Genomic DNA, 144,179 nt, shown 5'->3' on the forward strand with positions numbered 1-144,179 from the left:
AGCCCCCGCATCTAAGACATTAACCAATTTTCCAGTAATTCCTTTAAAAAACCTCTTGGGTTCCTCTTCTTATCCCAGTTACAACCCTATTTCTTTCATGCTTCCAGACCCAAGCAGCCTACCGCTAGTTGGGCTAACTCCAGCTCGACCATTCCTCCTCCCTGGGTTATCTTTCACACAGCTATCAAAATGTTACTCTACTCAAACAGTAGAGCAGTGCCCTTAACTACACTCACTATATACCACACCAACCTGATTGTACTGATTTTCAGTATTGAAAGATACTCATGGCCCTGGCCGGTTGGCTCAGTGGTAGAGCGTCGGCCTAGCGTGCGGAGGACCCGGGTTTGATTCTGGCCAGGGCACACAGGAGAAGCGCCCATTTGCTTCTCCACTCCTCCGCTGAGCTTTCCTCTCTGTCTCTCTCTTCCCCTCCCGCAGCCAAGGCTCCATTGGAACAAAGATGGCCCGGGCCCTGGGGATGGCTCTGTGGCCTCTGCCTCAGGCACTAGAGTGGCTCTGGTCGCAACATGGCGACGCCCAGGATGGGCAGAGCGTCGCCCCATGGTGGGCGTGCCGGGTGGATCCCAGTTGGGCGCATGCGGGAGTCTGACTGTCTCTCCCTGTTTCCAGCTTCAGAAAAATGAAAAAAAAAAAAAAAAAGAAAAAGAAACTCATTTTTTTCCGTTCTCCAGCACTAGAAAACTTATATAGCAGTATTTTGATTTGCTCAGAAAATTGAACATTGGCCTGAATAAAATAGTTAGAAATATGTCAAATCATCCATTTAAAAAAAATTTTAATTTTTTGTATTTTTCTGAAGTGAGAAGTGGGAGACAGAGACAGACTCCTGCATGCACCCGACCTGGGCCCAACCGGCATGGGCATGCCCACTAGGGGGAGTCATCCTCAGCACCCGGGCCAAATTTGCTAAAATGGAGGCTTGGCTGCAGCAGGGGAAGAGAGAGATAAAGGAGAGGAGGAAGGGTGGAGAAGCAGATGGGCGCTTCTCCTGAGTGCCCTGGAGGGGAATCAAACCCGGGATTTTCACACGCTGGGCTGATGCTCTACCGCTAAGCCAAATGGCCAGGGCAATTGTCCATTCATTTTAAAGCAAAATACAATTTTTACTGTCATTTGTTTAGTATAGATAAGATAGTATGAAGCTATTAGATACATTATTAGATTTTTGCTTACTTGATACTGTGACTTGTCTTCCCCATCATTGATGCATTAAAGCGCCTTGCCAGCAAGCACTGGGTTTCATTTACTCTTTTGTACTTTCCTCTGCCCCAAACACAGCACGTTGCACATTCAAAATTTTGACAATAAAGCCATGAGCAGCTTAATAGGGATACATTCTGAGAAATTTGTAGTAGGGTGATTTGTTGTATGAACATCACAGATTGCACTTGCCTGACCTTGATGGCATAGCCTACTACTACACACCTAGGCTGTGAGGTATATCACCGTATATGGGGTCTATCTACTGTTGGTGGAAACGTGCAGCAACCGATGTAAACATTTCCTGTTCTGAACTCGATGCTCACAAGAGACATTAACTACCACACTATAAGTAGAAATTTGAATAGGTAATAATGGCAGATGATAAAAACATTCAAGGCTTTTATCTCTCTGCCTGTTTACAAATTGCTGTAAACCTTTTGACTTGATTATTGACATTAAAATACTGTGAGGTCACCAGTTTGAAGCCCTGGGCTTGCCTGGTCAAGGCACATATGGGAGTTGATGCTTCCAGCTCCTCCCCACCTTCTCTGTCTCTCCTCTCTTTCTCCCTCTCTGTCTCTCTCTCCTCTCTAAAACTAAAAAACAAAACAAAACTGTAAGATCTGTGTTTTCAGAAAACAAACCAACCCATATTTAGACTCAAATGCTGAACCTGAGTAATTACTGTATTTCACTTATGTCACGCTGAGGTCAGCAGTTCAAAGCCCCAGGCTTGCCCTGCTTCCCACTTCTCCCCTGCCTTTCTCTCTCTCCTTCCTCTCTAAAATAAAAAATAAAATTAAAAAAAAAGTCTCCACACCCTTCCCAACAAATCAGAAGAGAAATTATTGATTGCCTATGAATGATAAAGCAAGGTAAACATGCAATATTGAATATGTTGATTCTTAGGTACAAAAATCAGGTAGCTCTCTAATTTTGGACAAAAGTCTTTAATTCTTAATTAGCAATCTTTAGGCCACTAACAAAGATGTTTTAGGGGAGTAAGTTCAAAGTACATACAACCTGTGGAATATATTTTTTAAATCTGAAAACAAAAACAAAAAACTGTAGCATTTAGAAAACTTATTTAGTAATATTTTATTTCTATCTTTCAGTGATAGACTAGCACCAAACCTACAAACTTTAGGTGTTCCATTAACAGGTTTAGTAGCCAATTCTGACAAGTACCAGTCTCCCAACAAAGACTCATGCATATTTCCCTCAGTAGTCAGTTAAGGGAATGTAAGTTTAGTTTTACTCTCAATCTATTACACTTCTTTCATGCATTCATAAAATACCAGCGGCATCGATACACTGCAACAAACTGCAAAACAATTAAAAAAAATGAGCCCTATAAATCACAATTTGTTAATGCCGATAGGTTAAGAGAGATAAGCCTGCAAAACACTCAGATTTCTAAGATAAAGCCATAGGAATATTAATAATAAAACAGCTCCTTTCTACATTTCCAAGATTTAACAGAAGGGGATTAAATGCAATGAAGACACAGACTGAGGTAAACTAAAAGCAGGTTGCAGTGATGAGTTTGACTCCAAGTTTGCTGCCCACATCTAAAGTCAAGATGATTTAAAAAGCAAACTTTCATAAATGGAAGTTTAAAATTTTTCTGCTCTAAATATCCATGTGTTAAAGATTATATATTTATGAAAAAAGTTGAGTCAACATGAAAGTCAAAATAGGGTTCTTACACTTCTCAGACAAATTAAGCGAAATGTTCTTCTGGTTTTCTCCTGAAATTCAAGTTTCTTCAAGTATCCTTGGGGACATGAAAAGGAACTCATGAGTTTTCTGAGTCAATTACTTTAGCATTTTTTCCATTTAAGCATGTTAGTCTATGTATGATTTACATTCCTAAGGTGCAGTTACTATTTTGTGTGGGAGACAGTGGTGCTTTCTGTGTAACCAGAGCCTGATTTGTGTGTGTGTGACAGAGACAGAGAGGGGGCCAGATAGGAAAAGAGAGAGATGAGAAGCACCAATTCTTTGTTGCAGCACACCTTAGTTTCTCATTGATTGCTTTCTCATATGTGTTTTGATGGGGAGAAGGCACAGCGACCCAAATGACCCCTTGCTCAAGCCAGCACCTTGGGCTCAAGCTGGTGACCATGGGGTTTTGAACCTGGGTCCTCTGCGTCCCAGTCTGATGCTCTATCCACTGGGCCACCGCCTGGTCAGGCCACAGCCTGATTTCTATCAGCAAAATACAAAACTAAAAACAAAAATATAGTGACCTTGAGGATTTTACTTTATTCTTTTTAACTCTTATGAAGTAGGTGCTGCTATCATTCCCATTTTATAGATAAGGAGATTGAGGCATCTAATCAGGGGCACATGTTAGGAAGTGGCAGAACTGGGATTAGAAACCCTAGAGATCTGGTTTCAGAGCCTCCATTCCTATTTACTATGCTAAACTGTCCACTTTGTACCTCTAACACTCACCTGTCATTAAAATGTATTTGCACCAGGAAAGTGGTTCTCAACCAGGTGACTTTGCCCTTTAATACTTGCTTCCTTCCCCTTTACCTCCCAAATCTAACTGGAGGACCACTTGGCAATGTCTGGAGATAATTTTAGTTGTCTCAATTTGAGGCTGGGGGTGGAATTATCTAGTGGGTGGAGACCAGGGATGCCACAAAAACCCTATAATGCACAGGGCAGCCTCTTACAACTCCCTCTCCAGCACCAAACATCCATAAAGCTGAGGCTGAGCAGCCCTACAATAGAGTATATATTCTAGGAGGGTGGGGTCCTAAGTTGATCTCAGTTGCTGCTTTACTCTCAGACCTAGAACAATGCTTGACATGAAGTGCTTAAATTTTATCTGTTGAACATTTACATTTTTAAGAGCCTAGAACTCAACCTGATATGTATTTGGTAGGCAACATGCACTTGAATTGATGAAGGTGCCCTCAAAGAAGGTTGAATAGATGCAACAGGACATAGTAAATTGAAGCTCCACCATTCCACATCTTTTGGGTTTAACTTCCTCCCAATGACTATAAATAAGTCTCTTAGTTAGTGGGGCTACTATGAGAACATTTCTTTTTTTACAGATACTTGGATCCCTTAAATACACTGAGTTAAATGTAAGGAATAAGACCCTTTTTCTTTTTTAAATGAAAGCTTTTAAATATCCCACACAAATAGCATGTATTTAAGGGATTAGCAGACACTCCTAAATTCAATTGATATCACTAATTGATAATATGCTCCAGTGGGTGACAAAAAATACTGAGTTAAGATTTGTTTACAAGTGTCAAAACTTCCCCAAAACTGAATTATAGCACACATAAAACAAAGACAGATCCGTTATCTAAAAAGAAAGTAGTACCTGAGTCCACTTCATTAAAAAATTTTTATAACCATAGTAGTCTAAGTATATCTTCATCCAATATTTAAAAAATATCCATAGGCATAACATCTGTCAAAGGATTTTCAATTCTTCCTCCTACACCTCAAAGAGCTATTGAACATTATGCAGAAAGCATATGTTCATAAGTAATATTGCTTGATTTACAAAATTCTTTCCCAAGGAAAAATCCAAAAGATGGATAAATGGATAATCAAAGAAAACTAGGAAAAAATCTGACATCTTTCACTCATCATTTCTATACTTAATGAATGAGGTTGGCTTGCCCAAATGTTAAATTATGAAACCGTACTATGTAAAATGCACCCATTACATTTAAAAAGAAGTCAAATCTATATTTATTTACTAGCACTGTTAAACATTACACAAAACACATTCAAGTGGCAAGTAATTATAATGCAAGCCCTTGCATGGCAACCCAAATTTATTGAACTACTGATGCTAAGTTATACAAAATTGCACCACTTTAATTAAGGCTTTTAGTTTACATTTGGCCACCTCTAAGTAGTTGTAACATTAGGTTGGTCAATTTAAATACTGTAGCTCCCTGTTGGATAGACACACAATCTTTACACCCAAACATTAATGCATACAAAGCAACAAGGCATTGTTAAATAAAACAGCAAGTTACTGCAACTTAGGCCTTGTGACCAATTACACATGATTAAAATTACTTCCCACATTCACATCCACAGTACTCGTCCACCATTTAACATCTCAACCAAAACGTTACACATGTGAAACAATCACTAACAGGCAAAAATACTAAACCTGTATATTTGGTATTGCAAATACACTTATGCATGAACAAGCAAGGGATTCACAGTGAGAATCTACAGCTGCAGAAGCCTGAAAATGATTTACAAAAATTGTTAAATCATTAAAAAATTGTTTGAAAATATACACTTCTTGTTGTAGACCCCCACTGTACACACAACTATAAACATTGTTCCCTATGTAAACAAAAAAGGAAACAGTAAGAGATTTGAAAAATCTGGACATTTCCTTCCCAACAGATATTAAAGGCAATGTCTTTAATCTAAGACATTATACTGAAAGGACTACTGTATTTTAAAGACAAGATCACTGTCTCCACAGGTTTTTTTAAAATTTAAAAAAAACTATATAGCTGTGTTAATCAAAGCGCTTATTTATACAATACAATGATAATGACCTTGATTTTCTTAAAAAAAAATTACAATAAGCTACAAGTATCAAAGAAGCGAAGTTATCTGGAGTAGTCTATATAGGAGCTCTTTGGACTTTCTTTTATTATGCTAAAATAGTGGTGCTTTTAGGATTTACATTATTGTACTCTCCAATACAAAGTATAGGGCGTGTTAAAGTATACAGTACACCATTTTCATACATGTACAACATTGGGGGATGAAAATGTCTCTTAGCAGTAATACTGGATTGTAGCCTCTGGTTTTACCAGCTGCATACTCTAGGACTATTATATAAGTAAAAATCTCTCTTGCGATACTGAAAAGTGATTAGAATGTGCAAACTGATGTAGTAGCTTTCATCCGCCTCTTAACAGGGTACCACCACAGAAAGTCCATTTAAGATGTTGGTAGGTTTAACAAAGTTGGAATGCTGGCACTGTTGAATTGGGCAACAGTTCTTCAGACCTGTTAAAAAGAAAAACATGGGTTGAAAATAGCACCCAAAAAAGCCAAAGGATTAAGATAACAGTGTTAAAGTGTTACAAATGAATAGAATGCAGGCTCTTGTCCTTATCATAACATTAATGACATTGTACCACAACCCATAGCAAAGCAAACAAGGGTAGATATTTTCATCTTTTTAGAATGACTTCATTTATTCTGCTTCTTGTAAGTCAGTAAAATGAAAGTTTTAGATAAAAAATAGAGTATTCCATAGTGTAAATTTCTTTGTATTACCTTCCAGAGATTAAAAGTGGGGTAGGGCGGTAGAGCGTCGGCCTAGCGTGCGGAGGACCCGGGTTCGATTCCCGGCCAGGGCACACAGGAGAAGCGCCCATTTGCTTCTCCACCCCTCCGCCGCGCTTTCCTCTCTGTCTCTCTCTTCCCCTCCCGCAGCCAAGGCTCCATTGGAGCAAAGATGGCCCGGGCGCTGGGGATGGCTCTGTGGCCTCTGCCTCAGGCGCTAGAGTGGCTCTGGTCGCCAACATGGCGACGCCCCGGAGGGGCAGAGCATCACCCCCTGGTGGGCAGAGCATCGCCCCATGGTGGGCGTGCCGGGTGGATCCCGGTCGGGCGCATGCGGGAGTCTGTCTGACTGTCTCTCCCTGTTTCCAGCTTCAGAAAAATGAAAAGAAAAAAAAAAAAAAAAAAAGTGGGGTAGGGGAGACCACATTAAAATTTGAGGTCAGGTTAACTTTATTAGCATTAAAAGACAGCAATATTAACAAAATGGGTGCTCCTATAAAAGTGTTTACAATCCTAGAATTACATCATAAATATAGAATGCACATCTCACTAGGGTCTCTAGTATCAGAAAATCAAGACCTTTTTTCCTCACTCTTCCAGTAAGAGCGGCTAAAAAGCAGGTTCAGAGAAGTACACAAAACAGAATTTATTTCACAATAGCTCTTTTACAGTTGACAATTAGTTATATATATACTTTCTAATTTCATATTTAAACAAATTCCATCAACTTTTAGATGAATGTCAGAAAAGGGCAATATTACACTAAAATCATGCAATTAAACTTAAAAAATTGTTAGTGATATAAATAAAAGTAAAATCAAAACCCATTGTCTGCCAAGTATTTATTTACTTTAGATGATTTTCTGCATACATGCCTGAGCTAAAAAACGTTTCCTTTTTTACTGTTTTTGTTTGGATCAAACTTACTGCAAGCTCCAGAAATGCTGTTAATATGTATCTAGTTGCTAATTTTACAAATACTTTAAACCCCATTTAGAGTCTGAGTTTGCTAAGTTTTGCTAGCAGATTGAATGAAGTATAGCAAACTGGAAGAGGCAGATGGGAATGTGTGAGCTCAGGCACATATGTGCTAAGAACGGGCATGTATGTGGTCAGGAATGAGAGGATATCTCTCTGAACAGAAGCCTTAAACAGAGAATAGAGTAAAAAATCCCCCAAAGATACAGAATCAGAGTGCTATAGTTGTCCAGGACCATTAACACAAGGAAGAAGCAGAACCACAAACATTGAAAGTTCCCGTGATATATAAAAGTACAGTATAATATGATTTAATGAACACTGAGCAGGAAACCATTATTCTTGACAAACAGCAGTAGTTAATGGTTGAGGATTTAGCATGTGTTAGGCACTAATCTAACTTCTTTAGAAGTATTAACTCATTTAATATGATTATTTTCAAAAACGATATAAAAATATTCTATGTTCAGTTTTCCTTCGCTGTCTCATCTATGGGTTGTATTTGTGTCTATCATGGTCTGGTTCATCCCCTAAACAACTTCTACTCAACCTTTGTAAGTCAGCTTAAATGTCTTATTTTCCCTGAATCCACAGTTATGTGACATACTGGGTTTGGTGCCCTAGTCACATGCTCCTATAGTTCTCATAATAAGCAAGCATGAATTTAGGAGCCATTCCATGGCTCAGATTATGAGCCATGTACTCAAAATAACTGAATTCAAATTCTGGCTCTGTATAAACTAACTGCACAGGGCTTGAACAAGTAATAATCTTTCTCTGTCTCAGTTCATTTATTTGTAATATGGGAATAATAGTAGTTACTGCCTCATAAGATTGTTGTGAGGATGCAATTAATAAATAGTACTTAAGAGTGCCTGGCACAGAATAAATATGCCAGGGGTTCTTATTATCGGTACTATGCTGGATTATTTCTATAACAGCATTTATCATATTTGAAATTGTTCATCTAACTCTTTCACTAGACCTTAAATATCTTATTAAGGCAATAAAGAGGCAAAGAGAAAGTTTTGCTCTGTACTGTCAGCACAAACCAGTGTCCAATTGGGCATTTATATATGAAATGAACTAGAATATGAACCTATGTGGAATACTTTACTTCTGATGATGATATGCAAATGACAGCACTAGGAAATTATACTAACCCATGGAGATCTTAAAAAGGAAATCATCACTTTTTTTTAGAACAATAAAAAATTCAATACTTGCTTTCCTAACAAGAATACCCTAAATTAAATTGAGATTAAAAGTTAGAAGAAAATAAATTAACATACCTGGCTCAGAGCTACAATGCATTTAGTATATTAAAGCAGCTGACATGATGACTTTTTGCGGGCCTTCCCAGGGACTGGAGTTTTTCTGTTAATTTGCCGCACTAGGTCATAAAAAATCTGTAAATGTATTATTATTATTTTAATTTACAGGAGACAAAAAACCTCAAATAAACAAAACAAAACTTTCTGTGGATGTAAATGCACTCAGAAAGCAAATTTCTTTTCAGTCAAGAAATGAGAGTAAAACCGGATATTTTTATAACTGCCAAGTTCTATTCTGTTTATTTTTTGGGAGGGCTAAAATTGTTCTTAAAATAAGTATTGAGTTGAAGGAACTGCAGAGACCTTAATTTTAGTTCAGTTAGAACATTTACCATCATACAAAGAAAACAATCCTTATTCTTCTTCAAATCTTTTTTATGTATCTTTACAAGACGACTTTAAGCCCCTTCAAGGCAAGAAGCATGCAAGCCTTTTTGAATTTGCTCTTTTACATAACACCCTTCATATACCTGAAGACTTATCTGTCTTCCCCATGGGTAGTATTTTCTGTCCAGCATTCCTTCTTTTCATGGTAAATTCCACTTTAATACAGAGGCTAAAATAACACTGTTGCTTATTAATACGTATATATTTAACATAAGATTTCCGCTGACAAGGATCAACAAAGCATCCCTGAGCAAACATTAACTTGGGTTTGTTAATACACATACATTATTTTCCATTAATTCTGAATGTTGAATTCCAACCAGTTTTTAAAGTATATTTCACCATACCTCATTAACATTTATTTTTGATTTTGCAGAGGATTCTAAGAATGCACAGTTGTTCCATTGTCTTGCTAGATTTTGACCTTGTTCCTTTCCTACAACTCTTTCATCTTCCAAGTCACACTTATTACCAACCAGAATCATTGGGACCTAAAAATATATTTGGAAAGGTAAAACCAAATAAGTAAATAAATTTATAATATAAATTAAAACTGATATAAAATTGATACAATGTAAAAATACCTTTTATATTATGCCATAATGTGTAATAAAATTTATAATTAAATATGAAAGCCTTAATGTTAATTTAGGAAACTTTCACACAAAATTTTTAGAAAACAAGTTATGACCTGTTTATAAAAAAGGGGAAATAATCCTTAACATTATATCATAATGAATTTATAACTGATTATAGTAAGGAAAATACAAAACTTTTTCCAAAAGTACAAGAGGGTGTTGTTGTAAAAACCCAGTATCTAAAAATTTTAAAATGTTTCTCTTAGAGATGTGAATCAACTTCAAGTTTTCTGGTTTCCTGACATGCATTTATCAAATGCATGTATACTTGTTCTCAATTTCACAATTCAGAAAGAAATCTGGAAAGTCCCTAAAGTAGAATTTTTAGTCTTTTGTATAGTTTATCAAAAATCTAGACCACATTAATCATGTATTTGGATACACGTAATGTTTGTGATTTTAAAAGAACACTATAAAGCCCTGGCCGGTTGGCTCAGTGGTAGAGCGTCGGCCCAGCGTGTGTAAGTCCAGGGTTCGAGTCCCCACCATGACACACAGGAGAAGTGCCCATCTGCATCTCCACTCCTACCCCTTTCCTTTCTCTCTGTCTCTCTCTTCCCCTCCCGTAGCCATGGCTCCATTGGAGCAAAGTTGGCCCAGGTGCTGAGGATGGCTCCATGGCCTCCCCTCAAGTGCTAGAATGGCTCCAGTTGCAACTGAGCATCAGCCAAGATGGGCACAGAATCGCCTCCTGGTGGGCATGCTGGCTGGATCCCCTGGTGGGCGCATGCAGGAATCTGCCTACCTGCCTCGCTGCTTCTCACTTCAGGAAAAAAAAAAAGAAAAAGAAAAAAGAGAGAACACTATGGAAAAATAGTACTTATTCTGCAAAACTCACATTAATCATTTATAGATTGACTTTCTAAAGAATTTCTGAAAAAAATCCAAACTAGAAAATCAAGAATTTTGGCTTTTTTAGGAACAAATATTGAGTATTATATTAATAAATACTTGTTTAATGCAACTGATAGAAAGTATAAAACAGATTTACTAATTAAAAAGTGGTCACTGGGGGCCCTGGCTAGGTGGCTCAGTGTTGACCCAGCGCACAGAAGTTGCGAGTTCAATTCCTGCTTAGAGCACATACAAGAAGCAATCAACAAGTTGATACTTTTTTCTCTTTCTCAAATCAACGGGGGAAAATGTACTAAAAAAAAAAAAAAAAAAAGATGTGCTCATCTGGGAGAATGGGGAGGGAGTGCTCACTGACCCTGGCCAGGTCGCTCAGTTAGTTAGACTAGAGCACTGTCCCTTGTGTGTTTGATGCCCAGTTAGGCCACATACAAGAATTAACAAATGAATGCTTAAAAAATTGGAACTTATGTATTCTTTCTCTCTCCCTTATTTCTCTAAATTCAATTTTTTAAAGAAAAAGTGCTACTGAGGTTGCTGTAAATATGTAGGGTGTCTCAAAGTTCTTGTTTCAAAAGTCCAAAATAAAAGCCTTCCCAGAAGTCTCACAATATTTGCTATAATAAAACTATAGATATTACAGTGGTTCTTAAAAGTGTGAGGCCAGATCAACAGCATCAATACCATCTGGAAACCTGTTAGAAATACAAATTCTTAAGCTCAATACCAGACCTACAGAATCAGAAACTCTGGGAGTGGGGCCTGGCAATCTGTTTCAACTAGTTTTAAATAGTAATTCTGATGCAAGATCAATTTTGAGAACCATGCTATATAAAGTATGATGAGGAATGAAATGAATCATTTTGAAGTTTCCTACAGGGATTAAACGCCATTATGATGCTCTCTGAAGGGGCATATAAATTAACATTAATCTAATGTTTCTTGATTTCCTTTAAAAATTATTTTTATATGCTCCTTTTCTGTCATAGCTGCTTCAGATGCATTCATATGTAATACTGATTTTTTTTTTTTTGAGAGAGAGGAACAGAGAGAAAGAAAGGGAGAGAGATGAGAAGCATCAACTTGTAGTTGCATCACTTTAGTTGTTCATTGATTGCTTTCACATACATGCTTTGACCAGGAGGCTCCAGTTGACCCAGTGACTCCCTTGCTCAAGCCAGCAAGATCTGGGCTCAAGCCAGCGACCACGAGGTCATGTTGATGGTCCCATGCTCAAGTGGCAACCTCGGGGTTCCATACCTGGGAACTCAAGAGTCCCAGGCTGACGCTCTATCCATTGAGCCATCACCGATCAGGCAATACTGATTCTTGTTAAAAAGGCTCTTAAAATTTACCAGTAATGTGGTCAAAACATCATTTGTTTTACTAGCAACATTTGTCACCCACATCTCCCCTTCCTTCCCACCAAATGCGTGATTTAAAAATGGGAAGGGTATAAATTTTATTTTACATAGGTTAAGGGGAGAGAAGAGAGTTTCTTACTTTCCACATTTTATATATATATATATATATATATATATATATATATATATATATATATATATATATATTTATTTATTTATTTTTTAGTAAGTATGAGGGTCAAAGATATATTTTGGAATCACAAGAAAAAAGTTTTTGAAAAATAAACAACCCCCCAAGATAAATCAACTTTAAATTGCGTTTAAATTCTAACTTCTAAACTGGATATCACTACAAGAAGGGTTTAAAATAAAATACATTTATTAGGATGTCAGCTTACATCATCAGTGTCTTTAACTCGAAGAATCTGTTCTCTCAAATCCTGTAAATCATTAAATGTGGACTGTGCTGTGATGGAGTAAACTAATGCAAAGCCTTGTCCATTTTTCATGTACAAATCCCTCATTGCTGTGAATTGTTCCTACAATAGAAAGAATCATTAAAGAACAATAATATTGTGAGTTAATCTGACAATTTCCAAAGTCTGTAATTAGAACTCAAAGAATAATATTGTGATATTATGTAACATAGCTTAAAATTATAGTTTTTGGCAAGGAGTTATTTGAAAATTTAGTATTTAAAAAAAAGTTTTAATTTGAAAATGATACACCAAAACAGATTTATGTGCAATAAATATCCTCAAGTGGAACAGAAATACTCTGTCTCTAAAAGTGACTTAAAGGCAGCTTTTAAATATTTCATAATGTGTAGGGCACCTAATTTGAATACCCAAGTTATTCACAGCCAGCTCATAATGCTTTAGTTTTGTGGTGTCTACCAGCATGGTCTATATCTTGTCATTTTCCCATATTTTTTTTTATTCTTCATTAGGCTGTGAGCCTTTGAGGGTAAGAACACAGTCCATGGCACATATCCGGTACTCAAACATTACCCATATATCCAGTATAAAACTTCCTATCACATCAAATATCAACATATCCAGTAGATTCATTAAATGCTTTTAAGGAGGAAAGGTATTATTCAAAATACTTCACACAGCCACTGAGGAATAAATATGTATTTTGTAAATAAGTATACCCAAGTATTTTCCACATTATTTAAAATATGGTAATAAATTAACTTGTTTTAAAAGACTGGTGAGACTTGAAAATTTTCATCCAATTTTCTGCTTATTTTTAAATAACTGACACCTGTAATTACAAAGAACACACAAAAATGTAGAATTCAAGAATTTAAAAAAGCTTTAAGATTTAATGCAAGTAGTCCTTTTAAATAAGCTTTACCAATATTTATCTATTGAGCACTAGCATTTACAAGTTCAACATTGCACAAGTTGTACATATACTTTAGTACTTTGTTTTACATACCGTTCCTGCAGTATCCAAGATTTCAAGCATACACTGTTGTGCATCTACTTCAACTTGCTGGGGGAAAAATAAAATACACCTTCAATTTTATGTAAACAACATTATCTTAATAGCACACAAAAGCTAATTAATATATTTAAAACAGCGACACAGATTATAGTAACTCTAATCTCAAGCAATACTTTAACAGGAGAAAAGATTGCTAGATAATCAAAGTCCATCAACTCCAAATTGTATTAGGTACAAAAACCATGCATTCTGATTCAAAACATGGATACCTACAAGATCCAAGCTCAATATGAATCAGTCAGCACTTAATTCTGGAAAGGAAATGATCTCAAAATAGCTCAAAAACTTAAAACCAGTAACAATTCCAATAGTATCAATCTGCCATACTTGAGAAAGATCTTCATTTCTCTAGATAACCATATCCCCTTCACTCTATTGGAAACATAATTTCTGGTAGCATGGAAGCAGAGAACAGGTATAAAACAAACTGTTTATCTGTTACCCCTTTTCAGCTAATGTTTTCTGGGAAAAGAAGTTATTTAAAATGATATGTGGAAAAAAAGAGTTATACTGCCTTACAGCTGGGGTACAAAAAGGGGTTCGCATTTTTTTTTGGTAGACTGGATAGAGGGAGGAAACACAATGTATACACAGCAGGAGGGGCCATACTGGCTATTACATATGTGGGAGATAACTTTCTCCCACACTTAAAAAATGTCTGTACATTAAGTTTTGTCATATGTTATACTAGCAAAACATCAAAGTAAACCTTTTATTGTGAGCAACTCAAGGAGTTATTAGCAGGAAGGTTAAGGAGACTTCTCCCCTTATATCTTTAGTTAAAAAGAAGGGAGCCTGAAAGTATTATTTTAGTCTTTAGGGTATAGGCGGGATGAAACATGGAGATCCTACTTTAAATGGATGGCCTAACTCTTAAGTCTGTTTGCCAAATTATAATGTTGGGACCAGGATAAATTTAGAATCGTCAGAGAGAGAAAGAGAAAGAGAGGAACAGCAAGAGAAAGTATTTAAGATTCTCATAACCTGGTAAACATGCAATGCCAAGAAAACCAAGTGTGAACTTTCCCCACTATTTTATAAATTAACTGCTTATTTATCCCACTTTTATAAACAACATTCAATAATTGTAAAGCTAAAAACAATAATTTATATTTATAATAAAATCAAAAAGCCTTTTAAAGTAACATATACCTTTCTATAAGAATCTTCTATCGTAGGATCATATTTTTCAACAAAAATTCCTTGAACAAACTGTACAGTCTGAAAAAAATTAACATATCATTATACTTCTAAAGAACAAATCCATGTCTGTAACATTTTAAATTATTGATTTCACACAGGAATTTATGCCATTGATAAAAAACACAACCACTACTACATTTGAATGTACGCAGTTGGTGAGATTACTTTAGAAAACTTAAAAAAAATTTTTGTATTTTTAAAGTAATCACTGTGCTCTTTGTTAGAAGAGATTATACAGAGTGGGGCAAAAGTAGGTTTACAGTTGTTCCTATGGGATATACTATAATAAATAATAATATAAGAATTAATTGTTTTGTGTGCTCACAACTATAAACCTACTTTTGCCCCAACCTGTATATTTAATAAAATTTAAATGGTTCCAGTTTTAGTCTTAAGGGCTTAAATTTTGAATTAATTAGGAAGTGGCTAATTTTTTGTGTGTACACACATATGCGCATACTTGACACACCTCCCCATAACGCTGGATATAATTACAAATGAAAAAGCAGCTCATGCTCTGTTGTACACACTTCTCAGTTTGATCTCAGCATATCAAGTTCTGTGCTAGGTGGCCACTAAGTGACCAAAGGAAATCATTGATCTACCTTATTATGGAGCTTTGCTAAACTCTCTCTTTTTTTTTTTTTGCTAAACTCTTAACCATGATTTTCCTTAAGATTCTTCCCTTTCCTAATCACCAAGCGGTGCTTTTTCTTGCTATAATTCATGGATATGAAAACATGGCTGCCAAAATAATGTAAAAACTGCAGAGAGTCAAGGGTATTATTTGAAACAGGTTATTAAAATAAGTTTTATTTAATATTTTCTAACATAAAAATATATATGTTAACTCAATGAGAGAGCAAAATTAATTCTTATCTCACTCTGAAATGCAGACAGACACACATTTTTACATGCTCTTACTCTACGCTTAGCTCATATTGTATTTTGGCATATCTCAAGGTGGTCTGGAACCAATGTTCCAAACAATATGATTTATCCAGATACAACGAAAGGTTGACTAAAATTATAAAAAATATTATATTGCTTCTAAAATTACTGAAATTTCACCTTAACAAATAAATGAAAACAAATAATCAAAACCTAAAACTCAATAAAAGAAAGTATCTTGGAGTGAATAGCTTAGATATAATGAGAATGACTTACCAGAGCAGATTTTCCAACGCCTCCTGAGCCAAGAACAACTAGCTTATACTCACGCATGGTGCAAGCTTGTCAAAAGCTAGTACCTATTAAAGAAAAAGAAATTCTTAAGTAATATCTTTGTATTCACGTGTTTCTTATAGAAATAAAATAATCAAGCAAGTAGATTTATTTAAAAATGAGTATTATAGCATATTAATATAGAACATTCCATAAATAGAACTTATAAAGAATGTTACTGGTAGGATTCTTTATAACACATCACATGGGAACAAAAAAACTGCAGAATTACAGACATGACTTTCAGTGCTATCCTAAATTCAATTAGAATAAAATATTTACTCTATTAAAGAAAAAAAAGGGAGGGGGAAGCTAAGGTAAAGCATGAAGGGGTATTTTAATAATTACAAGATAGCAGCAACATATATGCTCAGTACCCTTACTGAACGTATCTTGAACGTACCCTTACCCATCCGTAATACTGAGTCACAAGTAGTTGAATCCCCACTAAATACAGGAATATACCCAATGCAGAAAAAAGAATCCTGCCTCCATCTAGTAGATCAGCAGTTCTCAACCTGTGGGTCGCGACCCTGGTGGGGGTCGAATGACCAAAACACAGGGGTCGCCTAAAGCCATCAGAAAATACATATTTATTATTTCTGTAGTAGATAAACAGGATAGGGCAGGAGTCTGTAAACAAATCCAGCCATGCCCATGCATTTCTGCATTGTCTATCGTTGCTTTCTTGCTATGATGGCAGAGTTAAGAAGTATAGCAGAGACAATCGAATCTGCAAAGCTTAGAACATTTACTATGGCATTTATAGAGAAAAAAAAGCTGATTCCTAAGAGAGATGAATGGTAAATGAGTTAGCTGAGAAAGCAGACCAAATAAATACTCATTACTGAGAGGTACAAAGAGTCTGAAAATGGTCAGGGATCAGTGGCAGAACTGAAGAATATGAACGCCCAGACTCAAAAAGTCTGAGCGCTCAATATTAAATACTGGAGTTCAGTAACAGTAAAATAAAAAAAGAAGCAAACCATATCAATCAAGGATTATCATTCTAAGATTTCACTATACTAAGGATAAAGAAAGAAGATCCTAAAAATTTTCAGAATGGGGGACAAGAGAATACAAAGCCCCCACATTCCTAGAAAAAAATAATTGGTCAGTGGCCATGGTACTAAATCTTCTTAATCAAGAAATGGCAGTTCTTTAGTCACAGTAACAAGTAACTACCAGAACTGGTTTAAACACATGTAATCGACTAATAAGCATTTGCTTCAATGAGCATGCTTCTGCAGCCTGACCAGGCAGTGGCGCAGTGGATAGAGGAGTGTCAGACTGTGATGCAGAGGACCCAGGTTCGAAACCCTGAGGTTGCCGGCCTGAGCGTGGGATCATAGACTGGCTTGAACCCAAAGTCACTGACTTGAGCAGGGGGTCACTCGTTTTGCTGTATCCCCCGCCCCCCCCCCCCCCCGCAAGGCACATATGAGAAAGCAATCAATGAACAACTAAGGAGCTGCATCAAAGAACTGAAGCTTTTCATCTATCTCCCTTCCTCTCTGTCTGTCCCTATCTGTCCCTCTCTCCATCTCAAAAAAAAAAAAAAAAAATGCTTCTGTAAACTAAACTAGTAAATTATCAACAGCCCTTTACTTCCAAGTCAATCACAAATGGAATCACTTTGGTATATTTGTGTTAAATCTCTTTAAATATTGTATGTTCTTTCCTTCCAGCCCATACTCTTAGAAAAAAGATATCCTATCTCTCTCTATAACATTCCTTTATTTCTCTTTAGGATGCTAGGTCTATTGCTATGTGCTTCCTTCCCAAACTTTCTCTTTCACTTCTGCCTTTAATTACATGGACTATCTACTATAATCAAAATATATATTTCTGTTTCTGAATAGGAACTCCCCCCCCAAAAAACCCATAGCTACTAACTCTCCACTTACTAGTTCCTCTATTTTATTTCTAAACTTGAACCTATCATTCCTATACACTTTTTTTTCCTAGTTCTTGAACACAGCTTCCTTTATTTTGTGAGCTGCAATGGTTCCTACCAGATCATAATTTTAGGAAAGAGGAACCTAAATGCAATAAAAGTTGAACCAAATTTCAGCTTTAAGAATATTCCACACTATAGCATGCATATCATTTTGGGACAAATAAATTACTCTGTAAAAACTTAAAACCACAGTCAGGTTTATTTCTTTTAATTTAAAACATCATTTAAAAATAGATTTTTTTAGGTAAAATTTCTATTATCAGTGCCATGCAGACATTATCCAACCACACAGCTCTACAATGATCCAGCTGAGAAATATTTTTGAAAAAACTTAGGGTTCTAATGAAAGATACCTCCAAGTTTGTGTTTCTGAACCCAACCAGAGGGAATGTGGTAACTTTAGGAACAAGAATTTCCTAAACATTCCAAAGAGCAAACCAACCACTTTAATACAAATAGACTCATCTCTAGCGTTCTTTTATCCATTATGTAGCTGGGATGTCACTTTTTAATGACTTCTTTGCCATTTTCACCTACAACTTAAAAAACAACAACACTCCAATGAACACACATCACAATGCCATCGAATCAAGAAATGTCTCACTTGAATGAAGAAGTGCCTCTAGAGTTGATACTAATTTGCTTCTGCCTTTGAAAGTCTGTCGATCTTTGAACTCTAATTCCCTAAAACCATGTAAGACCAGCAGTCTGCTCTGCTCAGGAGAGGCAGTGTCTGACTAGGATAACTGTTCCTTAAGTAATCAATAACTTCAGCTTTGTTTTTTGTTTCAGATATGAATGGTCTTATTCTTTGACAGCTGACCTAAGTCCTAATTTGGCATCATTCCACATGACAAGTATACTGAATGGGCTGCTTATGACCTACTTCTGTTTGTTCTTTGAACTTGCTATCAGATGAGTCAGTATCAACAATGATCAGGGAGCTCCAATTGGTTCCTTGAGCTTACACTGCAAATTTTTTTGTTATCCTAGGCCTTGTACCAAATAGATCTTTGTATAGGCAATTAGGCCTTTTGGTTTTGGCCTGGAGGGGCATTGTTCGGTAAATATATTTGCCATTAGTTATTCTTCAGATATTTGTTTTGCTTTGGTTCATCTATTTGTGAGAAGTTTTGTCTTATTCTTTTTTTTTTTTTGTCTGAGACTGCCAAGTTTCATTCATTGAACAGAATGCTCTATTTGGAATGGATGGAGGCATAGGCCCCATAAACCTCCAATCCAATTCAAACTAGCCCCAAGTACTAAAAGGTTGAAAATGAGTAAAACCAGTGACCAAAGGTGAATGCCTGGTCAAACTTCACCTTGGGTCACTTAGAAAACCTTCATGAAGGCATATTGTAAGGTCCATAACTGGGATTAATAGGTAGCTACTTCCTAACCTCTAGTTGGTTAGGGAACCTGAAAATCTGCTTGTAAGAACACATTTATTTAAAAAATGTTTGCTTTGGCCGAACAGCTCAGGTGGTTAGAGTGTTGTCCCAACAAGACAAGGTCAAGGGTTTGATTCCTGATCAGGACACATACAAGAGTCAACCAATGAATGCATAAACAAGTGAAACAACAAATCAATGTTTCTCTCTCTCAAATCAATAAACAAATTAAAAACATTTAAAAATGTTTAAAGCATTCTTAAATCATTTTTATTAAGGAATAATTTATATCCAGTAAAACAAGCAGATCTTGGGCATTACAGTTAGTTTTGACATATCCTAGTAACTTTGGCAACCACAAACATAGCCCTCATTAGATTTAAAATACATCTATTATCCAGAAAGTTCCCAATGTGCCTCTTCCTAGGTAATTACCACAACACCATTTTTCTTGACTCAAGTGATCTCTTTCTTACTGTCAAAGCCAAAGTCTTCGCTAGGAAGAATGTGTCTTTTACAAGCTTCCAATATAATATTGTCTCTTACACTTAAATTGATAAATTATAAAAATTGTGACTGACAATTGAGACTTAACAACTGGATTTAATGTCAACTTTTTTTTGTATTTTTCTGAAGTGAGAAGCGGGAGGCAGCGAGACAGACTCCTGCATGCGCCCAACCGGGATCCACCTGGCCAACCCCACTAGGAGGCAATGCTCTGCCCATCTGGGGCATTGCTCCATTGCAACCAGAGCCATTCTAGCACCTGAGAGGAGACCATGGAGCCATCCTCAGTGCCCGGGCCAATTTTGCTCCAATGGAGCCTTGGCTGCAGGAGGAAATGAGACAAGAGAGAAAGAAAAGGGGTAGGAGTGGAGATGCAGATGGGTGCTTCTCCAGTGTGCCTTGGCAGGGAATTGAACCCAGGACTTCCACATGCTAGACTGACACTCTACCACTGAACCAACTGGCCAGGGCCATGGTTACCTTTTAAAATATCAAAATTAATACCCTACGAGGAACTATAATTATAGAAGAATTATGAAACAAAATAACATTCAATAATTGACTTCTTTAATTGGTACTATGGGGCTTCAAAATAATGACTAAAATAGCCTCTCTTCTTCTTCCCTGCTCAAACCTTTGGAAACTTACCCTCCTTGAATCATTCTATCTATTTATACTACCCACAAACCCTTCTATTTCTTCTGCTCCTTTCCCTTAACCTGTGAAATGAACTAACTTTCTGGAGGATTTCTCAGCAAAGGAACAATTATACAAAACAATATATGGCCCCTTTAATTGCTAAATTAAGAAGGCAAAGCTATAAAAATTGTATTTAAACACTGGCCTAGAATTTAGTTGAAGTTATGTTTTAAGGATTTTCCTAAACCTCAAAAGGACTGACGAATTTGTCGCAGAATTCTAATTGAATTACCAATTACTTAATTTCTCCACAAAGAAAAAAGGTTAAAAACAGCAAGATAAGAAACAACAGACTCAAATAGCTTTAAAAAGTTAACCTTTGGCCTGCCAGTTGGCTCAGTGGCAGAGCCTTGGCCTGGTGTGTGGATTTCCTAAATTTGATCCCTGTTCTGGGCACACAGGAGAAGCAACCATCTGCTTTTCTAACCCACCCTCTCTTCTCCGCCGGCAGCCATGGTTCTATTAGTTCAAGTGCATCGGCCCCAGGAACTGAGGATGGCTCCATGGAGCCTCCGCCTCAAGCGCTAAAAATAGCTTGGTTTCAAGCATGCCCCACATGGGCAGAGCATCAGCCCCAGACAGGGACAGAGGGGAGTCCCTGCTAGTGGTGCATGTGGGAGTCTACCTCCTCATCTCACTTGGAAAAGAAAAAAAAAATTAACCTTTAGAGAAAAGGAAACCATTTAGATTCTATTTTAGAAGTCTTTTTTAGGGGTGAGTTGATCAAGACTTAAAAGTTGTAAACAAAAATGACTTGATAGGGAAAAAAATAAAGATGAATTCAGGAAACAATATAGCTGAGGTAAAGGGAACATATCTTTTCTTTATGACTAGATTAGAAAACTTAAAATGGAAAATTGGTAATTTAGAAAATATACAATGGCTGAGCATTTTCAGAGACCCTCACAAAGTAAACAAGCTGGAAAGGAAAACTGAATCAAAAGGTGTTCGTTCTAAGAAATGGGAGCCTTTCACCTGACCTGTGGTGGCGCAGTGGATAGAGTCAACCTGGAGCCTGATCAGGCAGTGGCATAGCGGACAGAGCAACGAACTGGGACACGTAGGACCTAGGTTCGAAGCCCCAAGGTTGCCAGCTTGAACACGAAATCGGTGGCTTGAGCATGGGATCATAGATATGACCCCATGGCTGCTGGCTTGAGCAAGGGGTCACTCGCTCTGCTGTAGACCCTTACCCCCAAGTCAAAGCACTTATGAGAAAGCAATCAATGAACAACTAAGGAGCTGCAATAAAGAACTGATGCTTCTCATCTCTCTCTTCCTGTCTATCTGACCCTCTCTCTGTCATAAAATAAAATAAAATAAAATAAAGACATTAATCTGGAATGCTGAGGTCACAAGTTCAAAACTCCAGGCTTGCCCGGTCAAGGACCAGATGAGAAGCAACTATGAGTTGATGCCTCCCACTCTTTTTATCCCCCTCTCCACTTTCTTTCTCTCTCCTCTATTGAAAATCAATAAATATAATCTTAAAAAAAAAGGAAAGAAAGAAAAGAAATGGGAGTCTATGGAGTAGAATACCTGTATATAGTACAAGTAGAGCCATAGGAAGAATCCATGTTCTATGCTCACTAAGAAAAGGAGGTAGAAAAAGGTCCATTATGCTACTCCAAGGGACATATGAACACACAATAATTTCTTGACCTTTCTTCATTGGGGGAGTATACTGACTACATAGTCACAAGGAAATATTCTGGGGTGATGGAAGTGTTCTAAAACTGGTTGTAGTGATGATAGCACTAAAAAACCCTCAAAACTAAAAACTAAAACCCAAAAACAAAAACACTGATACAACTGACTAAATCAACATAAAAATAACCATTTAAAAATATTGACTGTAGCCTTGGCCAGGTAGCTCAGTTGGTTAGAGTATTGTTCCAATGCAACAGGGTTGTGGGTTCAATCTCTGGTCAGGGCACATACAGGAGTAAACTAATAAATGCATGAGTAAGTGGAACAATAAATCAAGGTTTCTCTCTCCCCAAAGTCAATAAATAAAATTTTATAAAATATTGACTATAAGAATCAAACAGCCCTGGTCGGTTGGCTCAGTGGTAGAGCGTTGGCCCGGCATGTGGATGTCCTGAGTTCAATTCCTAGTCAGGACACATGGGAGAAGTGCTCATCTTCTTTACCACCCCCCATTCTTTCTCTTTTCCCCTCCCATAGCCGTGGCTTGATTGGTTGGAGCACATTGCCTGGGTGCTGAGGATGGCTCCTTGGAGCCTCCATCTCAGGTGCTAAATTATAGCTTGATTGAGAGCATGGCCCCGATGGGCAGAGCATTGGCCCCAGACTGGGGTTGCTGGGAGGATCCTGGTTGGAGGTGCATGCAGGAATCTATCTCCCCTCCTCTCACTTGGGGGGGGGGGAATTAAATATTTATGAGATTCTTCTTCCACCCATAAATATTACATATGGACCCAGCAACCACAATATTTTAAGCCCTGATAAATATCAACACTATAAGTATTTTTTTCCTTAAAAAAATCTAATAGGACAGCCCAATATAAACTAATATTTATTTTTCAAATTTGTGCTTTTACTACCCCATATTTGAAAAATTGTTTACATATTCTAAAATTGGGATAACAAATCGATTTCACTGTGAATACCAACTCTAGCAATGACCATTAGTTGTTTTTAGGAGGACTATGTGGTTGCATCTAGTTTTAGCAGAAAAGATGACATAAATCAGTAAGTATGTAATGTCCATCATTGGTTTGCTGGGGAAAGTGGTGGCATCTGTGTATTTGCGAGCCATGGGCAGGCCCTTACTATACAAGTGTCCTTAACTTTAAGGCCACGAATGAGCTCTTGGCAATCTGTGAACTCCTAAAATTCCATGTACAACTTCAAGATGGGAACAGTTTTATCAGAATTTCAAGATCTGTGATAACTACTGTTTGAAACACAGATTTATTGTTCTCTTTCACAGATCTCCAAGGAGTGACAATTCAGACAATTCATAGTAGTTCACAATACTGAAGTTTCAAATCTTGGTTTTGTATAACCTCTGGCAAGTCATGAAAACTCTCAGAGCTTCACTTTCATTATAGGGAAAATGGAGACAGTAATACCTACATATGTGATAAGGTTGTAAGGCAAATATGGAACAATGTAAATGTCACAAAAACCGGGATTTTGTCTGTTTACTCATTGCCATATAGTCAAAATTTGAAACAGTGCCTAGTATTTAGAATGTGGTCAATAAATTATGGAATAATATGTAGAAATTTTTCTTAAGAGTCCTGGTACCTTGCACATACACTAAAAGATAGAAATACTAAGAATGGCAATGGTCTTAGTGCTACTGATCAATACAGTGCAGCAGAACTGTTTTTACCTCAGTTGATACTTACTGCTACATACTCTTTTATCTAGTAGTTCAATAAAACATCCGTCACTCAGTATAACCAGTCTGGAATGCTGAAATCAATTGAACTACATTATAAATCTTTAGTTACAGATTCTAAGGTTTACTATTACTGTATTCCACTAAATACATTTGAACGTCTCTGAAATTGGAATGTGTCTTACAGCAACCTCCAATGTAAATACAAAAAGCAAAAAGCTAAGTAATATTAGTAACATATTTTGAATCATTTAAAAATGTAGTTCAGGCAGAAAGACTAGGAAAGAAACCCTTTGTCTTTAAAAAAAAGATTACACAAAAATCTTACACTATTGGTGTTTTCTCTGACCCTTAATATTAATTAAATTACACAAGTCAACAAGTTTTACTGTACAGTGGTACCTTGACACACAAGTATTTTAATCACAAGCAAATTGAGAGACGACCAGTTACTCGCGGGATTTTTTGCTTTAAGTCACAAGTGGATATTTGAATCATGAGTTTCCGCCACCCTCCACTAGATAGAACGGTAAGAAATGGAGGAATAAACAAACTTCCATGGAAAGGTTTTTGTTGACACGGCCTCTAAGTGAAAGCGAGGAAAGTGTGACAAAAAAGCCAAAGGTCAGTAAAGAAAATAATGATTAAGCAAAAAAAAAAAAAAAAAAAAAAAAAAAAAAAAAAAAAAAAAAAAAGCAATTAAGGTTAGCAATAAAGTTATATATCATATCATTCGTAGTGTGTAAGTTAATTTAAATCTTGCAATTAAGTGTAGCATTAAGTGTGTAGAGAGTAAGTTATGTTGAGCAATAGCACACGAAATGAAAACCTCCTCTACCAGTCTCCTCCCCCTCTGCCAGCATCTTCGCCTGACCTTGAAGGTAAAAACACTTCATAAACCAGTTTATTTCTTTACATTATTATGTATATATATATATATATATGTGTGTGTGTATTTGTTAATTATAAAGTACATTCTCTTATTTAAAAGCATATAAAACCAAAAATTTGTGTGGTTTTTGGGGGCCGGAATGAATTAAAAGCATCTCATTAATTTAAATAGGGAAATTCAATTTGACACACAAGCAAATTGGCCATGAAATGAATTAAACTTGTGTGACAAGGTACCACTGTACTGTTTCAAGTTATGCAGACTGTAATTCTGACAGTCTAGGGAAAATTTCAGTGTTACTGGGAATAGTGACAAAATATTGAGATTGTAATGTAAAAATAATTTTAATTTTTTTGAACTTAAAAAGTATATGATAAGGTGGTGGGATTGTTTTTTATTCTATTACTTGTTTTTCCTGACAGTTTTGTAACGAATAAATAGTTAATTTATAAAATAACCAAATAAAAATTAAAAACTGAAGGTTAAAATAAAGTTGTGGAGTTGTCTTGTAATTACTCCATGTTATTTTCATTTAAAAATATTGATAATTATTGGCATCTTAAAAAAATGATTATTAGAAACTAAAAATACCAAATTTAGCCAGTCACTCTCAACTCAATAAAATATTAATACTGACCAAAGTATTTTTAAGATAAATAATATAGCACTAATAGCACATTATTAAAGAAAACAGACAAGCCTGACCAGGCAGTAGTGCAGTGGATAGAGTGTTGGACTGGGATGTGGAGGACCCAGGTCAAGACCTCGAGGTCGCCAGCTTGAGCGCGGGCTCATCTGGTTTGAGCAAAAAGCTCACCAGCTTGGACCCAAGGTCTCTGGTTTGAGCAAGGGGTTAATTGGTCCGCTGAAGGCCCGCGGTCAAGGCACATATGAGAAAGCAATCAATGAACAACTAAGGTGTTGCAATGCACAACGAAAAACTAATAATTGATGCTTCTCATTTTTCTCTGTTCCTGTCTGTCTGTCCCTATCTATCCCTCTCTCTGACTCTATCTCTGTCTCTGTAAAAAAAAACAAGAAAAAAAAACCAAACAAGTTTTAAAAAACTAAGTCTATTTTAACACTATTTTTAAACCTTAATAACCAGTATGCTTTTTCTCAAAAAGGGGTAAGAGATATTTAACTGTTGAAAATTACAATTAAACATTAAGTGCTTTATGTAAAAAACTCTAAACAATGTAAACATTGATGTTTTAAATATTTTCCTCTCATGTCAAATATCTGTTTTTATATTAACCTAGAAACAAAAGATAAGTAGGCTGGCACAGGATTTAAGTCATAAGCACTTTATCTGGCATGCCACAAGTAAACTTATTCTGAGGAGTGTGGTGTACTGTATCTTCTTGTACATCAATAGAAAAAATAGATTAAGACAAAAGAAAAAAAAAAGACACAAAGTAAAACTAGGATACCTGATGGTATTAGAAATTATTAAAGGAGTTCTGACTATTAGATATTATTGCCATGAACTGCCATTATTAAAGAGATGGGAAGAACAATTAAAACTATTTTATAATCAACTAAATTGACAGTCAAAAAGATTTTAACAATCTTCAAGAAGTTAAAGGCAACAGAATCAGAAAATGTTGAATAAAAATATGTCAGGCTATATGGTTAAACATTTTGCCACAAACTTATCATACCTGGTAAACTGTAAAACCTTTAAGTTTGAATTCCAGTACAGGTGATGAGATTTTGTTGGTTTACACATTCATTTGTAAAAACTGGATGCAGGCCCTGGCAGGTTGGCTCAGCGGTGAAGTGTCGGCCTGGCGTGCAGGAGTCCCAGGTTTGATTCCCGGCCAGGGCACACAGGAAAAGCGCCCATCTGCTTCTCCACCCCTCCCCCTCTCCTTCCTCTCTGTCTTTCTCTTCCCCTCCCGCAGCCAAAGCTCCATTGGAGCAAAGTTGACCAAAGCTCCATTGGAGCAAAGTTGACCTGGGCGCTGAGGATGGCTCCATGGCCTCTGCCTCAGGCGCTAGAATGGCCCTTTACAACAGAGCAACGCCCCAGATGGGCAGAGCATTACCCCCTGATGGGCAGAGCATCACCCCCTGGTGGGCATGCCACCTCAGTGTCTGCCTCCCCATTTCCAACTTCAGAAGAACAAAAACAAAAAAAAACTGGATGCAGTTTGAAAGTTAAAACTGCTAATTAACAATAATGTATCTATGTTAACCTACAAATACAGCATTACTTGAACCAAGCTTTAATCTAAGCATTTACCAATTATATTAACTTATTATTATTATATTTTATTCTAGAGAGAGAGGGAAACACTAGTTTGTTGTTCTACTTATTTATGCATTTATTAGTTGATTCTTGTATGTGCCCTGACTAGGGATCAAACCTGCAACCTTGGTGTATCAAACAATGCTCTAACCAACTGAACTAAAAGGGTAGGGTCTATTAACTCATTATTAAATGAGGGATTCAGAGATCCCCATTTTCTTTGGGTGGTTAAATAGGCAAGAACAAAGCATATATTTAAAATGATTAGGAGCATTATCAAAAGTGCCATTTCTCACATATATTGTATTTCATCAGCAAGAAAGTATAACTTCTACAACAAGCAGGCATTTACCGTTATAAATATAAAGCATAACTCCCATTGCTTTTCCAACAATCTAAGATTACAGATGAAGAAAACCAATTAAATTTGTAAAGAACTATCATGACACTGAAAATTCCACTACTACTAAAACCAGAAGCATTTTTGACACTAATTTTTCAAATATTTCTGCTACTTCAAATAAAAAAAAATTGGGGGGGGGAGGTAATTTTAGGTATTAAAAGTTATTTACATTTAAAGATTCCTAATTTTAGTTATTTATTTAGATCCTCTAGAGTTTGTGTGATACAACCAACTCCTGATCAATAAAGCAACTGATAGTTCTTACAGTTTACTGTATTTCATGCAAAATTCTTAGGTACCCTATTCACTAATTTAAAAGGTTGTTTATTACCTTTTACAACTGTCTCTATTTACTTTGCAGATTTAGCTTTGCTTGCATTGGTTCATTTTATCAATTTAAGAAGTTGCTTAGTTCCAGTCTCAGGAAATCATAGCAAAGACATAAAAAAAACAAGAAAACAAAACCACCTAAGGCTTCAGATTCTAGTAAGCACTTCATAATTGCTTGAAAGTTGAGAAAAGCAGACAAAATCATGATTCTCTGTTAAGTTCAGTAAACATATAAGATAGTATTTCATCAGTCAGAAATTATTAATTGGCATTTTCACACACACAAATAAACAAAACAATAATTCTGAGCAGAAAATTCTGGAGACTTATGAGTGAAAAAAAATAAAAATTTAATAAAGTTTTAGTTTAAAAGCATTCACTATATTAAAGTACATATCAAAAAGCAAATAACTGATTTAATTATCCACCATTCTGAATTACATATATTTTTCATTAATAAGACATAAGACAACCTCAACTTCAGATACTACTGTTCTAATTATAACTACAAGAAATTACTGGAGAAATGAAAAAGTATAACAAAATGATAAAATAATGTATTTTTAAAAACCCTGACATTGACATTTACTGAGGACCTACTCTGATCTTAGAACTGTGATAGAATCTGAGAATTAAAAATATAAATTCTAAGAAATAATAACTTCTTGAAATTGTAATATAGCATTTAGTACTCAACATCAAGATATGAATGCCTACTACATGTTAGACACTGTTCCACGCAATGGGAATAGCACAGTGAACAAAAGACTCTGTCCTAAAACTTTACAATTCAGAGTGGTCTGAGTGGGTGAAACAAATAAAATCAATATAACATGTTAGATGTAATAAGCACTACCGAGAAAAAAATAAAAGTAAGGAAGACAGTGTGGGAATGCAGGGATTGTTTCATACAAGGTGGTTATAAAGGACTTCTGTTAAAATGAAACTAATATATATAGTTTAGTGCCAAAGAGTCCTTTCAATGTATTTTTTTTTTAAATTTTTGTTTATTGATTTTAGAGAGGAAGGTGGGGAGAGAGAAGGGAGGAAGGGGAGGAGAGAAAGAGAGACAGAGAGAGAGATATAAAGGGGAGGAGTGGGAAGCATCAACTTGTAGCAGTTCCTTCCCATATGTGCCTTGACCAGGCAAGCCTAGGTATTTTGAAATGCCGATCGCAGCATTTCAAGTGGATGCTTTATTCACTATGCTACCATGGGTCAGGCCTCAATGCACTGATATTAAGTCCTGTTTTCAACAAAAGGCTCTATCATTAGGCTTTGTTCTGTTGAGTATTTTAAAGATTTTATTCATTTATCTTAGAGATGAGAGAGAGAAAAAGGAGGCGTGGGAAGCACCAACTTGTTCCTTCTCATATGTGCCAGGGCTTCGAACCGAGGGCCTCAACATTCCAGGTTGATGCTTTATCCACTATGCAACCACAGGCCAGGCTGTTTATTTTTAAATCAACATTTTTGGTGGGGTAACATGCCAACTAATTTGAGGGTGATACTAAATTTGGATTGGGAGAGTCATAGCAATTGTGTAAGACCCAATGGAGAGCTCATGGCTTCAATGTCCCTTCTTCCTCTACTAATAGGGGCATAAATGAGACTTCTGATTTCTGGAGGAATCTAAATGTAGAGGATCTTATTACAGACTACTGCTCAGTACAAAATACTACTCAGTGATTTCCTTTGCACGCTCTGTGAAGGAGGTTATTCATACTCCCCTCTCCCCGATACTGTGTAGCAAGAATAATACATAAATCAGGGTAGAATTTCCCTGACTAGCAAATAGTCAGGATGCAGTCCTTAGGAGAATAGTGTGAAGTAAATATGTCTGAAGTATTTTCACACAATCTCAGCCCAGGAATAACTCTCCTTTCTGACAGGCTGCAAATACTTAAGGACTCGATAAATATGATAATATACTATAATAACTTGTATTGTTTTCTATGAGACAAACAAGCTGTAGAAAGCAACATTATCTTGGATTTTAAGAAAGCAGTATTTCTTGGTTCTACTTAAAAAGTTATATAATTTGATACAAATCACTTTATTCTCAATTTCCAGGATTACTGTCTTTAAAATGAGGAAATAGGGGGAAGAGGAGAGTACTAAACAGAGAGAAACCTTACTTCATCCAGGTAGGCATATAAATGTCTGAAACAGTAAGGTGGTTAATATTAAGGAATGATGTGGACTATGGCCAAATAAGGTAAATGCTTATACCACTAAAGTCATTCGAGTCTAAATTTTTTGAATGTTGAGAAAATCAAGAAAATCTAGTTGAGGTGTGGAGATTTGGAATCTGAAAAAGCAGTTTTTAACTTCTGGATTACATGAACTCTAAGGTCCTTTCACTTCCAAAATGTATTGTTATATATTCAGGGTTTTGAAGAATTGTATGTGGACATACCTTTAAAAGTATTTTTTTTTTTAATTAAGTGAGAGGAGGAGATAGAGAAACAGACTCCTGCATGCACCCCGACCGGAATCTACCCGGCAACTCCGTCTAGAGCAGGGGTCTCAAACTCGGGCCGCATGCGGCCCACCGAACAATTTTGTGCGGCCCGCAGACTAATCCACGAAGTTCAAAATATTTTGGATAAAATTAAGTAAGCCTAGGGGCCTATTTGTATTTTTCATTTCTCTAGGATCCTAGTTAGATATTAGCTTAGTTAACAGCAGTTGTGATGCGAACTACAGTTTCTGGTCGTTTTGTGACACTGAGTAAACTGCATGTACGATTGTGCTTGTTGTACTGACTTTTTTTTGTTTTCAACTGCAGTGAGAAAAGTGTTGCCTAACAGTTGCCTTTTGTAGACCTAGTGCGGCCCGCCTAACGGCTGTGATCTTGCTCTGCGGCCCACATGCTGAATTGAGTTTGAGACCCCTGGTCTAGAGGCAATGCTTGGACCAAGTCACTGGCTGTGGGGGGAGGAGGGGAGAGGGAGAGAAGTGAAGCAGGTAGTTACTTCCTATGTGTGCTCTAACTGGGGTTTGAACCTGGGACATCCACATGCTGGGCCAATGCTTTACCCACTAGACAACTGGCCAGAGCTAAAAGTATCTTAATATTATTTTTGTACTTAATTAATATAACAAAAAGATATAAAATTCTGATAATAAAATTCAGTAGTAAAGTATTTTTTCCCTAACTTCAGAATGGTAGTTTGATATTATAGACATTTATAGAATTATCTTTCAACGATATTACAGATAACTCTAAAATAAAGAGCTGAAAACAATACATGACAATCCTCCATTCATAGGCTGCTCATCATCTGCGAAAATCCATTAACACCACTGCAAACGCAACCAAGGCAAGATGCAAAGGCCAACCTGGCTGGTGGCCACGCAGTGGGTAGAGAGCAGACCCAGACCACCAAGGTTGCCGGCTTGATTCCAGGATCTCAGGTTTGAACCCTGGTCAAGGCATACATGGATCAATGAGTTGATGCTTCTATCTCTCCCTTCTTTTTTTTTTTTTTCAGAGACAGAAAGAAAGTCAGAGAGAGAGAGAGAGAGAGAGAGAGAGAGAGAGAGGCAGGAACAGACAGGAACGGAGAGATGAGAAGCATCAATCATTAGTTTTTTGTTGTGCATTTCAACACCTTAGTTGTTCATTGATTGCTTTCTCATATGTGCCTTGACTGCGGGCCTTCAGCGGACCAATTAACCCCTTGCTCAAGCCAGAGACCTTTGGTCCAAGCTGGTGAGCTTTTGCTCAAACCAGATGAGCCCGCACTCAAGCTGGCAACCTCGAGGTCTCAAACCTGGGTCGTCCACATCCCAGTCCGACGCTCTATCCACTGCGCCACAGCCTGGTCAGGCATCTCCCTTCTTCTCTTAAAGAAAAAAAAAGGGGGGGGGGTGATGCAAAGATCTTGGGATATTTTTCTTTCTCTAGCATGCAAGTCCAAGATGCTCTGTTTATAGTTAAGGCCTTCTTTCAAACTCATTTAAGATTAGGGCACAAAATGGTCTTCTTCAGGTAATATGCTTCTCTTCAATTATCACTCCAAATTAAGTGATTGGTTGTGTAGGGGATTATACATATTGGTGACTGCGAATAAAATATCAAGAGTAAAAAGTGGCTGCAAGGAATTACCTATATACCTAATATGCAAAAATGTGGACTAGGAAACGAAGTATCACCAGGCTGACCTATGAAACAATAATGTAAACAACAGTTTATCTTTAAAGACTGCTTTAATTCTACCCAGGATAAAATATAACACACCACCAAATCAAAGAAGTAGGGAAATCTTTGTTTACATTAATCCAGTATAGTAACAACATTTGTATCTAAGTTTACTTTGAAAGTGACTGAATCAGATTATTTTGAACAGTATATAAACTGATTCATTTTTTTGAAACAATAAATCCATGTTGTTATTTTTCTTTCAATTTATTTTGTAGTGGTTTCAGACATAGGACTTAGTGGTTATTGACAGTCTTCCCCTTGACAGAATCTGTTTAAATGACATAAAAGCAATCCTCTATTTTAAGATGAAACCAAATAACACTCATCTTTAGAGACTTTTCTTAACAAAGTGCAGTCAATTCATTATCAGTAAAGAAATCTGGCTAAGTTGGAGGACCTGATTTTTCCTAATACACATAAAAGTAAATATACTATAGCAGGCTTCCCCAAACTACAGCCCACAGCCACATGTGGCCCCCTGAGGCCATTTATCTGGCCAAGGCCGCACTTCCGGAAGGGGCACCTCTTTCATTGGTGGTCAGTGAGAAGAGCACTGTATGTGGTGGCCCTCCAACGGTCTGAGGGACAGTGAACTGGCCCCCTGTGTAAAAAGTTTGGGGACTCCTGGTACGGTATCTGCAGTCCAGGTTGTAAAACATGAAATAGGGAAGTGAGACCTAGAACTGGATACCTATGAAATTTACTAAGATGGATGTCATTTATTTCTAGATTTGTGTCTTAATCAGTAAAATATGAATAATGACAATACCCATTTCATACAGTTGAGGGACAGATTTAAGTGTTAGTCATTATCATCACCAAATAACTACATGCAGAGAGGCACTTAGTTATTTGGCATCCCTTACTTAGTCTGGAAATTTTTGTTGACTAAACGAATGACTAAAGACTAATAATTCATTTTCAGCAAAGGAAAGATTTAGATTTTAAAAAGACCACTAATAAGTTACCTTTCATAGGCAAATTGCCATTTAAAGTTCACATCAATTATTGAAAGATGTCACAAATCCTACCTGAAAAAAAACTACACAAATCCTGGAATTAAAAAGTTCTCATACTTGCCCCGTAGGAACTGTAATTCCAGGAGAAAAGAAAATGTTCTACAGTAGAAATAGTGTTAAAATCAATAACTTTTGGGTTCCAGAGACACTTGCTTTCAACCTCATAATCTGATTTTTAGATTATCTCATTAATAAATGTAAAAAGTAAATTATGATAAGAATCAAGTCCTTGAAAGGTGATGTGGGCCAAATAAGTTTGTAAAATTTGTGTTATTTGAGTTTGCTCCCTTTTATTGTTAAAAATGGCACTGGGCAACCACATGTGCTTGCCCTCAGAGCAGAGCAGTTGATTGCGAATTACCTTCCTGTTTGGGAAGGGCCATTGTTATGCTAATGTATGCTGGAGGAGGGGTTTTGTGCCAAAAAAACTTATGGAGAACAAAGGAGGAGGAGGAAGAAGGAAGCCAACATGGCAGGGTGCTGAAGGAGAAGCCAGTTTATGCAGAGAATGAAGAAGGTGTGCAGGTGGGGAACCAGAGGTGACCGAGACTGGTGGGGGCCTTTAATTCTAGGAAAACCCGGGTGTGTCAGTGGCTTTGTGAGCTCTGAGTGAAAGGAAAGTGTTTTCCCTCTGTGTGTGTTTTACTCACCTGCGGAAGCAAGGCTAGAATAAAGGAATGGCACACCAATTTTTGGCTCCACTCTTTCTTTACCTTCTGCCCAAATCTAATGGGAACCTGTATCTGCATGGCCACGACAGCGAGGACCCTGGCTGAACGGTGATAAGCAACATTTAAAACGTACAATTCCTTCCCTGACCAGATGGCTCGGTTGGTTAAGAGCATTGTTCTGATATGCAAAGGTTTTAGGTTCGATTCCCAGTCAGGGCACATGCAGAAACAGACAGAAGTTCCTGCCTCTGTCTCTCTCTTTCTCCCCACCCTTCCTCTCTCTACAATCAATAAAATAAATTAAAAAACACATAAAAAGTACAATTCCTTTCGAATGAAATATTATGTCAAAGAGTCTCCAAAGAGCTACAAATTAAAACTATCATAAAACACTAGTACCTCAAGCAATTTTCCCATTCTCATGTTGTTTAATTACAACATCCACCCCCAACCAACCAGTTTGAAATGCTTTGATCGGGCTAAGTAAAAACATTTTAATTACTGATTCTCAAAATCAAGTGACATTATTTCTCTCACTAACACTTTCTGGAAGAGATGATACCTGATTTCTCCCTTCAGGCAAGTATTTTAGTAACAATTGAGAATTACTGTGTTCTCTTCTCACTGCCAAATAAAATAAACTAATCCAAATGTCAGAAGAACCAAGTAGTATGTCAGACACAATGACAGAATGCAAAATTTCTGGGCAGATTTAAAAATTAGTTTTGAAGGACGAAATAATAGGCCTAAGCACTACCTTCCATAGCCTCTTTTAAAAACAGAGTAGTTAAAATGAGCATTACTTACCATATTTACTCTCACAATGAGTACAAACGGGAATAGTTTCCTATCTTACAGTCTGCTGAGTAAGGTCTTCTCTGTGAACTAAATTTTAAAATCTAGTCAAATGTAGAATTTGTAGATTATAAAACTATTATAGCATTTTTGCTATTTTGCTCATATTTATACCTCAAGTAGGAAAAACTCTTGGTTTACCCATTCCAGGGATTAATATTGCCAGTAAATAAAGACTATGTCAACATGCACCAGGACATGCAACTAAAAGTTGTGTTTTCTATTTTTATCACTGGAGTTCAACTAATTACATTTCCATTCAGTGCTTGATCACATCTCTGAGACAATATATTAACTACAGTATAACAATTTATCAGTAATATGACAAATGCAGAAGACCCAGTTTCTTAATAGATTTCTCGGCCAATTCAATACATTAGAGCAGTGGTTCTCAAAGTGTGTGCCAGGACGCACTGGTGTGCCTTAGAAGATTTCCAAGTGTGCCCTATGGTATTCCAGAGAAATATGTGCCTATTGGGGACCAAAAAACCAACAGGGTTTTTGGAGTTTAGGTTTTTGGGGGACAGAGGTGTGGGGAATTGGCTGTAAGCTGACAGTCTGCCCAACCCCCCACCTCACTTGCCTGATTAGGTTGCAAAAGGCTGTTACCTGTAGTGCTGGATTGTTTACACTACCCCCCATGTTCCCCAGAAAGACTGGAGGCAAGTTTCTTTTATCCTTTGTTTGGTGTAAAGTTAAGATGATATGTATGGTGGGGGTTTTGGATTGATGATTAAACATAAAGAATTGTCTCACCTGACCAGGCGGTGGCGCAGTGGATAGAGCGTCAGACTGGGATGCGGACGACCCAGGTTTGAGACCTCAAGGTTGCCAGCTTGAACGTGGGCTCATCTGGTTTGAGCAAAAGCTCACTAACTTGGACCCACGGTTGCTGGCTCGAGCAAGGGGTTACTCGCTCTGCTGAAGGCCCACGGTCAAGGCACATATGAGAAAGCAATCAATGAACAATTAAGGTGTCGCAATGCGCAACGAAAAACTAATGATTGATGCTTCTCATCTCTCCATTCCTGTCTTGTCTGTCCCTCTCTCTGACTCTCTATCTCTGTTAAAAATAAATAAATAATTAAAAAAAAGAATTGTCTCTTGAAGCCTTTTGGATTTCTATAAAAGAAGAATATGTGGCAATAGCTAAAAAAGCTTTGAACATTTTACTGCAATTTTTAACATCCTATTTACGTGAGTTAGGATTTTCTACCCTCAACACAATTAAAGAGTAAAAAGAGAGGAATTCTTCAGTGTATTGACGAGGAAATGAGAGTTTGCCTTTCAAATACAGGCCCAAACATTGAAGAAATCGCTAGGACACATCAGGCTCATGTTTCTCATAAACACAAGAATGAGAAAACTTAACACATTTGTGCCAGGACCTGCCGAATTGACTAAATCTTACTAAGAATGTATCTATATATATAAAAAGATAACTTTTTTTTAACCCCTTTTTTTTACTAATTCTAAAAAGCGTAACTCAAAAAATGTAACATAAAAATGTTTTTAAATGTCAGAAATTTAATTTTGTCATATTTATTTTGTTTAGTTACCATAAAAGCATGCTTGGACTTTATATATATATTTTTCTTTAATATTTGACTTAAATATTATAACATTTCTGAGAAATTTGTATATAGTGCACCTACAATTATTTGTAGGATTTTAATTGTGCCTGACCTCAAAAAGTTTGAGAACCATGCATTAGAGCAAGGTAGTTAAGTGACAAGAAAATAAAGATACCAACATTTCAAAAGCAGGCAAGAAAAAATAAAGTGAGCTTAAGATCATCTCCTTCGTTTCTAGCAGATCCCTTCAAACAGGTTGAATTTGTGTAGAACACTCCCCTGCTCCCAAGACTTCTTTGAACATGACATGACCTAAACATTAACCTGCCATATTTTCTTCCTCTTGTCAGATCTAGCTGTAAATTCTACAGGCATACAACATAGTGAGAATTAAAGAACTGCTGGGTCTTCCAAACATAATTTAGATAACCCTAGTATGGACGTTAACTTCATTAAAATTTGATACACACATACACACCTTAGTTAACTATATTTTAAATTAAATATCTATATCTACATAGATATAGGTATATATAACAACAGTTATGAGCACAAGCTTTAGATCTGAGATCTGATCTCCTGGGTTACAATGCCAGTTCTAGCAGATTAGCTAAGTGACCTTGGCCATGTTATTTAACCTCTCTGTGCTTCATTTCCTCATCAGAAAATGGCAATAACAATATCTACTGCTTAGTTTTAAAGATTCAAATGAAATAACTTATCCTATGTAAAAATGTTTAACACCAATGAGTAACATATAAGCAATCTAACTTAAAATTGATTTTTAAAGGACCACTAACAAGTTACCTTTTCATAGGTAAACTGCCATTCAAGTTCCCGCCAATTACTGACAGATGTCATAAATCCCAACTGAAAACAAAATACCATACATCAATTTTGGCATTAAAAAAAAAGGTTCTTATACTTGCCCTGTAGGACCTGTAATTCCACTAGAATTGGTATTTTAAAAAATATCACCTATCTAGCTATTTAACAGTGCTTAAAATATGAAGCACTCAAAGGACTTCAAAAGCATATTAGGCCCTGGCCAGTTGGCTCAGCAGTAGAGCGTCCGCATGTAGAAGTCCCAGGTTCGATTTTTGGCCAGGGCACACAGGAGAAGTGCCCATCTTCTTCTCCACCCTTCCCCCTTTCCTTCCTCTCAATCTCTCTATTCCCCTCGCATAGCCAAGGCTCCATTGGAGCAAAGTTGGCCCGGGTGCCAAGGATGTCTCCATGGCCTCCGTCTCAGGCACCAGAATGGCTCCAGCAGCAACGGAAAAACACTCTAGATGGGCAGGGCATCGCCCCCTGGTGGGCATGCCGGGTGGATCCCGGTTGGGCACATGCGGGGAGCCTGTCTGCCTCCCTGCTTCTAACTTTGGGGTTGGGGGGAGCATACTATACGACACTATATTATAATGTACTATATGAACACTGGGGGAGCTGTCATTGATTTGTCTCTCTTCACTCCATTACCAAGTCTGATTCATTCTACCTTGTGTGTGTCTCTGGAATCAATTTCATGTTCTCCATTGCATTACCTTATAAGAGACCTCATTATTTCTCACATGGGAAAACAGGGATACAGAAGGCAAGTATAAAAACACTAATTTATTATACACTTGAATTTCAATGTCTAGATTAGACGTTAGTTTTAATGACAACTATATTTCAGGGACCTTTACACCCCCGTGATGCTTTGTTAGTTTAAAACATTAACATGTTTATAGTGTTTGCACTATGTTAGTTCACCATCAAGCAGGGTCTACAGAAAAAAGTGCTGTGGGTGCAGAGCAGTGAGTTACCTGTCTGTAAAGATATGCCAGGGATGACCTCTTGCGTAAGTGGATATTTAAACCAGACCAGTGGATATTTTAAGGGAACAGAGACATTTCACTGGAAGATAAGGATTTTCTGGGTGAAAGCATTAGCATAAGAGAATTCACATCACGAGTACATGGGGCAGGGATAGGTGGAAGAGGAAGGAGAGAACTTCTTTGCTTAAGAGTGACCTGTATTCTGTAAGAAACTGAAAGATAGAGTTTGCAAGTTGGGAAATGATATAAGCATACCTGTTTTAGAAGGATCACAGAAACCAAATATTCGGTTTCTGAATTTTGGAAATTTAGTAAAAGGTTACCACAGGTAGAGATGATTTTAGTCAGGGCAATGATAGAAGGAATTAAGAGAAGATATAGCTGAGGAACGTGTAAGTCATAATAAAGAGAACGCGGTGACTGACTAGATGAGTGTGAACAGAACAGGATGATGCACCATAATTAAACAGGTGGGCTATGAGGTCATTAAACCAGATAGGGTACCTCAGAGAAACAGATTTGGCTTAGTAGAAATCTTTTACCTTTTGGAGTAAGACTGAAAAACAGTGGAGTAAAAACTGACTATGGTACATGGACAAGGCAGTAGCATCTCTTATTTCTAAAGACATTTAAAGGAAGATGCATACTGCCTTTGTTCAAAAGGTTTCATGCATAGAACAGAGCATTGATTTTTTTTAGTGAGATTATAAATGTACTAGGTGTAATTTGTTTCACTCAGTAATATTTCTGGCTTATTTGAAATATATAATTTATTTAGATGATTACAAATCCCAATTCTAAAGTTTCATAGTTCTAGTTGTAAGGCTTCATTCAAATGAACTTTGATGGACTCTTGCGAATCTGAGAAATAAAAACATGAACAGAAATAATATTGTACAAAACCAAAAACTTTTCTAGGCTTAGTGAGTTTCTCAGTGTGTAACACTCAATGACTAGTTTGTACTGTACAATAAATCATAACATATAAAAATCATTTGCCCACTTGCTCCTTTCCTTTTTTGAAGCCTTTTGTAAACAGGGGAGTAGCATCTTACATCCTATTTTTTATTTCTCTAGAAATAAACAGATACTACCGGTATGGTGATACTACTGCCAATGTTTACTTCACAGTCTTTTAAGGTCTAATCCTTAAAAAAAAAAAAAATCTACTAAACATCAACCAAAACTATAAAGCAAAGTACAGATTTCCTCCTTCTCTTATGAAAAGGATACTATTCTTTTCAACTTCAAATTTTCCCTTTTTCTTGTCTTCTCAAGTCTTTTCATCATCCAAATATTATTTCCACTTTTCTATAGAGGAATATAATGTTGGATACATTTACTTTAAGGGCAAAAGTAATTGTTCTACAACAACATGGTCCAGGAAATAAACTAGCAAGTCTGACAAGCTGGCAAAAAGAACGATAACAATCTAAAATACCATCAAAAGATCTCTATTCACATTCTTAGAACAAAAAAAATTAAAAAAAAAAAAAAGACTAACAAACCACCCAGCAGAGTCTATATTAGCCAACAGATTTATCAAATTAAGGACACTTATTATTCCACATAGCCCCATGAGATATGGTGAAACTTAATCATTACAAACTGGGAGGAATATAAAAAAGGGGGGGCAGGTCTTTAATGTCCTTTGTGGTATGAAGTATTGATATTTTAATGGTTCTTTTCCAACAATACCATCAGGCACAGTGCATGTCCCAGAATAGTTTATGTCTCACTATGGCTTAACTCCTGATAAATTTGCAAGGATATTTTTAGTAGCTATTTTAAGTTATATACCTGCTATTACAGAGATCTCAGCCATGGCGTTAGCAGATTTATAGAACATGAACACATACAAATGCTAATTCCAATAAAAGAAATGATAAGGCACACACTATCTGTCCTAGACATTTCTTTAGAAACAATCGCTGCAAATCTATGACTAAAGCATAAACCACTTTAAAGGGAACTAAGAAAAATTTCAGGCTACCTCAGACGTTGCTATAGCTAATAAAGTACATTTAAATGAAGTATTATCATCTGACAGATTATGAAACTTTGCATTAAAAATTTGAGTGGTATCCCCCTTTTTTTATTTTATTTTATTTATTCATTTTAGAGAGGAGAGAGAGAGAGAGAGACAGGGGGGAGGAGCTGGAGGCATCAACTCCCATATGTGCCTTGACCAGGCAAGCCCAGGGTTTCGAACCGGCGACCTCAGCATTTCCAGGTCGACGCCTTAATCCACTGCGCCACCACAGGTCAGGCGGTATCCCCTTTTGATAAGAACAGTACACTATATCATATACAAATATATCCTTAAAGGGATGAATTAAACCAATACTTTTGTATTTTCATTTGAACATTAAAGACTTCGTCCAAAGTATTCAGAAACTTAATAAAAGCCCAGTGTCCCCCAATAATTCTCCTATACCAAATCAGTAACTTAGTTACCAGGCATTTACTACTCTTCCTTGCAACTGTGATAGTACAATGATAGCAAAGGAGATGGCTATATTATTAAGTGGAATCAGGGTGACCAACAGTCCTCGTTTTAGTACTGAAAAGTCTCGTGTCCCAGGAAATCCTCAGTCCTGAGCAAACTAACATGGTTGGTCATCTTGGGTGAACACATCTTGATAGAAATTTGCTTTCTCTCATGTTTCACAATCTTAAAAGATGTGGAATTGTGAAGGCTTAAATATATCTTGCAGACTTTTTGGGTACTACACAATTTATCTTTTTTTCACAACAGAATCATATTATTTTCTGAAATAAAACAAACCAAACTGTGTGCAGCACTTAGGATTAATAGCCAAGTTTGAGGCCCCAGCTGGTTGCCTCAGTGGTAAACGTCAATCTGGCGTGTGGAAGTGTCAGGTTAAATTTCCAGTCAGGGTACATAGGAGAAGCGCCCATCTGCTTCTCCACCCCATCCGTTTATCTCTCTCTTCAACTCCCACAGCCATGGCTCAAATGGTTCGAGCAAGTTGGCCCCCAGGCACTGAGGATGGCTCCATGGCCTCGCTTCATGTGCTGAAATGCTCAGTTGCCGAGCAACAAAGCAGCAGCCTCAGATGGGCAGAGCACCCCCCAAGTAGGTGACTTGCTGGTTGGGATCCTAGTCAGGGTGCATGCAGAGTCTGTCTCTCCATATCTTAAAAAAAAAAAAAGAAAAGAAAAAGCTAAGTTTGAATGTTTATGGTAACAGACAATATTTGTATAGCCCTTACAATGTAGCATGTATTTTGACATACATTTTCTCATTTGGATAAAAGTGCAAGGATATTTACCAAGAAATACTTGCTTGATTAGAAAAGTGTACTTTTCATCTATTTAGTATTTGAACATGCATTAAATGAAGTAATCATGAAAATTACAAAAATAAAACATATTTGCTCTCGAGGGATTAGAGTTTTGCAGGAAAGATGAGACATAAAAATATAAAAAATATCATGAGAAACAAAAATATGGAAATTCAGAAGAGAGGTCAGAAACAGATTTATGAAGAAGGTGGTAATGAATAAAGTTATAGCCTTTGAATAGGAAAGAACATACCAGGAAAAAGAAAAGTGAAAGTAAAGGCACAGAAGGCAGCAAAATATAAGAATGTGATTAGATTACAGCCTGACCAGGTGGTGGTGCAGTAGGTAGAGCATAGGATTGGGACACAGAGGATCCAGGTTTGAAACACCGAGGTCACAGCTGGAGCAAGGGATCACTCGCTCTGCTGTAGCCCCTCAGTCAAGGTACATAAAAGAAAGCAATCAATGACCAACTAAGGAGCTGCAATGAAGAATTGATGCTTCTCATCTCTCTCCCCTCTCCCTTCCTGTCTTGTCTGTCCCTATCTGTTCCACTCTCCATCACAAAAAAAAAAAAAAGAGAGTGAAAAAAAAAGATTAGATTACAATAGAAAGCAGAGTGTGACTGCATCTCAGTTAAAGGAACCACAAAGACTGGTCCACCTGAATGCTTAAAGACTGTCTACCAAAAATAATGATTTTTGGTTCCAGAATACTTGATGTTGCCCGTTTTTACAACATTCATTAAACATGCACCTTATTCACTAGTCAACAGATTTAGTTTTCATGGCCATTCGTGAAGGTAAAGTACTGTTATCAGGGGAATACATGGCAAGAAGGTAAGCCCCCAACATATTCAAAAACTCCAGCCAAGTTTTATAAATTAAAAAAAAAGGATATCTTGGGCAAAGTATATTTTTGCATATGAAACTAAATCTGATCTATTAAATATGCTCACTTTGAATCTGAAAATAGTTAATATAATAAACACTCAACATTTAAAGAATTCATGCCACTGGGGCTCTGCAAAATTTCCCTTCTGATTATTTTAGAAAAACCCTGTTTGCCAGACCTACATCGAGTACTTATACCCAAGCTACAATACATGGAAGACTTAGAGAGCTAGCCTTACTTTTCATTTTTATAAAGCAAGGTTGACCAACAAGACTCATTTAAGTCTGTCTTTTAAGATACTGTGCGTCTCCAAAGATAAATGTGAACACTATATAATGAAACATTTTTAGCCAGATGTTATGTTTCTGGTAGATATAGTCTGGCTGGGAAGGGTCACACCCCACATGACAGGAAGGAATCATGCATGCGGTACCTAAAGAAGTGGCAAAACAAAGTCACTGCTCGGAATGGTGGCAGGGGATGTCTCAAGGTCAGATCTAGTTTAAATCTGAAGACTCAGAAGCCTAGTCAAATGATAAATTATGAAAGCAGTGGTCATTAGTAACACTTATTACAACAGGCAGTGTGTGCACGTTTTTAAAAGCACATCTAGAGACTCTGGTAACACCTTCCTCTCTCCTAAAGACCTTGAGACCTGTATCTCTAGCAAAAGATCAGGTTCCATCAGAGACCATATTATTCATCTTTTTGTTTCCAAATACGTGTCCCCCAATTTGGTAAGAAAAGGAAGGTCTCTGTTGTTCTTCAAGCCTCCAGAAATCAGGTTCTTAAGTAATTTAAATATCTTGCTTTTAATGTGTGTTAGCGTTTATAATCACAAAGGGGGTGGGGTGGGAGGGAGATCCCACCACTCCAAAGGGATAACCATTACTGAGTATAAAAGGCTTCTTTTTCTGTGTTCCTAGCTAAAGCCACATTTTTTCCCAAGTCTCCTGAATTTGATTCCAGAATTTAACACTAACACCAAAGGTGCTCAATGTTTGCTGGACAGGTTGCAGAATAAGATAAGTACATCAACCACAGAGGTATCTCCATTAGTTAAGGGAAATACTGGTTTTCCTGTTATTTCAAACAAATATTATACTAAACTATACTAAGTATAGTTTGTCAGCTCTTGGGGGTAGATGTATTAAAAATTAGAGGTTAAGCACTTAGTACTAGCAGATTAACTAGAATTCAGGTTAAGGCCAAGGATCCCAGAACAAACCACATCAGTTTTCATAAATGGAAGAATGCCATAAATATTTCTTTTAAATATAAAATTTGAGATTTTACAATATAGCCCACTCCACACAAGAATAGGAGATTTTTAAAACATAATTTTACAGTCTGTTTCAACGAAAGGCTGACTTCAGAAATAAATGGAATTAGTCTCTTCCATGAGAGAAGGGAACAAATGACTACAAAAAATATTTCCTTTTATTGTTAAACTAACCAGGATTAAATGACAAAGCTTAACATGATTGCCCCAAATGCATTTGAAACCACAATAAAAATGCCATGATTTTATTTTGTGGGTTCATCATTTGCACAACTATATTACATTCCAAATAAAATGTCAAGACCAGGACATTCATAATGGAAAATTCCCTAGCAAACCTGCCAAAAGTTCACAGGAGAAAAATTAACCAACCAACTAATAACAACAAGAAAACAATGGAAACCCAGGTACTTCCCATAATTTTTTTTGGAATAATTTTACTAATTCAATCTAAGCAGTAATTTATGGTGGATGCTTATTGCCCACACTGACTTGTGTAGCTAATTGTTTTATGAAGTTGTTTAAACTGGTTTAACAGTTCTTCCTTATATTCTACCCTCTTTAGTTTATTCAAAGATGTGCGTAGGCCCTGGCCGGTTGGCACAGTGGATAGATTGTCAGCCTAGCATGCAAACGTCCTGTGTTTGATCTTTAGTCAGGGCATACATGAGAAGAGGCCATCTGCGTCTCTCTCCCTCCCTCCCCTCCCCTCTCTCTCCTCCTCTCACAGCCAGTGGTTCCACTTGTTTGAGGGTCGGCCCTGGGTACTGAGGATACCTCAGTTGGTCAGAGCATCAGCCTCAGGAGCTAAAAAATGCTTGGCTGATTTGAGCATCCATGGGCAGGGGTTGCCGGGTGGATCCCGATGAGGGCGCAGGTAGGAGTCTATCTTCCCTACTCTCACTTAACGATGAAAAAAAAATGTGCTTAGTATCCAGTAAAGACCACGTAGAAAAATAAAAAACATGCCACTTTAGAAGTCATAAATAATACTTACATTTGGCTTTCTCATACATTATTCCCCTTACTTGATAATTGTTAGGTCACTAAGCACTTTTAAAAAAATTAGCTTTGAAACATGCATGTCCTTGCAATTTAATGAGATATCCAAAAAAAGCACCCCCTCACACACACAAAAAAACAGCAATTTTTTTCTTGGACATTAGTATATACCATGAATGGAAAAAGAGAACTTAAGTTTGGGTGTTTATTAGGCTGCTAGAATAAGCAGAGCATATGGGGAAAACACAAAAAGTGAATAGGCACTTCATGTAATTAATTCTGCTCCAGAGCAGCATCTTCAGTTATTTCTTTCCTGTCAATATCAAGTAATTCCATCATGGATTTTTCAAGAGATTATGTTCATCTTATAACATTCCTATTCTAATCTTCTTACTTCACAATTAAATGTATTATATAATTCTTAGAAACTATATCAACTGGGAGGAAAAACTAGGATGGTATCTCATAAGGTTATAAAAAAAATCTATCAAGAAGAAATTGTGACTAACATATAAGCTCTCAATCATTGAACCTTTTTTAAAAAAATACTTTCTATTTTCCAAGCATCAATACATACAGATAAATCTTCACTACTTCCAAACCTTTAACTGGGCTACACCAGTGGTCCCCAACCTTTTTTGGGCCACGGACTGGTTTAATGTCAGAAAATATTTTCACGGACCGGCCTTTAGGGTGGGGCGGATAAATGTATCAGGTGGCCAAGAAAAGTGTCAAGAGTGAGTCTTAGATGGATGTAACAGAGGGAATCTGGTCATTTTTTAAAAATAAAACATCGTTCAGACTTAAATATAAATAAAACGGAGATAATGTAAGTTATTTATTCTTTCTCTGCAGACTGGTACCAAATAGCCCACGGACCAGTGCCGGTCCACGGCCCGGGGTTTGGGGGCCACAGGGCTACATCTAAGGAATAAGGTGGTACTGTACTCCCAAAGCCTTTAACACTCATCACCCCGGAAGTACATTCCACCCAGAGTCAGGGTCAAAAAGAATTCCTTGGTAAAGACTGTTACTAAGATAAAAATAATGCTGCTTTAAAGTAACATCTTTCAGGCCCTGATGTCCCTCCCAAAGACACAAAGTAATGATTTTGAACCTCATAGAAATTCTGAAATCCTAAAATCTTTGAAACCTGAAAGTTTATCCACTAATTGGTGGCATAACCTGATCTGATATAAATTTTTTACACAGCAAAACTTCACCCAAGTACCGATAGGAGGCTGTTTACAGATTTTATTTATCCTACTATTTAGTGTGACTATTCGTGTAACTCTCCAAAAATTCCAATACCTGGTACCAAGGGTTATAAGAGATTGTAGGCCTATAAATCCATTTCAGACATCTACTACAGAAAAAACATTCCCTTGAAAATAGTTGGTACTTCCTAATTTCTGTATTGCTGCCTTCTCTGAGATTCACTGTTAGCCTAAAACTTATATTACTCCTTTAATATCATGCAAGATCCCACCTCACTTTTTTTTTCTTCTTCTTTTCCAAATGAGAGGAAAGAAGATAGACTCCAGCATGCGCCCTCACCACACTAGGATCCACCCAGAGACCCCCATCTGGGGCCATGCTGGAAGTTGAGCTAGTTTTAGCTCCTGAGGCTCCAGGGAGAGACATCCTCAGCTCCAGGGCTGATGCACTTGAACCAATCAAGCCATAGCAGCAGGAGAATAGGAGAGAAAAGTAGGAAGAGAGAGTAAGGTAGGAGGGAGGGAGGGAAGAAGGGAGGGGGAGGGAGGGAGAGAGAGAGAGAGGGAGAGAGAGAGAGAGGGAGGGAGGGGGAGAGGGAGAGGGAGGAAAGAAGAGAGAAAAGGGAGGGGGAGCAAAGGGGTGGAGAAGCAGATGGGCACTTTTCCTGTGTGCCCTGACTGGGAATCAAACCTGGGACTTCTACATGCTGGGCAATGCTCTACCACTGAGCCAACTGGCAAGGGCCCCACCTCACTCTTAATGTCTTCTTAGACTACTAGAGCCTAAGTCAGTGGTTCTCAAATTTTTTGAAGTCAGGGCGCATTTAAAATCCTAGAAATAATTGTAGACACACTCTATACAAATTTCTCAGAAATGTTATAATATATAAAGTCCAAGCATGCTTTTATGGTAATTATATGACAAAATTAAATTTATTCTGACATTTAAAAACATTTTTGTTACATTTTTTGTTATGCTTTTTAGAATTCATAAAAAAAAAAAGGGATTAAAAAAAAACAACAACAAAGTTATCTTTTTATATATATATAGATACATTCTTAGTAAGATTTAGTCAATTCGGCAGGTCCTGGCACAAATGTGTTAAGTTTTTTCATTCTTGTGTTTATGAGAAACATGAGCCTGATGTGTCCTAGCGATTTCTTCAATGTTTGGGCATATATTTGAAAGGCAAACTCTCACTTCATTGTCAATACACTGAAGAATTCCTTTCTTTTTACTCTTAATTGTGTTGAGGGTAGAAAATCCTAATTCACATAAATAGGATGTTGAAAATTGTAGTAAAATGTTAAAAGCTTTTTTAGCTATTGCCACATATTCTTCTTTTATAGAAATCTAAAAGGCTTCCAGAGACAATTCTTTTTGTTTAATCATCAATCTACAGTCAATGGATATAGCTGCCAGTTCTTCTTCTGTTAATGTTAAACCAAAATTAGTTGAAGCTTCCATGAGTGAATTTCTAATCCAATTGTATTGCTCAGTGTTAAGTGATAGAAAATGCTATATATTAAATTCTGCCCGTCAGCCTTCAAGTCCTAGTTTATTTACACTTAACTTTTGCTTACTTCCAGAATCGGATTCTTCAATATCATGCTTCTTTTTGAGAAATCTATCCATTTTATTTGGGGGTACTTATCTAAAAATAATATAATGATGTGTTAACAAAAAGAGCGGTATTTCCGTAATGAAATGGTATAATAGAGTAACTATATTTATTTTTTATTTGGGTACATGCTGTGAACCAGCGCTGCTAGTAATTCTAGGTCCTAAGTGGGAATGGTGCGGAATTAAGAAAATATGTGGAGTTAAGAACATATGGGGTCGGGAGGGCCCTGTAATTGCTGCTGGCAAGAACAAAGCGTGCCTAAAAACCACATCTTGCTTTTTTTTTATAGGGCAAAGTGGGCAAATCAATGAGATCTTTGATCATGTTTCCAAGGCAACTCAAGAATTTTACCAAGTGCAGCCTGACCAGGCGGCGGCGCAGTGGATAGAGCATCAGACTGAGATACGGAGAACCCAGGTTCGAGACCCTGAGGTTGCCAGCTTGAACGTGGGCTCATCTGGTTTGAGCAAAAGCTCACCAGCTTGGACCCAAGGTCGCTGGCTCGAGCAAGGGGTTACTTGATTTGCTGTGTGGCCCCATGGTCAAGGCACATATGAGAAAGCAATCAATGAACAACTAAGGTGTCGCAATGAAAAACTGAAGATTGATGTTTCTCATCTCTCCTGTTCCTGTCTGCCTGTCCCTATCTATCCCTCTCTCTGACTCTGTCTCTGTTTAAAAAAAAAAAAAAAAAAGAATTTTATCAAGTGCAGAAAACCCCCACCATACATATCATCTTAACTTTACACCGAAGGATAGAAGAAACTTGCCTCCAGTCTTTCTGGGGAACATGGGGGTAGTGTAAACAATCCAGCACCATAGCTTAACAGCCTTTTGCAACCTAATCAGGCAAGTGAGGTGTGGTTTGGGCAGACTGTCAGCTTACAGCCAATTCCCCACACCTCTGTCCCCCCAAAATCTAAACTCCAACAGGCACATATTTCTCTGGAATACCAGAGGGTGCACCTGGAAATCTTCTAGGGCACAGGCTTTGAGAACCACTGGCCTAAGTTTTTATGTCTTTCTCCGGTTCCAATAAGAATTAATCAATATTACTAATTTGAGTATAATTATTTTGAACTACTATTTACATTTCACATTGATTAACTTTTCATGTCCTTGCTAAGAACATTTTGTGTATAATTATTCAATTCAATCCTACAACAGTAGCTGAGAACAGTTAGCTCTCAATAACATGTTATCAGGTGAATGAGTCCTCAAGAGACAGATGCCCTTAGTGAGGAATTAGAGTTGGAAATAGGAATAGCACTTTAAAATTATGTAAAGGTAGCCAATGATGAGAACTGGTAAACACAAATCATTGAACAATTACCTTCTGAGGTGAAATGCAATGTAACAAGACTGAGGCAGAACTGAAAACAGCTGAGGAAAGATCATGCTGGACAGAAAGTAGTTGTAAGTACCAAAACTCAAAAGTGACATAGGACTTGTTGGGTCACGATCCGAAAAAAGGCCAGTACTGTACATCCACTATATTTAATTTAAAAATACAAAAAAGTCCAGTATGGCTAGAGCTTAGTGGAAGGACGTAAACTTGTGAAGTAATAAGCAAGAATTGAATCTGGTTTTTATTTTAAGTCTCTGGGGGGTAAATTGGGACTGTAGGATATCACATGATCTGATTTACATTTTTAAAAGATGACTTTGTCTTCTGGGTGGAGACTGAGGTAAAAGAAGGACAAAAATGGAAACAAGTTAGGAAGCTCCTGTAGGAATCCAGACAACAACAGCTGATTGTAGCTTCAAAAAGGACCCTATCACAGAAACACAGAATTTTAGAACTCAAAAGACCTTGCAAGTCATTCAATCAAACTTTTTCTATATAGAGAAGTTAACTTGTTCAAGGTTTCCTGGCCAGAGCCAGCGAGACAACTGAAACTTAGGACACCCAGGTCAAAGTTATCACCACTATGTGTAGAATCAAAGGTTTAACAACCAACCAAAATTAGCATATCATTTTTCAGATTTATCCCTCATGCTCAAAGTAATCAGCTATAACTTATGAGTAAAATGAAATGTGTTCTATTTGAGCACAGAAAAGTGTGTAACAGGACTTGTTGGGGAGTAAAATGTGCAAGTACTCTCAACTCACAGTGCTTTGTGATGAAACTTTTAATACCATAATCTGTTAGACAGTATCAACTTATCTTCACACAGGACCTTCTGGTGGACAGGATCTATCATGAGAGCATCACAAGTGCTTTTAAAAGAGAAGTTTGTCGCCTGACCAGGCAGTGGCGCAGTGGATAGAGCGTCGGACTGGGATGCGGAAGACCCAGGTTCGAGACCCCGAGGTCACCAGCTTGAGCGCGGGCTCATCTGGTTTGAGCAAAAGCTCACCAGCTTGAAACCAAGGTCGCTGGCTCCAGCAAGGGGTTACTTGGTCTGCTGAAGGCCCGCGGTCAAGGCACATATGAGAAAGCAATCAATGAACAACTAAGGTGTTGCAACGCACAATGAAAAACTAATGATTGATGCTTCTCATCTCTCTCCATTCCTGCCTGTCCCTGTCTATCCCTCTCTCTGACTCACTCTCTGTCTCTGTAAAAAAAAAAAAAAAAAAAAAAAAGAGAAGTTTGTCATTCCTGTTCAAACCAGAACTCTAAATTAAAGAGTGGTAACAGTAGCCCAGCTCATTGGAACAAGACCCTCTTATCATCCTTACTCTTTCCTGCCGTCTCACCTCTACATTGTTTATCATCACCACCATCACTTTCATGTAAACAATACAAAAATGTTATTAATGTTCTGTTGTTAAAAGCTTGCAAATTCGTCTTCTCTTTGTTAAAAGATGAAGTAAGGTGACTGGACTCTTGGAAGACAAAAACAAGCTTAAATATAAAAATCCTGAAATAGACAAAATTTCAAACAACTTTTTTTTTAAACTAGCTGCTAAAACTGCGTAAGCAATAGCCAGGGGTAACCATGTGACTAATTTGGATGTTCTGGACATAACATATGATCTCAGTTATGTTCCCCAGTTCAGAACAGACAGAGAAGCCTACCAGTTAATTATTTAATATAGGGAGAACCAGAGCTGCTTATTAAATTCCCTTCCTTACTGTGGGATTAAGCACCACCAGGCTTGTTGTTCTATGTTTAATCTCTGAAGAGACCCTGAAATTAGCAGTTTTACACTGACTCCTCCTTATACCACACTCCACACCCCTTTCTCTTCCTCCAAAGTCAATTCTGTTCTTTCAAGTAGTGATGCGCAGACTCAATACCCTCTCTTTCCTCCCAGAGAACACATCAATTATATCCCTAGGGAAATAAATGGCACTAAATTTGTAAGAAATTGAGTACAGTATAAACTATAATTTACCTTCTTCCATAATCTTAAATTTATTACCTGAACCAAATGCACATTAGCCTAAAAATCCTTTAAAATTGGAAGCTGTCCTATGACAAGAGGTTTATAAAGTTGTTTAACAAAAATTGCTACAACTGTTCTTAAACATGATAAAACTACTATCCAAGTGATCCATTATCACTTATTTTATTAAACTAGAATTGGAAAAAGTCCATAGCTTCATGATAAAAAAGCTACCACGTATCTTAAAATTGTGAAAGTCAACTATTATCTTAAAAATCTGCTCCCTTGAGGTTAGGCCAAAACTTAGACACACATGCAATTTACCTATGAGTAATTAGGTATACAAAACAAGAATTAAAACAAACAAACAAAGGATTAAAAGAAAAACAATTACCTAATCCATCACTGTGATTAAAAGTTGAATAGACTATTCAAAAGACTGCAAACTGAGGCCCTGGCTGGTTGGCTCAGTGGCAGAGTGTTGGCCTGGCGTGCAGGAGTCCTGGGTTCGATTCCCGGCCAGGGCACACAGGAGAAGCGCCCATCTGCTTCTCCACTCCTCCCCCTCTCTTTCCTCTCTTTCTCTTCCCCTCCTGCAGCCAAGGCTCCACTGGAGCAAAGTTGGCCCGGGCACTGGGGATGGCTCCATGGCCTCTGCCTCAGGCACTAGAGTGGCTCTGGTCGCAACAGAGCGATGCCCCAGATGGGCAGAGCATCGCCCCCTGGTGGGGATGCCGGGTGGATCCTGGTCGGGTGCATGTGGGAGTCTATCTGACTGCCTCCCCGTTTCCAACTTTGGGGGGAAAAAAAAAAAAAAGCCTGCAAACTGAATGACAGTAAATACATTTATTTGCAATAAAACTAAAAGTGTTGCTTATTTAGCTGTTTAATAAATCAGTCACCTAAAATTTAAAAACCATGTATAAAAAGACTACACAGAAATTAAACCTAAAATGTTTCTATATTAAGAGATTTCAAGATAAAGCACAGGAAAACACTGCCTCACATTTATCTAGTTCTTATACTTCTCTTTCCCTCCAAAAACAAACAAACAAAATAAATCAAAAGTGATGTTAAACACTCAGAGCACAGCATGGAAAAATAAGCAATACCAAAAGAAAAAAGTGAATAACCAGACAGACAGTGGGACTATCTTATTAATAGCCTTTTCAGGTAAATGTGGATATTTTCCCTTTATATTACAACAAGAGCTGACAATTGGTTGCAACATATGGGAATAAGAAACGATATCAATAAACTTTATGTTCTCTTTAACATTAAAATCCACTAGTCCAACTAAAACTTCGGAAGACTTTCTGGCCCTGACCGCTAACTCAAGTTGATTAGAGCATTGTCCTCATATGCCAAGGTTGTAGGTTCCATTCCTGGTCAGAGAACATACAAGAATCAACCAATGAATGCATAAATAGTGGAACAACACTATTTTGTGGAACAACAAATTGATGTCTCTCTCAAATCAATAAATAAAAAATATTAAAAATTTCTTACACATGTGTAGTTTTGTGATGCATTAGTCACTTGGAAAATATTGGTTCAAAGTTATCCAGATCTTCAAATACTGACATATTTCATTACATATTATTTTTTTTTAAATTTCCATGTTCATGATTATTACCAATATCATCAGGAAAAATCTTTGAAACATTGATAAGTTGTCAAGAGCACAGAGTGACTGGTACAAGTTTTCCAAAACTCTAATTTTTCACTTGAAAACTAGACCTTTGTCACTGACCATAAATATTGTCAATCTTTACCTTAAAGGCTCACTTTACTTTTGAGAAAAACATCAGCCTTATATCCAAATCCAAACAACCAGTTTGTCAGGCATTCTTTCAAGTAAAAATAGTGGTCATGAAATAGCGGCCACTGCAACTTGCAATTCAAATAACCATACAAATCCTTTTCCTAGAGACAACCATGGCAGCAAGAAGTTTTAAGTGTACTTTTCATTTTGTTACAGTACATTAAAACGATGTGTACCAGAATTGAGATTTGATTTAAAAAGGTTTACTTCTTCAAGTGCATTTAGGTGACGGTTTTAAGGTTCATTTATTTATTTATTTATTTTTAATTGTGAGTGCACGGCAGTGAGGAATATAATGATTACTGATACAGTGTGATGCTCTGACCTGATTCATTCTAAGGTGCCAGAAGTTTTACCTACCATTATTTTGTATCACTGGTACAAATTTAACACAGGGAAAAGGCAAATATATCTCAGTATTACTGTAAAAATGGTTTTGTACTTGAAGACTCCCTGAAAATGTCTAGGCAATCTCCAGAATTCCCTGGACCATACTTTGAAAATCACTGAGCTAGACAATTTATTTGTTAAACTGTTCACAATCACAATTATTTTTTCATTCATACCTTAATGGGAATCTTAAATAATCAAATCAACTTCAACTGGGAGTGGCAATGCTACAGAGGAACAAAAGCTTTATAATAAACAAGAACTAACAGCATATTAGTATATTCTTTTATAAGCATTTATGAATAATACTCCATTTAATCCTCAACAACTCAAAGTATATTATGTCATCTTTCCCACTGAGGAAGCAAGGCAGTAGGAAAGATTCCGAAAGGGAAGTACAAATTGTGCCTAAAAATTCTAGTAGGATTACAAGTGACACTAACTTTCTTCTTTATATTTTTTCATATTCTAAATACTTTAACAAAAAAATTAGAAAGACATACATATTTGAAAACTCAACCAGTCTTACCAATACAAATTCAGTATACTATCCCAGTTTAACAATTTTAAGAGTAGAAAATACACATTTATATACTTCATCCCTAACCTTATTATCTATACAGTACAGAATTCAAGATATCCTGACGGATTCCTGAGTTTTGCTATTGTCACCAGAGAGCTTAATAATAAGAATCTTAGAAGCAGCAGCTATATCTGCTTCTTTATGTTATATTAGCAATAGTAATAGTCACACTGCAACCTTAAAACACACACTAACAGTTGGAGGTAATTTGCGTATCATTTTGACTTCTAAAAACTATTAATTAAGTAAAAAGAAGTTATAGTAATAGTCTTTATTAATACTTAGTTTCATTAACTAAAAACTTTTTACAAAGTCATCCAACTTTATTTTTTAGAATAAAGTGACTTCAAAAATGATTTTAATGAGGACAGATTTTAGAAGATACAGATAATTAATTTTTATTTTATGTAACATTTTCCATTTCCTCTTCAGGAGCTTTTGCCAAAAACTGCTATTAAATGGACAAAACAGATTTTCTTCCATCTTTTTTTCCTTCCTACAAGATGAAAGCAACCGATAGAGGTAGCCCACCAACAGTTTCCAATGGGGCAATCATTCAGTTTACTACATATTTTCAAAATAAGATTACTTAACAAAATGCTAAGTTTTAAACATAGGAACAATTTTATTAAAATAATATATTAAAAAAAAACATATTTACTGAAATTTTCAAACCAACTACTAAGAAAATCAGCAACAGCTCTGTGATGTAGTAAAAGTGATGATTTTAAGTCAATGATTTAAAGTAATCAAAATTATTTATAACTTTCAACAGATGCTCTCATCCTTTAAAAAAACATTTAGTCCCCCACCACTGGAAAAAATTACCTACAACTTATTTCATGAGATCAGAATCCAGTTTATATTTAAAAAGTCTCACTGAATAAGTAAATCAGAAAAAACCAGGAACTGCATTACTCCATACGTAGGTGGGACATAAAAACGAGTATAAGAGACATTGATAAGAGTGCGGTGGTTGGGGGGGGGGGGAGGCAGAGGGAAAGGGGGAGGGGCACAAAGAAAACTAGATAGAAGGTGACAGAGGACAATCTGACTTTGGGTGTTGGGTATGCAACATAATTGAATGACAAGATAACCTGGACATGTTTTCTTTGAATATATGTACCCTGATTTATTGATGTCACCCCATTAAAAAAATAAAATTAAAAAATAAATAAAAAGTCTCACTGATAAAGCCTGTATATAGTAACATTAACTACAAAATATAAAACAACATAATTACAAGAGAAACCTCAAGGAACCATTCAATGTAAAACTCAAAAGCAGAACATTAGATAATTACTCTCTATGATCAGAGAGACTAAGATTCTTAATTTAAAAGTGAATATATTTCTAGTACTCAAGTACCTCATATGCAATCAAATGATTTTAAGCATAGTAAGACTCTAGAATATTTTTCTTTAGAATAGAAACCAGATGAAAATTCTGCAATTTTTGTGGCATATATTTTTCTTTTGATAAGTAATTTAAAAATTATTTAAAAACCTGGTCCATTCTTTCTTCTCAATTTTCACTTCTTTTATAAGTTTTAAGCCTCCTTGGAAACATGAGTTTAAAAATTTTTGATCCTCTAGTAATGCAAAGCAAAGACTCTTTCTAAATTGCTACTGAAATAATCAGTTGCTATGTACCCTTAATTTGACTAATATGAGTAATAAACACACCACTGTTAGGCTGTAATCTTTAAGTTAGTGGTACATTTTAATAATTGATTTCAATTTTTAAAAGGCAGCAAAGAAGTTCCCCATAACCTTTCTTCTTTAAAATAGAAATCTAGGACTTAAAAGGATTGCTTTTATAATCAGTACTCTACTAGGTTCAATGAGACTAACAGATTACAGGGTGGGGCAAAAGTAGGTTTACAGTCATTTGTATGGAAAAATACTATAATTAATAAATACAATAAGCTGTTTTGCATACAACTGCAAACCTATTTTTGCCTCACCCTGTATATATTTCAAGCTAGTTTTTACTGCAAATGTATAAATTCATTCTATGTAGATACTGCTTACACTGCATTCAACAGATTTCCAAAGAACTAATAAATGAAGACTTAAGTCCTCAAAAGGTAATTAGTACCTTTCAAAACTATTGTAAAATATCAAAGATGGTGAAAAATACTAGGCTTTCAGCACAAGGATAGGGCATGGTAGTACTCCTGTTTACTGGAAAACCTGTCCTATGTTACAATGAATCATTATCATCAGCCAAAATGTTTCTCAATTAAAAAAAAAAAATCTAAAAAGGTAAACTTCAGGCTCTGCTCAGCGGTTAAGCCTGGGCCCCACATGCCTGGGCCCAACATGTGGAAGTCCCTGGTTTGATTCCCTGTGAGGGCACACAGAAGAAGCGACCACCTGCTTCTCCACCCTCCCCCTTCTCTCTCTTTCCTCCTCTCTGGCAGCCATGCCTCATTGGAGCAAGTTGGCCCTGGGTGCTGAAGATGGCACTATGGCCTCCCCTCAGATGCTAAGATAGCTCAGTTGCCAAGCAATGGAGCAACAGCCCCAGACAGGCAGAGCACTGACCCCTAGTGGGCCTGCCATATGGATCGGGGTGGTGCACATGCAGGAGTCCACGTCTCAGCCTCCCGGCCCCTCACTTAATAATAAAAGGAAATAAGTAAAAAAAAAAGAAAGAAAGAAAAAAGATAAACTTTAGCCTATCTCTAAGACCATACATAGAGTCCTCAAAAAATGATAGTGGGGGGAAAAACAAAAATCAGGGTACTGGTATGTTTTTAGTCAGAACCTTATACAGTCTCAAAAAGTTTAAGAAAGAACAATCTTTATTAAGTTTTTCCAGACCGAACATGTGACACCATTGTCATAATGGAAAAAACAGCTTTTTAGTTCATAAATACTAAACTATTCCCAGTACCAGTTAAACCTAGACAGTACAGATCAATACTCACCCTCTTATCAATACACACACAGGGAAACATTATTTTAAGTCTTTAGGAAAATTATGCATGCATATCAGTAAGATCCTGATATTCAATAATAAAACTGCCTATACTTTTTTAGGGGGGAAAGAAATGACACCTTTGTAAAATCAGCCAAATTCTCTTTGTGTCAGATCCAATTCCACTAATTTTACTCCCTTTACAGATATTTATCAAGTACTTACAACTAAAAAGAAAACTGAACATGAGCAGTTTCTCATCCATATCTTAAAACTTTATATTTAAAACATGTCTCATTAGTTATCATGTTATCCATCTCACAGACCTACCAAGCTTGAATTATATTTGAAGATATACTTGATAAGATCCCTATGTACATGGATCAAGGTTTTCTTTTTATAATCAATTCTTTAGTAGGCCCTCCTCACAAGGTAGCTTCTTGCCATAGGGGCTCACCTCCCCTACATATAACTAAGAGAAAATATTGAAATTCTATATAGTAAAAGAATTGTTTTGAAGATACAATGGAAATCAAGTTGTAATGTTAAAGATTCCAAAGTCATGTGGAAATGTTTCTTTTTGAAGGAATACAAGGTCCTCTTCCAAATATCCTCTTTAAATGTTCATTACAATTAATTCCTAAATCTAAATGCTAAACACTTACTATGTGCACAGGCAAGGTTCTAGGAAAGAAGAATACAGTGGAGAATGAAAGGAATCAAGTCCCTACCCTCACGGTGCTTACACTTAAAGAACTGGTATTGTCTATGTGCAAGGTTCCACGACAGTGCTTTGGGGCATACAAAGAACACATCCTGTCCCTGGAGTTTACAATTTAGTGTAATACATAACAAAAATACATACAAAGATATCAGAAGATAGGAAGTGATAATGTGTCATAGACAGGAAAAGAGATGACTTTCAAAGGCGGGGGTGGGGAGGCAAAAGACAAGAGCATTCCCTTTCATACCCCATTTTAAAATCAAGCCAATTTATTATTGGGCTCTTCAGTTGTATCCTGACACCTGACACATTAAAACCAAACTGGCTACATGTATTTCAAAGATTTATTTTGGGGAATCCTCAAATAAGGCAGCCTCACAATTTACTGTGAATGCCAAACAAGAAAATGCAGGTGAAAACACTGTGTAGTGCAGGGAAGCATGAATGGATTTAAATAAAACCATCCTCAGGGCTGTGTCCTTAAAGTTACTTAAGCTCCTGGGTAGCAATGTCCTCTTAAACGTGAAATGAAACTACCCAAGTGGTTCTTCCACAATATTTGACTAAGGTACCCCCTTTTCTTGGGTATGATGAGAATACCAGCCTCTGTAAATGTATGAAAATGCTGTATTTCTTCCTCTAGATTCCCTATTATGGATAGACTACTCTCCCAAAAATAAGGACCACTAACTACATAGTTTTACCTTATCTTTCCTAGGCCTCAGTTTCCTCCTCCATAAAATGAGAGGGTGGGACTGAATGATTTCAATGGTTCTTTCCGGGCCTTAAAAAGTCCCATGACTCCATTATGACTCAAATACTATACAAGAGTCAGCTTTTGGGAGTGAAATGAACTTGACGTTAAATAATCGGCTTCCCTTTTTATAAGTTACTTCTTACTAAGATAAAGTTCTGTTGAGCAAGTCGAAACAGCATTTTAATTACAAAAAAAGAGGGGGGTGAAAAATAAATTTTCAAGAAGCTTTAAGTTGTAACACTCGGTATCTATTACAGGCTACTAGTAAAACAAAAATTCAAGTACCGAACTAATTTTAAAATATTAAAATTAACCTTCATTTAGTGTCAACTTTCTACCCCGTTAAAATTGTTTTCCGGTTACTGTAAAACAGAGTTGCTTCTGTTCCTAAGTAACAGGAGTTAGCAGGGCAAAAATGTTTTTGCAAACTAATAATTTTCCCAAACTAATAAAGAGAGGCTGGGAGTGGAGCAGGCGAAGGGAAAGCAGTATCATCTGCTTAAACTAGCAAGGCTTCCGAAAGCCATCAGTTTTTTCAGAAGAAGAATCCGGATGGCCCGGTTCACTGGGGGCAGCTTTTAACTAAAATTCAAGGCGCTGACAGCCAGTTTTAGGATTAGACACATCGAGATGGCGAAAAAGAGGACAAACTTCCTGGATTTTCTCTCTTACTGTAAGAGAAAGAGATTTCCTCTGCTGACGGAGGGAAAGGCCCCTTTAACAGTTTTTCTCTACGCGGTGGTGGCTGCCAGACTAGGTGGGGCTCCCTCCGCTGCCGTACTCCTGCCACTTCCCGCAACAAATGGAGCAAACCGGCCCCGTTTCAGGCAAACTTTTTCCCTGTCGGGCTCGAGCCTGCAGGGCGCCGGGGAGTGGTTTCCCCCGAACGCTCCTCGCCCTGGCTCGAGGCTGGGGGAAGCTGGGTCTTCGCAAAAGACAACTTTCTGGTTTCCATCCTAACTTCCACCCATACCCGGGAGGGAACCGAGGCGGCCAGCGAGGGGGTTCCGGGACGGGGACGAGTCCTCCGGGGAGCCGCGCAGACGACAGGCAAGGGGAGAGGCTGCAGCCGCGGGCGGGCTGGAGGGAGCGGGCGCGGGGGGTGGGGGGGTCCTCGGGCTCTCACTTCCTCCGCCATATTTCAGACATTTGACCCCTTCCGCAAAGCGCGCTGTTCCCCCGCGGCGGCGGCAGCGGCTCGCCCCCGCCGGCCCGAGAGGCAGCGCGCCGGCCGGCCGGGCGCCAGGCCTTCGCACCACCTGCCGCGCTCCCGGAGACTGCCGTCTACGCCGCCGGGGCCCCTGACCGCCGCGCGCGCCCCGCCCGGCCCGCGCCGCACCCCACCCGCGCCCCTCAGCCGGCGCTGGGCCCCCGCCCCGTACGGCTGCCGCCGCCACCGCTCCTTTCAGCAGCCACGCACGCACTCTGCGAACCTCTCACGCTGTCACCGGGTCCCCGTAGGCAGCGTTGTCCCGCGCCTCGCGCTCCCTCTGGGTCGCTGCTCCCGGCGCCACGGCTGTCCTGCACTATCGTCGCTCCGGCTGGTTTACACGCCTGACTCTGGGCGAGGTTTGGCGGTGTCGCCTTGACGTCAGGCGTTCAGCCTCGCTCTCGCTTCCGTCCGCGGGCGGGGCGCGGCCCGGGAAGGGGCGGGGCCGAGGGGTGGGGCGAAGGGAGCCGAGGGGCGGAGCACTCCGTGCCGTCGCTGCGCCGGCCGGACACGCGCGGCGCCCTCGCGGCTTCTCCTCGGTGATGTTGCTCTCCGCCCCACCGCCCCTTCAGCCTTTCCTCAGCCTGCTTGCTCGCGGAGCTTTCACGTATCGGCTTGCCGGACGCTGAGGTTTACAGTAGCGCGAAGGACTTAGAAGCCCTCCAAAATTCAAAAGGTGTCTTTAAGGCAAACTGTAGATCAGTCACCAACGCTACCAATCAGCTGGTGCTTGCAGATTCTTTTGTGTTGGGAAAAGTGGATGGAGAAGTAACTGAGAACGCGCAGTTTCCACACCCAGAGCTCCGTGAAGGAGCTTAGGCCAGGGCATAGTCTTTTTTATTCTTTAAATGGTTTTTCTATTGAATTGACAAGTATTTCATCCACTGGTATCATAACCTGTGTGAACTCTTTACAAATTACTTTGCGAAACTCAGTTAACAAATCGATGATCCCAAACTTTGTACTCTGTGCCTAAATCACTTTATATGCGTGAAATAAATTGCATATTTAAATGTACTACTCGGGCACTTTAAAAGATTATCCATAGGTAAGTTTATGACGTGACTACTTGGTAACGGCACTTTCTGTTCCAAAAATGCCTTATTCCAGAAAGGGCGGGAACTTAAGGGAATTGTAGCTTCATTAGAGAAAAGCCTGAAATGCAACTATTGTTAGTACAAGACCAAGCCTTTTTTATGAAACGGGGTTTTGATGGGCGAAAAGATGCAAAGAGAGCAAGGTGCAGGGTAAAGTACGGGTTGGGGTGTCACTGAAAACAAACTTTTGCTTAATTCATAATTTAAGTGTATTCTTGAAATAATTATATGAACTTTAACAAATAGGAAGATTAATGAAAAATATGATTAATTTTACTTTTAAGAATACTAGTAATTAAAAACTACCTAAATTAAAGGGATAAGATTGAATGATAATTATCCTAAGTTTTCTGTATGTAAGTGCTTTCTAGGTATTTTACAATTTAAATTAATTGAATATGTTACATATTTCAATAATGGCTGTTTCCTTAAGAAACATTTTTAATGGCTATTTCAGAGGCAAATTTCAGAGCAATCTGTAGGAATTATTAGAAATTCTGAATGAATGAATTTCAAATAAATTTGACCTTATTGACTTTTCAATTATTGCATGAAATTTTGAGAAGTCTGAAAGCCTGAAACTCAGTTCATGGAAGCAGATGTTACCTGGGTATACTGTTTTTTCTTTTTTCTTTCTTTTCTTTTTGAACTCTTTTTATCCTTGGGCAATAGTTTTTTGTGTTTTTTTTTTCTTTCAGACAGAGTCAATTTTAAAAGATTGGAGCTAGGATTATTTAGAATTTGAGAGAATGTGTTAAATAGCTTATTTTAATTTGAAATACAGTCGTTTCCCTCTTTTATACTGGAAATCATTACACTTGAATTAAACTATTATCTCTGTGTAGAGAATGCCAGAATCTGCATCTTTTAGCATTAAATCACTTTTGGGTTTGAGCCCTTGTTCCTATCACCTTGAAATCTTCACCAGAGCCTGACCAGTGGTGGCGCAGTGGATAAAGTGTCAACCTGGAAACACGAGGTTGCCGGTTCAAAACCCTGGGCTTGCCTGGTCAAGGCACATATGGGAATTGATACTTCTGGCTTCTCCCTCCTTCTCTCTCTCTCTCTCTCTCTCTCTCTCTCTCTCCCCCCTCTCTCTCTAAAATGAATAAATAAATAAATAAATAAACTCTTAAAAAAATTAAGAAAAAAAAAATCTTCACCAGAATATTCCATTGGCAACTTGAACTGGTCATGTGTACAAACTTAACTCATCATCTCTGTCACCAAACCAGTTTCCTCTCCTTTCTTTTGTTAATTGTATTACTATTTTTGAAATTACCTGGTTTTCAAGCTCGACCCTGTTCTCTGCCTTTTCTCAAAGCACCAGTCACTTGGCCCATCTGTTAGATAGTAATTTCATGTCTACTAAGACTATGCTTGTTTAGATTGGCACCACCTCTCAACTCCTAGACTTAAGCCACACCTTCCTACCTTGCCTTGCCAGTCTCTGGTCTGGTCTATGGTCCTGGGATCCATTCTATACACTGTTGCCAGATGAATTATCTTAAAGCTTACTGAGCAAGTTAAGCTTCTCCTCAAAGAGCCTTCAGTTTCTTCCGACCCTACCAAAATAAAGTTAAAATTCTTGTCTTACTTTTCCTTTTCACTTAAAACTGTCTTACAGTTGGAGCAGACTCTTTATCCTGCCCATATATAGTGCTTTCCCACTTCTCTGGTGTCCAGGGGTGATTTTCTCTGCCTGGAATGCCTCTTCCCACCCCTGCCCATTATTCAAAGTCACTTTACTTTCTCCAAGAAAGCATTTTTTCTCTGATATTTCCAATCTAATGTGGTTTCTTCTCTTTTGAATCCTCATTTAACATTCTAGTGCTCTTTTCTTTTGTTACTTGTTTTCTACCTTCCCTCTAGAACAGGGGCTTTCAAACTTTTTCTATAAAGAGCCAGATAGTAAATATTTAAGGCTCTGTGGGCCAGCCAGATGGTCTTTACTGTAAATACTCAACTCTACTGTTCTTGTGCAAAAACAGCCATAGGACACATAGAGAGTGTAGCTGTATTCTAATAAAACTTTGTTTATGGACACTAAAATTTGAATTTTATATAATTTTCACATCACAAATACTCTTTTTAAGAATTTAAAAATGTGGTAACTATTCTTAGCTCATGGCCAAACAAAAATAGGCAGTGCTCTTCTGTACTCAGGGCTAGCTAGCTTCACGGGCATGTGACAGGGCTCTGTGCTTAGAAAGGCCACATGATCAGTTTAATGCTCTGATGTCGCCATCATGAAATTTTTAATGATTTTTGAACAAGAAGCCTGCTTTTTCATTTTGCAGTTGGTCCCTCAAGTTATATAGCTGGTCCTGCCTGACTAGAACATAAAATCCATATGATCAAGATATATATTTCTCATGTTTGGCAGGGTACTTTCACATAATAGGCATCCAAAATATATTTGTCAGATTTTCTATTCCCAAGGTACTGTGAAATAGTGGAGAATACTAGAGTCGATGTTCAGCTCCACTACTTATTAGCTGTGTGCTCTTGGGCAAATTCCTTGACCATGTTAAGACTTGGTTTTCTCATCTAGAATATGGGTTTAATAACCCCTGCCTTACAGAACTGTTTTAAGATAAAATATAGAAAATAGCGATGTCTTAGCCCTGAAGACTAGAAGAAGCTCAACATTAGTTTCTCCCCTTTTAGAGGAAATGAATTAATAGTATGTTCACCCATAACTCTTGATGTATTTAACCTGATAATTTCTGATTTTTCATGTTATTTGCCTCCTTAACAGTTTTACTTCAAATAACATCTATACCACATTAGTTTCATTTCAAAAGTCCATGTAAATAAAGGTCTTATTGCAGATTGAAAGTTAGATGAAAAAAACACTCCAAATTTATAATTTTCCTAATTAACAGTTAATAAGCATTAAAAGGAGTCCTGCTTTTAGCTTCTAATTAAGCATGGTTATCAGTAGCATTGATAGTCATTACCCTTAAATATTATATTATTCCATTTACAAAATAATATTGAAAATTGAGCCTTTCAGGGCACTTTTTTACAGATTTTTCCCTTTGTTTTATGTGTGTGCATATTTGTATATGCATGTATGAATACATTATCTATATAAATATTATATTTACATGTATATGTATGTATATATGTTTATATAGTATATAAATATAATTATATTCCTTTGCAGCACCCTGCATAGCTGGAATTGGAGGTTGAGAAGGATAAGAAGGCTGCTTTTTGATGCGAAAAAAAAGAAAAACCATGACTTAAATCTCTAGTTAGATTTATTCTGTTCTCTTGGTCAAAGACTATGCTCAAAGTCTATTCAGTTACTTTATAAATTCTAGCACTTAATCATTCGAGAGACCAGGTGAGAACATAATAGACTGTTACTATTATAGGAAAACAACTCAAAACTCATACTCTCCTAGGGTAGTTTGTGTTCCTTAAGATTTCTGTCTTGGGGAAACCAAGTACTTATATATAAGAAAAATGAGGCAATGTGGTATATTTTCTACTCTGTGTAATAACTGCTTACTTGTCTCAAGATATATTTCAAATTTGGTCTCTACTCTATTTCAGCAGTTGTAGGTTTGGCCACTAAACCTGCCTTCACCGTGTTAAATAAACCTAACAGTTCTATAATTTTGTCACTGTTAATGTCTGTGCTGTAAGGAAGATTATACATACTTAACACTTCCCCCTATCTTACACTGTAGCTGAGGAAAACTATGCAGATGAAAGTCCCATTCTCAGAGCCATCATATAAATGAATGTTAAAGCAGAAAACCACTGAAAGAACCAACTTAACAAAAATATTCCATGTCATGAAATTTTCAAAAGAAATTTAAATAAAGAAAATCTTCAAAAACGACATAAAAGTACTCTCAGAATCTGGCCCGTCCCTAAATCCAACAACCAATGTAACTCTGCCAAAGATGCTCCAGGCTTGGCATCCCACAGACTTCGTCATGATAGTATTTAGCTTCTAGTCCCAGTTACCCATACCAAGTCCTGAGTGTGAATCATATACCTCAGTAGTAATTATCAAATTTCAAGATGAAAGTTAATGAGAATGCTAAAACTTAGAAAGGCTAAGTGACCAAGGCCATATATAAATATGTGGGCAGGGTTGAAATTTGTATCTTAATCTGTCTGCCTTCTTTTGGTACCGTGTTGCCCTATTATTCCTTTATAAATGCTCTCTGGAAGACAGACAAATCAGTATTTTCTGTATTTACTTAAATTTTAGAAATTGTTCAAGACCCAGTGGCTTCTTCTCAAAATTCCTCTAACAATAACTGTTTGTACCACTCATTTGGTACTTATCAGATTTGTCTTAAACTGCTTTGTCTTGCATCGAGCCTGAAATCCTGTTGAGAACAAAAGCCATATCTTACATTTCTTTGTAGCTATCATACTTTCTGTCATATTAGAAATAAAATGTAGTTTGGAGGTTCTTGCTAATCTTGGTTAGAATGTTCAAGCTGATTATAGTGGATTTGTGACCTCTGGCAGTTTTTTAGCCTTTCCAAGTTTATTTTTAGGAATTTAAAAAGTAAACACACATAAAAAATTTATAGTGTAGGGCTTTAAATTTTTTTTTTTAAAGAAAATAAGAGACCAGATACAGGGGGTCCTCAGGTACAACAGTTCCATTCCTACGACAGTGACGTAACCCGAATTTTGGTGTGAGTTGAAACACACCCTAGCCTAAGTCACTTACTTACCTATCCTAACATAGTTGTAAAATCAGTCTAGAACATAAAAACACAACTAAGCTACAGAAAAAGAATACAGTGTATTCTTCTGCCACATGCAACCAAACTAGTTTGTCCACATAGTCTGTAAGTACGATGCTTACAGTGTAAGCTGAAACACATCTCAATTTTTTAAAGTTTCGTAAACTCGAAACATCTTATGTTGAGACTGTCGTAACCCGAGGACCCTCTGTATAAAAATGGAAGTAACCAGGGTAGCTATTAAGTAGACTGGCTCTGAAATCAGATTGCAGGTGTTCAAACACAGGTTCCATTCATCTTAGGGAATTTACTTCTATCCCCTCTGTTTCCTCATTTGTAAAATGAGTACAGTAATAGAACCCACATTATGGGATTATTGAGGAATTAAAAGAGTTAACAATGCAAATAGAACAGTGCCCACCACAAAGTAAACGCTCTATAAATCTTAACTATCATCATCTAAAAGGTTCTCAGTGAATGCTGGTGTCTATTATATTCTCTGGCTCAATAAAAGTTTGTGCAAATATAGTAAGCATTCAGCAAATGTTTGTTAAACTTTTCTTTTGCTTTGCTAATGACAGTTCGCAAAGTTTGGTTGTATTCTAATGTAGCTTGTAACTTGGAAATATTAATGCAATGGAAACAATGCTATAAAGTTTATAGTAAGGGTAGCTTAAAACATGACTTGATTATTAAGGAAGCTAAAAAAAAGCCTATTTTAATGTATTGGTACTAAAAAGTATTATTTCAACTATTACTAATCAGCATTTATAACACTGTCCCCTCAGATTTCACAGGACTTGATTCTTGTGATTTTTCTTTTGTTCTCTCTGGCTGTTTTTCTACTGTCTTTTGCTGTTTCTCCTTTCTCTTGACTCTTAAGGGCTGGGGTCCCTCAGAGCTCGATCCTGGGCCCTTTCCTTGTTGTATACTTTCTTATGGGCAACTCTAGTTTTTCCCATGGCTTTATGTGCCATCAAAATGCCAGCGGCTCACAGATCTCTATTTGCCATTTAGACTTCTCTGCTGAGCTCCAGCTGCTGAGGGCCAGTTTCCTCCTGAAAAGCTTTTCTTAATTGATCTCCCCCAAACTGGCTCTTCCTCCAGGAATTCTCATCTAATAAATGGTACCAGTCTATTAAAATAGAAGTCTAACACTTCTCTCTACCTTATTCTATGTCAAATTCTTTACCAAACTCTATTATTGATTCTACTTCCAAGATCACTAAAATATGACCACTTCTTTATTTCCACTGTCTGGTTGGTTTATATACTTTTACTTTGGTCCTTCCTCCCAGCCACTCTCTAAATACTGGGCCTTAATTTTTTTTTTTCCTGAAGCTGGAAACAGGGAGGCAGTCAGACACACTCCCGCATGCGCCTGACCGGGATCCATCCGGCACGCCCACCAGGGGGCGATGCTCTGCCCATCCAGGGCGTCGCTCTGTCGCGACCAGAGCCACTCTAGCGCCTGGGGCAGAGGCCAAGGAGCCATCCCCAGCACCCCGGCCATCTTTGCTCCAATGGAGCCTCCACTGCGGGAGGGGAAGAGAGAGACAGAGAGGAAGGAGAGGGGGAGGGGTGGAGAAGCAGATGGGTGCTTCTCCTGTGTGCCCTGGCCAGGAATCGAACCCTGGACTTCCGCACGCCAGGCCGACACTCTACCACTGAGCCAACTAGCCAGGGCCAGTGGGCCTTAATTTTTAAAAGAACTTTTTTATAGTGGAAAATTTCAAATGGACATAGAAAAATGAAACGAGGCTCCGTGTACACATCACTCAGTTTCAACGTGTCTCTTAACTTTTGCTACTATTGTTGTAGCTGTCTTGCCCCTATCCCCAACTCTGGTTGGAGTACCTTAAGGAAAATCCTATAAATATTTCAGTGTACATCTTCCACAGATAAGAACATTTAAAAAATATAACCACAATGCTATGATCATATCTAATAAAATTTTAAAAGATTACTTAACAAAATATAATACCCAGTCCATATTTAAAATATCTGTAGCAAAGATGGCTTTTTACTGTTGGTTTGTTCAGTTTATCATTCAAACAAGTTTAAACATTAAATGTAACTACTATGTCTCTTAAATCTCTTTTAACTTCTAATAGTCCCTTCTGTTGACTGATTATTTATATATTTTCTTTTGCAATATACCTTTCTTTATCTTTCAGCTTCTGTATAAATAACATCACTTTTGGTCAATACTTTCATAACATTCTGTAGCAAAAAGCTTATAGAATTTACATTCGATGTCTGTATAAATACAAGGCTGAGAAAGTAAGGACTTCTTTTTCAGATATTTTTATATTATGTAAAGAAAATATGGAAGATGGATTGAAAACTATTAAATAACCCCAAAATATAGATAAGAAATGCAGTTATTAAGCATATACTATGTATTAGAAACTTATTTTGTATGATTCTTTAAAAAATTATTTGAGTTGGGTGTTTTTATTCTAATTTTCAGGTTAAGAAACAGATTAAGGGAATTTAAGGAAAAAATATGAGGCTATAATGTCAGTCTGGCGCAAGGGCAGGACTGCAGCCCAGGGCGCTCTTTCCCGAGGCCTCATGGTCTCTCTACCCCACCATGCTGCTGTAGCAATAAAGTGATGATATAATGAAGGATGGTTTAAATAGGGGGGAAATTACCAAAGGACAATACTGGTAGATCTTTGATCCAGATAAAAAAAAGAAAAGATTCCTATCCAGGCGAATGTCAGGGGAAGGAGGTTATTTTGGCTTATGGTGACTATATTTGACAAAACAATTAGTCGGTGTGTGATTCTGATAAGAATTAGTAAAAGTGCTCTGGCCAGCTTGCTCAGTGGATAGAGCATCAGCCCCACATGCAGATGTCCCAGGTTCGATCCCTGGTGAGGGCACATCTGAGAAGCAACCATCTGCTTCTCTTCCCTTCTCTCTTCTCTTCTCTCTTCCCCTTTCGCAGTCAGTGGCTAGGTTGTCCAACTGTTGGCTTTTGGTGCTGAGGTTAGCTCAGTTGACTTGAGCATTGGTCCCAGATGCGAGTTGCCAGGTGGATCCTGATCAGAGTGCATGTGGGAGTCTGTATATCTCCCCTTCTCTCACTTAAGAAAAAAAAGAAAAAAAATATTGGTAAAAGTTTGATAAAAGTTTAACAGTGGCAGAAGCAGCCTTCTAAGGGCATTTATCTCTCAGTGCTCTGCTCTAGCTGATTCTGTTCATTTTTTTTTCTTTTTAAATTACATCCTTTTGCCTTTTTAAAAATGCCTTTAACATCAATAATGTGCTTATACATTTCCGTACTGCTTTTTAGAAGACCTCAGAACCACAACTTTTTTTTTCTAGGATTCCCTTCCCCTTTTAACTGTCTCTATCTAAATTCTTCAGTGGCTTGTCATGTTCTTAATGCCTAAAAAAGCATGTCAAAATGCCATGTTAGCCAAGGGAGAGAAATTATATTTAAAACATATTTGGCCTGAAAAATTCTGTCTGCTTCAACAGTCAGCCTGCATGTGCCTACATTTATTCAAGCTGTGAGCCAGCCCAGGCTCTTCCTGCTGTTCTTCATGCTACATACTAGTTTAAGAGGACACAAAAATCTCCCTAGATATTACATATTTGTAACTGATTCATAAATGGAGATATTTACAAAATGCAAACAAAGTGCAAAGAATAATTGATCAATTGCAAAGAGAAGAAAAGTGTTTAAAATGTCTTGGTTAATGGGTATATTTCCAAAAGAATTGAAAGCAGGGATTAGAACAGATATTTGTTACAGTTATGCTCATAGCAGCATATTCATGAGAGCCAAAAGGTGGTAGCAACCCAAATCTCCATCGATAAATAAATGGGTAAACAAAATGTGGTTTGTTTACTCGGAATGTTACTCAACCTTACAAAGGAAGGAGATTCTGATACATGAATAAAACCTGAAGTAGTTGTACTAAGTGAAAGAAGACAGTCACAAAAGAAAACATATTGTATTATTTCACTTATATGAGGTACTTAGAGTAGTCAAAGTCAGAGACAGAAAACAGAATGGCGGTTGTGAGAGACTGGAGGGGGCAATAGAGAATTAGTGTTTAATGGGGACAGTTTCAGTTTGGAAAGATGAGAATGTTCTGGTGATGGTTGCAGAACAATATTGATGTACATTGTACTCAATGCCACAAAACTGTACACTTAAATTGGTAAGTTTTAGATTATGGGAATTTTACAATTAAAAAATTTCTTGGTTAAGGACTTGGGTTCTGGGTCAGAAAGCCCAAGTTTAAATTCTGACTCCATAAATTATTAGCCATGAGAACCCATGCTGGTTCCACATGATGAATTTGAGTTTCTTCACCTAAAAAAACTGGGATAACAATAGTATGTACCTTATAGACTGGTGATGATTACATTTACAAATCCATTTAAAATCCTTTGTACATTGCCTTGTACATTGTTAGCACTCAAATGTTAGCCACTATGATTTTATTCTCGTTTCCTTATATCTGGACTCACTTTTAAAGGTTAGGTTGGTGGATTTTTCTATGGGTTTTTAATAATTCACTCCAGCAGGCTCATCCATCTTGAGCGTAGGCTCACCAGCTAGAGCGAGGGGTTGCTGGCTTGAGCGTGGGCTCATAGACATGACCTCATGGTCACTGGCTTGAGCCCAAGGTCGCTGGCTTGAATCCCAAGATCGCTGGCTTGAGCCCAAGGTTGTTGACTTGAGCAAGGGGTCGCTGGCTCGGATGAAGCCCCCAACTCCGAGTCAAGGCACATATGGGAAAGCAATCAATGAATAACTAAGGAGCCGCAATGAAGAATTGATGCTTCTCGTCTTTCTCCCTTCCTGTCTATCTCTATCTGTAGAGACACTGTCTTTCTCTGTTACAAAAAAAAATGTGTTCCAGATTTAGATATCTTTATTATATAGTTTCAGGTGGGCTATTTCAATATCCACATCAGCTACAAAGGTGGCTGATCTAGAGATACTGATGAATGGCATGAAGTTCTGATGAGTTTGTGAAGTTTGGTGGAATAAACAGTTAATGAAAAAAATTAGAAAAGTATCCCTTTCTGTTTGGAAAATGGAAATTTTCAGCCACTTTCTTGCAACTGTTGGAAAATAAGTAGCAAGGAAAATAACACTGATTTTTTAAAAATATTCTGATACTTCAGATAGCTTTTCAATTGTTTGGTAATGTTTGCTGCATAATCCAAGAGATACTCACCAAGCTGCAAGTGCAAGAAAATTTTCCTGTAGCCTAGATCATGGTTTTGTTAGGAAGCTGGCACTGAATATGTATCAGGTGACTTGAATAATTACACAAACCTTATTGTGAAATGTCTCAATCTTACACTCAAAATTATGATTCTTTTGTGAATTATTTTGTGTTTGTGTGTGTGAGAGAAACAATAGCAAGGAGCTATGGAATTGCCACTTTTTGAAAAGGGGAAACCTGAATAATATATGGGAAACAGTGTGCCAAGCTTTTTATAATTGACTCCTCTCTAATATGTCGCTACTATCATCAACTGTAATGTAAAGATAAGAACATAGACCCAGAAGCAAGCTGGAATTTAAGAGTAGGTTGATTTGGCTCCAATGCACATTCTCCTCTCAAACCACACGCTCCAACAGAACTTGCCACTTGTTACTGTCACTGGAGCTAGTGTCATTTTGGAGCTGCTGTAGGTTCCAAAGTCACTCTCTGGAACTATAGCTGTCATTGGTGGAGTTTAGTGATGGTTCTTCTCACCAACTCGCCCTCTGTCAAGAGGAAAGAAACTGTTGCTCAGAGGAAAGAAATGGAGGGGCACAATAAAGGCTCTAGTGCCCAGAAATACTACTCTCTTTTCTAAGCTAAAATAGCCCAAATAGCCACTATTAAAGCCACTAGGTTTGGAAAACAATAGTGCCATTGTCTTCAGAAATCCCCTGTTACAGTGTACTCATGCTACCTGGGAGTTCAGCTCTCTGTCATTAGCACCATTTAGTTTATCAGATAAACTAGTTGTCTCCCAGAAGACCTAGAAAGACTTTCTCCTCTAATACACAGTTGACAAGCAAGTGTCACCAGTGCTCAGTGAGTGGCTCAGTGAGGCCTGCAGGTCTAGAGAAGCGTCCTGAAACTCAAGTTTTAATGGGGCAGCCTCTTTAAGTGGGCAGACAGAGTAAGCCTCAGCCATGGCTGCCTGCAGTAGTGATGGTTTGTTGGTTGCATGTATGAGATGACAACCTGAGCACATATTAGAAAACACAGATAAATCTCAGGGAACCATGGAGTTACAGATGAGCCAGGCCTCAGGAAGGGAGAATCCAAGGAAAGTCCTGGGACTGCAGTGGTAGTTGGTAGAGTCCCAGCCTCTAGCAATTCAGTCACTTGACTTGGCTCCCAATTCCAGTATTTCTTAAGCCTCAAGCGAGAGTGACAATATAATATGTTCAGCTTAGTTATTGTTCACAGTTGGCTTAATCAGCAATGGCTGGGTGTGGGGAGGGGAGGGAATGGGTGCAGTGGGAAGTTCACACACAGAAAGAGGAACCCTCTTTGTGGACAGATCAGGCAGTTTACAGAGAAGAAGGGCTAGGGTGACACTATGGTTAGACTCACCACATATCCCCACAGAAACATCTTATTTGGGGAGTCACTCAGTAGGGAAATTGCTTAGAAGCAGTGGTTAGGAATGTAGGCTCAGGAGCTGGATTGCCTGAGCTCAAATTCAAGCTCTGCCACTTTCTGGGCAATTTACTTAAATATTCTGTGTGTCTGTTTGCTCACTCTAGGGCACTGATAATAATACTACTTACTACGTGAGAGCATTAAGATTGAATGAGCTAATACCATTTTACTGGTATTAGCTTGAAACAGTACCTGGCACAATAAGCCCTTGATAAATCACTATTATTATTTGGCCTTTGAGGCATCATAATGTTTGTTGAAATTGTCAAACGGGTTCACCTCACTTTAAAAATTCCCTGTAGGGCTCTTTTAACATGTAATTTTTTGAAAGAAAAAGGAGTGTGATTAGATAAATTATTTGTTATGAAATACCCTTTAAGTTTAATTTAGACATAAATATAGATACAATACCTTAAAAAATATGGATATGAAATACAAAGAAGTAAAACAAAAAGCTATAAAGAAAATAAAAACCAAACCCCAAAAAGAAAAGTATGGCTGCAACATCTAAAGCACAGTTCATAAAAAAGGAAATGACATATTGGACTTATCAAAATTAAAAATTTTTGCTCTTCAAAAAGTGCCAGTAAAGGAATGAACAGACAAGCCATAGATCAGGAAGAAATATTTGTAAATCATATATCTGATGAAGGACTTGTGTCCAGGAAAAAGACAAAACAACCCACTATAATTCAATAAGATGACAAACTGCCTAATTTTAAAATGGGCAAAAGATTTAAAAGACACTTCACCAAAAAAGCAGTATGAATGGCTAATAAACACATGAAAGGATACTCAACATCCTTGATTTGGAAAAGGCAAATGAAAAATCACAATGGCCATCACCGTGAACTCAGTAGAATGACCGTGATACTAAAGACCAAGTTCATCAAGTACAGAAGATGTGGGGAAGCTGGAATGCACACATATAACTTTGATGAAGATGTAAAATGCTGCATCCACTTTTGTAAACAGTTTGACATTAGCTTAAAAAATAAAACATAAATTTATAATATGACCTATCAATTCCTTTCCTAGATATCTACCCAAGAGAAAGAACATATGTTCACAAAAAGACTTGTATAAAATTATCATAGACTTATTATTCATAATAGTTAAAAAATGGACACGATGCAAATGCCCCTTACCTGGTTAAACAAAATCAGTATTAATACAATGGAATACTATTCAGCAATACAAAGAAACAAATTATTGATATATGCATCACATAGGTGAACCTCAAAACCATCATGCAAAGTGAAGGAAGACAGAAAAGACTATATCTTTCATGATCTTATTTATATTGAATTTCTGGAAATGGCAAAAAAGAAAACCCCACAAAAAACCAGAAACAGAGAAGCAGAACAGTAATGCCTGGGTTAGGCATAAGAGTGGGTAACGACTGCAAATGGGAATAACAGAAATTTTGGGAGTGATAGAAATGTGCTAAAACTAGAATGTAGTGATGGATGTTCAACTGCATAAATTTACAAAAAAATTAAAATGTATACTTTTTAACGTGAATTTTATGGTGTGCCAATTATACTTTAATAAAATATTTCTGTCCTATATTCATTTTGAGTTACCAGTACAACACTCTAGCTAAAAATAATTAAGAGTAAATCTTTGTCAGTCCAACACTATTTGCTGAACCTCTTTTTTTTTTTTTTTTTTTTTTTACAGAGACAGAGTCAGAGAAAGGGATAGATAGGGACAGACAGACAGGAACAGAGAGAGATGAGAAGCATCGATCATCAGTTTTTCCTTGAGACACCTTAGTTGTTCATTAATTGCTTTCTCATATGTGCCTTGACTGTGGGGCTATAGCAGACCAAGTAACTCCTTGCTTGAGCCAGCGACCTTGGGTCCAATCTGGTGAGCCTTGCTCAAACCAGATGAGCCCGCGCTCAAGCTGGCGACCTGGGGGTCTCGAACCTGGGTCCTCCGCATCCCAGTCCGACGCTCTATCCACTGCGCCACCGCCTGCGCCTGGTCAGGCTGAACCTCTTTTTGATCCATAATGTTTTCCTTGCAGTCCCACCCTATCTCCCCCACTTATCCACCCTAGAGTAGTGACTTTCTATTTCCAGAGTTGATAAATTATGTATAGACAATGGAGTATAAGAGTACTCTGCATTGAGATTCTGGGTAAAAGTCTTTGTGAACTGTACTTATACAGCTCTAGCTATTTCCATTTATTTGCTATTGTACAGATTCAAGCATTACTGGATATAAGAAACCATTCCCCAAGGAAAATTCTCTGATGCTGATTTCTACAGCAGCCTGCTAATGTCTAGGAATTTATTTTCTCTCTCTTCAATATATTATACTGCCCTAACCTTCACAGGAAGAAAATAACTTTCAGTTTGAGTGCTACATCAAAAAGTTTTCTTCTGGCCCTGGCCAGTTGGCTCAGTGGTCGAGCATCGGCCTGGCGTGCAGGAGTCCCAGGTTCGATTCCTGGCCAGGGCACACAGGAGAAGCGCCCATCTCCTTCCCCACCCCTCCCCCTCTCCTTCCTCTCTGTCTCTCTCTTCCTCTCCTGCAGCCAAGGCTCCATTGGAGCAAAGTTGGCCTGGGCGCTGAGGATGGCTCTATGGCCTCTGCCTCAGGTGCTAGAATGGCTCTGGTTACAACAGAGCAATGCCCCAGATGGGCAGAGCATCGCCCCCTGGTGGGCATGCCGGGTGGATCCTGGTCGGGTGCATGCGGGAGTCTGCCTGACTGCCTCCCCATTTCCAACTTCAGAAAAATACAAAAAAAAAAAAAAGAAAAGAAAAGAAAAAACGTTTTATTCTATTACAAAATACAACAACAACAAAAAACAACCCCCCAAAAAACTCACTTGATAGTTACTTCCTGTGTCAAATTTCTAATATTTTCTCTGACTGCAGCTATCTGTGAGTTTGTTGTTTGTTTCATGCCAACATGCTAACATAAAGCACAAGGCACTTGGAGGGAACAATATTCATTCATTCATCCATCCACCCACCCACCCACCCACCCACGATCTACACATTCCACAATGATTTCTTGAGTACCAGCTAGGTACCACACACTGTGCTAGATATTAAAGATGCAAAAATGAGCAATAAAGTTGTAGTCTCTACCCTCACAGAGTATAGAGTCTTTTTTGGATGACAGCAAAAGGACAACACTGAAGACACATTTTTCCACTTTCCCGGTTTTCTTAGGCTGGCTTTGGCTCCTCTAGAGATTGCACTGGTGGCATTGCAGGTGACCCAGTGACTATATCATATCTCTGATAGTGTAGGCAAGGAGCTCTCAGCGGCTGGTCATGAATTGGATCCTTTGGCAATGGTCACTTTAATCTTTTTTTTTTTTTGTACCTTTCTGAAGCTGGAAACGGGGAGAGACAGACAGACTCCCGCATGCGCCCGACCGGGATCCACCCGGCACGCCCACCAGGGACGACGCTCTGCCCCCCCCCCCGGGCGTCGGCACCCCCCCCTCCCCCCTCCCCCCCTCCCCCCCTCCCCCCCCCCCCCCCCCCCCCCCCCCCCCCCCCCCCCCCCCCCCCGCCACCAGAGCCACTCCAGCGCCTGGGGCAGAGGCCAAGGAGCCATCCCCAGCGCCCGGGGCCATCCTTGCTCCAATGGAGCCTTGGCTGCGGGAGGGGAAGAGAGAGAGACAGAGAGGAAGGAGGGGAGGGGTGGAGAAGCAAATGGGCGCTTCTCCTGTGTGCCCCGGCCGGGAATCGAACCCGGGTCCCCCCCACGCCAGGCCGACGCTCCACCGCTGAGCCAACCGGCCAGGGCCGGCAATGGTCACTTTAAGAGGCTCCAAAGTGGCAGGCTTGGAAGAAGTCTCCTCTTTAAAGACAAGTACAGAAGTCTTCCAGGTGGCCACAGAACTTGGTGGTGATTGCTATGGCTCTGCCACGATCAGAGGTGCCACTAGAACCTCTGCGAATGGAACAGAAGAGGAATGCAAATTATGACTTTTAATGAAAGTATGGCTCCTATACTCATTTGGAAGCACCTCAGATTTGTAAGGTAGAGAGGAAAATTCATTGGTTTCTTAAAAATTTTATATTTCTGTGAATACATAGTAAATCACGTTTACTTGATATCAACTCTTGCAGCATTTTCAGCTCAATGGTATGTAGTAGCTAGGCAATGACATTAGATAATGTTTTTAGAAAGGAAAACTAAAAATAATATGTCCAGTTGGGACTCAACAGAGGAAAAAATGACAGTAAGTAATTAGCCAATTTATAACTAGGACCAAAAGATAGAGTTACAACCTTTACTTTTGAATGAAACAATAAAAATATTTGAAACAAAAATAAATGAATGAAATAAATACAAATCCCCCAGTGCTTTAGATAGTACAAGTGAGTTAAAACCTCATAAGAACATTATATCTGTTGGATAGTATTTCCGGCTTAAATTGACCCTGCATGTATGTGGTGGAGTCTGAAGTAACTTGAGTTAAATAATTTGCAGAATGCCACAAAGTGTGATCTACTTAAATATGCATGGGATACTGGACAGCTATGGTAGTTCCTTTCCTCCTTCCTCTCTGTAGATTCCTACCATTGGAAGTACTTCCTGTGAGGCCGGATGACAAATACATGGTAGACACGCCCATGCCGAGAGTACCAACTATCCATTAAACCTCTTTACCACTGAGTTCAGGTATGGCCTCAGCATCCTTATCAGCTCAGTGTCCTAGGCCCCGCTACCAATCAGTTGTGCTTAATGCATAAGATGAAACCTACCTGTCACCCCTGGATTAGAGAATGAAATGGGCATTAATTTAAAAAAGCTATAGTTAAGTAAAAACATATTTCTTGGCTAGGAAGAGACTGACTTGACACAAGTAAGAGCTTCTTTCCTAGGAGTTTATTACCTGGTTCTACAGAATCAGGAAAGACAGTTTGAGTAAAAGGAAGATAAGAATGGTAGTGACCAGGCCTGGCAACCGGAGGGGCAGGCAGGGGCAGGAGATCAGCACAGAGAAGAGAGTGGGAAATTAGAAAAAAGCTAAATGACTTATTTTAAAATTCCCTGGGGTCACGATGTTCTAGCTCAGTCTTTTTCTTAGCACTGTCCTGAGGGGTTTGGTGGAGAGTGACTAAGATTGAAGGCTACTAACACTGAGTTGCCTGCCTGGACTTTTTTTAACACTTCCTGCATTACCTGGACTTTTTTTGGAAGCTCTCCACCAAATACTGGTTAGAGCAGCTCAGCCACATCCACCTTGTGACAATTGACAACGTCATGCTTTGAGAGTCCAACATCCCTGTGAAACTGGAAAAAAAGCTTTAAGTGAGTACAGAGGTTTGTGGTTTTACAATGAATGGCCCGAAGTTATGCAAGTGTAGCTAGATGAATCTGGGAACTTTCAGTTAAAGTTCTCAAGGTAACTTAATGATGGAGATAATTTTATTGGCCCATTTAACAGAATGATAAAGACCACGAGACAACCTTGCAAATTGCCACTTTCTCTTTTAATAATTGTGTGACCTTGGGTAAGTCTTGTTATTCTTCAATTTTCTTATCTATAAAGTAGGATAATCCCTTTTGTAAAAAGAAAAATGATAGCAAAATGTATTGAGTATCCACTGTCTGCAAAACACTGAGGTTGGTCTTGGAGAGTAATCAAAGATGGAGTAAGCACAGACAGTGCTCTCAAGGAAATTAAGACTTAACAAAGGAGAATAAAGACAGGTAGAACAATAACATTCTAAGGCAGACAAGGAGATGGGTCTTAAGAGAAAAGGAAAAATTGAAATATTGGAGGCTCGATCACTGGTGACTTCCCAGTCATCTGACTTAGTCTGGCTGATTCTATTTATTTTATTCTCTTATGCATTATTCATGGAAGAAAAAAAATAGTGAGTTGATAAATAGTTTGAAATTAATACATATGAGGTTGTGGTATATGTTTTAAAATTATAAAGAGCTCAACCACAATCCATTAACGATGGGAAAGGTAAAACTTCCCTGGATAGAAGCCAGAGGCTTGGGAACTAGTTATGGTGGACAACAAGGAAGAGAACACAGATCTGATGTCTTCAAATCAAACCTTCTGTTCAAAGAACAAAGCTGCCAATGTGAAAGAAACTTTCACATTTTGTTACTTTAAAAAAACATTTACTCCTTTTATGACTCCAATTTGAAAGAAGCACAGGAGAATTTTACAGCAGCCCTCTAAAAATTAATCTTCTTCAGTCTTCCTCCTTTTAGCAGTAGTATTCTAACCCAATTAGCAAACTGATTTAAGTGAAAATAAATTGTGATCAGTTTGGTTACTTTCTCCTTCCTGCTGTTGAATTCCACAGTAATTAGGATTTTTATGTTTTAATCAAAAAAACAAAATTGAGGACATACGCTGTGCAACTTCCTAGAGCTTTAATTTTGTTCTTGATTAACACCCACATCCTTCTCCAATGGACTTCATATTTTCACAATTTTTTACACACAGTTTTTTCCTAAAACAGGAGAAATAACTCCAAGATAAAAAACCCATTAGCAAGAATTCTCTATCTACAGCTCTTCTTCTTCACCTCAAACATGGGGAAATCCATCATCTTTAAAATATACATGTTTAGCCTCAACTCACTTTAAGTACATTGAAAACAAACTTAGTTAAATAGATATGAAAATCATGTCACTATTTCATTCAAACTGCTTTTCTAAATTGAGTTTCAAATATATTATATAGCTTAATTGTAGTTGTGCCATTATTTCTGATGCATTAAAAGAGTTTAAATAATTTACTATAAACCACATAGGAACTTAAATAGCAGGGCTGAAACAGAGCCCAGAACTGGTGATTTCTAACTAGAAGGGACACTTCTGCCCTTTTACATATGATGTCATGTCACATTGCTTGTATAATTGTTCACATCCACAAGCCTGCAGACTCCCTTCCCAATTCCTACTAAGTGATGCATTTTATTCCCAATGAAATCACTTCCCGTTATCATTTGCATGACTATACTGGTTCTCTCTTCATCAGGCCTACAGAATATATACTTGAATTTTAATACATATGAAAATTATAATAACAGTGTGCTTTTTTCTCAGTAAAGTGTTTCATTTGTTTTTATCTTTAAAGTATTTGATGAGCATCTTTATGAACTTATCTTTTTTTTTTTTAATTTATTTATTCATTTTAGAGAGGAGAGGGAGATACAGAGCGAGAGAGAGAGAGAAGGGGGGGGAGGAGCTGGAAGCATCAACTCCCATATGTGCCTCGACCAGGCAAGCCCAGGGTTTCAAACCGGCAACCTCAGCACTTCCAGGTCGACACTTTATCCACTGCGCCACCACAGGTCAGGCCTGAACTTATCTTTTAAACTTACTTTTAAAATATTCTCCTAGTGACTTGGATGTTTGTGGCTATAGCCTTTTCCTTTAGTTTCAAGCTTTTGCATTTCTTTCTTCCTATCTTTCCTGCCTCTTTCCCCACTCCTTCCATTCCTCCCTTCTTTCCTTCCTTTGTGGGATTTGTATCATTTGATTAAAAATCAACTTACAAAATTAGAAACCTAATAAGGTTCTCAGATGTCTAAATATTTCCCCCTAAAATGTGATTAACCTTGATTCAGGCTGTGTTCAAGCTCAAGGGTCAAGTTCAGACTAAATTATTTGATACTAAAGACAAAGACAATAGCAAAAGTCTATTTACCAAATCAGTGGATGAGATACCCTTTCTTTTTCCCAATATCTATCTATCTATCTATCTATCTATCTATCTCTCTCTCTCTCTCTCTCTCTCTCTCTCTTTCACACACACACACACACACACACTGCTAGTTTACTTGATAAATGGTTGGTAATTTTTGTGGTGAATACTCTAGGGTGTGCTATTTAAAATAGACCTTATTTAAAGCTTCTTTGCTTAAAGTAGGTCATTCTATACTTTCCAATATTCAGATACAATAGACTCTACAAAATCTAGGACTTTTAAGGCTAGGAATTAAATTCAATTTATCAAATAATGTTGACCAGGTTCTTATTATAAATATTTTTTTTAAGGTTTTTTTTTTTGAGGAGGGGAATTAGACAGACTCCTGCATATGCCCCAGCTGGGATTCACCCGGCAACGCTGTCTGGGGATGATGTTTGAGTACTGAGCTAGTTTTAGTGCCTGGGGCTGACACTCTCGGACCAACCGAGTCATCCTCAGTGCCTGGGAGGGGAAGATGGAGAGAAGGGGACAAGGGAAGGGGAGAAGCAAAAGTTTGCTTCTCTTTTGTGCTCTGACCAGGAATCAAACCCGGAATGTCCATATGCCGGCCAACTCTCTATCCACTGAACCACTGGCCAGGGCCTATAAATCTCTTTAAACATTTATAGGGGTGAAAGACATATACCTTCATCATGTTCGCTTCTATTGTAGGCACCTTACTTTGAGTCTAGGCCCTGAAGATAAATTTAAATCTGGACCTTTTTACTCTCCACCTACATGACTTGGGCAAATTACTTAATCTTGCTGTATTTTGTTTTGTTATCTATAAAATGGGAATAATTATATAAGACTCAATTCATATACATTTGTGAGGGTTAATAAGATGATACAACAAAATATTTACATAGTATCTGGCCCTTAACCAGTATTCATTCTTACTTTTGTAGCTGTCTTCACTTTCACTAGTCCTTACTATTACCTTGTGATGCAGACATTACTGCATCTTTTAACAGATGAATAAACTCATAACCAGTGAAGTTGAGTAACCACCCCAAGTAATAGGACTTTTAGCAGCAGAACTGGTATTTAAACTTCATCTATCTAGTTCCAAAGCCTATACATCACACTACACCAAGTTCTTTCTCCGTATATAAATCATTATAAAACATTTTCTGTATGATTGCTGACTTTTAGGATAAATCAGTAAATTTGAATTTATCAGGTATTCAACAACCAGTTAATTCCAGTAATAGGAATATTTGTAGTCACTCAAGTTTTTATTTTATGAGAAAGAAACAGATAATAAAATGAATTTATAAGAAATTTTAGCTGAGTAAGAAGGAAGAGGAGAAAAAAGGGGGAGGAGAAAAACACATACAACATAAACACATATCGCACACAAATCTCAAGGGGGTACCATATTTACCCATGCATAAGATGTGTTTTTCTTTTGAAAAACTTGGGGTCTAAAAACTGGATGCATCTTATCCAGTGTTTGTGGCATTTCAAATGCCATAGATGGAACTGAGGACGAGGCAATATATAAGACACAGATGATTCATTATCAGACACAGATGAGGACAAGCTAATGAATGGAAATTTTGACAGTGATGAGGAGTTGTATGAATTTTCTGATGAATAAAACTTGAGTTCAATAACTTTATGTAATTTTTTTTTTCAATTTTTGGGCCCCAAAATGAAGGTGCATCTTACACATGGGATTGTCTTGTACATGGGGAAATACAGTATTTCAAATTTGGGCAAATTAATCCCTTACTTCATTTACATGATGGGAGATTATTTTAGAGGCATCACAGTGTGATTTGAAGAATGCAGACTTTAAAGTCAGAGTTCAGTTATTTGAAATCCCGCTCTGCTGACTTTGAGACCCTGAGCTTGTTTTCTTATCTCTGAAATCAGAGCAATAGTATGTTTGTTAAGAAGATTATATGAGACCATGTTTGTGAAATGCCTGAAATAACACTTCGGACATATATGATGGCAAGCTATCATGACATAGGTAGCTTTTATAATAATTTTTGAGGTTGTGTAAGTTTCCTTTGAGGTAAAAATTCTCCTTAATAATGTTAAAGAATGTTCAATATTAGTGTAACCATGACATTGCAGAATTTTAGGGATGGACAATAAACTAGCTTTTTAGTTCGATTACTTCATTTTATGTTTGAGAAAATTGAGACCCAAAGATACGAGAATTGCCCAAAATCACAAGGCTAATTATAATCAGAGTTGGGACTAGAACCTGACCTCTTAATTAATGTTTCCTCTAACATTTTTAAAGTTGTGAGTGAATGATTATACCACTTGAGCAATAAATTATAAAATATGAGTATCTTTGAACAGAGTTTAGAATTCCAGTCAAATAACACCTATAATGAAGTTGGACATATGTTCAATGATAGCCATAACTATTATTGTGCACCATGATTACAAGGCAGAAATGGTAAGTACCACATATTAAAGGGTCATAGTAATTATTTGCTACAGTCAAGCCACGAAAGGGAAAAAATAAAACGAAGAAGAGCAGAAAACTGCCCTGAGGGCCTCTTTGAAGAGTCTTAAATCTGTTACTCAAGGGCCTTGAAAGCTGTTTTTCTGGGAAAAGGTAGGAGGCTGAGAAGTGGTTTTGGAAGGAGGGACAGAACTTTTCTTGAACTCCTCTTCCCTTGGGAGGAGGGACAGTGGCTCACCTCCTTTCCTACTGATGGAAGAACCAGCCAGCATTTTCCTTCTCTTTCTCCATCAGCTTCTGGCTTGGATCTGTAAGTTTTAGCTACCAGAATCCAATCCTTGGTAAAAATAATGCCAAATTCAACACCCAGAGCAGTGTAATGGAACCACTGCTTTTAGCAAAACTATCACCTGCTTCCTGTTATCACTGTGTTCTGATTTCTAACAATGCATCATTGCACTGATGCATTGAGTGTCTCAAAGAACACCTGGGTCAAGGAACAGCTCCACCTTAGCCAAGAGAGAAGACTTGGCTGCATAGTTACCCCTGCAGTTCTTGGAGAAAACCCTAGCTTTTCCAAACTTTTTTTCTCTTCCTCCCAACAGAAGTGAATGAGAACTAGTAGGAGTCTCAAAGATAAGCCTGAGGGAAAGGTTCTAGGCTCAAAGATAGTTTCTCCACAGTGCTCGCTTGGTTTCTATCAGACATCTGTCTGGAGGGTGCCCTGAAGTAGGATAATCTTTCATTTACACCTGGAATAGCTGAGTTTAATCAGATTGCTTTTCTAATACTTAAACTGGCCTGACCTGTGGTGGTTCAGTGGATAAAGTGTTGCCCTGGAATGCTGAGGTCCCTGGTTCAAAACCGTGGGCTTGCCTGGTCAAGGCATATACGGGAGTTGATGCTTCCTGTTCCTCCCCCCTTCTCTCTCTCTCGCTTCACTAAAATAAAAAGATAAAAAAATAATAATACTTAAACTGAGGGAAAGGGACTTCCGAGGAAGGTGGGGAAGTGGGGGAGGAGATATTTGAGTGGGGGGAGTTTTAGGAGAGAAGAAACCTTTATTGGGTGCCCAAAATGGTGGTCTGCCAGTGGGCATGAAGAGAACACGTGTCCAGAGAAAGTAAAGTGCAAATGCACAGAAAAGGAGGTGAGATTTTTTTAAAAGATTTTATTCATTCATTTTTAGAGAGAGGAGAGAGAGACAAAAGGAGGAGGAGGAAGAGGAAGCATTAACCTGTAGTTGCTTTTCATATGTGCCTTCACTAAGCAAGCCCCGGGCTCCAAACCAGTGACCTCAGGATTTTAGGTCGATGTTCTATCCACTGTGCTGCCACAGGTCAGGCAGGAGGTGAGATTCTAAAGACAAATGTCATTTGCACTACAAAAGCTTTTTAGAACCTCTCTTTCCCTTATATTTCTTCCTACTCTCTATTAAAAAAAAAAGCAGTTTGTATTTATTTCTTTTCAAGTCCCTGATGTACACCATTTTTGGAGGGGTGAGATAGTACATTGCTCACTCAGGGATGATTTGCACAAAGATCTTTGCAGAGACAGGCCCAGGATGACCTCTGGGCACTGGGTGAGTATATTTCTTCAGAAGTATGAGGATATGCTCTGCCTGTATCTGGGTGCAGTTTAGCTGATCCTGTCACTTAGAGACAATTCCCTAGCACCTTGCTACTTGGGCCTAATTGGCACTCATGCTCATTCTTTATTCAGGCCACCCAGTCAGGGTGTGTGTATAAGTAGGAGGGCTGAAGTTGGCACTCAGTATAGCTCTGCACCCTGGGCCCCCTCTGAGCTACATTACTTGGGCCCGGTGACAAGTGTAGCTTTTCTGCAGCAACTGTTCCAGTCCTGGCCACCTTGCTGTTGTTTTGTCACGCAGGCTGCCATTTTTAATGTTCTTGCTCTCTTCCCCTTTTTCCTGCCACAGCAGCAATGCTGTCAGCTCTAATGTGTGGGCTCAGCATTGCCGCTCTAGCTCAGCTGACCTTGGAGTTAGAAGAGAGATTTGCTCCTGAATAGTGATGGCTCTTCCTATCAAACTTGTCTAACCTTAGGTGCAGGATGGAGAAGGTTTTGGAGCTGAGAAGATCTGGGTTTGAATCTTAGCTCTTCCACCCAGTAACCTAGTGACCTTGGGCAAAATATTTATGCTTTAGAACTTTGTTACTTTATTCACTAGTTGGAGAGAACAATACCTTCTTCACAGCATTGTTGTGATACATGGAGGATTTTTATGAAAGATAACCGGCACACAGGAGGCACTTAAGTAATGGTGACTGGGATCATTATTTCTTTTGACCAATATGAGAGTGCTGAGAATTCCTGAGGTGGGCATGGAAACTGGGACACTCCTTCTGACCTTGTTACAGTTGACTGGTGATTTACAGATGGTTTCAGGGTAATCTCTGTTCCCAGAGAATGTAGTTAATTTAAAGATGTTATTTCTAGACATTCCAGACAAAGGAATTTTACAGAAAAAAAATGTTCAAATTTAACAAATTATAATAGTAAATCAGTGGGCTATTGAATTTTATCTTAATGAATCCAGCTGCACACAAAAGTAGCTGGTCTTTTCAGTGCTGTGCTGGTGGCTATAGGGACCAAAGGCAGTGTAACTGTCTCAGGTATATTCAGTTCCTTTTCTGAGGCAAGGCAGCAAAGGAATTCCTAGAGCAACAAGGAGGATCTCTCACTGTGGCTTGCATTCCAGGGTAACATCACACTGTACCGACAGCAGTGTTGGTAGCCAAACCAATACCAATGCCCATACTAATAGCAGTGCTCTGTTAATTCTAATATCAACACTAGTTCCCATATCATTAAATGCCAACACTAGTACTGCTACCATTTCTGATACAAACTACCATTTTTAAAAAATCTTATTTATTTATTTAAGTGTGAGTAGGAGAGATAGAAAGAAAGACCCCCACATGCACCCTGACCAAATCTACCCTGCTGCCCCAATATGGGGCCAATGCTCTGCCCATCTGGAGCCATGCTTGCAACCAAACTATTTTTAGCATCTGAGGCAGAGGCTTCATGGAGCCATTCTCAGTGCCCAAGGCCAACATGATCGAACCAATTGAGCCATGGCTGCAGAAAGAGAAGAGAAAGAGAGAGAAAGAAGGCAGAGGAGAAGGGGTGAGAAGCAGATGATGACTTCTCCTGTTTGCTCTGACGAGGAATTGAACCCTGGACTTCCAATACTTTCGATACGCTGGCCAACGCTGTATCGCTGAGCTAAAAGGCCAGAGAGACAAACTATCATTTATTGTGCATTAAGTATATGTCAGACACTATACCAAGAACTTTGTAGGTAATAACACATTTAATCCTCAAAATAATTTTTTATCATAAAAAATATAGTGCTGCCTGATCCAGTGGTGGTGCAGTGAATAGAACATTGGCCTGGGACACAGAAGACCCAGGTTCAAAACCCTGAGGTTGCCGGCTTGAACACGGGCTCACCAGCTTGAGCATGGGATGATAGACATGATCCTATGCTCTCTGGCTTGAAGCCCAAGGTCACTGACTTGAGCAAGGGGTCACTGGCTCAGCTGTAGCTGCCTGGTCAAGGCACAGATGAGAAAACAATGAACAACTAAATTGCCGCAACAAAGAATTGATGCTTCTCATCTCTCTTCCTTGCTGTCTCTCTGTTGCTATCTGTTCCTCTCTCTGTCTCTCTCACTAAAAAATATATATATATATGTGTGTGTGTATATATATGTGTGTGTGTGTGTGTGTGTGTGTGTATATATATATATATATATATTTGGTGTTTAGATATACCAGACACTGCTTTAGGTGTCCTAAAGTTATTTATTTACTCAATTCTCACTATAAGTCTAAGAAACAAGTGAAATTATCATTCTTATGGATGAGAAAATTGTGGATCAGAGAGGCTAAGTAACTTTCCCAAGCTCACACAATAAAATATGTGGCAGAGCCAAGATTTAGAATAGGTTTCTCTGACTCTAGATCTAGAATTGTGTGGTGCAATTGTGTGTTTAGAGTTGTCAGGACACATTTATAAATTTTCTATGTAATTTCTGCATCTATTAATGAAATTTGTGGTAATAAATAAGCTCAGCAGAATGTATCTTTTTGTTAAAAGTTAATTTTACCCTCAAATTATGGTCCACTTGAAACTATTTTTTAAATCAGAAATATTCTCTTGATTTTTCTTAATTTCACCAAACTGATTTGAATATAGGCTTCAAAACTTATTCCACAGCTGGGTTACAGTCTGTTTCTATGGAGAACACTGAGGCTGTCTTTTATATTTTTTATTTATTTATTTCAGATTCTTTTTTTTAATATTGAGTATGTATAAGATAGATAAAGTGAAGGCTGTATCTTTTCTTAATTAAATTTATTGGGGTGACTTTGGTTAATAAATTTATAGAAGTTGCAGGTGTACAATTCTATAATGCATCATCTGTATATTGACCACCCCAAGTCAAGCCTCCTTCCACCATCGTTTACCCAACCTTTACTAAGGCTGGTTTTTAATATCTCTTATGTTTTTTTTTTTTTTTTAAGAGAGGCAGGAGGTGGAGAGAGAGAGAGAGAGGCGGGGGGAGGAGCAGGAAGCATCAACTCCCATATGTGCCTTGACTGGGCAAGTCCAGGGTTTTGAACCGGCGACCTGAGCGTCCCAGGTTGACACTTTATCTACAATGCCACCACAGGTCAGGTTCTTACTGTGTTTATAACACTTCCAAATATGTTCTTTGTGATGAGCATTTTATCATATTTTACTTGTGTATGTCTCTTTAATAGTAGACAAAGACACCAGAACTATTTCCTTAAATTGTTTTGTCAGGCGCCACTTTGTTGGAGAATTTTCTTTTACTAAATTGAATTTTGGAGAGAGCTTAAAGCTTAATGTTTATGGGGAGTTTCCAAAGGCATTTGATTTTTATTATTATATTTTTTAGTTTCATATTTGATTTTAGTGTTCAGAAGAATGTCCCAAATAAGGCCTTTATGACTGAGGTATTTCATCTGCAGATCTGCCAAAACATAATCTGTCCAGAGTAGATGCATAGCCACTCTCCTGGGTCTCAATCCTCCACTAAAGAGATCTTCGAGGGGCTCGCTGGTAGATCATTTTTCATTTAATCCATACATTGGCCTATAACTGCAATCTGATGTCATTTGTCATTTACAGTGGAATTAACATTTTACAATCTAGGTCTTTTGGGATGACAGTGACTGGAATTAGAGTTGCCTGCATTACAGCTTTCATAAGGTTCTTGAACTGTGAAAGGTGCTAAAATCCAAGGCCAACCCTTACAGGCATTAATCACATCACAGACCATTCTGAATCAGGATGCAGAAATTGCAGGGATTCCTTCATGACTTAAAGTAAGGCCCGTAACCTGGGATTCATAGACCCCTTTTGTGTCTTTGTTTAGCAAATGGGAACCATGAACCTGATGAAAATAATCCACATATTTATTTTTACTAATCTCTAGCTGAAATTTAACATTTTTATCCCCTATAAATGTAGGCCACAAACCACAATCACATTATCTATTGATAATACCATGATTCTGACTCTAATAGAAATTATATATAGATATTTTCCTTTTATATTACAGTTATTACTGATGCCACAAAAAATCTTTTTTCCTCATCTCTACTTTAACATCATGGTAATTATTAGAAATACTGCAATATCTTGAAATTTAATGCTTGAATAAAGAAGCACATATATCACAATATCAAATTCAAAATATCTATTGATAACTGTATTTCAATTTAATTGGCTTGCAATTCTCTTAGGGGTACATGGAACAAAATAAATTAAGAACCCCTAGAGAGCTGGTGTAAAGGTGCGTGAAACGAAGGCATTATGGTCAAATGTAGCTTCCAAGCCAAACTCTCTGTGTGATGTCCAGAGAATCTTAGGAAAGAGGAAGAGTCGTACTGCCTTTCCAGCTTTCAGCAAGGAAGTCTGATCCTCAACCTAACAGATCTGAGAGCCGGTGTAAGGGGTCAATGGCCAAGGGTGCTTTTATCCATAGCATTTAGGCACGAACCCAGGTGCACTGTGGTGTTTCTATGCACTGTGCTAATTACCCACACACAAGTTTACCTATGTTGGTAAGTACTCCTGTACCCAGCTTAAGGGGGATGCATAATATGTAAAACATACTGACTCAACTCAAGTCCTTATTCTTTTTTTTAAAAATTTATTTAAGACTTTATTTATTCATTTTAGAGAGGAGAGAAGGAGGAGAGAGAGAGAGAGAGAAGAGGGGAGGAGCAGGAAGCATCAACTCCCATATGTGCCTGGACCAGGTAATCCCAGGGTTTTGAACCAGTGACCTCAGCATTCCAGGTCGACGCTTTATCCACTGTGCCACCACAGGCCAGGCAAGTCCTTATTCTTAAAGATGAATACAAGAAATCTAGTTTTTACTCTTGAAAACTTAACATCGATCTAATAGTATATCCAGAGGTTGACTCTGTAACTTGGGACAGCTATTATCTTGAGTTAATCACCCCTTTCTCTTATTACTTGTTGGAGAAAGCATTTATTTAAAAGAACATAACCTTAAAATAGAAATAATTTAGGAAAATTATGTGTATTAGCTAAGATTAAGATCTTCTGCATATAATTGGAAACCCAAATCATAGTAGCTTAAGCAGACAGATATTAATTTATTTTTTGTAAAGAAAAAAGAAGCCCAGGGGGAAGAAGTCCAGGAGGAGCACCTCTCCGTAAAGTCAATGACCCAGGATCTCTCTAACTTCTTGCTACTCCATTCTTAGAAAGTGATTTCTAGTCTTATGATTCAACATGGCAGATTGAGTCCTTGCCATCACATCTGGATTTAAGTGGTAGGAAAGATTTGAGAAGAAAGTTGCTCAATTTGGGACACCTTGAATTTGAGGTGCCTGAAGACATCCAAGGGAAAGTACCAGGGAAATGATTGGAAAGGCTGGCTCAGAGCTCAGAGGAATTGTCTCTTGGGAGGTACAGGACCAAGAGTTGACTGTATATAAAATAATGATCATGAAAAGCAGGGGTAGACATAAGATGACCCAGATAGAGTGAATACCATTAAAAGAGGGCCCAGGAGAGAACCTTGGACACATTTACAAAATTAAGGTTGTTTTTTTTTTTCTAAACAGAAGGATAAAAAAGGTCTCCTAGTTGAGATAGCTTTCTTTTTGGCAATCTTTTCCTTAATTAAGCCATTCACACTTCTGCTCATATTTTGCTGAACAGAAGTTAGTCACACAGCCCCACCTAGGTTTAAGGAAGAATGGGAAATGTAATTTCATAATTAAGTGTGTTTTTGCCTTCAATCAAACTGAGGTTCTATTTCTAAAGGAGAAAAGGAAATAGCTATTTGTTAGCAGCTATGGTCCCTGTGACAGTGTATACACAGGGATTGAAATATGCATAAACACGCATCTTAGAGAAGTACTCAAGAATGAGTAGTGTGGACTGGCAGACATGCGCTGGGTCTTAATCCTGCTTCTACCTTTTATCTAGAACACCTTAAGCGAGTTAAGTTCTTTGAAGGGTTAGTTTTTTCACTTTTAATGTCCATGTAACCATTCTTTGTCTTTCTGCTCTCCAATTATTGTGAACTTTAACTGAGGCATTGCATGTGAAAACACTTCTACAACTATAAAAACATTGCATAAATTCAAGGTATGTTGTGACTTCAGGATGCCTGAGAACTATAACCAGAGAAGAGTAGGCTCAGCAGATCTCCCAGGAAACTAATCACACCTAAAAACCAAGAAATAATCCCACCTTTATATTGACTTGTCAACTTCTGATAATGCATTTTCTAAGTAGATGGAAATTAAACTAATGTGTCATCAGACTATTAAGCGATTCCAGCTACATGTACTATAATTGTGATATGGATAAAGAAAGTAATTTTCAATGATAGTATCATATCTGATGAACAATGTCTTAAATGGAAGTCTTGGTCACTGTTGAGAGGACAGAATCAACTCTAGCTAGCAGAAGTAAAATCGAATATATTGCAAGATTTAAAATGGCTTACAGGACCATTGAGGATAGGTAGTTGAAGAAACAGCCCCTAGGCTGAGCTTCCATGGACAACTCTCAAAGCCCCCACAGAACCGTGCTGCTGCTCCTGCCATGATCAAGAATCCATCTGTTGCCTGACCAGACGGTGACGCAGTGGATAGAGCATCGGACTGGGATGCTGAGGACCCAGGTTCGAGACCCTGAGGTCCCCAGCTTGAGCATAAGCTCATTTGGTTTAAGCAAGGCTCACCAGTTTGAGCCCAAGGTTGTTGGCTTGCGCAAGGGGTTACTCAGTCTGCTGGAGCCCCCAGTCAAGGCATATGTGAGAAAGCAATCAATGAACAACTAAGGTCCTGCAACGAAGAATTGATGCTTCTCATCTATCTCCCTTCCTGTCTGTCCCTATCTGTCCCTCTCTCTGACTCTCTGTCACTGTCACACAAAAAAAAAAAAAAAGAATCCATCTGTTAAATCAAGAGTCTTGTCTGAGGTCTTGACTCTGGAGTCTCACTGTTGCAGCCTCAATCAGAGCCAGCTTGATCCACACCAGAATGGTACCTTATGCTCTTTCTTGTCTCCTTAACTTCCTTTCAAAACCAGTTCTCACATGATTGCATCTGATTGGTGAATCCTCTGTCAACCCAGAACCCTAGCTTCAAAAGAGTCTAAGAAATATAGTTTTGCTCTTACAATTTCTGCTAGAAGTGTGTCAGAATATATGTTATATGTGTCAACTACTCATCCACAGTATCTGTCAGAATGAATTTTATGTGTTCCTATGAAATCAGAATTATTATTTGAAGCCCCCAAACACTGGCTACATGCCTTAGAAATGAAATTATTTCAATGCAACACAATTTGTTTAGGGCAGAAGAAATTCACTTAACTCAAACACAGATTGAATAAAGAGGTAGAAAACATTCATCTACCTAGGTCTGTAGCATGTTATTCTTAAATTAAAACATTTGTTCTAGCATTAAACTCAAGTTAGGCATGTGGATATTTTATTAAGAATATTATTTGCTCATAAATATAAATTTCTTGTTACTTTCATTGATTGGGATCAGAATAACTTACTCATTTTAATGTATTTACACATCTTGATGAAACCACAATAATTAAAGTTCATCACGTGCATGGAGATGATCTAATGAAGTTTTATTGACTAGGAGAGTTTGCAATAATTATTTTTCTGCTTGAACAGTTTAGATAATAAAACACAGGCATTCAAAACTAAGAATGTACTAGAGTCATATAAAAATGGGACGAGGAAGGAGAGAGAGGGGGTGGGGGGAGGAGAGGGGCACAAAGAAAACCAGATAGAAGGTGATGGAAGACAATTTGACTTTGGGTGAGGGGTATGCAACATAATCAAATGTCAAAATAATCTGGAGATGTTTTCTCTGAACATATGTACCCTGATTTATCAATGTCACTGCATTAAAATTAATAAAAATAAGATAGAAAAATGACCAGAGTTCTTAATGATTCTAAAAATATTGTAGGAAAAACATATATTCATTAGAATGAGAAGATATCTTTGTTGTTGCAGGTCAGACCAGCTTCTGAGAAGGGCAGATTCTCAATTTAATAATGCAGAACTTTCTCTGCAATAAAACCATGACCTGTCACTGAATGGTGTATTAAAGAAGCAAACAGATAGTCAATGGATGGAGGAAGTGGACTGACATTTCTAAATACTGCTTAGGTGGGATTTATGGAGAAGGTAAGAGAGAAGAGAAGACTGGAGAGCAATGGGCAGTGAGAATATCCTTTCCAAAACCTGTTCTGTTTTTGTCTAAGGGAATGGTACTCAAACTTTTGGTCTTAAGGTCATTTAAAATTCTTAAAAATTATTGAGGCTCCTAAAGAGCTTTTGTTTATGTAGTTTATATCTACTAATATTTACTGTGTTCAAAACTTAAATTGAGAAATTTAAAACTATTTTAAATAACGATAATAGACCTATTGCATGTTAACATAGAGGTTAGTTGCAATATGAACCCATATCAATGATCTTTTTGTACTCTCTGTTACATTAAAATCCATTAGTTTATTTTGTACTTTGAATGGATATTTTGCAAGTTTTCATTTTGTAACATAATTCATTGGTCATCTAGAAAATACAAGTTCACTGAATTATGCAAATATCTGAAAGGTGACATAAAATATTTTAAAAATTACATTTTTTAATGTCACCATTGTTATCATCAGAAAAATCTTTAAGCTTTGGGAAGTTGTCAAGCTTAATGTGGTAAATATAAATTTTCCATAACTCTAATTTTCACTTTAACCTTAAATTCTGTCATTGCCGACAAATATTGTTAGGTGCTTTCCTTGAAGTGACAAACTCACTTTATTCATTTTTCAAGAAAATGTCTGCCAAAGATTCAGGTCTAAAGCATCATAGTTTGTTTTTTTTTTTTTGTCAGTTGTTCTTTTAAATAAAAATGTAGTCTGTGGAAAATAAAGTGGTTTGTTCATCCTTGCAACTCAAACATTTGTACAAGTGCTTATTCAAGAGATGCTCATTGGACTTTGGTCTGCAGCAGTGTTTTATGTGTGTTTTCCATTTCATCACACAAAATGTTCTCAAAGATTGAGATGTAAGAAACAAATGCTTTTTACTGCTTCACTGGGGCATTCTTTAGTGACAGAAGTACTAGTTTTCTTTCTTTTCTTTTCTTTTTTTTTTTGCTGTGAATGCATAGTGGTGAAGAAAATCATGACAATTAGTATAATTAGTGCCACTTCCTTGATTAGCGCTAAGGTGCCAGCAGTTTTGTCCAATGTCACTGCAAGTGAAAAAGAAAAAAAAATGCCTTGGTTTTGTCATGAAAATAAGTTTGATCACATGGATTTCCTGAAATACTTTTGTAGTGGTATTTGAATTGGTGGTTCCTAGGCAAGTCTCACATTGGGATCCATGGTGGTTGTCATGATCAGGGACATTGGGTTTTCAGTGAGAAAGCCACCATTTTATGTTAGCCCCAAAGCATGAAATATTGAAAGAGACTTAGATTATTATTTGAGTATCATTAACATTAATTATGAATTGCTACCTGAGGAACACTGTTCCAAACAAAATGTATTACTTTGAAAAAGACCTTAATTTTGTTAGTGTTTCCAAAGTTCTCTTTTTAGCCCTCTTCCAATGATATACATTCTTTCTGGGCCGTCTAATCCACACCCTTGGCTTTCAGTTTGTGCACAGTTAACTCCTAGCCCTGTACTTTCCACCAGGCAGTTCGTCTGCGTGTGCATTTCTGACCATCTCCCTGGGACCTTCCCTTGGTAGTCTCCAAGTACCTCAAATTCAAAGTGTCCTGAAGTGAACATCTTTCTTCTTAAATCTACTGCCCCAAGTTTTCTCTTAGGTGCCCAAGCCAGAAACCTGGAAGTAAATCCTAGACTCTCCTTTTCCCAACTCTGTAACTAACTGATCCTTAGATCTTGTTGGTTCCATTTTGTCTTCTGAATCATCCTGCTAACCTGCAGCTCCATTGCAAGTCCCTGGATAAGTAACTGCTTCTGGTGTCCTAACTGATCTCTCTGCTTTAGCTTTGCTCTACTACAATCCATCTCTTCTGACAGATAGTCTTCTTATTGATATTTCTTTTCACTGAAGCCAAAACTGACTATATAGCTCCTTTGCTTAAAAATCCTTCATGGGCACCTTTAGGATCTAAGGAAAACTCTTCGGCACTGCATACAGGATTTTTAAAGTACTTTCTCGTCTTTTTTTAGCCTTATAATCTACTAAGCCCTCTGTGCTCCCGGTCATAACATTCTGCTTACAGTTATTTCAACTCTTTCCTACCTTGGTGATGTTGCTCATGCAATTCCCTCTGCACAGAAATCTTTCCCCTTTCATTTGACTAGCTGAATCACACTTATTCTTCTCTATTCAGGTTAAGTACTCAGTGGACATGTCTTGACTCTTTAATCTATATCTTCCAGTATATTCCCACAACTCCCTGAACATAATTGTAGCATAATGCTTGTTAGACTATATGGTTATCATTGATTTTCTTGCTTGTCTCCTCTGGGACACAATTTCTTAGTACATAATTTGTTATGCAATGTTCATTTCTTTCCCCAGTGCCTAGTATGATGCTGGGCACATGGACAAATTTCTAAAAATGAATTAATTGGGTAAAATATTTTTTCAAAAAAGAATAAAAATTTTTGTCTTCACATTTTTTTAGAGGGAAGGTATCTAGATGATTCTACATGAGCATAATTAAAGAATTATGGCAGAATAACATTATACTTTTATACAATGTAATTTCACAGTTCTTTTCTAGATTTAATTGGGTTTCAATTGGTTTCATCCACCTACCTCCTTTGTGGAAGCAGCATCATGAATGAATAATAAAGCGTCCTTGAGTTTGGATGGGGTCAGTAAGAAAATCACTTTTTTTTGGTATAAATGTTTATTTACCCTTTCACTTGGAATGAGCCAAAGTACTCCTGTGCAGTAATTTTCAGTTGCTTGAGATGGGTTGGGTAGTGCAGAATTTGGGCTGGCCAAATCTCTTTATTAAGTTGACCCCTAGAGAGAGGAGGGAATTGAGAAGGTGAAGTGTCCTTTGCTCCAGCATATCTGGAAGGCCTGCTGATAGCAATCTCTTAGAGATCAAGGCACTGATGATTGCCATGAATTTGGTCTTAGGTTGCTTTTCATCCTACTTCTCAATTACGGCTGAACTGCAGCTGTCAAGAGGCAGAATTAGGAATTCCACCAGGAATTGATTGATGTTATAAGAGCCATATTTGGGAAAGCTTCTTGGAGACTCATGAAATAAAGTGGGTATATATCTGGAAGAGTATCATTAGAAGAATCTTATAAACTTAACTTTTCTCCTGTGAACTCATAGAACATAGAAATTATTTCTTGAATGTGAAGAGTCTTCAGCATTTCACAGCTCGATGGTGAGAATTTACTTTAGCAAGTTAGATTTATCCATTGCAGACTCCTACTCAAAATTAAAGGCCTCTCATGTGAAACTGAAGTGAATTTGGTTTTCAACAATGATTCTGACTTATCACCAGAGGGGCCCTGGTTGTGTTGGCTATGGAAATCTTTAGATATTTCAGAAACTTTCTTATCACAACCTTCTCTTTGGTCTATTTTATTCCCTTCTTTCCATTGAAACAAAATCTTGTTCAGGTTGGTCTCTCTTTATGCTTATGGTCGCAAGATAATTAAAACATATTTTGCCCATACCTTTCTTTAGTTGGCTACTATATTACTCAGAGATAGATCATTTCCATAGTAAATATTTAATTTTATTCCAGGAATTTTGAAAACAAGGTATTTTTCATTTTCAAGGATAACCTTTTTCTTTCTTTTTTTTTTACAGGGACAGAGAGAGAGGGATAGATAGGGACAGACAGACAGGAATGGAGAGAAATGAGAAGCATCAGTCATCAGTTTTTCGTTGTGACACCTTAGTTGTTCATTGATTGCGTTCTCATATGTGCCTTGACCGCGGGCCTTCAGCAGACCGAGTTAACCCCCTGCTTGAGCCAGTGACCTTGGGTCCAAGCTGGTGAGCTTTTTTTTTTTTTTTTTTTGCTCAAGCCAGATGAGCCCACGCTCAAGCTGGTGACCTCAGGGTCTTGAACCTGGGTCCTTCCACATCCCAGTCCGATGCTCTATCCACTGTGCCACCGCCTGGTCAAGCTCAAGGATAACCTTTTAACCCTATGGTTTTATATGCAATAATATATGTTCATTTCTATTTAGGTCTGGGTTTGGTTAAATGTACATTATTTTAGTCCTCTTTTTAAATGAATCTCTAATGAGTTTTCACTCTGTTGAATGTGTTCTCTATATTTTTGTGGTTGGTATGGTCACTAAATGCAGAGTAAGACCTCAGCTGCAAGTACTTCTGTTAAATCACATCTCAACATTATTTTCATAATTATACAAAATTTTTCTTTACCTTAGTCTAATCCCTAAATATAGATTTTAATTCCCTGACACACTTTGTTTTCTGTGCTCATGTATATCAATTTGTTTGGTTTCTGTGTACTGAATGATTTATATGGCTGCTTAAACAATATGATCATAAAAAGTCAAACAATGTCACGAGGAAAATGCATAAAACTATAGTTACCCTGCTTTTTACTGTGTTATTGATTTAATAGTAATCTCATTAACTGTGCTACTTTCCAAAATGACCACAAACACTACTTCGTATTGCTAAGCAGAGAAACTGTCCTTTGGAAATGAGCACAGATAATTTTCAGAAAAGACACAGTCTTGTAAAGCATGTTTTAGTTAGAAGCTACAGCAAATATAAACTGCAAATGACTCAATAAAATATAAAAAGAAGGCATTTGCAAAATAACTTCTGTAATGCACTTAGAGAAGAGCCATATGACATTCCCTTTTGCTGTTGTAATGGTATACTATTTGGTAGACCAGCTGGCCAGCCAGACCTTAACGACTTCATTTCCTGTTTTGCAATTATAGGACTACAGATTAATGCATCTCCAGTGTTGAGCAATGACATTTCGGATCATTTAACTAACTCCGTTGTACAGGTTACCTTTCTTTATCAGCACCATAAAAACGAGACTGACGGCAGCGTTTATAGTAACTGCAAAGAGTAGCCTAATAAACTGGTGAGTCATGAACTCATTCTTTCCTGTGGCCCAGCATTTCCAGCAAAGCTGAAAGGTTAGAGAAAAATGAGCCATACATTCTGTAATAGACAAAGAAATGTGGTGACAGGTTAACTCTGACAATATTAAAGCTAGAATGAGAAATTATTTATTCACCATATTTTAAAAGAAATCCACTACATAATAACGAGGCTCAAATTTATATAATCAGAGAGAATTGTGATATGCATCTGTAAAATATAGTAAAATACGTCAGGAGCCATAAAAATTTGTAGAAATTTTTCTCTTAGAAAATTGCATCAGAGGCAGTTTATTTTAAAGTATCCTTGTATAGTATTTTAATAATTTAAGAAACATGATTTTAGTTTATTAAGTTAAACTTTTTGTGTTGTGACTATACTAACACTTGATGAATGAGTAATATGTATATGCTTCTGTGCTCTGCCATTGATATGTAAAGCCTTCTTCTTTTGTTTTCAGGGTTTAAATTGTTGGGTTGCATAGTATAGAGAAATAACTGCATACTCAATAAATTCTTCCTGATGGAATAATGTTCTCTTCTTTTTCTTCTTTCTTTCTTCTTTCTCCTCCCTTCCTTCCTTGCTCCATCCTTCCCTCCCTCCTTTTGTCCTTCCCGCCGTCCCTTTCTCCCTCCCTTCTTTTCTTTTCAAAAATTTTTTGACAGAAACAGTGAGAGAGTCAGAGGGACAGATAGGGACAGACAGGAAGGGAGAGAGATGAGAAGCATCAACTCTTCATCACAGCACCTTAGTTGTTCACTGATTGCTTTCCCACATGTGCCTTTATGGGGGTAGGGGGTGGCTACAGCAGAGCCAGTGACCTTGGGCTCAAGCCAGCAATCTTGGGCTTCAAGCCAGAGACCTTTGGGCTCAAGCCAGGGACCACGGGGTCATGTCTATGATCCAAACTCAAGCCAGTGACCCCGCGCTCAAACCAGATAAGCCCACCGTCAAGCTGACAACCTCAGGGTTTCAAACTTGGGTCCTCCGCGTCCCAGTCCAATACTCTATCCACTGCGCCACTGCCTGGTTAGGCTCTTTCCTTTCCTTTCCTTTCCTTTCCTTTCCTTTCCTTTCCTTTCCTTTCCTTTCCTTTCCTTTCCTTTCCTTTCCTTTCCTTCTTTCTTTCTTTCTTTCTTTCTCTTGTTCTCTCGTTCTCTCCTTTCTTTTGGGAGAGAGAGGAAGAGAGACAGGATGGAAGAGAGACGAGAAGCATCCACTTGTAGTTGTGTCACTTTAGTTGTTCATTAATTGCTTCTCATACATCCCTTGATAAGGGGGATGGTGCTCAATATGAGCCAGTGTCCCTTTGTTCAGGCCAGTGACCTTTGGGTTCAAGCCAGAGACTGTGGGATCATGCTGATGATCCTACACTCAAGCCAGCAAGGCTATGTTCAAGCTGGATGAGCCCAAGCTCAAGCTGGTGACCTGGGACTTTCAAACATGAACCATCAGTATCCCAGGTTGATGCTCTAGCCACTGTGCTACCACTGGTCAGGCAGGATAATGCTTTCTAAGGAATTCAGACTCAAGATCCCTTTTTTTGAGAGTTAAATGGTTAAAGTAGAATGTAAATCTACTTTTTTCCTTCTTTGTTCTAGAAGAAAGTATACTGCCAAACATTTTTTCTAGGGAATAAGATCTTATCATGGTTGGAAGTAGTTATATTCACAAATGACATTAACTGTGGTTTTTTGATGTGTCACCTCCAAATGTGGTCATCATCATGTAGTCTCAGTGACAAGATCCATTCTACAACTTTAAATGTACATCTTATTACTGGATTATATCACCATGAATGAATATCTTAGAATAAATCCTGGAATTATCTTGTGACTATTACATTGCTTTGTGAGGGGTTGAGTGGGAAGTGTTCAAAGCATTATTTTGCCAAATTTTAACATTTATGTAATTTTTTAACTTTGTTTAGGTATTTCTTCCTTATAATGTGACAAGAGGCTCAAAAAAAAAAAAAAAGAAAGAAAAGGAAAGGAAAAAGAAAGTGGCTCTTTCTTGATTTCTGAGAGGCTTTGAGGATAAATACAAAGAAAGAAAAGTTTGATGACCTAAATGATTTTCCCTTAAAGATAATAGTATGTTTTTTAGAGGTGTCAAGTAAGATTTAAGGAAAGAGTCTTACACAGCAATTAGGGAGGAGAAGTAGGAACTAAAAATATATAAACTGTAGAAAAGAAAAGGAAAGAAACAAGGGAAAGGACTAAAGATATTACACTATAAGCACTGGCTAGCCATGATTTCAAGAAGAGTCATTCATCTTTTGATCATCCAAGTATTGAGTGGGACACACCTACATATTTATTCTCTCCCATTTAACCTGGGAATTCTCTCTTTCAACAAATCATGGATGCATTTACTGTTTGGACCTTAAACAGTGTTGGGATTCTCAAGTTTAACATCAAGAAGCTATTTTTCTTCTTGTAAACTGCTTCATCAAACATCCAAATTCTAAGTTGAAAGTGGTGATATGTTTCTCAGAAGTACTTTCTCCCATCATGCCTTCAGTGTTTATTTTCCTTTTCATGACTTGCTATTTATTTATTTATTTATTTATTGTATTTTTCTGAAGCTGGAAACAGGGAGAGACAGTCAGACAGACTCCCGCATGCGCCCCACCGGGATCCACCCGGCACGCCCACCAGGGGTGACGCTCTGCCCACCAGGGGGCGATGCCCTGCCCCTCCGGGGCGTCACTCTGCCGCAACCAGAGCCACTCTAGCGCCTGGGGCAGAGGCCAAGGAGCCATCCCCAGCGCCCGGGCCATCTTTGCTCCAATGGAGCCTTGGCTGCGGGAGGGGAAGAGAGAGACAGAGAGGAAGGAGGGGGGAGGGTGGAGAAGCAAATGGGCGCCTCTCCTATGTGCCCTGGCCGGGAATCGAACCCAGGTCCCCCGCACGCCAGGCCGACGCTCTACCGCTGAGCCAACCGGCCAGGGCCCCTATTTATTTTTATGTCCACCTTCACCACGGTATTTTGCTGCTTGGAAATCTGTGTCTAGCCCTATACATGCTAGCAGTCCTAGGCTCAGATCCTTATTTCCCCCGATGGAACCAGCTCTGATATCTCCCTCGATCTGCAACACTAAATATACAGTAAGTTCTCAAAGCATGGTCCCTGGACTAAGAGCATCAGCATCACCTAGGAACTTGCTAAAAATGCAAATTTTTGGTCCTAAGAATTTGGGAATTTCTTATTCCTTAGAATAAGAAACTGGGCATGGGTCCCAGAAGTCTGTCTTTTAATAGATTAAAGTCCTCCAGTGATTCTAATGCATGATAAAAGTAAATATTTATGTTTTAATAAAGGGTAATATCTTCACCCAAAGAAATGCATTTTTTTTTTGTTGGTAGTGGAATTCAGAATATCAAAGACAAGGGAAGTTATTCTACTGTCTTCAGATTATAGTATTAAATAACTCCACCTCTGCATAAAATGGATGATGCTTTCGGTCCACATGCTAAAATAAATCATCTAAAGCCACAACAAATCAGATGATAGGCAAGTGAGAGTGAATACAGTTGCATAGAACTAGGTTGAAAAACGTTTGATTTCAGTTTGTTGAGGTAGAAAAAAGATTGAATGGAAATTTGCCACTCTTTTTGCAAGCATGGGCAAGCTTTGTTCTTTTTTTGTTGTATCTTTTTGCATTTGACCTTGAATGATTATAAGAATGGTTACAAAGCCTCTAAAAATTAAAGCTCATTTTACTACAAAGAAATATTTATGCCAGAGCTTTAATGTTGAACTTAAATTGAACTAGATTTCAGACTGCATACTGTTATTAACTTTCTTAGTGGATTTTATGTAAATGAAATAATTTTGTCCCTTGATTTCTCTCTCAGCTGTAGATATTTTCAACCTATGATTGTATGGGGATAGAGATTGTAAATAAAAGCCATTGGAAAATGTTTTTTATAATACTTTACTCTTTCTAAGATATGATCATGATATTGGAGTGCACATCATACTGATATAACTAACGTATATTTTCTCTTTTGTGTTTTTTCACTGTTACCACTATCAACTGAAGTTAGATAACTTGAGAAAACTAAAGGGTTGTATAAATTATATACTCATCAATCTATCATTGTGATTGAGTTTAGGCACTATTTTCAGCCCCAGTTGTGTATTGCAATGATACGTAGATTAAAAATGTGTAAATGCCTAATCTTGTCAATAAGAACAAAATATATAAGCAACCCCAATGATTTTTTGGGGGGAACCAATTCCCCTCTCCTTTTTGTGTGAGAACATATGGCTGGCACCTAGTAGTAGGCTTATGGATTGAATAATTGAATAACATTAAAATAAAAGCAAATTAAACAGGAAGAATTTAATCTTTTCTTTCTTTTAGTGAGAGAGAGAGAGAAAGAGAGAGCGAGAGAGGAGACAGAAACAGACAGACAGAAAGGGAGAGAGACAAGAAGCATCAACTCATAGTTGCAGCTCCTTAGTTGTTCATTGATTGCTTTCTCATATGTGCCTTGATGGGGGCGGGGGGAGGGCTCCAACTGCACCAGTGACCCCTTGCTCAAGCCAGCGACCTTAGGCTCAAGCCAGCAACCATGGGGCCATGTCTATGATCCCACGCTCAAGCTGGTGACCCCGTGCTCAAGCTGATGAGCCTGTGCTCAAACTGGCGACCTCAGGGTTTTGAACCTGCGTCCTTAGCATCTCAGATTGATGTTCTATCCATTGCACACTGCCTGGTCAAGCAGGATTTAATCTTTAGTTAGGGATGTGAGTGACATATAGCTCTTAGAAGAAGTGTTGGAGGGAGGAGAAAAAAATCACCATGTAAGTGACCAAGTATATGAGGATCTATGAGGTTTTCACATAGACCTTATGTAAAGCCAGTAGCCAGGGCCACCATCACAGCAGCCTGGCCCATGCAGGTTCGCATTGGATTCGGACAGTTGGCAAAGAAACAGCAGAGCCAAAAGCTGGTGGGCCATCATTTTAATCCTAGCTTGCACCTGGCGGGCAAGTATAATAGAAACACACACTGGGCTCCAAAACCCACTCACATTCAGTGCTCACAAAGCTACTGACTTATCCGAGTTTCCTAGAATCAAAGGTTTCTAGCTCACCAGACTTATTCACCTCTGTTCCCTATCTCCTTCTGTTGGGCAGATAAAATGTATTATGCTCACTTTGTTGAAGTGGCGCTGCCCACGTGGAGGCTGTTGCCCAGGTGAGATTAATGTGTGTCTCTGTGGGCAGGCAGAATCCCTGTAGCCTGGGGCTTGGTTTTGGGACTAAGCCTTTCCCACCAGTTTTGATGTGGGGTGGTACAATCCAATCATGCCTCAGAGAAGTGACATTGTATTAGAGACTTCTCTATTTTGTATATTGGATTAAGGGTTTGGATTTCTACACTATAAAATGGGGACGGAGCGGGAGCTTGCTCTCTTGGTTCCTGTGATGATTAGCATGAGAGAGCAGCGGAAAGAGGCCATGTGGCCAGGAGAAGCAGCCAAGATGGCGGAGTACTGAGTGAGATGCCAGTTTGTGTAGTTTGTGTAGAGAGAAGGAAGGAGATGGGGAACAGAGGTGAATGAGGCTGGTGAGCTAGAAACCTTTGATTCTAGGAAACGTGGATAAGTCAGTAGCTTTGTGAGCACTGAATGTGAGTGGGTTTTGGAGCCCGGTGTGTATTTTTACTTGCCCGCCGGGTGCAAGCTAGAATTAAAGAAAATGGCCTATCAGTTTTTGGCTCCGTTGTTTCTTTACCGACTGTCCGAATCCAATGTGAACCTGCGTGGACCAGGCAGCTGTGATGGTGGCCCTGGCTTCTGGCTTTACACATTCCTTCTCCCTGCACAAACTCTGCACAAACTGGCTTCTCACTCAACACTCCACCATCTTGGCTGCTTCTCCTGGCCTCTTCCACGTGGCCTTTCTCTGCTCTCTGCTCTCTAATGCTAATCTCAGGAACCAAGCGAGCAAGCTCCCGTTCTGTCCCCATTTTATAGTGCAGAAATCAAAACCTTTAATCCAATATACAAAATAGGGAAGTCTCTAATACAAAGTTACTTATCTGGGGCATGATGGGATTGTACCACCCCACATCAAAAAGGGTGGGAAAGGCTTAATCCCCTAACCAAGCCCCAGGCTACAAGGATTCTGCCTACCCACAGCCAGCCCCCACCACACATTAATATCACCTGGGTGACGGCCTCCACGTGGGCAGCACCATCTTTAACAAAGTGAGCATAATATATTTTATCTGCCCAACACCTTACCAAATCAAATTTGATAGTTATTTGATTGCATTTTTATCTGCTTCTGAAAGGGTCTTCAGAATTTAGGAGTAGTTTAAGGAGCAGGAAAGAATGAGAAGAACACAAGTTTCCTAGACGCTGGCGAGGTAGTGACCATGGCTCTGTGATTGCCTTTAATATCTCATGTGGAGCTTTAATCCAGCAGCTTCACATAAGGGTTCAAAGCTACCTACTAACATGTGGGTAACTGGTTTAAGTCTATGTCTGGTCTATCTTTGGCATAAATGATTCTTTTTTTAATCTAATATTTTCCTTCTAATTCTCTCAAAGCACGAGACAAATATTTATTGATCTTGCTAACATCTAAGAGGATACAAAAAGAAATGTATTTTGCAAATTGCTAGTGGGTGGATGGGTGTGCTAAGAAGAAATTTAATGATGTCTTGTACTTCCAGTCTTCAGTTCTCTCTACCCTGTGGTGTTATCTGTGTTATAACATAGTCACTGAATGATAAGAGTTTGACTTTCTAGTCAGAGAGATCTGGATCTGCATCCCAGATCAACCACCTGATTAACCTTGTGGCACTGGACATGTTAAACAACTGAACCTCAGTTTTAGAATTTCTCAGTTGTGCATAGATCATAGTCCAGAGTTGATGTTTTCAACTACTATGACAACCCATCTCAATTAAAGCATTCTAATTTTACCTAGGATGTATTTGTTACTCTGTGGTCAAGCTCTTAGCTAGATTTTTTGGAAGTCCTGAAAGAGTTCATTTAGTATTTATAGTTGATCACTTACATTTTATGTACTTTAGGGGTAAGCAACATCTGGAATTAACTTCTATTTATACAGTTTATTATTGTTTTTAAAGCCAACAGATTATTCCTGCTGGTACTCTTCTGATGTGACCTGGTCCAAATCTGCAGGGTGACATCTCTGGGGCCAGCCATTCCCTTCTGAGAGCCTCCTCTGGTGAAGTGGGCCCAGCTGGCCTCTGCTGGGCTCCCTGGGGTCCAGCCACTGCTGGCCCTCTCTTGTTCTCTCTGGGCTGTCCCCTCTGCCTGGCCCACTCCAGCTGCTTCCCATTCATTTCCTAGCTCCATTGCTTGCAGAGGGCTTGGGAATTCTTCTCAAGTCATCAGCATTCTTCACAGCTGGCCGATTTCCTGCCAAATGGGAGTCTTCCTCTTGCAGCCCCCGCCTGCCTGCCGCCGAACTGCTTCTGGACGTGTGCATGGCAGCCAGGGCTGAGAGCATGTCACCCAACCTGAGATGAATTCCTTCCCAAGACTGTAGGGAAGGCCCCAACTGCACCCTCATTCAGGGCCATGGAAATTCCCCTGCCCTTCTTCCCACCTCCAACCTGAGGGGAAGCCCCATCTAAACCAGTTTATCTATGTTCCTCTTCTGCTCTTCCTCCATTTCTCCAATGAGAGCCCCGAGGAAGGTCAGCAGAGCTTGGAATCAGCCAGCCAGGGTTAAATCATGGAAAACACCAGAGGTCCAGATAGGAAATAGGGGCCAAGAGTAGGTTCAGATAGTTGACAAAACAGGGTTGGCTGAACATTCATTCACCCCTGTGGATCTCTGGAGCCGGCCCCTGCCTGACACAATTCTGGCCTCTGCGGGTGTCCTCCATTGGCCTCCCATGCACAGGGCCTGGAGGTCTAGCTCCTACCCTAGCTTCCTCTTTCCAGTAAAAGCAGGGTGTGGTGCAGCATTTTCCAGAGATGTTCTGTAGAACAGTAATCCCCTGAGATGCTCCTTGAGGCAAGGTTTCCATGGCTGAATAACACTGTACAATGCCGTGGGCTGTAGCATGCTCACGAAGGTTCAGAGTGCGCTCATACGTTACAAGCTCTTGAATGTCCTGCTTGACCCAGAGGTTCCAAAACTTATGGGACTACAGAATGCTTCTTTCAAGCAATATCTAGTGACAACCAGTGAAATTAATGTTCAGTGGACATACTGTTCCTCACATCTGCCAAGAACACACCCACCTCAGGGCCTTTGCCCTTGCTGTTTCCTCCACCTGGAATGCTATTTCTGTGGATATTCACATGAAGCACTTTATTCAGGTCTCTGCTCAGCAGCTCTCTTTCCTGACTATCCCACCTAAAAGAGCCTCCTCTTTAATCCCATTCCCTCACTTCACTTTCTATTTATCCCCTTACCCAGCTTTATTATTTTTTATAATACTTATAACTCTTCACATTATAAATTGCATAATTGTTATTATATAAGAATTAATTTATTTTTGATAAGTCTATCATACTCAGCACAGAAGTTCCAGCAGGGCAGAGACATGGCCTTGCTGTCTGATGAGCCTTCAGCTCTGGGATGGTGCCCAGAGCAAAGCCCGCGCTCTACAGATAATTGAGTGAACTAACGGATAAGTGAAGAAGAGCAAGGGATCTCAACGCAGGAGACCTGGCACCAAACCCCACCTGTGCCTCTTTCTCTCTTGATGTGACCTTGAACAAGTCATTTCATCACTTGGACCCTTGATTTATTTATATACAATGAGGAGAAAAATAATAGTTCTCCTGCCTGTCTTACAGAAACATGAGGAGGCTCAAATGGGAGCTCAACAATGACAGGGCTTCATAAACTGTCAGAGGCTGTCTAAGGCTGTTCTGGCTGCTAGAACAAAAATACCAATGACTGGGTGGCTTATATAAACAACAGAAATTTATTTCTCACAGCTCTGGAGGCTGGAAACTCCAAGATCATAGTGCTGGCAGATTTGTTCTCTGGTAAGAGCCTGCTGCTTGGTTCATAGACAGCCATCTTTCTGCTATGTCCTCTCATGATGAAAGGGGCAAAGGAATTTTCTTGGTTTTTAAAAATAAGAATAATAATCCCATTATTGGGGATTCTGCCCTACTTCCAAATACCACTGCATTGGGGAATAGGTTTTAACATATGAATTCTGGGGTTACACAACCACTCAGACTGTAACAGAGGCTAAGCAAATACAAGTTATTATCAAAGATAAAATGCAGAAAAGAAAAAGGGGTAACCCCTGTGGTTGAGATCAGATTCTCTGGGGCTGTGAGGATAAATCCTTTTCATGGTAGGGAGGGACAGAGTAGGAAAAATTGAGAAGAGATAGTGTGATATAGAAAGAAAAGATCCTTTGGTATTGTCCTCAATTGCAAGGAACTGAGAGAAGTACATAGGGGGTGGGGTGGAGAAAGGTGCACAAGTAGAAGCTGGTGAGTGTTACTACGCTTCTGACATGTTATTTTTTGAACAAAGTTTAATCGGTATGAAAGCCCTGCAGTGGTAGTCAACCTGGTCCCTACACCCACTAGTGGGCGTTCCAGCTTTCATGGTGGGCGGTAGCAGAGCAACCAAAGTATAAATAAAAAGATAGGTTTAACTATAGTAAGTTGTTTTATAAAGATTTATTCTGCCAAACTTAGTGAAAGTCTGACATAAAGTACTTGGTAAGTAATTATTATTATATGCTTTAACTTGCAGTAACTCTGCTTTATAAATTTTATAAAGTAAAGTTACTTCCCTACTTTATAAATCACCATTACTGTGGAACTGGTGGGAGGTTAGAAAATTTTACTATTAGGCCCTGGCCGGTTGGCTCAATGGTAGAGCGTCGGCCTGGTGTGTGGGGGACCCGGGTTCGATTCCCGGCCAGGGCACATAGGAGAAGCGCCCATTTGCTTCTCCACCCCCACCCCCCTCCTTCCTATCTGTCTCTCTCTTCCCCTCCCGCAGCAAAGGCTCCATTGGAGCAAAGATGGCCTGGGCGCTGGGGATGGCTCCTTGGCCTCTGCCCCAGGCGCTAGAGTGGCTCTGGTCGCAGCAGAGTGATGCCCCGGAGGGGCAGAGCATCGCCCCCTGGTGGGCAGAGCGTTGCCCCTGGTGGGCGTGCCGGGTGGATCCCAGTCGGGCGCATGCGGGAATCTGTCTGACTGTCTCTCCCCATTTCCAGCTTCAGAAAAATACAAAAAAAAAAAAAAATTTACTATTAACAGAGATACAAAAGTGGGCGGTAGGTATAAAAAGGTTGACTACCCCTGCCCTACAGGATAAGTGTTGTTTAGATTTTATTTACAAGGAATCTGAGACAGTGGGGATTTCAGTATTGCACCCAAGGCCATGTAGGAAGAGAGAGTCCAGATCCAAATGCTGATCTGAGGCTATATGGCAATGCAGTCTTGGCTCCCACAGAATCTTTGAGGTCTGTCCCTGCCCCTGCTTAAAGGTGGCACATTAAGAGCAAGGGCAAGGTCAACCAGGGAGTATCTGTTAAACCCTCCCTCCACTCTGTATAGAAAGAGAGTTTAGGCCATCAATCTACCAATACTGCTGAGATATAGGATCACCCACTGGGGTTGCTCTTTAGTGGAGGGAGCAGGGGAAGGAAGAAGGTATGAAGTTGTTGAGATGGTTTTAACTTTGTTATTGGAGGAAATGTGTGAATGTTCAGAAAATGGAAATTGCTGAGGCACATGCACATTGCTGCTAGCCTTGTTTACTTGTATTATTTTCTGTTGCTAGGGATTATTTCTTCTATCTTTTTTTTCTCTTTACCTTTTAATCATGTGTCAATATTATTGTTTGTGTTAGCTAGTGATCTGTGTGTCTCCATCTGAGTCAACCTAAAAATCATAAATGACTTGGTTAACACACTGGGGAATTGAACCAACTGGATGAGATATAATATTCTTCTCAGTGTTATCAGTGTTTGACTCATGAGGATTGAAATCAGCTTTCAAAAAACCTTAATTTATTTGGGTATTAATTCAATAAAGGCCTCCCACCAATCCAGCTGTTAGACCTGATGTGTGAAACTCGCCCCCACTGAAGATGCTGGGAACTTTGCCCATGAAGTAGAGAATCCTGGTTGGAAATCAAATCTTGACAATCTTAGAATATGAGATAGTTGAAATCTCTGGACTAAAATGAGCATGATTAATATAATTTCTACTCCATAGAGCTCATTTTTCCTTATACAAGTTGTCAGAGTGAGTCCGGATGGAAGTTCTGACTACATGCGTAATCATGTGGCAGGCACATCTAAGTGTCAGGATAATTTAGCCCTCAAAACCTTTCACTTGAAATAAACTGATATTTAGAGTAAGGATAGAAATGGAAAAATGTTTTCCTCATTTTTTTTGAATAGTGCTTTTAGTTTTCTCAGTTCAAGTGAATGGACACTGTGGGTGTGTGTATGTGTGTGTGGAGGGAAGAGAGAGAGAGAGAGAGAGAAGACACTGGCTTTTCAAAATTTCTCTCCTAGCTCTTTCAATTTATCTGCTCCCCACTGTCTGTCAGGCCCCATGCACATTTCTGCTTCAACATCATGATTACAGGTACACTATAGTAAAATGATTAGGGGTAGAAATGCTGGCAGCAGACTTGGAATTTGGATCTTGGCTTCAACCCTTTCTTTTGTCCTTGGCACATTTTTTTAAACTTTCGGTTTCCTCATCTGCAAATGGAAATATAAACAATTCTTTTATATCAAGGTCGTGTTAAAATAAATTCCTAGGCCCAAGATGGAGCTGATGCTGCCTGGTGTCATGTCAGCAAACTGAACCTTAGATAACTTTCCTGTCCCTGTAAATGGCCTGCTTGACCTGGAATACAGTACATTCAGTCAGTCAGTCCCCAAATGCTAAGCCAACTCTGGGCCTTCTCATCCCACACAAGGTTGACTGTGTGGCCCCAGACAATCAGATATTTTCTGTCTCTTCCTTGTTCTTTTTTTTTTTTTTTTTTAATAAATTTTTATTAATGTTAATGGGATTACATTAATAATTCAGGGTACATATATTCAAAGAAAACATGTCTAGGTTATCTTCTCATTAAATTATGTTGCATACCCCTCGCCCAGAGTCAGATTGTCCTCCGTCACCCTCTATCTAGTTTTCTCTGTGCCCCTCCCCCTCCCCCTAAATCTCTCCCTCCCTCCCTCCCATGTCCTCCCTCCCCCCACCCCTGGTAACCACCACACTCTTGTCCATGTCTCTTAGTCTCGTTTTTATGTTCCACCAATGTATGGAATCATGTAGTTCTTGTTTTTTTTTGATTTACTTATTTCACTCCTTATAATGTTATCAAGATCCCACCATTTTGCTATAAATGATCTAATGTCATCATTTCTTATGGCTGACTAGTATTCCATAGTGTATATGTGCCACATCTTCTTTATCCAATCTTCTATTGAAGGGCTTTTTGGTTGTTTCCATGTCTTGGCCACTGTGAAAAGTGCTGCTATGAACATGGGGCTACATGTGTCTTTACGTATCAATGATTCTGAGGTTTTGGGGTATATACCCAGTAGAGGGATTGCTGGGTCATAAGGTAGTTCTATTTGCAGTTTTTTGAGGAACCACCATACTTTCCTCCATAGTGGTTGTACTACTTTACATTCCCACCAACAGTGTATGAGGGTTCCTTTTTCTCCACAGCCTCTCCAACATTTGCTATTACCCGTCTTGTTCATAATAGCTAATCTAACAGGGGTGAGGTGGTATCTCATTGTAGTCTTGATCTGCATTTCTCTAATAACTAATGAAGCTGAGCATCTTTTCATATATCTGTTGGCCATTTGTATTTCTTCCTGGGAGAAGTGTCTGTTCATGTCCTCTTCCCATTTTTTTATTGGATTGTTTGTTTGTTGTTGAGTTTTATGAGTTCTTTGTAAATTTTGGATATTAGGCCCTTATCTGAGCTGTCGTTTGAAAATATCAGTTCCCATTTAGTTGGCTGTCTGTTTATTTTGATATCAGTTTCTCTTGCTGAGCAAAAACTTTTAATTCTGATGTAGTCCCATTCATTTATCTTTGCCTTCACTTCTCTTGCCATTGGAGTCAAGTTCATAAAATGTTCTTTAAAATCCAGATCCATGAGTTTAGTACCTATGTCTTCTTCTATGTACTTTATTGTTTCAGATCTTATATTTAGGTCTTTGATCCATTTTGAATTAATTTTAGTACACGGGGACAGGCTGTAGTCGAGTTTCATTCTTTTGCATGTGGCTTTCCAGTTTTCCCAATACCATTTGTTGAAGAGGCTTTCTTTTCTCCATTTTGTGTTGTTGGCCCCTTTATCAAAGATTATTAGACCATATATATGTGGTTTTATTTCTGGGCTTTCTATTCTGTTCCATTGGTCTGAGTGTCTATTTTTCTGCCAATACCATGCAGTTTTGATTATTGTGGCCCTATAATATAGTTTAAAGTCAGGTATTGTAATGCCCCCAGCTTCATTCTTTTTCCTTAGGATTGCTTTGGCTATTCGGGGTTTTTTATAGTTCCATATAAATCTGATGATTTTTTGTTCCATTTCTTTAAAAAATGTCATAGGAATTTTGATGGGAATTGCATTAAATTTATATATTACTTTGGGTAATATGGCCATTTTAATTATATTTATTCTTCCTATCCAAGAACAAGGAATATTTTTCCATCTCATTGTGTCTTTTTCTATTTCTCTTAGCAATGCCTTGTAGTTTTCTTTATATAGGTCCTTTACATTCTTTGTTATGTTTATTCCTAGGTATTTTATTTTTTTTTGTTGCAATCGTGAAGGGGATTATTTTTTTGAGTTCATTTTCTAATATTTCATTGTTGGCATATAGAAAGGCTATGGACTTCTGTATGTTAATTTTGTATCCTGCGACCTTACTGTATTGGTTTATTGTTTCTAGTAATCTTTTTGTGGAGTCTTTTGGGTTTTCGATATATAGGATCATATCATCAGCAAAAAGTGATACCTTTACTTCTTCTTTTCCGATATGGATGCCTTTTATTTCTTTGTCTTGTCTGATTGCTCTGGCCAGAACTTCTAGCACCACATTAAATAAGAGTGGAGAGAGTGGACACCCCTGTCATGTTCCTGATTTAAGGTGGAAAGTCCTCAGTTTTACGCCATTTAATATGATGTTGGCTGATGGTTTATCATATATGGCCTTTATCATGTTGAGATATTTTCCTTCTATACCCATTTTGTTGAGAGTCTTAAACATAAAATTGTGTTGTATTTTATCGAAAGCCTTTTCTGTATCTATTGATAAGATCATGTGGTTTTTGTTCTTTGTTTTGTTGATATGGTGTATTACGTTAACCGTTTTACGTATGTTGAACCATCCTTGAGATTCTGGGATGAATCCCACTTGATCATGATGTATTATTTTTTTAATATGTTGTTGTATTCGATTTGCCAGTATTTTGTTTAGTATTTTAGCATCTGTATTCATTAGAGATATTGGTCTGTAGTTTTCTTTCTTTGTGCCATCCTTGCCAGGTTTTGGTATGAGGGTTATGTTGGCCTCATAAAATGTGTTTGGAAGTAGTGCTTCTTCTTCAATTTTTTGGAAGACTTTGAGTAGAATAGGAACCAAGTCTTCTTTGAATGTTTGATAGAATTCACTAGTATAACCGTCTGGGCCTGGACTTTTATTTTTGGGGAGGTTTTTAATAGTTTTTTCTATTTCCTCCCTGCTGATTGGTCTGTTTAGGCTTTCTGCTTCTTCATGACTCAGTCTGGGAAGGTTGTATTGTTCTAGGAATTTATCCATTTCTTCTAGATTATTGTATTTGGTGGCATATAGTTTTTCATAGTATTCTACAATAATTCTTTGTATATCTATGATGTCTGTGGTGATCTCTCCTCTTTCATTTTGGATTTTATTTATTTGAGTCCTGTGTCTTTTTTCCTTGGTGAGTCTTGCCAAGGGTTTGTCAATTTTGTTGATCTTTTCAAAGAACCAGCTCCATGTTTCATTGATTTTTTCTATAGTTTTTCTGTTCTCTATTTCATTTATTTCTGCTCTGATTTTTATTATCTCCTTTCTTCGGCTGGTTTTGGGTTGTCTTTGTTCTTCTTTTTCTAGTTCCTTAAGGTGTGAATTTAAGTGGTTTACTTCGGCTCTCTCTTGCTTGTTCATATAGGCATGAAGTGATATGAACTTTCCTCTTATTACTGCTTTTGCTGCATCCCAGAGATTCTGATATGTCGTATTTTCATTTTCATTTGTCTGTATATATCTTTTGATCTCTGCGCTTATTTCTTCTTTGACCCATTCATTTTTTAGAAGTATGTTGTTTAGTTTCCACATTTTTGTGGTTTTTTCCCCCTTTTTTTTACAGTTGAATTCTAGTTTCAAGGCTTTATGATCAGAGAATATGCTTGGCACAATTTCAATTTTTTTAAATTTGCTGATATTGTCTTTGTGGCCCAACATATGGTCAATTCTTGAGAATGTTCCATGTACACTAGAGAAAAATGTATACTCTGTCGCTTTGGGATGAAGTGTCCTGTAGATGTCTATCATATCCAGTTGTTCTAGTATTTCATTTAAGGCCACTATATCTTTATTGATTCTCTGTTTGGATGACCGATCTAGAGCCGTCAGCGGTGTATTGAGGTCTCCAAGTATGATTGTATTTTTGTCAGTTTTTGTTTTAAGGTCAATAAGTAGCTGTCTTATATATTTTGGTGCTCCTTGGTTTGGTGCATATATATTAAGGATTGTTATGTCTTCTTGATTCAGTGTCCCCTTAAACATTATGAAATGGCCATTTTTGTCTCTGAGTACTTTTTCTGTCTTGTAGTCAGCATTATTAGATATGAGTATTGCTACACCTGCTTTTTTGGGGGTGTTGTTTGCTTGGAGTATTGTTTTCCAGCCTTTCACTTTGAATTTGTTTTTATCCTTGTTACTTAGATGAGTTTCTTGTAGGCAGCATATAGTTGGATTTTCTTTTTTAATCCATTCTGCTACTCTGTGTCTTTTTATTGGTAAGTTTAATCCATTTACATTTAGTGTAATTATTGACACTTGTGGGTTCCCTATTGCCATTTTATAAATTGCTTTCTGTCAGTTTTGTATCTTGTTTGATTCTTCTCTTTTGTTTTTCTATTATTTGTTTTTGTTTGTTTGTATTCCATACTTCTTTCCTCTGTTGCTACCTTTTTTAAGTCAAGTGTTTTTGTGGTGGTTTTTTCAAGGGTGGTTACCATTAAGTAATGAAAAGGGTACCTACCATATTCATTGTAGTACCCTTTCTTGTGAGTATTTCTGCGCTTCATCGTCCTTTGCTACTGTTAATCTTCATCCTTTCTCCCCCTTTTTTTTTCTTTTGTTGTCACAGTTTAAGTTTGGTTTTATTGTTTTCTTGGTGGAGCTGTTACTTGTGGTTATGTTTTCTTTTGTTCTTTGAATCTGGTTGGAAAACCCCCTTTAGTATTTCCTGGAGTGGGGGCTTTCTGATGATAAATTCTCTCATCTTTTCTGTATTTGTGAATATTTTTATATCTCCTTCGTACTTGAAGGATAGCTTTGATGGGTATAGTATTCTTGGCTGAAAGTTCCTCTCTTTCAGGGCTTTAAATATTGGGGTCCACTCTCTTCTAGCTTGTAGAGTTTCTGCTGAGAAATCTGATGATAATCTAATAGGCCTTCCTTTATATGTTGTATTCTTCTTTTCCCTGGCTGCCTTGAGAATTTTTTCTTTGTCATTGGTTTGTGTCATCTTCATTATGATGTGCCTTGGAGTGGGTTTGTTGTGGTCAAGAAAACTTGGTGTTCTGTTTGCTTCTTGAATTTGAGGCTTTCTTTCCACAGGCTTGGGAAGTTCTCATCTATTATTTGTTTGAGTATATTCTCCATTCCATTTTCTTTCTCTTCTCCCTCTGATATACCTATTATTCTTATGTTATTCTTTCTGATGGAGTCAGACAATTCCTGTAGGGCTTTCTCATTTTTTATTATTTTTGAGTCTCTTTCTTCTTCTCTCTGTTGTGCCTCAAGTTGCTTGTCTTCTATTTCACTGATCTTGTCTTCTTTCTGGGCTGTTCTATTAGCTAAGCTTGTTACCTCATTTTTCAGCTCTTGAATTGAGTTTTTCTTTTCTGTTTGATTTGTTTTTATAGTTTCAATTTCCTTGGTAATATATTCTTTGTGATCGTTGAGTTGTTTTCTGATTTCCCTAAATTGCCTTTCTGTGTTTTCTTGTATATCTCTGAGTATTTTTAAGATTTCTATTTTAAATTCTCTGTCATTTGGCTCCAAGGCTTCCAATATGTTAAATCTTTTCTCCATAGATTTTTCCACATCTATTTGTGTTACCTCTCTGTCTTTTGTATCCATAATGTTCAATTTCCTTTTTTTTATTGGCATCTGAAGGTGGTCTTGATGATAGTGTTAATTGGAATTAATAAAAAATAAAAAGAAAAGAAAAAAGAAAAAAGGAAAACACTCCACAAAAAAAAGTAATAATTTATTATTTCCCCCTTTTTTCTTTCTTCTCTTCCCCTCCTCTCACCTCCTTAGGGACATATCGTGGTGACCTGTGAATTATATTATGCTAAATGGAACAAAAACTCCCTATAATGGAGGGCCTAATTTGGGGTGAAGAGTTCAATGGGCAAAAAAGGGAGTAGGGACCTACTAAATACAAAAATAAAAAAAAAAAGGGGGGGAGAAAATCTTAGACAAGCATAAAATGATTTGCTTGTAAGTGATGGTTGACTAAGAGATACAATGAGAGGGATGAGAGGGAAACAGAAAAAAGGAGAGAAAAAACAATAATTAAAAAATAAAAAAATAAAAATAAAAATAAGTAAAAATCTGTTGTATTAAGTGGAGCAAAGACTAAATACAATGGAGACTTTGGGTTGGGAGGAATGCTAGTGAGTTAAAAAGCAATGTAAAAAGTGCCCAAAATGCCACAAAAACAAACAAATAGAGGAAAACCAAGAACAAAAGCAGAAGAAGAAAAAAAAAGAACAACAACAACAAAAACCCCCACAAAAACTTGAGTCCCAAATTAAATAATTTGTTTGTGATTGAGGCTTAAATGGGAGGAAAAGTAAAAGGAGAAAAGAAGAAATGAATAGAAAGGAAAAAATAAGAGTAAGAGAGAAACGAAGGAAGAAAAAAAGGAAAGGAAAAAAAAACAAAAGGGGAGAGAGTGAGAGTTAAGGGTTTTGGAGTGTAACCCTAAAGGAGAGTTAGGATGAAGAAAAGAAATAAAATGTAACACTCATGGGTAGTGTAGTTCAAGAAAAGGGTAGCATAAGATGGGCAGAGAGTAAAAGGACCGAGGTGGAAGAAATAGAAATAATAATAAGGGCAATAAGATAGAAGAAAGAAACAACAACAACAAAGAATTAGTGGAACAAGTTATAAAGTCTGTGGATTTTTCTTGATTTTGAGAGGTTAACTTCTTCCTTTTTTCTTTTCTCCCCCTCTTCCTGGTCGGTGACTCTGTACCCCAGGTTCTGCCCCTGTGTCACTCTTAGGTAGGAATTTGCAGTTGATGGTATTCTATGGCAATGTCATATAATTGGCTTTAGTCTCGCTGGTAGTCAAGGCTTGTTGGCGTTTGCAAAGTCCAACAATGAGAGAGTTTGCTTTCCTGGAGTCTCTTTCCTAGTCTCCCCTTCCTGAATTAGCAGCCTGGTGATCCAGCTATGAGGCTGCCACTGCTTCTGTCTGGGGAGTAAGAGGCTCAAAGAGCTGGGAAATCCCCACTCTATCCTCACTCAGCGCAGGGCTCTGGGTAAGGTTCTGGCAGTCAGAGCCTCCAGCGTAATCAGGTGGGGCTGGGAGTCAATTGTTGTCAAGGTGACTGTTCAGCGCCTATCATTCAGTTGGACCACTCAACCCAGGCTTTCCACACTTGGTAGCCTGTTTTGGCACAGGTGTACTCTCTCCTCAGCAACAGTCCTTTTGCTTTCAGTGTGTGTGTGGAACTCCGGAATGCTCCGAGGATAAATTTCTCTGTTTCTAGTTGATAAATTTGTTGAGATTTTGGGGAGATCTGTCGGACGTGCTGCTCACGGCGCCATTTCCGTGACGTCACTCTCTTTCTTGTTCTTTATCGAATAAAGCTTCTGTTTTCTGCCCTATTTTGCACTTCTCTGAAAGAAGCCCGTCAATTTCATGAAGTTGTATCACCTAAATTGTCTTCCTGAATAATTTTTTGATGTAAAATTAGTAATAACATCACGTAAATTTCAGATGTACAACTAATCATTTTTTGAACAGTTGTCATGAAATTACATGAAAGAATGCGTGTGGAACATCTGGCACACGGTGAACACTCAGCAAATATTAGGGTTATTTTTACTGCTAATGCACTCTATTCACTGTGAGGTTTTATACCTTTCTTGAGGGAAAGAACTATTTTACTCATCTTGCGCTCCTCCTGATACCTTGTATAAAACAGATGTTTAATAACTGTCTATTTAATGGAATAGGATCCAAATTTTAACAAATCTCAGTGTGTTGCATTTGGCCCCAGGCTCCTCAAAAATATGACTATTATAATCAGCATGTTCTCCTTGCAGGTGTCAGGTCGAGTGTTTGAAGCTCTACTGCCCTAAAAATAAATTCCTGGTGTATTTCTCGAAAGCATATGCTACACATCTAAATGTCACCCTATATTTTGAGCCTGCCCTAGTTAGATTGGATCCTACTGTTCCCTGGTCTTCCTGGGGAGCCTGCCTAATTTTTATGGGCTGGTAGAGGCTTTGGGTACATGAAGTGACTCACAGTTGTAGAAATCAGACGATTGAAGTTCTGAACAGCTTTGATGAAGGAATTGTCATTTTTGTCTCCTCTGGGTTACATCTTTGTCACCTGCTTTTTCATGAGGTGCTCAAACAGCTGCGGAGAGAAAATTGATTAAGCTAGTCATCACTAATACTAATATCTTTGAAAAGCATTGTAAATTGGGTTTGTTAAGAACTGCTTTTTAGAAACATTCACTGTCCATCTGGGACAAACAATCATTCATTGTCCATTTGGGACAAACCACTCTGTGATACTGACTACAGAAATTATTTAAGCTGTGCAGATCAAGCTTCATGAACTGCATTTCATTGCAGAGAGATGACAAGAACTGATTGTCTTATTAAGAAGTACTGTGATGATAAAACATGATTAAAGTGAGTCAGAAGAAATTACCAAGCAGGGGTCAAGAAGGGATGGGGGAGGGGGTGGTCATGGAAATACAGGCCCAGATGAATTAAATCTATGGGTGTTTGTTTATGATAATTATGCATAATAATCACACCCCCAAATTATGTGAAAATTATACTCCTCTCAATTGCATAAAACAGTTTACATGCCAATTATCAACTAAGCCAAAGAATATGTAATGATGTGAAACCTAAGATCTCCTTGAAATGTTTCCATAAAAAATGACAGTATTTTCTTTATTTATATTTACTTGTCAATTTCAAAAGAATCAAATTTTATTGCATCATATAAATAAGTATGGAAGGTACTAGCTCCTGCTGTTTCAGTAAATTACCCTGTATTTAGAAATTTTCTGTGGTTTTCAGTTAAATGTATTCCCTTCAGAAAAGCAACTCTCACGCCCTGACCTAAGTCAAGTACAGGCTGTTTCTAATGAAACTAAGGAATTCGTGATGTCATCTTACGTGTGGCAATCCCTCAGGAGGGGAAGAATCAGAAAACGCAGAACCGTATAGGAGCAAGTTAAAAAAGAAATGTATCAGAAATTCATTATGCATGTAACAGTTTGTAGCAAAACACAGTCCCACAGACAGTGAGACGGTCTGAACTTTATGTAACTTGGCTTTGGAAGCCGGTGGTGACAAACCACACAGATCAACAGCCTCCCCTCTGAGCAAACGGGGAAAACCACTTGTTAGTTCCTCTCCTCAAAACACCCCTCCCTGTGGCTCCACTTTGTTTTTAAATTATTTTATTTCTGCGAAAAGTTAAGCTTACCAAGCTCTAAACTACACGAAAGCTCCCACTGTCTATTCCTGCAGAGGAAGGGGCCCCAATATGAAAATTGGTGCGCCACATGTCATAAGCCGGAGGAACTCTATTTTCTTAACAGTTGGTACTAGAATTCCTCTCAGAAAGGGAAATACATTTACTTTGAAAACTACCCTGGTAAGAGCTGCAGAGTAGAAGAGAACTCCCGAGGAGCTCGGGTGTGGGTGGAACGCTTCTGAGAGACAGACGGAGCACTTTGGCAGAAACTTCCTGGCTGCAGCGTCTGGAGAGATAGGGAGGGGTTGCAGCCAATGAGAGCGCGGAAGAAGGTTTGCATCTGCTCCACGTGACTGCTCCTCGCCCCCCTACCCCCGCACAAATTTTTGCTTAAATTAATGAAGTGATTAAATATTTGGTGCAAGCCGTTTTTTTTTTGTTTGTTTGTGTTTTTTTTTGGTAGACACCTGTGTGAGGGCTAAGTTTGTGTCTATGGAGAACAGAGTTAATTTGTAGATCCACGAGTGGAGGCAGAGAAAAGCAGCTGAGAATACATGTCTAGAAATTGAATTTTTTTAGAAATTGTGGGAAGGCCTCTAGAAATTCACAGATCTAGGTAGGTTTTCTGAAATCTCTGAGGGAGTGAGAGAACCCCTGGTGGCATCTTGGTTAAATCAGCTACTTCATGGGCAAAATGACTACTTGGTGAACGAATTGTCATCATTGGTGAGAACCTACTGGTCTTAAGAGACTTCATGGATAGGTGCTTGGAAACATGACTATGAAAAACACCAGGCACCACAATTGATTTTGCAGTCTTTGAACTGGCTAGACTTAAAAATAATTTTAATACAAGAAGCTAGCTGATGGAAAATAATGAGCTTTAGTAGAATAACAAAGAACTTTTAAGATCCTAGCCTTACCTTCCATAAACATCCAATAACACCAATTTTCCAAAATCAATTCCAATTCCTTGAAAATGACGGATAAATTCAGAACCAGGTAAACTGGCTAGCTAACATTAGCAAAGGATTCTTCATTAGCCAAGGTTGCTAAGATGCAAGTGAAAGATGATCAACATATTGGACCCTTTGCATGTGATCATATCTCTTCTAAGATCCAATTTAGAGGACCACAGTGTAAATTAATGGACAAAATATGTTGGACCATAGTTCAAAGTGTCTTAGGGATTTGGGGGTATAAAAATCATACTGGTATATGACTTTAAGAAATGTTTCAATGTCATCAGATGTTTCCAACAACTGAAATACTCTGACCCAGGATTTCAGATGCATTGCCACTTGAGGGACGCCTTTTCTGATGACCTATTACAAAGTTTTCCCTTGCACACCACCTTTTGAGTTTTCTTCACAATAAATTACTGTCTGAAGTGATCCTATTCATTTAAATTTACCTGTTTGGGTCTGTCTGCCAGCTATTGCTATGCAGACCATAAAAACGAAGAACTGGCGCTCCTTGTTCACTGATGTTCTCACTCTAGAATAATGCCTCGTATCTAATCAGAGCTCAATAAATATTTGTTGAATTATTTAATAAATTTCACTCAACATCTAATATGTAGAGATGATCAAAATCTTCACAGGTCACAATGAATCTATTTATTATTTTATTTTATTTTATTTTTTTTAATGAGAGATAGAGAGAAAGAGAGAGGGACAGACAGGCAGGAAGGAAGAGAGATAAGAAGCATTAATTCTTCATTGCAGTTCCTTAGTTATTCATTGATTGCTTTCACATATGTGCCTTGACTAGGGGGCTACAGCAGCATGAGTGACCCCTTGCTCAAGCCAGAGACCTTGGACTCAAGCTAGCAACTTTGGGCTTCAAGCCAGGGACCTTTGGGCTGAAGCCAGTGACCATGGGGTCATGTCTATGATCCCATGCTCATGCCAGCAACCCTGCGCTCAAGCTGGTGACCTTGGGGTTTTGAACCTGGGTCCTCTGTACCCCAGTCTGATGCTCTATCCACTGTGTCACTGCCTGGTCAGGCCTATTTATTATTATAAAGAAAATTTACATTGCAATATTCTATGATCTGATTTCTTTTCATTGGCATTTTAATCCTGGATCATGTAAGTGATGATCACATTATATACACTGGGATATTTTGCAAGAGAAAAATTCAGAATTATAGCCTTTTTGCACTCATAGTGAATCTAGAGATTCAATTAAATGATATAACAGTAGAGTTCAGTTTTTTATATGGAGGAATGTTTCGATGTTCAATTTTAGCTTTAGGTTAATAGCATTAGAAAGATGAATTCACTTTTAAAAAATTCAGCAGTGGAAGTTAGATAATAATATCCATTAATAAAAGTTAACATGATTTAATATTATTTTTGATTAAATATTTTTAAAAATATATAATTATGAATAGGGAATGTATAAATGTCCAAAATGAGAACACTAAAAATGTTCTTTAGCTCCATATTATGGATAATTAAAGAAGATATTTCAGAATACAAATGCACTGTTTTGAGAGTGCAGAACTCTTGTTTTTTTTTTTCTATTAAGTGACAGGCAGGGAGGCTGGGACAGACTTCTGCATGTGCCCTCACCAGGATCTACTTGGCAAGCCCCCTACCAGGTGATGCTCTACCCATCTGGGGCCGCTGCTCCATTGCTTGGCAACTGAGCTATTTTAACATCTGAAGTGAGGTCATGGCACCATCCTCAGCGCCTGGGACCAACTTGCTCCATTCGAACCATGGCTGTGGGAGAGAAAGAGAGAGAGAGAGAGAGAGAGAGAGAGAGAGAGAGAGAGAATGGGGAGGGGTGGAGAAGTAGATGGTCACTTTTCCTGTGCGCCCTGACCGGGAATCGAACCAGGACTTCTGCCAGGTGATGATGCTCTACTGCTGAGCCAACCGACCAGGGCAAAACTCTAGTTCTACTTCATACTTTATTGCTTTGATTTTCTTGGATAATCTTTCTTTCTTTAAAAAAAATTTTTTTTGAGTATCTGACAAAAATTAGGTTTAATTTTGATTCATTCACACCAGATTTATTGATTTTAGAGAGGAAGAGGACTGAGAGATAGAGAGAGAGAAAGAGCCAGGAACAATGATCTGTTCCTGTATGTGCCCTGACTGAGGATCAAACCAGCAACTTTTGTGCATGGGTCGACTCTCTGAACAACAGTTATTTGGCCAGGGCAGGGATCTTATTTCTGATATGTTGTCATAAGTGCCTATTTTATAATGTAATTAAACTTGTTAGTCATAAAAATTATTCACTGTATTATATGTATATTATTTTATCCACCCTCATAAGATAAAAATAATAGAAGTACTGCTGAATTAAGCTGAAAGTATGAAAGAAAGTTCTGGCCCTGGCCGGTCGGCCTGGCGCGCGGGGGACCTGGGTTCGATTCCCAGCCAGGGCACATAGGAGAAGCGCCCATTTGCTTCTCCACCCCCCCTTCCTCTCTGTCTCTCTCTTCCCCTCCCGCAGCTGAGGCTCCATTGGAGCAGAGATGGCCCGGGTGCTGGGGATGGCTCCTTGGCCTCTGCCCCAGGCGCTAGAGTGGCTCTGGTCGCGGCAGAGCGACACCCCGGAGGGGCAGAGCATCGCCCCCTGGTGGGCGTGCCGGGTGGATCCTGGTCGGGCGCATGCGGGAGTCTGTCTGACTGTCTCTCCCCGTTTCCAGCTTCAGAAAAATACAAAAAAAAAAAAAAAGAAAGTTCTGGAAATTTTTCAAAATTACTTTTCTGAAATTGGCATATGCATTTTTGTTACTGCCAAAAGAAGAAGAATTGTTTTCAGGTGTGTATGTACAAATTGTTTTAGTTTTGTCTTCAAAATATGCAGAAATAGTTATCTATTTCTGCCTAACAAATTACTACAAAATTCAGTGGCTTAAAACAATAATAAACATTTATCTCTTACACGTTCTTTGAGGAATTAGCAGCTTAAACATTCTGATGGGAAGTATTCATGAAGCTGCAGTCGTCTGAAGGCTTGACTGGCACTAGAGGATCTGCTTCCAAGATGGCTCACTCACATGGCTGGCACTTATGTGCTGGTGGTTGACAGAGACCTTGGTTCTTCTGGATGTGTACTTCTCCATAAGGCTGCCTGAATGTCTTTACAGCAGGGTCATTGACTTCCCTTAGAGCAAGAGATTCAAGTAAAGCATGTGGGAGTTACCATCTTTTGGTGACCTAACCTTAGTCACACGCCATCACTTCTTTATTTATTTATTTTTTAAATTTTATTTATTTATTTTTAGAGAGGAGAGAGAGACAGAGAGGGAGAGAGAGGAGAGAGACAGAGAGAGAGAGAAAGAGAGAGAGAGAAGGGGGGAGGAGCAGGAAGCATCAACTCCCATATGTGCCTTGACCAGGCAAGCCCAGGGTTTCGAACTGGTGACCTCAGCATTTCCAGGTCAACGCTTTATCCACTGCGCCACCACAGGTCAGGCCACACGCCATCACTTCTACCATGCTTAACTAGTCACACAAACCAATCCTTATGCAATTTGTGAAGGGACTACATGAAAGCATAAATCCAAGAAGATAAGAATCATTGGAAATCATCTTACAGATGATTCCCAATCTCTCATTGCAATGAAAAATATCAGGGTTTTATCTTAAAATCTACCATTGTTTAGAATTTTGAATTGATTACCAATATTCACTAAAAAGTGCCTTGCAAATTATGGGGCAATGATGATGGTGCAAAAATGAAAATAGCATTTAACAAAAAAGCCTGATAAGTGTGTAAATAATATTTTCTCCCTAAGGTTATGAACAATGTATATCATCATGTTGGATAAAGCAAATAAGTAAGTACTTTCAAATCTCTGCTTCATAAGATTATAAACATACTCTGCTTTGGGTGGAGATCAGATAACTGAAGAAATGAAGGAAGAAAAAGATTGGAAAATGAAACAATAGGGTCCTGAGAAAGGAAAAGGAGTAGAAGAAGCGAATGAAAAGGAAAGGGGATAAAAAGAGATGAGAGAAGACAAATGGGGGAGAAAAGAGCAGAAGACACAGAAATCAGTACATGGAAATAAGCAAAAGAAATGCAGGACAAAGAGATGAGGGACACAAAAGAGAGAAGAAAAGGGGGAAAAGATCATGAGAAGGAGAGAGAGAGAGTCAAGAAAAAGAGGTTAGCTTTCTCATACCTTTCTTCCAGGTTTTAGGTCTTTCTCCACCTCAGAACAGGGCCAGGGACTTGCAGCTCCTCTCTTGGTTTCCTCATTGTGTTTTCCTAGCTTCTCTGGAGTTCCCTTTAGGACCAGGTTCTCAGAACCCTGTGTGCAGAATGCGTTGGGTAGGGGTTTCTGAAGAGGAGAGTGGAATGGCCTTTTATTTAATATCCAACTTGTTCTTATTAAGGACACATTATCTTGATGGATAATATTTTTCTAAAATTATTGAAAAAACATAGTTTATCAGGAAGAAAAAAACAAAAATAAGCAAATAATTTTCTAAGAGATTTTTGGTTCTATAAAGTTATTATCATATATGTATTTAGTTCCCTTTGTGTTTATGCAGATTTGTATATTTCATTTTGGGTTTTTGATTCAGGGTTCACTTTAGTTCAGATTCCTGATTCAGTTAATGTTTCTATAATTGAAGCAAAATTGTGGTTAAAAAAGTTCTCAGTAGGCTAGTTTTCTTAGCCAATACTTTTTTTTTTTTAAATGAGAATGTTACATGATTTGTGCTTCAATAGATGTAGGGGAAATTTGGATTTAAGGAAAATTTAGATATGCAGTTTTCATATAATGAAATATTAAATGAATAAATTAATACCTGTTTTTCTCCCTGTATTTTCAGTGTAGTTTCTAATGTACAAGTTAACTCACAAAGGTGAATTTAATCAGAGATGCTAATACAACATGAAACCTTTTTTTAGACTATCTTCTGCTGCATTCTTTTCAACCTGGTTTATTTTTCAAAAACTATTTAAATCAAAGAAATTTCAAATATGTAATACATTCTCAGAGTTCAAAATTCATTCCTTTTAAAACTCATTGGACTTCTTTAATTTGTAATTGAGATAGTTCACTTGGGAAAATGCTCAGCTATCATCTCTTCGAATATTCCTTAATTCTTGCTCTTTTTTCCTTCTGGAACTCTGATTAGAAGCATGTTATTTTCTCAATCTATCTTCCATGTGTTTTAACCATTCTTTCAAGTTTTATATCTTTGTCCTTTGTGCTTCTTTCTAGACAAGTTCTTCTGGTCTATCTTCCATTTATCATTCTTTCTTCAGCTATGCCTAATATGTTGTTAAAATCATTCATTTAGTTTTTTACTTACAATCATAGTTGTCACTTTTTGAGGTTCCATTTAATTCTCTTTAAAAATCCGCTTGATCATACTATATAATATTTTGTTCTCTGGATTTGTTTTTAAGCTTGACTTTTATTTATTTTGTAATGTGTCTGACAATTTTAGTATCAAATGTTTTAAAGTTCTGTTCCTGCTTTCTATTATTTCTACTGTGTTTTACTCTAGCTTTGCCTCTTTAATAACTGTGAGCTGCTCATTTTCTTAGGAAATTATTTGTGAACATCCTTTGAGGCCTTGGATAATAGTGGGTTCTTCCAGTGGGGATTTGTTTTTTGCTTTGCCTATATGTTTGGGAACACTACCAGTTTTTTACTTTTTCTTGGATGATCAAGTTATGTGAATTTGGGCTGTAAATCCTTATGAGGGCTAGCTTGTCATTACAGCTCATCAGGGGACTTCCTCTCCTTTATTATTGTCTTTTCTGGGGCCAAAGCTGTGGAGTTTGTTTTTGATTCATCCTTACACCAAGAGTTTGTCCTTATACCAGTCCTCTGGGATCTGAGTAGCCTCTTAGATCCCCCAAGCAGGCTGTGAGCTTTAGGTTTTGTTCCAGCTCATTTCCTGAGCCCACGGCAACCAAGGTTAAATGTGGCCAGATTTGCTAAATGCCTTCAGTGTCCTGTTCATTTCTGAGTTGTCATCTTTACTAAGGTTTTGGCTTAATAATTTCTTCCTAACATTCTTGTGATGTTTTAAAGATTATACTAATATTTGATCTAGTATTTTTAGTTGTCAGCTGGAGAGTTATTCCAGTTATTTAGCCCACACTATTGTTAGAAGTGGAAGTCCTGGTACAAATTCAACAGATACAAATGGGTTTACAGGAATAAGTCTCCTTGTTATCCTTGTCTTCCTGATCACTATATGATTGTTTGAGTAGGTGCAGAAAGTGCATTTTTTAAAATTCATAACATATTCACACACTCACCCACATGTAAATATTGACTCTTAGAAAATTATGGCTAGAAAGGAGACTTCAGAAGCCTAATAATGGTTTATATCATACTTTAGTGGTAAAAATTTGAAGGCATTCTTGTTAAAGTTAAGAGCAAGACTAAGAGGCCTTTGGCAGCACTAGCAAATGCAATACAATAAGGAAAAAAATAAGACATTGAACAAGAACATAAAATCTTTTTCTTATTTGCAAAGGATGTGATGACCTGAAGACCATCTATTATAACCAGTAAGAATTCAATAGCCTGGCCTGTGGTGGCACAGTGGACAGAGCATTGACCTGGAACACTGAGGTCTCTGGTTTGAAATGCTAGGCTTTCCCAGTCAAGGCACATATGACAAGCAATCAATGAACAACTAAAGTGAAGCAACTTTGAGTTGATACTTCTCACTTCTCATCCTTCTCTCTCTTCTCTCTGTAAAATCAATAAATAAAATCTTTAAAAAATCCAGCAGATTTGCTAAACACAATAGCATTATTATGTTGGTAATTATAGTGTGGAAAATTAGTGAAAAAAATATATAATTAATAACAATGACAAAACTATGAGGTTTTTGAATAAGTCTAATAAAATATCTGTAGTAGTTTCTAGAGAAATTAGAACACTAATAAATGACATTAAAGAAGATCTGAATAAATAGAAATGTATAACATTTTTATGGTAAGGAAGAATGTATATTATAATAATGTAATTTTTCCCAAATCAATCTACAAATTCAATGTTTTTTTCATGGAACTTGTTAGGGTGATACTAAAATTTATTATAAAGAACAAAAGCTAAGCCAATTTTGGGGACTTGTATTACCAGATATCAATGTTTACCATAAACATAAAATAACTAAAATAATGTCATTTCTATGCAAGGATGTAAGAATATATATATATATATATATATATTTATACTTATGGAATAGAATAGAAAGTACCACAGACAGAGGTGGACAAAAGTGGGTCTACAGTTGTTCATATGGAAAATGACATGCAATTTATGTTTATTACAATAGCTTTATTAATTTAAAGGAATGCCACAATGGCACAGTAAACCTACCTTCACCCACTCTTGTGTGTGTATATATATATGTATATAATTATATACTTAACAAATGAGTACAAATATATGAATGTCTCATTTCTTTAAGTTGACAACTAGTTAAAACAACATGGACACTTTTGGACCATCTCTCTCTCCAATGTGCAGATGTTCATATAGGAGGCAGCTGTGCTAACCTCTTGATTTGCTGTTGGTGCACTGGGTTTCAAATCTTAGCTCTAGTACTTATTATTTCCATAAAGTTGGATAAGTTTCTTAAATATATTCAAACTCAATGTTATAGGGCTCTGTGAGGATCAAATAAAATAATGTATATAAAATCACCCAGTGTATGGTAGGCGTTCAATGTGTTTTTCTTTCTTAATTATTTTCCCTAAGAAGTGATGGTTTTCTTTTTATTTCTTTTTTTGTGTGTGTGTGAGAATACTGTAAGCCTGAGAGGGAACATAGATATAGAGTATGTTTTGATTCATTTTTTAAGTAAAGGGTCAAAAACGTCTTTTATATCATTTCCATGGAAGCATTTAGAACCCTACATATCTGTAAATATCAGTCAGCTTTCTGGAGATGGGTCTGGGTGGAAAAAGGCCTACTCACCTGGCCAGGTGGTGGCACAGCATATAGAGTGTCAAACTGATATGCAGAGGACCCAAGTTCAAAACCCCAAAGTTGCTGGCTTGAGCGTAGGATCATAAACATGACCCCATGGTCACTGGCTTGAACCCAAAGGTCCTGGCTTGAGCAAGGGGTCATTGCTCTGCTGTAGCTCCCCGGGTCAAGGCACATATGAGAAAGCAATCCATGAACAACTAAGGTGCTGCAATGAAGAATTGATGCTTCTCATCTCTCTCACTTCCTGTCTGTCTGTGTCTCTCTCCCTGTCTCTGTGAAAAAAAAAAAGGCCTACTCAGAGCTGATCACTAGGATTGGTCATTCTATTGTGCAGAGCAAACATTCACAGAGAATAGCTTTTTTCCTCATGAAACTTGTAGAAAATTTGGTAAATCTAGAATGTAAAGTGGATCCATAATTTTACTAGCCAGAGAAAACCATTTTGGTGTATTTTCTTCCAATCTCTTTTATGTAATGTATACCTAAGTTAAAATCAACCATATATACCTCTGTAATCTATTTTTTCATCTTAACACTATACAGAAAGCATATTCTTATGTCATTATACATAATATTTTAAAAACAAAGTTTTGAATGGTTATGTAGGATTGTGTAAATTATGTAGGCTGTACCACCAATTTAATTATTTTCCTATATGTTTAGACTATTTAGAATATTTGCCATAGTATATATCACTGCAGTAAACATCTGTACACATAAACCTCTGGTGAATTTTTAAAGGTAAATTTCTTTTTTTTTTTTTTTTTTAATAATTTTATTTTTTTAATGGGGTGACATCAATAAATCAGGATACATATATTCAAAGATAACAAGACCAGGGTATCTTGTCGTTCAATTATGATGCATACCCGTCACCCAAAGTCAGATTGTCCTCTGTCACCTTCTATCTAGTTTTCTTTGTGCCCCTCCCCCTCCCCCTTTCCCTCTCCCATTCCCCCCTCCCCCCCGTAACCACCACACTCTTATCAATGTCTCTTAGTTTCACTTTTATGTCCCACCTACGTATGGAATAATGCAGTTCCTGGTTTTTTCTGATTTACTTATTTCGCTTCGTATCATGTTATCAAGATCCCACCATTTTGCTGTAAATGTTCCGATGTCATCATTTCTTATGGCTGAGTAGTATTCCATAGTGTATATGTGCCACATCTTCTTTATCCAGTCATCTATTGACGGGCTTTTTGGTTGTTTCCATGTCCTGGCCACTGTGAACAATGCTGGAATAAACATGGGGCTGCATGTGTCTTTACGTATTAATGTTTCTGAGTTTTTGGGGTATATACCCAGTAGAGGGATTGCTGGGTCATAAGGTAGTTCTATTTTCAGTTTTTTGAGGAACCACCATACTTTCTTCCATAATGGTTGTACTACTTTACATTCCCACCAACAGTGTATGAGGGTTCCTTTTTCTCCACAGCCTCTCCAACATTTGCTATTACCTGTCTTGCTAATAATAGCTAATCGAACAGGTGTGAGGTGGTATCTCATTGCTGTTTTGATTTGCATTTCTCTAATAGCTAAAGAAGATGAGCATATTTTCATATATCTGTTGGCCATTTGTATTTCTTCCTGGGAAAAGTGTCTGTTCATATCCTCTTCCCATTTTTTTATGGGATTGTTTGTTTGTTTGTTGTTGAGTTTTATGAGTTCTTTGTATATTTTGGATATTAGGCCCTTATCTGAGCTGTTGTTTGAAAATATCATTTCCCATTTAGTTGGCTTTCTGTTTATTTTGTTATCAGTTTCTCTTGCTGAGCAAAACCTTCTTAGTCTGATGTAGTCCCATTCATTAATTTTTGCCTTCACTTCTCTTGCCATTGGAGTCAAATTCATAAAATGCTCTTTAAAACCCAGGTCCATGAGTTGAGTACCTATGTCTTCTTCTATGTACTTAATTGTTTCAGGTCTTATGTTTAGATCTTTGATCCATTTTGAGTTAATTTTAGTACAGGGGGACAAACTGTAGTCCAGTTTCATTCTTTTGCATGTGGCTTTCCAGTTTTCCCAGCACCATTTATTGAAGAGGCTTTCTTTTCTCCATTGTGTGTTGTTGGCCCCTTTATCAAAAATTATTTGACTATATATATGTGGTTTTATTTCTGGACTTTCTATTCTGTTCCATTGGTCTGAGTGTCTATTTTTCTGCCAATACCATGCTGTTTTGATTGTCGTGGCCCTATAATAGAGTTTGAAGTCAGGTATTGTAATGCCCCCAGCTTCATTCTTTTTCTTTAGGATTGCTTTGGCTATTCGGGGTTTTTTATAGTTCCATATAAATCTGATGATTTTTTGCTCTATTTCTTTAAAAAACGTCATTGGAAGTTTGATGGGAATTGCATTGAATTTGTATATTGCTTTGGGTAATATAGCCATCTTGATTATATTTATTCTTCCTAGCCAAGAACAAGGTATATTCTTCCATCTCATTATATCTTTTTCAATTTCCCTTAACAATGGTTTATAGTTTTCATTATATAAGTCCTTTACATTCTTTGTTATGTTTATTCCTAAGTATTTTATTTTTTTTGTTGCAATCGTGAAGGGGATTATTCTTTTGAGTTCCTTCTCAGTTGTTTCATTGTTGGCATATAGAAAGGCTATTGACTTCTGAATGTTAATTTTGTATCCTGTGACCTTACTGTATTGGCTTATTGTTTCTAGTAGTCTTTTTGTGGATTCTTTGGGGTTTTCGATGTATAGGATCATATCATCTGCAAAAAGTGATACCTTTACTTCTTCTTTTCCGATATGGATGCCTTTTATTTCTTTGTCTTGTCTGATTGATGTGGCGAGAACCTCTAGTACCACATTAAATAAGAGTGGAGAGAGTGGACAACCCTGTCTTGTTCCTGATTTAAGGGGGAAAGCCTTCAGTTTAGTGCCATTTAATATGATGTTAGCTGATGGTTTATCATATATGGCCTTTATCATGTTGAGATATTTTCCTTTTATACTCATTTTGTTGAGAGTCTTAAACATAAAATTGTGTTGTATTTTATCGAAAGCCTTTTCTGCGTCTATTGATAAGATCATGTGGTTTTTGTTCTTTGTTTTGTTGATATGGTGTATTACGTTAACCGTTTTACGTATGTTGAACCATCCTTGAGATTCTGGGATGAATCCCACTTGATCATGATGTATTATTTTTTTAATATGTTGTTGTATTCGATTTGCTAGTATTTTGTTTAGTATTTTAGCATCTGTATTCATTAGAGATATTGGTCTGTAGTTTTCTTTTTTTGTGCCATCCTTGCCTGGTTTTGGTATGAGGGTTATGTTGGCCTCATAAAATGTGTTTGGAAGTAGTGCTTCTTCTTCAATTTTTTGGAAGACTTTGAGTAGAATAGGAACCAAGTCTTCTTTGAATGTTTGATAAAATTCGCTGGTATAGCCGTCAGGGCCTGGACTTTTATTTTTGGGGAGGTTTTTAATGGTTTTTTCTATTTCTTCTCTACTGATAGGTCTGTTTAGGCTTTCTGCTTCTTCTTGACTCAGTCTAGGAAGTTTGTATTGTTCTAGGAATTTATCCATTTCTTCTAGGTTGTTGAATTTAGTGGCATAAAGTTTTTCATAGTATTCTACAATAATTCTTTGTATATCTACGGTGTCCGTGGTGATTTCTCCTCTTTCATTTTGGATTTTGTTTATATGAGTTCTTTCTCTTTTTTCCTTGGTTAGTCTTGCCAAGGGTTTGTCAATTTTATTGATCTTTTCAAAGAACCAGCTCCTTGTTCTATTAATTTTTTCTATAGTTTTTCTGTTCTCTAATTCATTTATTTCTGCTCTGATTTTTATTATCTCCTTTCTTCGGCTGGTTTTGGGTTGTCTTTGTTCTTCTTTTTCTAGTTCCTTAAGGTGGGAAGTTAAGTGGTTCACTTGGGCTCTCTCTTGTTTGTTCATATATGCCTGAAGTGATATGAACTTCCCTCTTATCACTGCTTTTGCTGCATCCCATAGATTCTGATATGTCGTATTGTCATTTTCATTAGTCTGTATAAATCTTTTGATCTCTGCACTTATTTCTTCTTTGACCCATTCATTTTTTAAAAGTATGTTGTTTAGTTTCCACATTTTTGTGGGATTTTTTTCCTCTTTTTTGCAGTTGAATTCTAGTTTCAAGGCTTTATGATCAGAAAATATGCTTGGTACAACTTCAATTTCTCTGAATTTGCTGATGTTGTTTTTGTGGCCCAACATATGGTCAATTCTTGAGAATGATCCATGTACACTGGAGAAAAATGTATACTCAGTCACTTTGGGATGAAATGTCCTGTAGATGTCTATCATATCCAGGTGCTCTAGTGTTTTGTTTAAGGCCACTATGTCTTTGTTGATTCTCTGTTTGGATGACCGATCTAGAGCCGTCAACGGTGTATTGAGGTCTCCAAGTATGATTGTATTTTTGTCAGTTTTTGTTTTAAGGTCAATAAGTAGCTGTCTTATATATTTTGGTGCTCCTTGGTTTGGTGCATATATATTAAGAATTGTTATGTCTTCTTGATTCAGTGTCCCCTTAGCCATTATGAAATGGCCATTTTTGTCTCTGAGTACTTTTCCTGTCTTGTAGTCAGCATTATCCGATATGAGTATTGCTACACCTGCTTTTTTTTGGATGTTATTTGCTTGAAGTATTGTTTTCCAGCCTTTCACTTTGAATTTGTTTTTATCCTTGTTACTTAGATGAGTTTCCTGTAGGCAGCATATAGTTGGATTTTCTTTTTTAATCCATTCTGCTACTCTGTGCCTTTTTATTGGTGAGTTTAATCCGTTTACATTTAGTGTAATTATTGATACTTGTGAGTTCCCTATTGCCATTTTATATCTTGCTTTCTGTTAGTTTTGTGTCTTGTTTGATCCTTCTCTTTCGTTTTTCTATCTTTTGTTTTTATTTGGTTGTATTCCATACATTTTTCCTCTGTTGCTATCTTTTTTATCTCATGTGCTTCTGTGGTGGTTTTTTCAATGGTGGTTACCTTTGAGTAATGAAAAGGGTCCCTACCCTGTTCATTGTAGCAAACTATTTTGTGAGTACTTTTGCACTCCATCGTCCTTTGCTACTGTTAATCTCCATCTTCTCCCCCTCTTTCTTTTTGTTGTTGTCACAGTTTAAATTTGGTTTTATTGTGTTCTTCTTGGAGCTTTTACTTGTGGCTCTGTTTTTTTTTTGTTCTTTGTATCTGATTGGAGAACCCCCTTTAGTAATTCCTGGAGTGGGGGTTTTCTGATGATAAATTCCCTCATCTTTTCTGTATCTGTGAATGTTTTTATTTCTCCTTCATATTTGAAGAATAGCTTTGATGGGTATAGTATTCGTGGCTGAAAGTTTCTCTATTTCAGGACTTTAAATATTGGGGTCCACTCTCTTCTAGCTTGTAGAGTTTCTGCTGAGAAATCTGATGATAATCTAATGGGCCTTCCTTTATATGTTGTATTCTTCTTTTCCCTGGCTGCCTTGAGAATTTTTTCTTTGCTGTTGGTTTGTGTCAATTTCATTATGATATGCCTTGGAGTAGGTTTGTTGGGGTTAAGAAAACTCGGTGTTCTGTTTGCTTCTTGAATTTGAGGCTTTAGTTCTTTCCACAGGCTTGGGAAGTTCTCATCTATTATTTGTTTGTGTATGTTCTCCATTCCATTTTCTCTCTCTTCTCCCTCTGATATACCTCTTATTCTTATGTTATTCTTTTTGATGGAGTCAGATAATTCTTGTAGGGCTATCTCATTTTTTTTAATTTTTGAGTCTCTTTCTTCTTCTCTCTGTTGTGCCTCAAGTTGCTTGTCTTCTATTTCACTAATCCTCTCTTCTATCTGACCTGTTCTATTAGCTAAGCTTGTTACTTCGTTTTTCAGCTTGTGAATTGAGTTTTTCATCTCTGTTTGATTTGTCTTTATAGTTTCAATTTCTTTGGACATATATTCTTTGTGTTCATTGAGTTGTTTTCTGAGCTCCCTAAATTGCCTTTCTGTGTTTTCTTGTATATCTCAGAGGATTTTTAGGATTTCTATCTTGAATTCTCTGTCATTTAGCTCCAAGGTTTCCAATATATTAAATTTTTTCTCCATAGATTTTTCCTCATCTAGCTGTGTTACCTCTCTTTCTTTTGTATCCATGATATTCGATTTTCTCTTCCTTAATGGCATCTGAGGGTGGTTTTGTTGATAGTATTAATGAGATTTAATAAAGAATAAAAAGTTAAAAAAAATAAAAAATCAAAAAGAGTTGTTTTTTTTTAAAAAAAATTAATAATGAAATAAAGAAAAATAAAATAATAATTTTTAAAAAAAGGAAATTATTCCCCCCCTCCTTTTTTCCTCTCCTCTCCCCTTTTTCTTGAGAAAATCTTGTGGTGAACTGTGAATTATAACAAACAATGCCTGTGATGGAGGTCCTGAATTGGGGAAAAGGAATAAAGGGGCAAAAAAAAAAAAAAAAAAGAAAAAAAAAGGAAAAAAAAAGGGGGGGGGCAGTATGGACCCACAAAAAGCAAATAAGGAAGAAATTTGGGTCAAGAATAAAATGATTTGCTTTTAGGTGTTGGTGTTGTCTAAGAGTTATGATGAGAGGAATAAGAGAACAGAAAAATGGGGGGACAAATTAAAAAAATACTATTGTATTTAGTGGAACAAGAACTAGATAAAATGGAGAGCCAGGGATGGGAGCACTGCTAGTGAGTTAAAAAGGTGAAGTAAAAAACCCCCAAAATGCCACAAACATAAGTTTGAGTCCCAGATAAGATAATTTGTTTGTTATTGAGGTTTGAATGAGAGGAGATGTAAAGGAGAAAGGAAGAAACTAATATAGAGGGAGAAAAGAAAGAGAGAGAGAGAGAAAAAAAGAGGGAACCAGTAAAAGAAGAAAAAAGAAAGGAGAGAGAGAGAGTTAAGGGTTTTGGAGTGCAACCCTCATAGAGAGAAAGGAAGAGGAGAAAAAAGATAATGGGAGATGTAACACTTATGGGTAGTGTAGTTCAAGGAGAGGAGAGAGTAAGACCGGCAGAGAGTTAATCGGCCAAAGTGGAGGAGGAAAAAAAGTATCAAGAATGAAGATAAGAGAAACAAACGAACAAATATAATAAAATGGGATAGGTTATAAAGTCTGCAGATTATTCTTGATTTTGAGAGGTTATCTTCTTGTTTTTTCTTTTCTCTCCCTCTTCCTGGTCGGTGACTCTGTACCCCAGGTTCTGCCCCTTTGGCACGCTCAGGTAGAGGTTTGCAGTTGATAAGTCTCTATAGCAATGTCATGTATTGTGCTTTAGTCTCGTTGGGAGTCAAGGCTCATTAGCTTTCATAGGCTCCGACAGTGAGAGAGTCCGTGTTCCTGGAGCCTTTCTCCTAGTCTTTCCTTCCTCAATTAGTAGCCTGATAATCCAGCTATGGGGTTGTTGCTGCCTCTGCCTGGATAGTAAGAGGTTCAAAGAGCTGGCAACTCCCCACTCTATTTCCACTCAGCACAGGGCTCTGGGTAAGGCTCAGTCAGTCAGAGCTGCTAGCATAATCAGGCGGGCTTTCCGCCCACTCAAAGACCTCTGGCTCTGCCACTCTGTCCGGTAACACAGGCAGGCACCCACTTCCGGGGTGCTTGGAGGAAACTCTCATTCACTATCTGCGTGCGCAGACCAGGATATCCGGCCAGTAGTCTCACGCTCTGAGTGAAACCCCCAACCGCATGGAAATTTGCAGCGCTGGAATTCGCTCTCGCTCCGTCCCCGTGCGCGGCTTTTGCAAGGCACTGGGGCGGCCCGAGATTCCGCTTTTGCCCACACAAAGGCCCCTGACTCTGCCCCTCTGTGCGATAACACGGGCGCGCCCTGCCGAGGCACTCGGAGGAATCGCTCACTACCTATCTGCGCGCGCACACCAGGATATGAGGCCGGCCGCGTTTCCCTGAGTGAAACCCTCACCAGCACGGAAAATTTCCACCGTTGGAATTAGTTCTCGCTCCCTCCCGTGCGCGGCTTTCCCAGGGCGCTGGGGCTGCCCAGAGATTCTGCTTTCGGCCCACAGAAAGGCCTCTGACCCTGCCTCTCTGTGGGGCAACACGGACACCCACTTCTGGGGCTTAGGAAGAGATCTCTCGCCCACTAACTGCACACCAACCAGGAGAACGGGTAAAATGGCTGCCCCGCTTGTCTTTCTTTGTTTGGGTTTGGCGCGAGTGTTAGCTTGTATTGCCCGGCTTGCCACAGGAACAGTTTTTCCTCCGCTAGGATCACCGTGCCACAGCCTGGTTCGGCCTTTTGTGCGCGGCCTGGATGTATTCACCCCCTTTGCCCGCCTCAGTTTCTATATTCACAGTTACCAGAGAAAGCCGCCCTGTTTAGGTTAGTGAGGAAGGCGGAGCATTTCTTACTCCCTATTTCCTTCAGGATTTGGTTATATATTTAGCCAATTTTTCACTCGACCATACCTTCGGGTGTATTGTGAAGCATGTGGAGGCTCCAAGTATAGGTTTTTCTGTTTCTGGTTGAAGATCTTGTTGAGTTTTGGGGGAGATTTATCGGTATCGCTTCCTACTCCGCCATTACTCTGACGTCATCCAAAAGGTAAATTTCAAGTAATGGAATTATTTAATCAAAAGGCATAAACCCCTTAAAGCAGGGATCGGGAACATATGGCTCGTGAGCCAGATGTGGCTCTTTTGATGGCCGCATCTGACTCGCAGACAAATCTTTAATAAAAAAAAATAATGTTAAAAATATAAAACATTCTCATGTATTACAATCCATTCATTTCCTACCACTCATGTTCATGGTTGTGGGTGGCTGGAGCCAATCACAGCTGTCCTCTGGGACAACACCAAATTTTTATTGGATAATGCGTAAGCTACACAGGTCGTTGTATGGTTCTCATGGAATTACATTTTTAAAATATGTGGCGTTCATGACTTTCTCAGCTAAAAAGGTTCCTGACCCATGCCTTAAAGCCTCAACTCATATTCAAAAATTATGGTGTGGAAAAGTTGTAGCAATTTCATACTCCTGTTAACTGTGTATGGGACTGAGCATTTTCCAGAACCTCAAATTATAGCATTTCTATTAGAACTTCCTTTACACTTGATTGCCACTCCTTTCTTTCCCTCTTTCTCCTTCTTTCCCTCCTTCCCCTCCCTCCCTCCCTCCTCCCTTCCTTCCTTCCTTTTATTAAATTGATTTTTAGAGAAAGAGGGAGAGAGACAGAGAGAGACACACTGATTTATTGTTCCATTTATTTATGCATTCATTGGTTCATTCTTGTATGTGCCCCAACCAGGAATCAAACCTTCAACCTCAGCAAGTTAGAATGATGCTCTAACCAGCTGAGCTACTCAGTCAGGGCCTGATTAATTTCTTGAAACATTTGTTAATTATCATTTAACAATTATTGTCATTGTACTGGACGCTTTTCATTTCTTGTTATCTTACATGCTTCTTTTTAAAGTGTTTTCTGAAAAATAGCAAACCAGTAAACATGCTAATAATGTTAAAATAGAGATTTAATTGCTTAGATGAAATTGAGACAGGCTGACAGAGACAGACTTGTGGGAAAACTGGATGGATGGTTGCCTAGGAATATTACATGACTCATTGTTTTCAAAACCTCTGAAGCTAGGAAGAAGTAGCTGATTAGCTGGGATGAGCTATCATATTCCCATTTCATATATTTTTAAAGACAGCACGTTTTTGAATGTGTTAAATGGTTCAAAATTAATAAACAATAATAAAAACAGGGAATGAACCTCTTTCAGCAAAGTTGGTCCCCTCACCTAGTCATGAGCATCTATTAAGTAGAATGAATAGTTCTCCTTCAACAGTTTCTTATGCATTTGTATTTACCTCCCTCATTGACTAATACACTTCCTTGAGAAAGTGAACGAATGTTTACGTTTGTGTTTTACTGCTAGGACTAGTGAGTAATGCTTGTCATAGAATCATGTAGATGAATAGCTAATTATCTGATGGCTGGCTGGAAAAGAACTTCTGAGCATAATAACAATGGAAGAAACCTAAAAAAGATTATTAAAAGATTTTAATATATAGCAAAAAATATAAAATGTTTTATATTTATATTCTTACACTACCTCTCCCCCATAAATGTCCAACCTCATAAACAAACTTATATGACAAAATAAATAGGGGAAAGTATTTTCACTAAATTTGACAGCAAGGAATTTAATGCTTTTAATATGTAAAGAACTCATAAAAATCAATAAGAAGAGTATTATGAGCCTAATATTTGAATGGGCAAAGGTTATGAATAAATAATTTATCAAAGGGCCCTGGCCGATTGGCTCAGCAGTAGAGTGTTGGCCCAGTGTGTGTAAGTCCTGGGTTCGATCCCTGGACAGGGCACACAGGAGAAGCACCCACCAGCTTCTCCACCCTTCACCCTCTCCTTCTTCTTTCTCTCTCTCTTCCCTCCTGTAGCCAAGGCTCCAGGTGCTGAGGACAGCTCCATGGCCTCCACCTCAGGTGCTAGAATGGCTCCCGCAGCAACAGAGCAACGCCCCAGATGGGCAGAGCATCACCCCGTGGTGGGCATGCCAGGTGGATCCCGGTCAGGCTCATGCAGGAATCTGACTGCCTCCCCGCTCCTAACTTCAGAAAAAAAAGAAATAATAGATATGACTAGTATTAAAAATGTTCAATTTCACTTTTTTCAAAAAAATTTTTATTGTGGCAAAATACAAATTACAAAATTTACTATTTTAACCATTTTTGAGTGTACAGTTCAGTGGCCAACTACACTTTTTTTTGTGTGTGTATTTTTCTGAAGCCAGCTTCAGAAATGGGGAGGCAGTCAGACAGACTCCCGTATGCACCCAACCGGGATCCACCAGCACGCCCATGGGGGGGGTACTCTGCCCATCTGGGGCATCGCTCTGTTGTGACCAGAGCCGTTCTAGTGCCTGAGGCAGAGGCCATGGAGCCATCCCCAGCGCCCGGGCCATCTTTGCTCCAATGGAGCCTTGGCTGCGGGAGGGGAAGAGAGAGACAGAGAGGAAGGAGAGGAGGAGGGGTGGAGAAGCAGATGGGCGCTATTCCTGTGTGCCCTGGCCGGGAATCAAACCCGGGACTTCTGCACGCCAGGCCAATGCTCTACCACTGAGCCAACCAGCCAGGGCCTCCAACTACACTTTTAATTAAAGAAATACTGAACAGAACAAAACAGATACAATTTTTGATTACTAAATGAAAAAAGTTCTTTTTTTTTTAATGAAAATAAATGTAACAGTGGCCAAGTAAATAGGAATGTATTTTGGTACAACTTTTTTGGAAAGCAATTTAGGAATATATATATATCCAAAATGTCAAAGATGTTTATACTCTTGGACACAAGAGTTCCACTTTTAGAAATTTATTCTAAGGAAACAATCTAAAATGTGAGTCAAGTTGTTTATAATATGCAACGCTATTTATTTTCACAAAATACTAGAAAAATTTAAAAATCCAATAGGCCCTGGCCGGTTGGCTCAGCGGTAGAGCGTCGGCCTGGCGTGCGGGGAACCCGGGTTTGATTCCCGGCCAGGGCACACAGGAGAAGCGCCCATTTGCTTCTCCACCCCCGCCCCCTCCTTCCTCTCTGTCTCTCTCTTCCCCTCCCGCAGCCAAGGCTCCATTAGAGCAAAGATGGCCCGGGTGCTGGGGATGGCTCCTTGGCCTCTGCCCCAGGCACTAGAGTGGCTCTGGTCGCAACAGAGCGACGCCCGGAGGGGCAGAGCATCACCCCCTGGTGGGCAGAGCATTGCCCCTGGTGGGCGTGCCGGGTGGATCCCGGTTGGGCGCATGCGGGAGTCTGTCTGACTGTCTCTCCTCGTTTCCAGCTTCAGAAAAATACAAAAAAAAAAAAAAAAAATCCAATAGTAAGAGAAAATTAGATAAATTTTGGTTTAACCAGACAATAGACTATTCATACACTTTTTATAAGAACGCTAAAGGAAAACAATTATAAAAAATGGCAAAATATAATTTGAAATGAGAACTATTGATAAAATAAATATTTATGTATAGTTGTATCTGCATAGAAAAATATTCTAGAAAGAAATATATCAGTGTATTAGCAAGAACTATTTCTAGAGGTACAATCACAAGTAATTTCTCCTTTATATTTTGAGCTTTTTACAATAATAATGTACTGCAAATATACTTGAAGTTAACAATAGGCATTTATTTTAAAGAAAGTTGGTTGTTAAAAGAAAAGCAAGGGAGGCCTGACCTGTGGTGGCGTAGTGGATAAAGCGTCAACCTGGAAACACTGAGGTTGCTGGTTCAAAACCCTGGGCTTACCTGGTCAAGGCACATATGGGAGTTGATGCTTCCTGCTGCTCCCCCCTTCTCTCTCTCTCTCTCTCTCTCTCTCTTCTCTATAATGAATAAATAAAATCTTAAAAAAAAGAAAAGAAAAGCAAGGGATAAGCAACAGGTGGAAGGAGATGTGATCACATTTTCATATGAGAGATGTGTGAATCTATATGCTGTGGAAAAGCTAGTGGAGAAGGAGAGGTTAAAGATATAAGAAGAGGCTGAAGTCCTGGGGCACAGGGTTGGGTCAGACCTGACGGGGCACCTCTTCTATTGAGGTCTGAATGAGGAAGATGCCTACAAATTAGTCAGTGGGAATAAGGAAGTGGAGAGATTCTTGCCTGATGACTGTTATATTCTCTGAAGGGGAAATAAGTGAGGCTGTCCGCTGGGCATCTGAAATGAAACTTCAGGAAAGTGTGAAGCTTTGAAGTTGCCACTGAGTAGAGAGGAAGGAGCTCACATGTTATTTTTCCTCCCAAACCCACTTCTTACCCTTATTCCTCTGATCAATGGTTGGTACCAATGATTCAAAACAGAAATCTGGAAATCATCCCTCATCAATCCTATTGACCCAAAAGTTCTTGTGGTTCAACCCTTAAATATCTCTCGAGCCAATGTTTTTCTCTTCATCTCCTCTCTATCTTCTTGCTTGTATGGCTGCAATAGATACTGAACTTGTCTCAGAACATGTTTGTTTCCTCTTAGCTATAATCCATGCCAGACCCATTTTTCAAAAACCCAATTAGGGATTTTGGCATACTTTCATTTAAAATACATCAAGTCTTCAATGGCTTTTAGGATAAAGTTCCTATTCCACTACAGAATATTTAAGGCACTTCTTAATTTCGTTGTTGTATCTTCTCCAATTTCTTTCTCCTTATTTGTCCCTCCCTCCCTTCCTTTCTTCTTTTCTTTTGTATTTTTCTGAAGCTGGAAACGGGGAGAGGCAGTCAGACAGACTCCCGCGTGCGCCCGACCGGGATCCACCCGGCACGCCCACCAGGGGCAATGCTCTGCCCACCAGGGGGCGATGCTGTCTGCCCCTCCGGGGTGTCACTCTGTTGCGAGCAGAGCCACTCTAGCGCCTGAGGCAGAGGCCAAGGAGCCATCCCCAGCGCCCGGGCCATCTTTGCTCCAATGGAGCCTCTGCTGCGGGAGGGGAAGAGAGAGACAGAGAGGAAGGAGAGGGGAGGGGTGGAGAAGCAGATGGGCGCTTCTCCTATGTGCCCTGGCCAGAAATCGAACCCGGGACTTCTGCACGCCAGGCCGATGCTCTACCACTGAGCCAACCGGCCAGGGCCTCTTCTTTTCTTCTATTCACTAATACCAAAAATGTGCTGGAAACTGTTTAGGCTAAGTGCTAGGGAACTAAGACAAAGAACTCTAGATATGGTTCTGTGCAAGAGCAACTTATATTCTTGTGAGGAAAATAGACATAAATAAGTTTGATAAATGTTATAGTCATCACAATATGTACAGGGTGCAGTGAAGATACATAAGAATGTTCCAGATCTTGGAGACAGTGATTGGGCAGGGAGAAGTCAGAAAAAGTTTCATAGAGCATCTGACCCTTGAATTGGACCTTGAAAGGTAAGTAGATATTTTTGGAGGGAGGTAGAAGATGAAAAAAGGTGTTTTAGATAGAGGCATTAATATGAGCAAAGGTTTGGAAGTGTGCTACAGCTAGTGATATTTGGTTTGCCTATAGACTACTGTGTGTGTGTGTTAAGGAAATAGAGGAAAATGTGGTAGTAAAATAAAGATTGGTGGAGACAGATGTCAGATGGTAGAGTTACAAGCTCTTATCCTGAAGGCAATGGAAAACAACTGACAGTTTTTAGACAGGAGAGTAACATAATTAGATTTGGAATTTTAAAAGATCTGGTTGACTATAAAATGGAGGATGAATTGGAGGAATATAAATAAGATTCTGGATGCAGTGAGGCCATTTTGAAGGTTGCTATTTAGAGGAGAGATGCTAAGGTCTTAATGGCCAAAGTAAAGGAAGAAAATGGGATGTTTAAAATATTAAGGAGATAGTGTGTTCCACAGCAGTGTTTTTCAAAATATGGTTCCTGAACTAGTGACAGCCTGTGAACTGTTACCAGTCTGTTATGCGATAAATAAAGAAATTGAGAATAAGAATTTAGAAACTTGTGTGGTAAGTTCAAAGAAGAATTTTATAACTGTTAAATCTAATAATAAAAAATTAGACTTTTTATATATAAATCATGGCTTTTTGTTTTATTTATTTATTTATTTATATAAATAAATTTTTATTTTAATGGGGTGACATCAATAAATCAGGGTACATACATTCAAAGAAAACATTTCCAGGTTATCTTGTCATTTAGTTATGTTGCATACCCATCACCCAAAGAGAGATCGTCCTCTGCCACCCTCCATCCAGTTCTCTCTGTACCCCTCCCCCTCCCCTCCCCCTCTCCCTCCTTCCCTCCCCCCACCCCCCATAGCCACCACACTCCTGTTCATGCCTCTCAGTCTCGCTTTTATGTCCCACTAATGTATGGAATCCTGCAGTTCCTGTTTTTTTCTGATTCGCTTATTTCACTCCGCACAATGCTACCAAGACTCCACCATTCCGCTATAAGTGATCCAATGTCACCATTTCTCCTAGCTGAATAATATACCATGGTGTATATGTGCCCCATCTTCTTCATCTAGTCCTCTATTTTTTTTACAGTGATTAAAAGCCTTTAAGCAAACTCTTGGCCAATACAGCAAGAATCCATAAATGAGTAGTGTCCTTAACATGTTCCCCAAGTCCAAGTTGGCCCCCTCACCATGCCAAATCCCTGAAAAATGCAACCCAACCACAGTTCAGTCTGTTAGGAGCTGTCACAGGGAACAGGAGTCCAGGAAAGTTCCCCACAGGAAAAGTCCGTATGGCACTGGAATTGTTGTCACCATTCTATACTTTGCAGCTCATGTCCAAGTCCCAATGACCGCTGCTTCTAGCTGGTAATGATTCAGGTAGACTGGAAAAAGCCATTTGCAGCATGCGTGGATATGGAGCTTCTGTTCTCCTCTGCCTGGAGAGTTGAGACCAGGTTGCTTTTCCCTGGAGCTCTGTGACTGTGGCCTGGTAAAGAGAACCTTGGGATACACTAAGCTGGGTGGCAAAGGTAAATTCATAATACAAGTTGGCAAAAGGAGAAAAGAGAGCTCTAAATTAAGAGTAGGTCCCAGCCTGAAATATGAGTGGGGCATTGAGGTAGGAGGAATAAAGGAAACACTATATATTAAGCAAAGCAGCAGAAAATAGGACTATCAACACCCACAACAGAGATCTTTGAGGGAAGAATAAAGAACCTGACTTTTCAGGCAAAACATAGTTAAGTGGCCCTTGTGCAAATGAGATCAGTTTACCTGCTTCTTGGAAGAAATACCCTAGGCTCGTTCACAGTGTCGTAATGGGGTCGACGGCCCTGGGCACCTTCAGCCTTCAGTGGCAAACCCCAGCATTCTGGGCAAGGTTAGGTCATAAGTGGCTGGAGCAGGGCTGGAAGAGACTGAACCCTCCCTTAGAGGAGCGAGGGGGAAGCCCACCTTCCAGTGTCCCTGTTTCCTCACAGCAGAGGTGTGTAAGCCTGGCAGGCTTTAGCTCAATGACCTTCCTTTCCACTATTGAAGGAGGACCCAGATGGCATCCTATGAGACCCCTTTGGGGTGTTGGAGCCTTTAAGGGTGTATCCTAAAAGCTGGTAGTTCCCCCTGATCTCTATTGGGCTTTTTCTGCCTCTAGGTATCTTAAAAGCCATTCTCAGAAGATCTCGCTGAGGGGTTTGAGGATCCCCATCCGCCTATATAAATCTTTTCCATATATCTGGAGCTATTTGGAAAAAAGACAGAACAGTGTTATTAGCTAGATCTAATAAAGAAGGTAGATTTGGTGTCTCCTGTTCATCAGCTTTCAAAAGAAATGTAAATTTTTTTTTTTTTAAGTAAAAAGCATGATATGGTAGACCCGTCGGAGTCGTTGGCCTGGTGTGCAGGATTCCCAGGTTCGATTCCCGGCCAGAGCACACAGGAGAAGCGCCCATCTACCTCTCCACCCCTCCCCCTCTCCCCCCTCCCGGTCCCTCTCCTCCCGCCCACAGCCAAGGCTCCACCGGAGTAAATCCACCCTGGGCACTAAGGATGGCCCCATGGCCTCCGCCCTAGTTGCTAGAATGACTCTGGTTGTAACAGAGCAACATCCCAGATGGGCAGAGCATTCCCCCCGGTAGGCATGCCAGGTGGATCCCAGTCAGGCGCATGCAGGAGTCTGTCTGCTTGCCTCCCCATCCCCATCCTCAGAAATATACAAAAAAAAAATAAATAAAAGAAAAAAAATACAAAAAAAAAAAAGGGGGGGGCATTCCCTTGTGCTAAAGCACCAGGAAGCATGGAGTGAGCTTGAGTATGTCCTATGAAACATGGAGCTCTATGTTTACATATAAGTCTTTGAAGAAGGAGGAACTGCTGAAATAGTTTGTCAGCATTTGTCCCTAAGACAGCAGTCTTTATAGTGGGAACACCATACGTAAATATTTGCTGTCTGTCTATAGATTAAGGGGGGAATATGGCCAATGCTGAAAAGCCATGATCTTTGTGCCCCTCCCCTCCCCCAACCCCCTCCCTCTCCTCCCCCCACCCTGTAACCCCAACACTGTTGTTCATGTCTCTGAGTCTCATCTTTATGTCCCACCTATGTGTGGAAACATATAGTTCTTAGTTTTTTCTGATTTACTTCTTTCACTCAGTATAATGTTATCAAGGCCCATCCATGTTGTTGTAAAAGATCCTATGTCATCATTTCTTATGGCTGAGTAGTATTCCATAGTATATATATACCAAAGCTTTTTAATCCACTCGTCCTCTGATGGACACTTGGGCTGTTTCCAAATCTTTGCTATTGTGAACAATGCTGCCATAAACATGGGGGTGCATTTCTTCTTTTCAAACAGTGCTATGGTGTTCTTGGGGTATATTCCTAACAGTGGTATAGCTGGGTCAAAAGGCAGTTCGATTTTTAATTTCTTGAGGTATCTCCATACTGTTTTCCACAGTGGCTGCACCAGTCTGCATTCCCACCAGCAGTGCAGGAGGGTTCCCTTTTCTCCACATCCTCACCAGCACTTATTCTGTGTTGTTTTATTGATGAGCGCCATTCTGACTGGTGTGAGGTGATATCTCATTGTGGTTTTAATTTGCATTTCTCTAATCATTAATGATGTTGAACATTTTTTCATATGCCTATTGGCCATCTGTGTGTCCTCTTTGGAGAAATGTCTATTCATTTCTTTTGCCCATTTTTGGATTGGATTGTTTGTCTTCCTGGTATTAAGTTTTACAAGTTCTTTATAAATTTTGGTTATTAACCCCTTATCAGACGCTATGTCAAATATATTCTCCCATTGTGTAGTTTGTCTTTTTATTCTGTTCTTATTGTCTTTAGCTGTGCAGAAGCTTTTTAGTTTGATAAAGTCCCATTTGTTTATCCTGTCTTTTATTTCACTTGCCTGTGGAGACAAATCAGCAAATATATTGCTGCGAGAGATGT

The 144,179-nt window shown here is 38.3% G+C and overlaps 1 protein-coding gene across 1 annotated transcript; it reads right to left on the minus strand.

The window, feature by feature from the left end:
- Nucleotides 1-4,932: 4,932 nt before the first annotated feature.
- On the minus strand, nucleotides 4,933-59,445 carry RAP1B (RAP1B, member of RAS oncogene family). Its single transcript, XM_066257822.1, has 8 exons — nucleotides 59,290-59,445; nucleotides 15,973-16,055; nucleotides 14,755-14,823; nucleotides 13,534-13,590; nucleotides 12,486-12,626; nucleotides 9,581-9,724; nucleotides 8,805-8,921; nucleotides 4,933-6,252 (listed from the first exon to the last, which is right to left on the minus strand). The coding sequence occupies exons 2-7, from the start codon at nucleotides 16,027-16,029 to the stop codon at nucleotides 8,835-8,837; spliced, it is 555 nt and encodes a 184-aa protein (XP_066113919.1). The 5' UTR covers nucleotides 16,030-16,055; nucleotides 59,290-59,445; the 3' UTR covers nucleotides 4,933-6,252; nucleotides 8,805-8,834.
- Between the last annotated feature and the right edge of the window lie 84,734 nt (nucleotides 59,446-144,179).

The sequence above is a fragment of the Saccopteryx bilineata genome, chromosome 2 (assembly GCF_036850765.1).
Source record: "Saccopteryx bilineata isolate mSacBil1 chromosome 2, mSacBil1_pri_phased_curated, whole genome shotgun sequence".
NCBI lineage: Eukaryota > Metazoa > Chordata > Mammalia > Chiroptera > Emballonuridae > Saccopteryx > Saccopteryx bilineata.

What these genes read in the sequence shown, in the direction of transcription:
- RAP1B (XM_066257822.1), bottom strand. Translation starts at nt 16,029, where the DNA reads ATGCGTGAGTATAAGCTAGTTGTTCTTGGCTCAGGAGGCGTTGGAAAA. An exon ending in GCGTTGGAAAATCTGCTCTG is followed by an intron (nt 14,824 to 15,972) that starts GTAAGTCATTCT and finishes AATTTTTTTCAG; the next exon opens with ACTGTACAGTTTGTTCAAGG. An exon ending in TAGAAGATTCTTATAGAAAG is followed by an intron (nt 13,591 to 14,754) that starts GTATATGTTACT and finishes TTTTTCCCCCAG; the next exon opens with CAAGTTGAAGTAGATGCACA.